Source organism: Paroedura picta, chromosome 1, assembly GCF_049243985.1.
Source record: "Paroedura picta isolate Pp20150507F chromosome 1, Ppicta_v3.0, whole genome shotgun sequence".
Taxonomy (NCBI): Eukaryota; Metazoa; Chordata; class Lepidosauria; order Squamata; family Gekkonidae; genus Paroedura; species Paroedura picta.
Genome location: NC_135369.1, coordinates 59,434,766 through 59,550,933, shown reverse-complemented (window position 1 = coordinate 59,550,933; position 116,168 = coordinate 59,434,766). Strand labels below are relative to the sequence as shown.

Here is a 116,168-nt window from a genome sequence, read left to right as displayed (position 1 = left end):
CAAAGCCCTATGAGGATAGGTTGAGGGACTTGGGAATGTTCAGCCTGGAGAAAAGGAGGCTGAGAGGGGACATGATAGCCCTCTTTAAGTATTTGAAAGGTTGTCACTTGGAGGAAGTTTCCGTTGGCTGCAGAGGAAAGGAGACGCAGTAATGGGCTTAAACTACAAGTACAACGATATAGGCTAGATTTGAGGAAAAAAATGTTCACAGTCAGAGTAGTTCAGCAGTGGAATAGGCTGCCTAAGGAGGTGGTGAGCTCCCCCTCACTGGCAGTCTTCAAGCAAAGGTTGGATACACACTTTTCTTGGATGCTTTAGGATGCTTTGGGCTAATCCTGCGTTGAGCAGGGGGTTGGACTAGATGGCCTGTATGGGCCCTTCCAACTCTACGATTCTATGATTCTATAACAACAAGAGAAGCAGTCAGTTTTATAAGTATAAATCTAACAATATTTAACTTTGTGTCAGAGAAACTAGAAATCTAAAGGGGGAAAATCCTCACTACCTCTATTTTTTACTATTGTATGCTATTTCCTGTTTCAGTTCACTCATTAGTAAGCTTATCCTGTTTTCCTTGGATACAACTACTAAAGCCATTCACCAGGTCATTAAGTATTATCCCATGAGTCGCTGGCTAGCCACTGTGTTAAGACTGTTCTTTTAATTATCAAGATATTAAGAATTAAATACATTTCCCAGCAGGAGCTGTCAGAAAACCTCTTCTGTCTTCTTTCCCTACCCCCAACCCACTATTGCTGTTGGGGTCTCCAGTACTGACAAAAGCTGCTAAAGGTCACTTTTGAGACAGAATGAAAATACATGACCAGAGAAATTTTGTTCAAGGCCAGGGGTGTTTGTGGCAGAAACCAAACTTACAGAAGTGTTCGCTAGTCAATAGTGCTCTTTAACAACCCAAAACCCTTAGGCACATCCGTTTTAACATTCTGTTTATCAAATGTGTATGTGGCTCACATAGGAATAAAGGCCACAGTGCCTGTTGGAAGAACAGTCTATGATGCAGACCCTATAGAATCTTTCACATGTAAACATTAATGTTTAAACAGAGCAATAGCCTAATCCTTCTGGCAAGAGGAGGGGGAAGCTATTAAAATATATGCTAAACATGCTGAACATTAACAGAACTCTAATAGTATTTAATTTGCAACATGGCCAGATCTGTGAATACTTTAATCCAGAGACTGGAACCATCATCAGAGAAGACAGATCCTTCTAGAAACCTGAAAAAGCCCTGGTTGACAAAAAATCTGAAATCGTTTTTTAAAAAGTGTATGTGTGTGAAACCTCCTAAAATAGAAACACTGCCTATAACTTTAAAAATAAATATCCTCAGTGGCTGTTGTTAGGCACTACAGCAGTGATACCTGCCATAAAGTTTTGGTTTCTGCTGCCAAAAGACGGAGCCTCTTTTCAGGGCTATTTTGGCCTTTCAGGGGTTATGTACAGGCACCAGCTGCCACTGGGTGATTTGTTACCACATGACTCATCCAAACCTGGCTGCTCACTACAGTACAATAGCAGCCATCCCATGAAAGCCAATGTGGCATGGAGATCAAACTCTTGGATTAGGATCTGGGAGATCTAGGGTGTTTTTTTAAAAAAAACAATAGAAGAATTGGTTTCCCCTTCCCCCTGCTTTTCTCTACCAGGAGTGCCAAAGCGGCTTACAATTGACTTCCCTTTCATCTCCCCACAACAGATACCGTGTTGTTATATAGTGGAAACTCAAGGAAACTTTGGGTCAGTTTACATATTCCCAATTTACCTCAAAGGAATGTTGTGAGAATAAAATGGAGGAGAATGATGCATGCTGCCTTCGGTCCCCATTCTGGAAAAAGACAGGTTATATATATTTAAAAAATTGATTATTATACTTACTAGCTTCAAAGCCCATTCCTATGAATGGGCGTTGAAAGGGTGCCCTCCCCTGGCCCCTGGCTAGGCAGCTTAAGGTGGCTTTGGGCCGCAACTCACTGCCGGATCAAGTGGGGCAGGCGGGGGCTGCCCAGCTTGTTAGCAGGCCCAGCCTAGCAGGCCAAGAGGCCCTCGCTAGCAGGCCCTCTACCACAACCCTTTGCCCAGGGCCCTCTCCCCTTTACCTGTTGCTGGCTCCAGGTACTGAGGCGCGTCTGAGAGCAAAGAGGCTAGAGTCCAGGGACGGAGGGTGGGAGCTGCAGGGGCAGGGCCAATCTGGATGCAGCCAGCCCTGTTCCAACTTGGACAGCCAGACACATTCCACCCCCCAGGCTGTTTCACAAATATATAGAGGAACCATGGATAAGGATAGACCATCGCTCTCTATAGCTGAAGTTGGGGACAAATAAAAGGTAGATTGGTTGGTGGCCAGCAAGCATGGAAAGATATGGATTTAGGGCTTGCCAATAGGACAGAAAGAAGAAATAGTGTGGTGATGGGGAAACAAGAGGAGATGACATGCCCCTCATAAGATCTTGTGGGTTCTCCACTGTGTGATTGGGCCTCATAGCCAGCACCACACAACTGGGTCATAGTTGTCCCGAATAGTGACTTCCACAAACAGAAAGCTGGGTGGGGGGGGAAGATGGGGGGAGAGATAAAGATACATTGGAAGAAGAGAAGGAGGAAAAGGAGATGTTATGGGGGTCTTCAGCGAAGGAAAAAGAAGATACTGGGCAGAGGGGGAAAGTATAGAGGCTCTGCAAATCCTTCTAGGGCCCTCATTTATTTCCCCATATATAATGTTTTATACTGTCACTAGCTTCAAAGCCTGTTCCTAAGAACGGGCCTTGAAAGGGCCCCCTCCCCTGGTCCCTGGCCAGGCATCTTAAGGTGGCTTTGGGCCGCAGGTCGCTGCTGGATCAAGTGGGGCAGGGGATGGCCAGCTCCTTAGCAGGCAGTCAGCAGGCCCGGGAGGCCCTCGTTAGTAGGGCAAGCCTAGCAGGCCCTGTTTAGCAGGCCAAGAGGCTCTCCACCATGACCCTTTGCCCAGGGCCTTCTCCCCTTACCTGCTGCTGGCTCCAGGCACTGAGGCATGTCTGAGAGCAAAGAGGCTAGAGTCCAGGGATGGAGGGCGGGAGCTGCAGGGGCAGGGCCAATCAGGGTGCAGCCAACTTTGCTGGCTTCACCCTAATTGACCCTATTCTAACTTGGACAGCCGGACACGTTCCACCCTTCAGGCTGTTTTACAAATATATAGAGGAACCATGGATAAGGATAACTGTGAGCAGGATTCTGAACAATGACAAAGAAACAATGAAAAAAAAGCTGCATTGACATTGGCCTTGTAGAGCTTCACAATTCTGCAAACCTTGTATTGATCAAGAAGATAGTAGGGGAAAAGGGACATGTACACATCCTAAAACCTCTCCTGGACCCCCTTCAGCACTGGCTTTGCCATGCCAAAGCTTTTTGAGATGTATTAACACTTCCATTAAGGGATCAAATTTTAGGAGCATTAGCACTCTTCACTATGTCGTATGAACCCAAGCATTTGAATCCATTTTAATTACTGCTAGAGTTGCTAGAGCACCATGTAGGGTCTTTGGTACCAGGCAGGATGAAAGATAAATTCAGTATTCAAGAAAGCCATGGGTGGTGGTGCACTGGGAAGACATTACTTTGAATTCTTGTTTGGGACTTGAAGCTTATTGAGTAACCTTGGGGGAAATCAGCCTCTTTCCTGATCACACAGATGTGTAAGCCACCTTGAACCGCAAGGAAAGATAGGATATATTTTTATATGTAAAATCTGATAATCACCAGCCAAATGACCATAATGTCCTTGAAGAATGGGGGAGATAAAGATGTGAGGAAATGAATGAATGGCTGGGCAAATGTTAGACGAATGATGCCCCTAACTCAGTGGTCCGCAACCTTCCGGTTGCTCCGGACCGCTGCTCAGGAGTGGCGGGAGGGGGCGGCCCAGGGCCCCGCGCATGCGCGGCAGCCCCAGCGCAAACGCGCGTGTGCGGACTGCCTCCGGGCCACCAGCAAATCGGCTGCCAAAGCAGCCGATTAGCTTGTGGCTCGGCAAGCTTCTCTCCCCCCCCCTCCCGAAACAAGAAGCTTGCCGGGCCGCGAGCTAATCGGCCGCTTTGGTGGCCGATTTGCTTGCGGCCCGGCGAGCTTCTCACTTCGGGGGGGGGGGGAGAGGGAGCTGCGGCCCGGCGCCAAGGCCTTCGCGGCCCGGCACTGGGCCGCGGCCCGCGGGTTGGGGACCACTGCCTAACTGATAGATGGAAAAGTAGGCCGGGGGGGAGATTAACTGTAGAACAACTTCTAGAAACAAACAAAACCCTCTTCCCTGCCAGTTAGGTTGATTTTACATATTTATTTTCCCTTTCTCTATGCTACCCTCCTCACAATTGCCTCAAAACATTTAACTGCACAAGGACAAGAGGATAAGAACAGTTCAAGTAAGTTTTTAATAGAGTGCACCAGTGAATGTGAATTAGGATGACTTCCGTCAAAAAAAAAGTTGTTCTTTTAAAGAAACACCAGATAAAAAGGGGTACAGTTCTTTCTTGCCAAAACACCATCCTTTTTCTAAGGCAACAATACACGTTCATTTCAGAACAGAACTGTTACAGAAGAGAGAGCTACATCACAGTACAGTACAGCATGTCAAGTCCATCTGTCAGAAAGCCATTCTCAAAATGGCACATTTAGCTACACTTACAGCCTTCTAATTTCGGGTTACAGAGTTTACCACAGCTTAAAAAAGAACTTATAAAGTGACAATTTTGAATGACTTTTCTAATCTTCACAGGAGTGTGCAGATGGGGCCCATATGTTGAAATTACAGTAATTACGACATTAAATAACATTGCACAACCAATCTCTATGATTAATTCAGTACAAAATAACAAATATTAAAATGTACCAAGTACTAGTGGTTTTACATAGTTTATATCACTAATTAATGAAGGATTTAATTCCTTCTTCCATAGGCAAAATACCTTTGCACAGCTGCACATTACAGGTGTAATGATGGAGAATAAATACAATAAATGGGGCAAAATATTAAAACACAAGGTATATGGGAACAAAATTTGTACAATCACAGAAGTAATCTATTGTTATAAACAAAGTATGCTTAGCTGTAACGTGTATGGAGCGGTCTTGACTCTTTTGGAGGGAAAGGGGGGGAATATTTTAAAAAGCAGTTAATTCCTGAGGTGGCCTTTATTAGCTCTGACAATTGGTCAATGTTTCAAATTACTTTGTGCTATGAAACAGTCTCAATGAGTAGATATATTTTCACAAAGTGGAATTTGTATTTTTAAGAAGAAAGCAAACAATATTTTACACTATGTTGAATACAAACAATACTTCTTTTCCTTTGCTCCATTGACCAGGCAGCAAGATTTATGATTTTGCAAACAAAACGTTACCAAGATGAGATTTCTACTTCCCACTATGTTTTAAGGAGCCAGTAATTAACACCCCTACAACCCCCTTTTTCATCACTGTAAGTGCCAACACTGTAAACATGTTTGCATTGGTATTCTTTTCCAAGCTAAACACTGTTCCATAGGAAGGTAAAAATGAAAAGTGTAGGAAGAAAATCCCATGTATAATAAAAAGCTGATCTATTGTTCACTTGGTAATTTATTATTACGTATGATTTTTAAAAATAACTAAAATTGTTCATGCTACAGTTGTGAAAACAATTTTTTGTGCATTTCTACTATGGACACAGTTAAAAAAATGCTTGATAGGAGGTAAGAATTATAAAAACCACAAAAATGTAAATGATGACAGGAAAGATCTTTCTGACTCAAAGTGAAACACTCTTCTGTGCAGATCTCTAGGCAACTATACAAGATCTGGATTTTTAAGCCTTCATTTTATTATACAACTCTATGAACATAAAATGAACAGAATGCTCAATATACTTACCTGTACATGTGAACATAACTTCTTTAGCTACAGTTTTTCTTTTAATATAGGTCATACTTAATTAAATTGTACAGTTCAGAATAACTATGTATAACCTTATTGCAATAGGGACAAACTCTACATGAGGAGTTTCACAGGCCAATCAACGTTAGGCGTAACCAGTACATTCAAAATGTAAGCTTAGATCACATATGAATCTTCCCTGATCCCAGAAACAATACTGCCCTTTACAGCTTAAGCTCATTTGCTATTTTGGATGCAATGTTCTTAAAGGCGATTGAAGTCCCAGATATTCGCTTGAAACGGACTCCATTGAGCGATAGGCGTGGCAATTTACAAACTTCCATCTCCCACTGGACAAGGCTATCCTGTCGGGCATCACCGTGAACACAGAAAAGCAGGAATCTCTCCTTTTGTTCATAGTCACAGTTGTTAGCGTCTAACACTTTCCTAATCTCTCTCATCATGTCGTTTGGGTCCATGGAACTTGTGGTCTTCATACTCCAGGTGAACCTCAAAGACCGTGGCTTAGAATCTTTGCCATCTTCTTTCTCTCGCTCTTTTGGTTCTCCAGAAGTGCTCCTGGAAAGATGAAAAAAGTTTAAGTACACAAATAAGACACACAGGAAAGACACTTTAAGTCCTAGGCACTTTAGAAATTCCTTCCAGTTCAAGCACAACCTTAGTCATGCACAGCTGCAATAGGAAGCATCTCAGCTGTCAATGACTAGATTTCCTTTGACTGCACCATTTGGAATATGCCACACATCTCCAAAACATTTTAGGATGACACAAAACAGAAGACATGTGGTAAGAAGCAGGAGGAAAAAAAACCATCCTGCAATTCACCATTAGAATCATAGAGTTGGAAGAAGCCTTACAGCCATCTAGTCCAACCCCCTGCTCAATGCAAGATATACTTCATAATGGAAATCTATTCTGCCAGTTCCAAGCTGGAGACCTGGAAAGTGAGGGAAATAATCTTGGACGTTTCTTGTCTAAAATGCCCAACTTCAGGCAATACTGTCTTCACAGTCAGTGAGGAATAGTGGTGTATCTTCAACTACTGAGTTGTGTAGGTTGACTGTGCAATTTTATTAGCAATGCTGAAACACTGTAAAACAATATATTCAGCATGCATGATCCACAGGGAATGCTGTGTTCCAATGCATGTTGAAAAACCATTATGACAAAAATGGCAATTGTAGAAATCATGCTCAATATGGAGCTATTCTCCAGTATTTTTTTCTGGCCTATTTGGTGGTGCCACAATGTAGAAGAAATGGGAGGGATTATGTCCATATGACCATATATATATATATATGGTCATATCACCTGATAAATGTTTAACACATTTAAAACATATATTAGCAATTAATTAACTCCCACAAATTCAGGAAACCCTTCCAGTGCCATCAAGAAACTCCAGAGTTTTCATGAAATCCTGGTTGAGAAACCACTAATCTAGTGTACGGTGGGTATCAGATAACGCCATTAAATGCAGCATGCATATCTCTACATTCTAGAAAAGAAGCAGTGGCTCCAGAGTGCTTTCTGGGATGTAAAGTGAGGTACACAATGTTGCATCATTGCAAAATTTACTGCTTATTACATGTCTAAGCAAGTTAGCAGGTACTGATTTATCCAATGATCATGTGCTGAGCTTCTGCTGCCCTTCTGAAAGCAGGCCCTATAGCTACCTGTCAGACACAGGAAATTGAGGAAGGAACCTTGGATGAAGAGCTTCTCCAGTGAAAATGAAGAAGAAAGCTCAGTGTGGGCACACAAACACTCAGATATACCTTCAGGAGCTAACTGCATCCTGGCCTGTAAGGTATGGGGGAAGGGAATCCATTCTTGACTTCATTTGCTAACAGAGTGCATTCTCACCATTGAAAGGCAGTGTTAAAAGGAAATCTTTAATCCATTCAAAGATGAATGCCGGAATTATACACAAATGTAATTTGGTATTTTTCCACAAACCACCCCCTCAAACTTCCTTAATATGCTCAGTCACTACAGCAGTAACTATAACTTAAATCTACTGGGAAGGCATGCCTGTTGTTTGAGCTACATGAAAACCCATCAAGCACACATTTGTATTTCTAAGAAGAGAACAATCTGTTAAGAGTCTTCCAGGGATAACAATGGACAGGGCAGGGAAGCTGGATGGGACCGAACGTTCCATTGCTACTAGGCAAAGGGGCGAGAGCTTCTAGAACTTCCAGAACACAGAAAGGCTGAATAAAAATATTGGGAAAGATCGACTACTTGCAGTTTTTCTTAATATTTGTCGGGATGCCCCAAAGTGCTTATCGATTTGGGCTAATGGATAGTTGGCACAAATCTCAGAATGAAATGTATGCTTTTATGAAACAATGAAGAGTTGTGTTTTAATACTCAAATGTACAAAACTCTGACTGTGCAAAGGCTTCAGAAGCAGTCGCATCCAGTGATGTCTACTGATGTCCAAACATTTGCTGAATCATAGTCCTGAATATATTTTTTAAGTTATTAGCCTCAGTTATATTTAAAGGAGAAAATGAAAATGAAAACCATACATAGTACTCTTTCAATAAAAGACTCCTCTGTTCTGCATATTAGTTTAAAGAACCATGAACCTTGGAACACAAAGGGACCTAGCAGCGAAGGATTAATAGTGGCTCCTCACCTTGAGGTGTCAGTTCTGCCACTGGCTTCGCCTTCACTTGGATCCCTCAAAACAAAGTTAAGGTTGAGATTTTAATAAATGAAGAATAAAAAATATATAGTAATAAGAGTAAATTAAAAAGAGTCACGAAAACCTGAACCTAGAACAAAGTTAAAATTACTGTTGAGCAAATATTCAGCATGAAATTATCATTTTCTGAGATTTTTAATAGTATTTGACACAGGTGTGTTTTATTTCTTCCTATGATGATGAAAGCCCAATTTATTTCTACCCCACTGGGTACGTTCCAGTACATTCCCTTCCCTATAGCTACCTAAAATAACCACCTTGTGACATTCAAAGGCCAGAATAGTCACATATGATGTGTCGGGTTCCATTCTTCCCCCTACAAACATTAAAAAGGTGAGAACTCCACAGCAGTCAACAAGAGTCTAATCCAGAGAGACATTTTACACTTGTAGTGGCTGGGCTGAAAGGAGTCTTGTAACCATTTGCACATTGGCATCTCATGCTTATAAAACACAGCAATGCAGCCCATTCAGCAATAACATTACCCTTTAATTTGTTTATTTATTCAGGCCCTTCAAAGACACCTGAAAATAGCATATTAAAGTGCAGGAATTTCCCAGTTTCACCAATGTCAAGGGACATTGTACTCCAGGGACAGTTATGTAGACGAAAGCATGGGGATCAGGTGATCTATCAACTACTTGTCAGAGAGAAATGGCTACATGGGGACCCACCATTTTCAGAGGCAGTGTGCCACTGAATAGCAGTTGCCATGATGCTATGGCAAGGAAGAATGATTTGGCAGCACATACACTAAAATTAATCCCATTTAAGGCTCCACTTATCAATGGTGTTTTGCAGAAGGTATCTCAGATTGCACCTATCTAGGGGGGTCAGTAAAGACAAACCTAACAAAACCTTGTTAGACTCAGGATTCATCAATGTTTCCAACACCATATGTTAATACAGAGGACAGCGTCCTTATATTGAACATTATATTACTTTGTAGCACATTTTAAATTTAAATACAATAAAACCAATGTTCCATGTCAACATTTTTGATATCTTGGGCAGTTATGCTAAATGATGCATCCCAGTTTACGTAAGACATGTTTACTCATTATCTGGCCCATTAAACATTATGACTAACTGTACAATCATGTTATATTAGACTGACATAATGCGACCCACCAAGCCAAATGCAGCACAACAACGGCACAGACAATGTAATGAAGTGGCTGGAGAGTTGGACTAAGAGCCAAGCCCCACTCTGAAGCTCTGTCATTTTCTCTCAGCTGTACCTCTCTTGCAGGACGGTTGTGAGAATAAAATGAGGAACAAGCACACACACACACACACACTCTATCAACCACCCAGATGTCTGTAATTTTAAACTAGGGGCAAAATCAACAGGTTTGTTGGTGAGTAGTGTATATGACCAGAGAGCTGCATTTGGTTTGGGGGCTCAAAGCTGTGTAATCCCACTCTGTTTAGAATGTTTGGTAAAATACTTCACATACTTACCCAAAGAACTTTAAAAACAACAACAAAAATGAATCTTTAGGAGATGCTGATTTTTAAGTCTATGTTGGGGAATTATGCTATTATGCTATTGCAAAAAGTACCTCAGAAATCATTAGACAATAAATTTGTATCTTGTAGGTCAATGAAATGTATTCTAAGTTACTTCATACCAGTGGTTCTCAACCGTAACCCTTTACGATACGATAACATTTATTGTATGTAGCCAAAGGCCATTACAAAACACAATTAAAACAATATGGCACAAATATAAATAAAACAATATTTCTCCAATATTGTGTACCTAAAAATGTAAACATGGACTACTAAGTTACAATAAAAGGGATAAAATGGTGTATCAAGATGGAGGCTCCTGTAAAAATGCATTAGCTCGAATCTTCCTGGCAGCCAGGAACTCTTTAATTCAGTTCCTCATGCTGTGGTGACCCCCCAACCATAAAATTATGCAAGTGTGCTTTCACATAAATTAAGCCAAAACTGACCAATGGCATGAAGTTCCATTGTTCATGATTGTATATAAATCGGGTTCTTTTCTGGGGGTTCTCAGTCCAGTTCTGCCTCTTGTCCCACCAATCGCTGGCACCTGCAGGAGGAGCAGCAACAGTGGTGGCAGCCCCGCAACCAGGCTGCTCGCCCTGCCGTGACCCCTGTGAGAGCATCCTTCGACCCCCCCCAAGGGGTCCTGACCCCCAGGTTGAGAACCACTGCTTTATACAGAAAAAGAGACAATGGTAGAAAGGAATGCAGACATAACTTGAAAGCTTAATGCAGTTGTAAGTGATACAATAGAAACATGTTAATTTGCTTTCAATGTATACATGTGGGGAGACCGGAGTATGAAATTTTATGTGCTGTCAAATATTTCTCAAGATGAGAATGGAAAGAACTGCCTTTGTAAATACATTATAGGTGAATGTGCAAAGAGAACAGAAGCTAAGGGCTTATATGGGGGTCTTCAAGCTATTTCCTATGGTGAGACTTTGCTTAGCTTTAACAATGTATTATCATTTCTTTGCAAAACAATTATCTGGGCCCTGATCCTAAAATAAGGTTAGCTTCTTGAGCCAAGAGAAAACAAGATTATAGTTTATCAAACTACCCTGAGGAAGTAACATAGCACAGGTGAAAATATAATTATGGAAGACAGCACAGCAAGAGAGATTTCAACTCATCTTAAAATGTATTGTGTGCTTGGAAATGTACTGCTACCAACCTTGTGAAAGACAAGAATCAGAGGCACCTAAGAAATCCTTCATGACATCATGAAAGATGGATACATTCAGAATTGCACAGTACTAACCTGCGAACAAATTTGGATGTTATCTTGCTGATAATGCCAGTTGATGTCCCTCTTCTAGTTTGAGCAAACGTGCCTGTTTCATGCGATGGTGATGCAGGTGGCCCATTATACGTGGCGTTGCGCCGCTCCCGTAGCTGCTCACCATGGAAGGTGCTGCGACTTGAACTCCCCCGTGGAAAGCGGGTTCTATCTGGAGTGGTAGTGCTAATACTGTGAGCAGATGGGGAAGCAGCAGGAGCCCTCTGAGTTGCACTGCTGGGAAGGCAGGAGAATATTTAAGAAAAGCCTTCAGCGATACCACCAGTTCTCAGAATTTAACTTTCCTGACCTAAAATTGATGTTCAAGGTCATGCATGGCTCTCAGATATACAATCTGGCTGCTGCCGCCCTTGGGATACTACAGGTTAAAAACTTAACTTTGAAGATCCCCTTGTTAATTCTACAAAGAGAGATGAAGAGCAAGGGAATCTTTTCACTCTAAAGGCTTTACTGGAACAGGAGCTCTCCTTCCTTGCTCTACATTGCCCAGATCAATGAGAGCCAGTGTGGTATAGTGCTTAAAGAGTGGCGGACTCTAATCTAGAGAACTGGGTTTGATTCCTCACTTGTCCACATGCAGCCAGCTCAGTGGCCAAGGACAGTTCTCTTAGGGCTATTCTTGCAGAGCAGTACTCTTAGAGCTCTCTTCGTTTTTTCTTGGCTCACAAGGTTGTAGGAAGAGGATGGCAAAGGTGTTTGGGATTCCTTTGGTTAATGCAAAGTGGGGTATAAAAAATCAGCTCTTATTCTTCTACGAAGTCCTGCCACTATTTCAGAAGCTGCAAGAAATTTTTCTTCCCAAAAGGAAGGTTAGCTTCTTGAGCCAAGAGAAAACATACCTGAGTAAAATTTCTGCCATGGCAATGGGGAATTTAAGTACAGAAGTACAGCTGGCCCCACAAAACTAGCTCTAGCTTTCCCGTGGAAGTAGACATGCACATGTCTTAAATGATGGTTAAGTATACAATAGTAGCAGCAACCAGGGCTACTTCTACACAAGGATTTTGCCCTGTTGCGACAGCTGTTTTGGGGGTGAGCTTCTACACAATGTTGTGCTTATTCTGAGGGTGATGTTGGGGCTTTCCAGGCTTTCCCCTTCAAACTGGAGTAGAGGAAAAGCCTCTGTTGTGCTGGCTTAAAGGGGAAATGCATGGTGGCTGCAGGCGGGGCTGAGCTCCATGTTCAAAATGATGACAGTTCTGCATCCCTCCTTTCAGTTCACAGCTCTGCAGTGACAGATTGAGCACTGCAGCTCAGCTGTGAAGGGAAGAAAAGGGTATTTGATGCAACTGTTGGCACCACTATGCCAACATGATTGAGGGGAAGGGGGAGGAACAGCAGCAAGCAGAATAGGGATCAGATGTGCAAAAGCTACCCCCCCCACACACCTTCTTCCAGCTTGCTGCTATTTCCGCAGCAGGGGCACCATTCCACACCCACCCCTGTTGGAAGGCACCTGCAGGGTGGGCATAGCAATGCAGGGCATAATAACAAGTTCTTGTCTCCTTTGGCAAGGCCAGAAATCAATCCTACAAAGATCAACTGGTCATTTGTGAACCCATGATTATGCTTTCACACTATAGGCAGGACACAATAGAACCCACAGGGATGTGGCTCCCCATCCTGATCCTGATTGTAAATAAAGGCCAAGAGAAACTTGAAGCGAAAACAAATGACTGCTTTGTATGAATCTACACACAAGCAGCGGCTCCCATTCACTCTATTGTTCCATTGCCCACACTGCCTCCTAACAGTTACCAAGTGGCAAGGTATGGGGACAGCAGCAGCTGTGACTGGGAAAATGTCTTTTCTTTGCATCTGTTAAAAAATATGAACTTAGAGTCAATCTACCTCTAGAGCCCTCTCTCAGCTTCCTGGCCCACCTTCTTCCAAAGCCTCTTCTGCCTGACCACTTCTTTCCTGCCATCAGTGGTTAGTTCTCATATGAAGGTCTACTCTCTGCTGGGCCCCTTCTTTCTTCAAGTCAAGGACTATGATGGCCTCCTTGTTGCTCAATTATCCTACATCCCTCTAGCCATCCTGTCTCCTGGGCACTCTTCCCAGTCACTGCTGTCTCTGTGCTTGCCCTGAACAGTACACAACCCTTGCATGTTGTGGAGTTTCTTCAGAGCCCCTAATGCCACAAGTGAAACTCAATACAGACCGTATCACTTGCCATAATACATTTGTGTTTGTGTGAACTCTAAACCACACAAAAGATCACCATGACGTATGGAAGAGTACCTTGGCCGGTAAGTTTCACTGCCGTCTTTGATAGTGGGCAACGTGGCTTTTATTGGGTGTCCAGAGGCAGACATGGACTTCTGGTGCCGAGGTCGTGTTGATATTGCACAAGTGACAGCAGAGCCAGCAGAGGAGGTGCTGCTTGCAGACATTTCTGTTAGGCTTTTATTATCAGGAGGAGGAATCAAAAGAAATATCTTGAGATTTTTAGAAGTTCTGGCAAAGTAGTTTCATATCAAACCTTCAACCTTGCAACAAAATATTTTCAGTCACAAACTTGAAATCCCTTGAAACATTTCACAAGTCAGTTTCTACTACAACAGTGTTGCCTAACAACTTCTTAGGGATGCTGCTCACATTCTGGACGCGTGCTTTCAGGTTGCATTCCACCACAAAACAGAGCGCGGGGAAACACTTAAACACTGATGATCGCCCGGATGGATTTGGGAAAAGAAAAAGTGGAGCTAAACAGAAATCACTAGCTGCTTTCAGAAACTCAGTGGAGAATAGATGGTAGTTAAGCAGGCAGCTGCTCCTAAATCCCTGCGAGGAGAGGAATTTAATTTTTTCTCTCCAACAAAGCCGTGTAAAGGTTCAATGGTGATTAACAGAAATAGGATGGTTTCTCACCAGAGTCCACCTATTTCATTAAAAAAAACTCCATCAACTATAGTATTTGTAGTCTATATGATTCAATGATGCCAGTGTTATATCAGATTCCAAAGCTGCTGATGGCATTTTAAATGAATCTTCCAAGAATTCCAAGGTCCCAAAGAGAACAGAGAACATTTACATGCAAATATAATCAATTTACGAAGAATCAAGATATCAAAATTTAACTAGGGACCAGAATGTCATAATTTTCATATTTAAATGACAACAGTATTTTTTTCTTATCTTTTGACAGATTAATTGCTACTTAATACCAACTTAATGAATTTTGGGCTAACAGTCTTCATACCCTAAGAAATAGTTATGTCCAAGGCAGAGAGAGAGAAAGCAAGGACAACCATGACTTGGCCTTTGAGTATAAAACTAGTTGCAACAAAAACCATTTAACACACCATGATATTATTTGGTCAGTCCAAAGTAGAGATGGGGAATTTAGAGGTGTGCGTTCAGGCCTACCGGAACTGAAAATTTATCCCAAAAACACCTTATTGGTATTTTGGAGTATATTTTGGCATCCCAAATATATTTGGGATTTTTGGGGAGAACCAGAAAAAAAAATCCAGAAATAGTCCTGGATATATTTGGAAAGTGGCACCACTCACCTGTTTTGGAGCTTTCTTCTGCAGTCCCTTTAAACTGGGGCTGTTTAAAGGGAATGCAGAAGAAAACTCACAAAACAGTTAAGGGGGCTGGCTCAATGGGGGCTCCTTTGGGCAGTCCTGCAGGATCAGCTGCTTTGCTAGCTCTGTTGGGCAGTCTGCTTTAAAAAGGGCTGCTCTGCAGAGCCCTACCCCAGCCTATAGGGAGAACTCTCCCCTTGTGATCAGCTGTTTGCTGAGCTCTGTTGGGCAGCCCAGTTTAAAGCAGCCTGCCTAGCAGAGCCCCCACTGATCTTATGGGGAGAGTTCTCCTTGCAGGATAGAATCCCTTATGAGCTCTTTTGGGCAGTCTGGTTTAAAGGGATAACTCAAGGACACTGTGATAGATTAGGCACAGTTCCTTTAAGTCATGTCCTGGGGACTTCTGTTTCCTCCCCATCCCTATCTGCAGGACCTGTTCAAATAGGTATTGCTCCTAAAGTCCTTTAAACTGTGTCTTAAACAAATACACTAAAAAGTGTATAATTCTGCGTATAAATTCTGGAAGGCTCAGGTTCAGTACCTGTTATCTTTTCCATTCTGTATGGCAGAATAGCGATCTGTAGACCTCTCACAGACATAAGTGTTTCTTCGCGTCATGCTAGTCCCAGCAAACAGATTATTCTAGAGAGGAAAGGAATTTACATGTAATCAAATTCAAGATACAAAATAAGGTTGAACAAAGTGCTCACATAAAGCACATTTGAAAATGTGCAAGGGAAGAAGATACGGAGCCATACCACATGAGCATGCAGGCACTATATTTAACTTTAAGGTACTTATACTCTGCAAGGAAACCCGCTATTACAGCGTGCAAAACAGCTTATAAGCAACATTGTAAAAAAATAAAACACAAAAGAATATTCCTCCTTAACCATTAGAAACTTTATATCAGTCATTAAAAGCAATAAAATACCAATGCAGTTAACAGCCATAAAACAGATATAAAGACAAGCAACCAGTTGTGAGCATCAGTGAAAGAGTAGCAGAGGTAATAGGTCAGCACCAAAGTCAGGAATCTGATCAGGTCAGTGAATGCCTTAACTGGCTCCAAATATGGGGTCAGGTTTCACATAGCAGATTGGAAGACTGAGCTCCAGTGGGGGGAAGTATGGTCATGAATATAGCCAAATCAGTTTGCACAAAACTGGTGATGTGATCTCCATGGGCTGTGTTCCAATCAATATTTCTGAAGGTACATTTCACATATGCTGAAAGGTTCCAGGCATTCTAGGTTGGGTATTATCAAGGTACATATTATGAGGCTAGAAGCTGTATGTCTTCATGAATAGCTGCAGCTGGCAAACCAGCCTAAGTTTCTGAAACATATTCCTAGACACCTCTACAACCTGGGGGAATGAGAAGTACCCTTAGACTGCAAACACAATCCTTCAGGGCACAATTTTATCTAGAACAGCTTATAAACGTAACTGAGAATTGGTTGTATGTCCAACCAAAAGTACATCCATCTTGCTTGCCCATATCCTGTTCTACAATGCCTCCAAACCTGATTTAGGGTTTCCATCATCTCCCCGGAATTACACAAAGCACAAAGTGAGAGAGATGGGTGTCATCTTCAGATAAACTCTCCCAACAATTTCTTGTGCATGTTTAATAGCAAACACAAACCCTGTGAAACCCTGTAAGGCCAAAGAACAAAACAGCAGCAGTCCAGCACAGCCTTCTGAAACCAATTTACCCCATGAAAGACCAGAAAGCACTAATCACTAGCCCCATCCCAGCAAGATGTTTCAAAGGAGCTGTGGCTGACTGTGACAAAAGCCTGTGAGTGACCCATGAGAATGAAACAGATGCATTCCCCCTTTGATCATCCATATCTGTTCCAGATACAAACATACAAACTAGCACGCTCACATCTCAAAGCTGGCTCTATGAAGGAAAGTGTCAATTTATTTATTTATTTATTTGTAGCACATTAAAAACAGACTGTAGTCACAATTCCCAGATAACCCCAAACTGCTCTTTAAAAATCTTTACATGCAAAATGTTTTTTTCCCCTGAATACCAAGAAGTCTTAAACCAATTCCCAAAGCGGGAAAAAAAGGACAAAACATAGTGGATGAACATCACACAACTTTTGTTTTAAAAGCTCATGTGCCAAATTGCAAACTGCTATTTGGATTCAAAGGAGCTTGAAAAGCAGGTTGGAGGTTCTGTGCCAGCAAGCAGTTGAGTTTCCTCCTCAGAAAAATGTGGACACATGTGCTCCCACCTGGTGTGGCCTTAGCCCAAAGTGATTGACTACCTGATTCATAAGCTCAGTTTAAGAATAATGGGGAAGTCTGAAAGCTTGAACATTTATCCAGACTCTACAGAAAAAGCACTATCTACATAGATTACCCAATACTTCCCCTCATAAAAGGCAGGGGAGAGAAACAATCTACACATATAAACACATCACAAATGGAAAGAGTTCATGAGTACTCATGGTTGCCTTGCGAACCTGTAGACAAGCTGCTTAGCTAAGTGTATGAACTGGGCTTTATTATATATTATATATTATAATTATTATTTGTTACCCACCGCTATCAGCAAACCATCTTAGAATCATAGAGTTGGAAGGGGCCATACAGGCCATCTAGTCCAACCCCCTGCTCTACGCAGGATCAGCCCTAAGCATCCTAAAGCATCCAAGAAAAGTGTGTATCCAACCTTTGCTTGAAGACTGCCAGAGAGGGGGAGCTCACCACCTCCTTAGGCAGCCTATTCCACTGCTGAACTACTCTGACTGTGAAAAACCTTTTCCTGATATCTTGCCTATATCGTTGTACTTGAAGTTTAAACCCATTACTGCGTGTCCTCTCCTCTGCAGTCAACGGAAACAGCATCCTGCCCTCCTCCAAGTGACAACCTTTCAAATACTTAAAGAGGGCTATCATGTCCCCTCTCAACCTCCTCTTCTCCAGGCTGAACATTCCCAAGTCCCTCAACCTATCTTCATAGGGCTTGGTCCCTTGGCCCCAGATCATCTTCGTCGCTCTCCTCTGTACCCTTTCAATTTTATCGATGTCCTTCTTGAACTGAGGCCTCCAGAACTGCACACAGTACTCCAGGTGTGGTCTGACCAGTGCCGTATACAATGGGACTATGACATCTTGTGATTTTGATGTGATGCCCCTGTTGATACAGCCCAAAATGGCATTTGCCTTTTTTACCACTGCATCACACTGCCTGCTCATGTTTAGTTTACAGTCCACAAGTACCCCAAGGTCTCGTTCACACACAGTGCTACCTAGAAGCGTATCCCCCATCCAGTAGGCATGCTTTTCATTTTTCTGACCCAGATGCAGAACTTTACACTTATCTTTATTAAATTGCATCTTGTTCTCATTTGCCCATTTTTCCATTGTGTTCAGATCTCGTTGAACTCTGTCTCTATCTTCCGGAGTATTTGCCAGTCCTCCCAATTTGGTGTCATCTGCAAACTTGATGAGTAGTCCCTCTACCCCTCATCTAGATCATTAATAAATATGTTGCAGCAGGTTACAGAATCAAATCCCACATAAAATAACATTATAAACCTATTAAAATCTAAACCCTGGTTTAAACTACAAGTACAACGATATAGGCTAGATATCAGGAAAAAAATTTTCACACTCAGATTAGTTCAGCAGTGGAATAGGCTGCCTAAGGAGGTGGTGAGCTCCCCCTCACTGTCTTCAAGCAAAGGTTGGATACACACTTTTCTTGGATGCTTTAGGATACTTTGGGCTGATCCTGTGTTGAGCAGGGGGTTGGACTAGATGGCCTGTATGGCCCCTTCCAACTCTATGATTCTGTGATTCTGAATGGCAATCTTTGCCAGCATATAGATTGGAAATTATTGTTGGCTGCAACTGAAAGCAGAAACAATTCAGCTAAGAAGCCACACTAAAAGCTCTTCACTAATTATAGAGATAACAACATGATACAAATCCACACAGAATAAGCAGCAGATAAGCAATGTTGTAGAAACCTGTTCTCTTTGACAGCCATGTGATTGTCTGTTGCACTTTTTCCTATTTCTTACTACATGAACTTCTGGCTTCTTTGAAGTCCAAATGATGCAATAAAAAGGTGAAAAATATTTTTGTCTCAGAGTAAAAAATATTAATTCAATCCAGAATTAGATGTTTGCCCTGTGAGGCACTGCTCCCCTGTCCCCCACAAAACTCAGGATCCAACAAAGTTTTCTAGAAGCCAGACTGGAGAGAGAGATAGGTGGAGCCATGCCTCCCCCCAAGTCTTCTTTCCCAGAAGTACTTAATTAAGAGATGTTAGAATTATAGAATCACAGAATCATAGAATCAATAGATTTCAGAGTCCATTTTTCCAGCCCCGCTGATTTTAGGGGCACGATATCTGGTTACTAGACACCTGGAATTTTGCACCATTGCTTATAAACCAAAATTAAGTGCTTTACTCAAGAATATTAATTATTCAGGAATATCAACTATAGTACTTGCTATTATTCTACAGAGTAAATTCTACCCCACCATGGAACAGAAATCTCACTTACACTTGGAACAGGAGTTGATTTTTTCCTTTCAGGACCCACAAGCGGGCTTGCTGTCATCTCTCCTTTCGACCCAACTGTAGTGTTGCTAAGTTTACGTGCTACATCTTTATCCCATTCCTCTTTGTGTTCACTCTCCACACTATTTGCCTGACCCCTTTTTGAGTATGAGACAGCAGGAGGAATCGCTGGGCCAACTGTCAAACAGAGGTAAGGTCAATGAGTGAATGTTTTCCGCATCAGTCGACTTGAAAATTATTCCCATGTATATAAAAAACAATATCCAGACAACAAATACAAATGAGATCCTGATGCCTCACTCCACAGTATCATGCAGAGAAGCTACTTTAAAACAATTCAGCCACCAGTATCTTGACTACATAATTTTATATGGGAAGCATTTGTTTATTATCTGTTCCATTTTCATTTAAAATATACACATGCTCTTCGTGATTCAGTTACATGACTACCACTCCACTTGTGGGCCCATAATATAACAGTTACAGCCAACTATTTTCTCATGAAAATGTCAATCTAGAGTAATTAAAGGTAAAGGTATCCCCTGTTCAAGCACCGGGTCATGTCTGACCCTTGGGGTGACGCCCTCCAGCGTTTTCATGGCAGACTCAATACGGGGTGGTTTGCCAGTGCCTTCCCCAGTCATTACCATTTACTCCCCAGCAAGCTGGGTACTCATTTACCGACCTCGGAAGGATGGAAGGTTGAGTCAACCTTGAGCCGGCTGCTGGGATTGAACTCCCAGCCTCATGGGCAGACAGCTTCAGACAGCATTTCTGCCGCTTACCGCTCTGTGCCACAAGAGGCTCTTCTAGAGTAATTACTATCATGGAATTCCACAATGTGTGCTGTATATCCTTGATTTATCTGCTTTGACATGACCATGTATTTATTTATAGTAAATTATTTATTTTATTTATACCTCCCATTCTCACCAATGGGAACCCAAAGTGGCTTGCGTTGTTCTCTGCTCCTCCAGTTTATCCTCACATCAACCCTGTGAGGTAGGTTAGGCTGACTGGCCCTAGATCATCCAGTGACCTCCATAGTGCAGTGGGGATTTGAATCTGGGTCTTGCAGATCCTAATCTCGCATGCCAACCACTACACATCATTGAGTCTCTTAGAACTTTCTAAAAAGACTGCAAAATTTATAACAGAAAAGAGTTTAAGCGATTTTTAAGTTTTACTTCCATTCCCCACTAATCTTTAATACACAGTATATCTTTGTTTCCAGATCACTTCTGTGTATGCAGCACAGAAATTTATGTAATAAATGATATGATCCTGTTTAATCCATTTTCAGAACAAAACTAAGCAACGTACATGCAGAGAGCCTCAAAAACAAAACAAAGGGTAAAGAAACATTTTTTTGGCATTGTTGGTTGACTGATCTGCAGAGAAATAAGTTTGCTTGTGGTGCAACGGACTAATGCTTGCGATTCACAGTATTTGCTGGCATATAAGACTACTTTTCCCCCCTGAAAAACATGCCTCCAAGTGGGGGGGTAGTCCTATATGCTGGGTGCACTTCAGCTGGAATAGACACAGCTGCCTATAGTGGCCTCCTGATGCCTGCCCACCGCATTCTACATACCATCCAGTATCGTGCGGTATCTGGCGGGTCATTAGCATGGCTGCAGAGAGCATCAGCAGCGAGACAGGGGTGCCAGCCTTTTCAGCGTGACCGGCCCGTTCTGCTCGGAGGGAAGCAGCGGCGCTCTGGCCCGCCCCTTGTCTACGCAGAGCTCGCACATGCGCACTTGCGCACTAGTGCCGGTCACAGGGAGATGCAGGGGCGGGCCGGAGGTGCTGTGATCGCACTGCGGCCGTACAATGGTGACAATGACAGGTACTGTAACGTAATGTAACAAACTCTATATTTTGAGTGGAAATGTTGGGGGGTCGTCTTATACGCCGGCAAATACGTGTAGGCTCTCCATATGTAGCATGCTACAGTATACATGGAGGAATGTACTCCAAGTACTCCCTCATGTGCACTGTTGCGTCTCCCTATGAGGTCTGCACAGTGAGGTTTCTTAATGAATTTCCTCAGGGCATAGGTTAGTTGTTAGGGAGGAAGACAGTATGGGATACCTGAATTCTACCAACATCCTCCTTTTCATAATGATATTAGAAGCTTCATTAAGCTTGACACTATACCGGTGGCCCAATTTAAACACGATGATAGTGAGAAAGAATAATTTTACACCCATGCAATGTCACACTCTCCCAACATCTTGTCCATACTGGGCTGTCATATGTAAACAGACACACAATGGCAACCCACCCAAGGTATGGATTTCTGGTATGATAATGCTACGTATGTACCTAACCTAGATAGCCCACAGGCTAGCCCAATCCTGTCAGACCTTGGCAGCTCAGCTGGGTTGGCCCTGGGTTGAATTTGGATGGGAGACCTCCAAGAAATATCAGGGTTGTGATGTGGAGGCAGGCAACTTCAAACCAACTCTGAATGTGTCTTGCCTTGAAAACCCTACAGAGTTGCTATGAAAATCCTACGTGGTATTGCCATGAATCAGCAAAAAAGAGTTTTATAATAAGACTAGGGGCAAAGAAGAGCCTAATGCTGGGAGCGATGCTGGGAGCGATCGAGGGCAAAAGAAGAAGGGGACGACAGAGAATGAGGTGGATGGATGGAGTCACTGAAGCAGTAGGTGCAAACTTAAATGGACTCCGGGGAATGGTAGAGGACAGGAAGGCCTGGAGGATCATTGTCCATAGGGTCCCGATGGGTCGGACACGACTTCGCACATAACAACAACAATAACAAGGGGCAAAGCCCGTTGTCTCCAATAATACAACGGGCGCTAGAGCTTGGCAGTGGGCAGAGGAAGGGGAGGAGTTGTCCAGTCTGTAAGGACATGGGGTTGAAAGTGTGTTGTGTGGGAGGTTGTGGTGGCATGGTGACAAATGAGGCCATGGGTGTGGAGATATGGGTGTCAAGAACCTGTGGTGTGGAATGTTCGTTGATTGTGGAAGAGGACTGACCTTTGGGAATTGTGGCATAGTGGTTACAGATGAGCTTTCCAGAGCCATGTCCTCAGATATGTGAAGGGAAAAATCAGACTGGAGACTCTTCTTAGGGGAAGATTACATGGCAACCAATTCCCCCCAGTTCTGCGTCATTTCCCTTCTTGTGTGAATTAGGCCACATTCACCGAAATGCCCCTCTGCCCTAATACACATAGGGTAGTCACAGTACACAGGTGTCCACCCTGTTCCTTCTGTCTCCCATATTTTCACTGTTGGTAAAATGTTATGTGCCCACATGCTTCTTTCATGGTTGCTCCTTAGAAGAACGGATTTTTGTACCCTATTGCTTACTACCCAAAGGAGTCTCAAAGCGGTTTACAAACACCTTTTCCATTCGTCTCTCCACAATGGTCAACCTGTGAGGTATGTGGGGTTGTGAGAGATCTGAGAGAACTGGGAATGGGCCGCAGTGACCCAGCAGGCCTCAGGTGTCTCAAAGCATTTTCCAATCGTCTTCCCGTTCTCTCCCCATAGCAGACTCCCCATGAGGGAGGTGGGGTGGCGAGCCTCACAGGGAAGCTGGCAACCCTAAGAGGAAGACTGTCTGTGCACAGCAGTCTTGACCTTAGTAAGGTTTTTAAAACTGTTTTTTTTATTTGCCAGGCCAAGGTTATTTGCCAGTTACTATTTCAGTGACGATGTGTCTCCAGACATTTACTTGTTCTCTATTTAGTTTCAGGCTGTAAATATTTATTTAGATCTTCCTGCACTTTCCAGACTCACAGGACTGATGCTGGTCTGCCTGTCTGCGCCCCAGAATACAAACAGTTGCTGATAAGGGCTGGCCATAACCCATAGGCCAGGAGGGACACTCCTGCACCACTCCCTACCAACTGCAGGCAAAAATGGCTCATTTGAAGGCTGGACTCTGAGGCATTGTACAATTTTGAAGTCCCACCTCCAAACCTCCAGGAATATTTCCAACCCAGGGGTAGCCAACCTACAGGTGTGGCCTGGAGAGCTCCTGGAATTACAGCTCACCTGCAGAGTATAAAGATCAGCTCCCCAGGCAGAAAGGGCTACTTCGGACAGGGTGTGGTAGAGAAGAAACATTTAAGGCTTCCCACACAGGTTGTTGTTGAATTGAAAGATGAGGCCTACTGCACAGGGTTGTTGTGCAGATGAAACAGGAGACAAAAGAGCCAGCTTCCTCTGCAGAATAACGCTGTGCAGTGGCCTCAAATCTGCAGAGAGTTGCAAAGAAGAAAGACACATGGCTTGGCTGTGTCTAACCTCCGGACAGAGCAGTATTTTAAGTGAGAAGGGGCTTTTCTGTGGCCTCCCTGTCAGGCAACTGTTTGGCAGAAGGGGAAAGTCCCCCCCCCCAAAAGGAAGGCCCTCAGTCTCCCCTGCGTTGCTCTTGGAAAGGCCTCCTCCCCTCAGTCAGGGCCTGTCAGAGGCTCCTTCGCAGCAGGCCTGGAGGGAGGGGGGAGGGGGAGCACTCTGCAGCCTCCTGCCAGCTCTGTCAGGGTTCTGAGGCAATGTGCAGTTGGACATGGCAGTTAGGACAGCCTTGGGGCGAAAAGGGCTGGCACAGCCTGTCCAAGCCTCTGTTCTCATCCCCCTTGGCAGCCCTACTGACCTCCTCTCCCTTTGGTGGTCAGGAGCAGACTGGCAGCCAGACTGGGCTGGGTGAATGGAATTTTGGTCTGTCCTGGTGAGGGGCCAATAGGAAGCCACTTTGTGCACCTCCCCATTGGCTGCTTGGCCCTGGATGGACACTCGGAGGGCCCAATCAGGAGCCGCTTCGCGGCTCCTGATTGGGCCCTCTGAGTTTTTATCCTGGACAGGGCCCGCCCTAACTCCTCCCCAGGTGGCCTTACTCTTTTATTTAATAGGACCCTGTCCTATTTAAAGATATATCATAAACAAGAAAAGAAGTCTAACTTATCTAGCATGATTAAGGATAAAATGGAGAAGGAGAGAACCTTGTATGCCATCCCGAGCTTATTGTGTAAGTGCTCTATAAGCCAGAAGAGGAAAGATCCAACTGCAAAGAGAGAGATCCAGTCTTCTAGGCTGCAACCATCAGCTTGCTATTTTGACCAGTCATATGGCCACTTGCTCTCTGGAAGTTACACCAATCTAATCATAACCAACTTCCCTTTAAAAATTACTGCACTGAGGATCTGCTAGCCCAGGTTTTATATTAAGAACAATGATGACAAACAGAGAGCACAGTTTTAATTACATAGACAGCTAAAATTGCTATACCCAGCCAAAGAAATGCTAATGAAATTCACACATTTGCTGAATAACCCAAACTATATTTACCACAGAATGCTCAAATGAGAAAAGCATCATGATGTGATATGAGGAGGCACACAAATAATGCAAAGAGAAGTCGAGCTGCCAAGCCCAGAAAACATGGAGCACAATTTTAAATTGTATTTTGCTACTTTACTTGTTTGAATGCCATCCCCACCATGTTCACTGAACCGCCGTTGTTTCTGATTGGCCGATATACTCCTCTGGACTTTCAGCTGAGCAGGAGAATGCATAGAACTGTTGTTGAGATCAGAGCTTGGCCGAGATCTTTGACTCAGGTTACTACTGGACAGGGATTCGCTTCCTTCAAACTACAAGAATGAAAAGCAGTTTTTAGAATCAAGCATAACTCTTTCCCTTAAAAAAAAAACTTTTTAAAGCAAGCATCAAAGTATAATTCTATCAATAAAGCATATTCTAGGAGGATTGCTTATTTTATTTTCATAGTAAAAATAGTGCACAATCTAAAGCTGGTCAAAATGTATAAAACAATTACCCTTTGCCTCAATGAATGTTCATTCAAGTGCTAAGCAAATTTGTATTACACCATGTAATTGTTGGCTAAGTGACTTCAAATGTTCTGTGTTTGCTAACATTTCCAAGACATTGGTGATAGTGCTGACCTGTTAGCAGGCCTCAAGACACTGCTAGCCTATAGATAATTTGCTTCATGTTTTAAACATCAAATAATCAAGCAGAAAACTTGTTGCAAGGGTTGAGAAATACTTTATGTAGAGCTAAACTACTCAAAAATACTTAGCAACCAAGAACTATGAGGCCTAACCTCATATTCCCAACAATCTGCAAAGCATATTAACAATCTCTACCAGACAATAACAATTTTCAAAAGTAACAGATAAATGTAATGATAAATTACCTCCGGTGGTTTTCTGCCTAAGAGCAGGTATGTAGCCATGACTTCATCGTATTTTTGGTTTACTAAGGAATCATGAATTTCATCTCTTGCAAAACCCATTGTGACCATTATATCTATTAAGAACAAAACCACAGGACGATTTTTTCTTAATCATCCACATCTAAATGTGCCAACTCATTCTCACATGCTCCCACAGAAGTAGCTCTATAACAAATGGTGATTCACAAGGACTCATGAGGGACAGATAATATAAATTACACCAAAAGACTTCACTGCCCCAACTTACTTAAATAATAATAATAATAATAATAATAATAAACTTTTTTCCCTTCAATTCATCTCCTCATGAATGCTGACAGATCACACCACTATCTCCATGTTGAGTGACATTTTCAGTTACTATGGTAATCCTCCCAAAACTTCCAAACTCAGCCATAGACATGATAGAGTTTTGTTTAAAAACAAACCCAAAGCTAAATTTTGCTTTTTTTTAACCTGGGTTTTTTGAAACCAAGATATTAGCCCTGGCTAGATCTTCTGTACAGATTTTATTCTATCTTGGGGAGGGACGGAGGCCATTTAACTATTTTACATAAGAATTCTTTTCCTGTTCAGACTTGGCCATCTAGATACATTTTTCAGGAAAAGATGCACAAGCAGAATAGCACAAATCACAAATCTTTCCTGAAGATTTCATCAAAAGAAGGGGGTGAGGCAGGCAATTGACAGTAAGTAGTGGGAATGGACAGAATCAGATGGCAGTAAAAGGACAAATGAGCCTAGAATATCTCAAGGGAGAAGTTCTCTAAGAATTGTTTCAAAATCATTTCCATAGAAGAAAAACTGGTTAAACGGGAACCATTCCATCAAACTAATAAAATAAACTAACAAAATTCCCAAATAAAAAGTCTGTTATATAAAAAGAGATGAGGAACGCAAGTGGGAGAATATAAGAAGTATAGTAAAGAACTGGAAGACAAAGATAATCATGTAAAAATTCTTACCTATTCTTTTGGTGTCATTAACATCTGGTTCAGGCTCAATATATGGCTTTAATTCTTCTTCTTCGTGACCAACATTCATCCATCTGTCTTTCATTATTTGCTGGAACATGAAATGAAGTGGAAACATTCAGCTATTTGTTTATTGCTACATCCAAAGTCCTGTAAGCAGGAAAACTCACACATGACTTCAACAGATGAAAGGAAATCAGATGCCTCAATATAGGTACAAAACTCGTAACTGAAGTTTCAAGGCCTAGCTACCTATTTTGCAGAAAAATAAGCATCTGGCCAAGAAGATAAGCCAAAATTACAGTGGTGGTGATTTCTGCTGATTTACTGTTCCCACTAAAGATACCAGACTCCAGTTGGGGCCTAGGGATTCCTCAGAATTATCTCCAAATGGCTGCTTTGGGGGGTGAATTCCGTGGCATTGTCCCCCACTGAGGTTCCAGTCCTCAGGCTCCATTCCCCAATCTCCAGGACTTTCCCAACCTGGATCGGGCAGCCTGACCCCCCCCCCCCCATTCCCTTCTCGTGACTACCTGGCAACCCTACTTCCCACTGCTGTGTATTGTATGATTTATTTAGCAGAACTTCATTGGAATTATTACTTTATATACCCAACGTTGTGACATATTGTGACTCACAGACAATTGTCCAGTGTTTCATTTAAAGGCAGACACAGTCACACACTTCTATAGCATTCTTGTACTCTGCTTCAAACACCATGTTCTGGCAGCAACCAGTTTCTGAACCAAGAACACCTAATTCTAAAGAGCTGTTGTAAAGCTCATACAACTTGACTGGTTGGTGGAGAAAAGTGTCCACTGTTACAGGGTATTTACTCATAGATAAGGTTGCCAACCTTGAGATGGTAGCTGGAGAGTTCTCACTATTACAACTGATCTCCAGGCAACAGCAATCAGTTCACCTGAAGAAAATAGCTACTTTGGAAGGCGGATTCTATGACATTTCACCCTGTTCAAGTCCCTCCCCTAACTAAACTTTGCCCACCTCAGGCTGCACTCCAAAATCTCCAGGCATTTCCCAACCTAAAGCTGGCAACCCTACCATAGGATTAAGTTCCTAAAACTGTCCCAATAAGAACTACTAAAAATCATATGATGATGATGCAATGTTAGCCATTCAGTCTTGTCCGACTCTTGGCGATCCTATGGTTCAGCTGTCTCCACATCTTCCAATCTTGCACCACTTCTTTTAGTTGTGTAACACTCTGGCCAGTGTCCATTTTTATCATATCTAACCACCATGTTCTTTGTTGGCCTGGTTTCCTTTTACCACTGACCAGTCCTAGCATAATTGCTCTCCCCACTGAGTTGGATTGCATGATACGGCCAAAGTAAATGAGTTGGAGTTTTGTGATTTTGCCTTCCAGTGATATATCGGGCTTTATGCGCTCCTCGTTTGTGACTTTTGTTGTCCATGAAATCTGCAGAAGCCTTTTCTAGCACCAGAGTTTAAATGAATCAACTCCCCTCCTGCCCGATTTCTTCATTGTCCAGCTTGCACGGCCATAAGTCGCTGTTGGAAATATGATAGACTGAACTAACCTACACTGGGTAATCAGACTTATGTCCATGCTTTTCCATACTCAATTCAAGCTTATAATTGATGAGCAACCCACAGCAATTTGATGTTTCATTTCCATACTGCAACCACCACCCTGATTCATTTGAGAATATTAAAGCATATTTAAAAGACAGCAAATCAAGACATCAGTTATCAACACTAGTAAAAAGTTGATGCAGGGCTTGTAAAGACTTTTTAAAAGTGCTCTTTATTGGCAAGTACTGTAAGGGCTGAGGGCTTACAGTACTTGCTTCATCAGGCTTTTTGCGATACAACATACAGACTTGCTAGACTTCAAAAGATCACATTTTTGTTGACAGATAACCCAAATTCACCTACAAAAAATTAATGTTTACAAACGTTATGAAAAGCTAGCACATACCGAGGACTACTGTACCTAGCTTATTATTCTGCTTCTGGAGAGCTGCCTACCCAAGTACAGTTGTCCTTGAATGAATTATTCAAATCCTGAAATCAGTGTATGGAGCCTGGGAGTAATGACAGAACAACTCAACCCTCTCCCTCATATCATATACTGAAATCACATGAGAAACCTCCAATATTCTGAAGTGCCAGGACCTTCGTACCTCTCATCGTCTCCCAAACATGGTCAGGTTGCAAAAGTCTGCTCCTATTAATGCTTGTGCTCTGAAGCACTATAGCAAAGAATTAACTATAAGTACAGTACTATGCATCCTCTGGATGTGATTATTTCAAAATTTTGTTATGTGATCATTATCCCTGAACTGACCTCTCCTGACCCCAATTATTCCACTTTACAGGAAAAAATGATCACAATGTGTGCTACACATCAGTGAAGCAGAAACTACCTATAACTGTTTCCCTCTAGTAACCTAACAAAGACTCAGCCTGGATGCAGTCGCATGAGAGCAGGGGTCTATCTCCTAGCTAGGGTTCAGGTTATCTATGTCAGAAAGTGATTAAATGAGATTAATTTGATGGAACACCATCCAGCTACAAAAGCATAGCTATGAAGATGAAAGAAAGGTCATTGGTGATGAATACATATCATCTTCCTAAAACCATTTTATCACATGCTACAATTTTATTGCATATGAATAAGCAGTATATCTTTCTGGGATGCAGGGCTCAGAAACAATCATGACCAGGTTCTTAAATGTGCCAGAAGGGCCAAAGTATTTTTCTGAAGCAACTTTCATGCCAAATGACAAGTAGAAACCTGCACAGAAGTACCTTATAAAATTAAACCATCTTAAATAAAACAAGCCATGTTAAAATGAAGTGATGGGTTTTGATAAGGTCAAACACCTGCTACATTTCATAGAGCTCATAAGTTATAACAAAATAACTTGAAATAGAAACACAATACCAAGAAAAATGACATGAATGTGAAAGATAGGTCAGAATGACCACATAACAGTAGCCAGCTTTCCATTTAGAATCTAAATAGGTTCTTATGTCTTGGCCTACACAAGAATACAACAAAAACTATATTAACAGCCATCTTCACTCTTCTTGCCCTTTTCAAACTCAATTTGATTCATCATTTGCTTGTTTAATGATATTAATCTAAGGGGAAACACCCCAATTCTAAACATATTATATGAAAGAACTTGGATATCAGGGAGTCTGACTTGACAGAGGATCATAATGTGTTAACAAAATTTCTACGTGCAAGTGAATTTTTGTGCAAAAACCAACAAGCTCCTCCATGTAGACTAAGCACATGCATTGCTCATGACATCTGGTCATGGTTTCCTTGCATTTGTAGACTCAGTAAGCAATAGGGTTGCTAGATCCATCCTGGCAACTGGTGGGGGATGGGGGGGATCTACCAGAAGAGAGGAAAGCCCAGGTCATGCTGCTGGTATTGCAAAGAAAGTGATGTCATCACACCAGTGACATCCAGGCAATACTCTGATATTTGTGCAAAAACTCTATTTTATTACTATTTATTACTGATGTGACGATATCATTTCCTATTCTATGCTGGCAACGTGGCCTGGGCTTTCATCTTTCTCCTGGTAAACCCCCCTACCAGCCACCAGCTGCTGAGGTGCAGGGTCTGGTGATGGGGGACCCCTGGCTCCACCAGGGTGGAGTGTGTTTGGTGATCCTAACAAGCACCTGCACATTTTATTAACACACATTACAATGTAGACTGCACATTATTTCCTTTACCAAAGAACCATCAATGTAGGATTTTTTAAAAAGCCCTAATGGCATGTTTAGAACTAACATACCCAAGAGGAAATGTCATTCTGTCTGTATTTCAACTTATTTTACTGAAGTTTATCCCCCTCCCTGCCTGAAAAAGTGGATACTAATCAAATTACTTACTTCCAAGCTCCCTCTCTTGATAGGATTCAACACTAGTAGTTTTTTTAGTAGATTTTCACAGTCTGTGGACATATAGAATGGGATCCGGTACTTCCCCCGTAATACCCGTTCTCTCAGTTCCTTTAAGAAAAACAAAGAAAGAAGTTATTGTTGAGACAGAAAATTTGAATACTATTAGAATTAACCAATTGAACTGTTCAGCTGTACCTTTAAATTCTGACCATCAAATGGCAACGATCCACTAACTAGAGTGTAAAGAATGACTCCGAGGCTCCAGACATCTACTTCTGGGCCATCGTATTTCTTTCCTTGAAAGAGTTCAGGGGCAGCATATGGAGGGCTCCCGCAAAAAGTGTCCAGTTTATTGCCAATGGTAAATTCATTACTAAAACCAAAATCAGCAATTTTAATGTTCATGTCTCCATCAAGAAGAAGATTTTCAGCCTAAAAGGGAAAACACAGAAAATAAAGAATTTTAATGATAAATGTCAACATGAAAAGGTAATCCCTGAAAAAATGGCCAAAGGGTACTGAGAATTACAGAACACAAGTGGAAGGCATGAGAGACTTGTACAGGAAAATTCCATCCCACTGCAACTATAGGCATCACCACCCACCTGAAGCCCAGCAGTGGCAGTAATGGTGCCTGGGAACCACTCTCAGTCTGGATGAGTTCCCAGCATCCTCTGCTACTGTGGCTGGACCTGGAGCCTCTCCTATCTGCCACCACAGAGTCACTCCTGGCAGATACCTGTGACAGCTCAACTGATGTGTTGTTTGCAGATTTTAAAAAATATATAAGGAAAATTTAAACCTCCAATGTATTTTCTTTCAGATTTTTCTGTGAGATACTTTATATTGAAAGTATGTGACTGGTTCAAAATTATCCAGTGAGCTTCTACAGCAAGAGATGGATTTGAACCTGGGGCTTTCAGACCCTATTCTGAAGCTCTAACTGCTACAACCATGCTGACTTTTATAAGGTGGCTGCTATTCCTTGGACTGCAAGGCGAACAAACCGGTCAGTCCTAGAGGAGATCAGCCCTGACTGCTCCTTAGAAGGCCAGATCCTGAAGATGAAACTCAAATACTTTGGCCACCTCATGAGAAGGAAGGACTCCCTGGAGAAGAGCCAAATGCTGGGAGTGATTGAGGACAAAAGAAGAAGGGGACAACAGAGAATGAGGTGGCTGGATGGAGTCACTGAAGCAGTAGGTGCAAACTTAAATGGACTCTGGGGAATGGTAGAGGACAGGAAGGCCCGGAGGATCATTGTCCATGGGGTTGCGATGGGTTGGACACGACTTCGCACCTAACAACAACAACAACTGTTCAAAAGTAGCAAGCAGCCATGCCTAATCAAGTTATGTAAATAGAATGATATCACCCAGAAGCGATTACCAGCTACCCCAACTTTTATGCCAATAAAGGTACTCTGAATCTGAATCTGAAAAGTCACCCAGAAGTTGCTGCAGGTATAGGGTTGCCAACTTCCTGGTGGGACCTATGGATCTTCTCAGGTTTGTAGAATTTTTTGCAAAAACCAGCAACAACAAACTGCTTTGCCTATTCACAGCTCCAGGCATCAGATTTAAATATACCATGATTTGGCTGACTTTGCTATTAGAATATAAGATGCTTTAAATGCTGAAGTCTGAAAAGGTATATATTTAAAATGAGAAGAAGGCTGGAATTTTTATCACCTGTGCCTGATTTCACCTTAGCTGATAAGCATTATTGCTGCTATCAGCCAGACAAGTGCAGAAAAGTCACAGGCTTAAGTTAATTTTTCTTTTAGTGATGCTGTCAAAGCTTACAAATAATACTGATTAGGAGCGGCAGCTTCTAATCTGGTGAGCCAGGTTTGATTCTCCATTCCTCCACATGCAGCCAGGTGGGTGATCTTGGGCTTCTCACAATCCTGATAGTTCTGTTCTCACAGAGCTCTCTCAGTACCATCTACCTTATAGGGTGTCTGTTGTGCGGAGAGGAAGGGTAACATATTTGCACTGCTGGCAATAGTAATGCTACATTATGGCAGACTACCTTACTTTGAAACTCTTGCTCCATTCTTAATAGTGGGACTTATCTTGAGCTAATGTCTTGCTTTGTGTGCATGATCATAGAATCATAGAGTTGGAAGGGGCCATACAGGCCATCTAGTCCAACCCCCTGCTCAACGCATGATCAGCCCAAAGCATCCTAAAGCATCCAAGAAAAGTGTGTATCCAACCTTTGCTTGAAGACTGCCAGTGAGGGGGAGCTCACCACCTCCTTAGGCAGCCTATTCCATTAGGGGTTCATTAGGGTACATATAAAGAGCCTCTTGTGGCGCAGAGTGGTAAGGCAGCTGTCTGAAAGCTTTGCCCATGAGGCTGGGAGTTCAATCCCAGCAGCCGGCTCAAGGTTGACTCAGCCTTCCATCCTTCCGAGGTCGGTAAAATGAGTACCCAGCTTGCTGGGGGGTAAACGGTCATGACTGGGGAAGGCACTGGCAAACCACCCCGTATTGAGTCTGCCATGAAAACGCTAGAGGGCGTCACCCCAAGGGTCAGACATGACCTGGTGCTTGCACAAGGGATACCTTTACCTTTACCTTAGGGTACATATAACATATTTTGATGATGATGCTTGGAACCTGAAGTTTTAACCCTTTTCCTTCCTGACAGATGAACTGTAAAGTTGTGGTTTTTTTTATTTTACATAACAATGGTCTTGGGCTCCACCTGCAGTCAGGAATCTCAATAATCACAGAAGTATTGTGGTGCTCACCCACCCCGATTACAATTCCCAAGAAGCTCTATGAAAACACACAATGTATAACACTAGGAGCCAGCTGAGAAAGCCACCAAGCTTGTAATCAGAGGTTCAAATACAATTTGAGCATTGTTTCGATATTGTCATGGATGTGGGGAGAACACTGGGATAGCATCTAAACAATGATGCTCAGTTTAGGAATTCAAACAATAATAGCCTTACCAAAAAATCATCTACTGATTCCTATATAAAAGAGAATCAGATTTAGTTATACTGTCTTAAGAAAGCAATGATACCTTGATTTCCTCATGATTATAATCCCAGAGGCTATCAGAATGGATTATGATCCATTCTTTTAGTGTTTAAAAATATATACTCTAATTTCAGAATCAGATTTTCTAGCTTCATGTTTTTTAAGTGAATCACATGGTGTCACAATCACTTATTTTACTGATGGACACTTTATGGTGACTTTCATCTTGAAAGGGCTGTTATGATTAGGCCCAGAGTGAAAACCAGATTTTGAGAGAAAAATGAGCCAGCAATGATTCTTCAGTGGGAGATGAGAAGAGCTAGATAATGACTTTTGTAGCAGGTACAGAGAGAACAAAGCAGATTTGGGAAATGTTAAAACAAAAGACTCTTTTAGTAGCACAGCTGATTACAAAGAAGCAATTTTTGCTCTTTTGTTGGTTTTGTTTTACTGCTGAATGCTACCCTTTAATTTGCCACTATCAGTTCATCTAATTATTGTGGCCTCATTTGTGGATACTTAATTCCAGAGACTGGAGCTATGCAAAGACAAGACAGATCTTTCTACAAACCTGAGACAAGAACCAGGTTTGGGGGGGGGGGGGGAGGGGAGGGAGAGAATCTGAAGTCTAAACAAACAAACAAACAAAAAATGACACTACATAACTGGGCCATAGTTTTCCTGGGTAGATTCTGTCAGGGGGAAGGAAGGACTGAAAGCTGAAAACAAGGGGGTAGATAAAGGTAGGTCAGCTGGTGGGTGAGTAGGAGAGAAGGAAGCAGGAAAAGGGTGAATTATGGGAGATTTCAGAGAAGAGAAAGAGGAAATAGTGGGATAAGATAAATAAGATGCCCCCCTCCATAAGTGGGGAACTTTCCCCTGCTTCACCTTCCCCACACTGGCATATTTTGCCTTATCTTGGTTCGAATTCCTTCATACATATTCAGACAGAACCCTGATGCTCTCTAAAATATATCCATACACACCCAGCACATGTGGAATGTTTCCCAATCATCTCATCATGATTAAAGACAGCAAACACTGATTAGAAGAGTTGATCTTTTCTTGTCATCTTACTTGCAAATTCCCCAGTCCCTTTCATTTTAGAGAGCTAACCATGGTTAGACTTACATTCACACCAGTGTTTTTGCTCCAAGTCCAAAACCCCAAATATAGGAATTAACCATTATTAGCAAAACCATTATGGCAGATTTAATAGTAACCATGGTTACTTAGTTCCCAAACTGTAGGAAATTCACAGGCCAGAGAAGAGAAAGTAAGCCTGAGAAAGAAGGGGAAGTAATTCCAGTCTCCTAACCATCATTAGAAGATGATACGGCATTATATTTGTTCTGGGTCACATTGAAGGGATTCTCAGCCCTGGCAAAATGCTCTTTCAAGCTAGATTAGGGCCCTACAGAACTTAAAACAGTTACACAGGGCCTGTAGGACAGAGCTATTCCACTGGGCCTATGGTTGAGGCTTACAAAATACCACCAATACAAGCCTCTCTACAAACACATATATACAGATATGGAAAGGGTTATTATCTATATATCATAGAATGAACAACTTCAGCACTTTACCCCCCTCCCAACACACACACACTGAAATAGACATGTGTTCCTAGGATTTTAAATGTTTTATTATTTAAATTTTAAAATTCAACGATGTTCAGTTGCAAATGTTGTAAGCTGCTCTAAACTTCCAGAGAAGGGTGGCATATCAATTCAATTATAAATAAATATAAATAAATAAAATTCAGGACTGGAGACTGACAAGTTTTGGGCAGGGGGAAGGCGTTAATGTAAAAAAGTGGACTGAAGCATACCTCTGACAATGAATTAAAAAGTCACAAAACTTCACAACATAAGCATCAGAGAGCTGGTATTACACTACCAACACATGTATTTAAACCTCTCTGCTACCAGTAGAAAAATATACTGTTTATATCACAATCTCCAACAAAATGATGGTATAATGTATGAATGTATGATAAAGGAAGTCTTAGTTTGGAAGTTATAAAATTTAGCAATGAAATGTTCCAGTATTTAAGACAATGCAAAGCTAAATTTTTAATCCAGATATGCCATCAAAAAGAAGGGGGAAGGGTGTCATCTTACATTCACATTCAAGTTATAGTCATATCCACTAAAAATGCAAAGTAATTAACTCTTTTTGAAGGGGAGCTCATCTTTCTTTTTAGTAGATCCAGTATTTTAAATATTATTATTATTATTATTATTAATTTATTGATTTATTCATTTATTTAGATTTCTATACTGCCCTTCCCTACGGTTCTGGGCGGTTTACATTAAACATTGTGGAATACTTACATAGAATATTATAATAATATAAATAACAATCATAACATAACATACGCCTAATAGTTTTTTTCTCATACATTTCTAATTCTTGAATGAAAGATAGCAAGCATACCTTAAGATCGCGATGAACAATGCATTTTTGATGACAGTACTGTACAGCAGACACAATCTGAAATACCACCATGATCATCATTAATAGAACATAACACAAAAAATTTAATACAATATATTGCCAAACTTAGTCTAATTTTATCTCTCAATATGCCTTACTAGTTAAAGTATGAATGTTTATATTTGGGTTTCAATACATTCCTCCTGGTTCAGATAATAATTTTTATCAGTGTAACCGGAGAACTTGTATGATAATATCATACAGTTACACTTTAACAACAGAAAGAAGACTCCCCATGTTAATGCGTACTTTAAAAGACCTAAATTTGTAAAAGCAATACTAGTGGACGCTGTCAGGGATTGATATAGTCAGGAAGCTGGCAAGGTTCTAAAGAAGGCCATGGCTGACCCTTGCCCCGGTCATTAATTATCTTGGAGTTTGAAAGGAGCATGCACTCTGATGTTTGCAAAAAATGGAGGATCACCCTGAAATGTCACCTGGTGCTAGATTCAACCGCAGTTCCTGTTATGAGGAATCACAGAGGTATCTTGAATACTGAGTATTTATGTTTCTTTCCCTTACATATTACAGGAACCAAAAGTTTTAATACACTATCTAATTTCTTTGATAATCACTAAACATTCTCTTCTCAAACCATCCCACTCATTTCTAAATTTACTTCTTCAGCCAGATATAGAAAGTAAATCTAAGACACAAGGGCACTTGAAGTGGAGACTACTATGCTAAATATATACATCAGAACAAGGCTGGTATTGATCAACTGCATTCATACCAATAATGACTATCAGAAAAGCAGTTTACTCATATAAACTGAATGGTTGCCTTTTAAGAATATTTACTGTGGCTTGTATCAAATCATCTAGTACAAAGAATTATGAATAACAACTTCCACCAATTCCCCCTTTCTATGCAGGTCCTTGTTTTGCTCCCTCACTGTTCCTAAGCTTCCAGAATACTCTAATTCCCAACAATGGTCTTCAGCAATAAACTATACATTCAGCACAGAGTTTCAAATACTGATAGCCTACATTTAATCTGTACCTGTCTAAATTTTGCACGTGCTTCTTTCTCTTTCATTCTTCCATGTGCAACCAAGTAGTCAAATACTTCTCCTATAATAGAAATAATAAAATTAAACTGCACTGCATTCCAGATGATGGATAAAACTAGTTGTACTTTTACTTTTTGCATTTCGTCAGGAACACATTTTTCCCAGTGTGGCCATAACTGTGGTAGGAGAAAGGGCTCCATAGAGTTGGAATGGATCTATATTCCAAGCCTTTCCCCTAGATTTTCAGTGAAGAAATGAACCCACAATCTGGACTTTGTTGTATATGGATAACAAGAGAAAGGGCACTCCAGTTCTTCATGTTATATAGAACACATCTCTCTATTACCTTCAGTATCAACAATTCCCTATCTTAGCAGAATTTTACCATGGGATAAGAGTTGGTTAGTGAATGGTCTTTATAATAGTCCTGGATCAGAACTTCTTCTCAGTTAACAATCTCTATTACACCAAACCAACTAAATCAAAGTGGTTAAACTAAATTGGCAGCTTGAGTGAAAAGCCATCACAGTGGGGTAACCAGGTGAAAAGTCACTCTTAGCGCTCATAAAACAACAGACAAGGCAGTAAATCTGTGTCTAGATTGTACCACTTCAGACTGTAGGTTGCTTTTTTGAGTGTAAATATCCCTCCATGGTGGGGAGGAAAAGTAGTATGTTGGGGAAAATGAAGAATTAGATTTACTTCAAGAGTTTCCTTTCATAGGTGAATTGAGAGGATTAATCCTCCCACTCTGGGGCTCTGCTGAAGATCCTGCAGATTTGCTTCTATTGCCTGTGGTGGGCACACCTCAGAACATGGTTTTCAGCAGTGTGAAGGAGATCAGAATGCTCCGTGTGTTGAACTAAAGAGTATCTGAACTCAGGCAGTGTCCTATGTACAGGACACTACTGAATGGGCCCTGACAGATTCTCACTGAAAGTTAGTTTTCCATTCCCAGTAGTGTTCTGGGCCACAATCCAGAAGGAAAAGGATTTTCTTCAGACCACTGAAGAAAACTTAGCCACAAGGTATGCTCAATTATTCAGTTTCCATCAATGGGTATCTTCATGAGGGATAAGGAAAAGTTACACCTTTTCAGGCAGAAAAACCTTGAGGAGCCAACAGGGGAAAACAGAGCAGAAGTCTGCTCTGGCTGAGGTGTAATTGTCCAGCTTACAGTATTATTATTTTGTATAAGTAGAAAAGGGAAGTCAGGTAGATACTCTGCAGAAGTCGGGGGGGGGGGAGGGAAGGCTGAAGACAAACTTGCTGTGGATTCTGCATCCCTAATGGCCTAGACAGTAATCCTGAAGAGGACTGGGAGATGCTGGTTGGCTACATGAGAGAATTACATGATGATCATAGATTTGGAAGCATTCCTACCTATCTTATATCAATTACGAGTGAAACAGTGCAAAAACCTGGTTGTCTGAAAATTTGAAGTCAGTGGTACTTCTGACACAAACGTTCATGGTTCTGCATATATCCAATATGGGTCATTCCATTTAATAAGAGTGACCTGGATAAGTGGAGAATGACAAGAGCGGTAGTTCTTGAGTTCTGTGAAAAGAAGAGCTGACCTTTGGGATGGAGTCACCACAGAGTCCCTGTGGAAGATGCCATGTACATTCTTATAGATGGAGTTCTGAGTTCCAATACTCTTCTGACTGAGGTGATGAAAGTCAGGAAGACCGTTTATGCACTGGAGGTTTCATGCCGGGCTGCAGACTGGAGCTTTAGTCATGGCAGGTTGCCCCACCTCTTCCTGCACCCACATGGAGGAACACTTGGCCTGGTGTACCTCATCCACCCCCGATTTGTGTTCTTGCATAGAAGCTGGGGAAGTAAAGTACCCAGTGCATAAACGGTCAAAGATAAACTTATAGAACAGAATCTACAGGGGGAACCTACTTGAGGGTCCTGAAGGCAATTTTGTGGAGTGCTCTGAACATATTGTAAACCGCCCTGAGCCCCCAGGTATATAAATATAATTATTTAATTAATTAATTAATATTGAGAAGATCCCAAATGGGAAAGTAAGGCACACTAGGATGACTGAAAAGGGATGAACCCTTGACAAAACACTGGATGTGAAAAAAGTAGCTTTTACTGTTACTTGGGTGAAGACCTTCTGGGAAGACATCATAGAAGAAACCTACAGCCCTAAACCTTGTTCTCAAGAAATCATTACACTTGCATCAGCATTATCAGATTAATACCTTCCATGTTGCTTCAAAAATTTGATTTGTGTGTGCTGATGACTAATCTTGCATATCCAAAAGTTTCCAGGGCTTTCTTTTCAGTCTTCAGGCAAACCGGTGTCACCAGCTCGTATTGGAGTACTTCCCCAGAGGTGTTACATACTGTGGGAAGGATCCATGGGATATATGAGGTCTTGCAAGGCCACACACTGCTTACCAGTTAATTACACTCAGCCAGGAAGCAGAGACCAAATCAAAAGACAAGCTCAGAGTCCAAGTCCAGTCCAAGTAGTCTAAGCTGAGAGACATTTCACCAAGGAGGGCGGGAGCAGGGAGTGGAGTCAAAGCCAGGCCGGGGTTATTTGCCAGAGGCAGTGCCAAAGCTGCAACATGGTCGAGTAGCTGGAGAGCAGAGTTGAAAGCCGGACCAGAGTCAAGAGCCAGAAGCAGAGTCAAGGAACAAGCCAAGATCAGGAGCTGGGAATGAAGTCAAGACAAGCCGAAGTCAGGACCCAGGAACGGAGTCGAAAGCCAAAGTTGAAGTCAAGAACCAGGAATGAAGTCAGAAGCCAAAGCTGAAGTCAGGAACCAGGAGTCACTTGAGCAGAGCTTCGCCATAGTGAGCCGGAACACACACGTTGTACCCATGGAAAAACTTGCCTCAAGGTTCTCCTAAAGAACACCAAGCTGGGTGGGGTAGCCTTCAGCCAGAGAGCTTGCACCTGGACTTAATCCTCATCTGAGGAAGTGGCTGCAGCTGGACCCCATCTAGTCTGAAAGTCATACTGATCTTCTGACAGATGTCAGATTTGGATGCCATTGCCTTTGCTGCCACTCTGGCGAGTCCTCTGGGCTAGATGGGGTCTTGTCCCATGGTTTCACATAAGCTGGCATGTAGGGCTGGATAGCAGCCTGGGTAGGACCAGGCTGCTCATCATCTGGAGGTTCAGACTTGACCCATTCCTCAAGCCGATCTTTGCTGGCAGGATCTCCAGGTGGTGCTGGGAGGGTGCTTGACCCAGGCAGTGCACCTGGATCGACTACAGCCTCTGAAGCTCCCTCTGGAAGCTCAGCCAGAGGTGCAGCAGGAGTGGGTGTGACAGGTTATCATATCTATGAATTCTCTAAACAAGGGCTTGCTTGGCCAATAAAGTATTAAGAAAAATATTTCAGCTCCCTCCAGATCTGCTGAGGTCCCTCATACTGAGAGGATTCGAGTGGGTAGGCATATAACAAGTCTTCTGACCAGGGACAAAAGACTGCCCTTTCCCCCTTATCACCCTACTTTATACCTTGAAAATAATCTTGGAAGCTTGTTATTTGTGGGTAAGGAAAAGAGATCCAAGACTGTTAGTTCCAGGTGTCAATTCTGTTTCAGGGCTCATTTCTCCAAATTAAGACCCTGGCAACTTAGCTATGGTGTTAAATTTATCACATTGGGCCTGATGGTGTAGCGATCCACTGAATCAAACCTAAGAACAACTTGCTATTTGGTATAAGGGGCTCCTTTCCACGTGATGTGAGCTGCTGCCATATTGCTGTCTGTGAGCATGAGGAGATGACTTCCCTCCACACGGTAGATGAAGGTATGGAGGAGTATTTGTACTGCCTGGAGCACCAGCCACTTTCTGCTGTGGAGGACGTTTTGAGCTAAGATGCTGGGACAATCAACACTCCTTCTGGTCTGGCTGGCATCTACAGTGATTTAGATGGGGGGGGCAGTCATCAGAAGGTACTGGTTTCAATTCTTCTTCCACAAGACTGGGCTGGGAATATGCATGACCGGTGAGAGGAGAGGGTCCTACTCTCTGCCTGCCTCTGTACAGCTAATCCTAGCCCCAGAATCCTGACTAGCCAGGGAGGGACTATTCCGTGGTCTCATAGTGTGTTGGAAATAGCAGCTGGAGAGAGGATTGCTTTAGCACTGTCAGCCAAATTGGAAGAAGGGAGCAGTGGTCCATCAAAGGACATGCTGAGATGGGAGTGCTGTGGGGCTCTGGTGTGATTGCTAGAAGACACTCCTACTCAGCCATCCTCTCATCCATGGCTGTACAAGGTAAGTCCTTGTACACCTTTGATAGCCCCCTACCCACTTGACTTCAGCAGCAGCTGAGGGTGGCATTGTGGTGGCTGGAAATGCAGCAGATCTTCTGAGAGTCTTTCTAGTCATTCACTTTTGTACCTTCTATGTGGTTGAGTGCTAACGGTGGTAGCATATCCTCCTTCTGCAATGTACACAGGATCAGTATTGGGGATTCACCTCCCAAATGAAATGGAAGTACTCTGCAATATCTTCAGCACAGAACACCACAAGGGGTGGGAAGACAATCTTTCACAAGGTTACTCTCTTTCATCAAGGCGAATAGCTGGCTTCTTCCTAATATTTAGTTTTCTATTGGCAGGTATGTGGAGAAACATTCAATCATGTAAGCCTTCCACTGCAGTATGAAACAGTATAGTCTACAAGCAGTTTTATCCACCTCATCTCCTTAACGTCCTACCCAGGGTGTAGTTTTACAACCCTCTTTTTAAAATACATCAGTAGATGATAAAACATCAACAAGAAAAAAAATTCTTTAGTTGTGACTGTGGTTTTCATGGAGCTATGAATCATACAAAAGACACCAAAGTGTATTATATCAGCTGAACCTCCATCTTCAGATTCATATATTTCCAACTCACCCACAGAAACAGAAGAGAACTTTACTTACCTCCACTGGCATATTCCATTACTAAGTACAACGTTTTCTCTGTTTCAATAACTTCAAACAATTTAACTGAAAGATAAAAGAATGACAGTGAATTACTTCAAGCAGTAAAGAAAAATGATTTAAGATAATAATCTTCAACTGATGCGCCTTATCCATGTCATAGATAAAAGGAAATCCATGCTGAAGTTGAGATTTAGATCTACACTTGAAATTCTTTAAAAAAATCATAACCACCCACTTCTCTTCCAGAACTAGTCCAGGTTAGAAATAGTGCAGATTCTGATACAATTAAATGCTAAGGGAGACTGCAGAACTGTTAAGAACCAGAAGGACTGCCCATCAAGTATATTAACAACATGAATTATGCTCATTTTAAAGTTTATATAAGCCAACAAGAGCCAAGCATGTCGGAAAAACAGCACTCTCTGCTGGGAGACGGAGGAAAAAGGGCATACCCTGTATGCAATAATATGTATACCTTGTATGCAACAAGCCCTCTGGCCGATTCAGGAACAATAACTGTCTCTGGAACAAAACTGTTCTGCCTTCCTCAGCCAGAAGAATTGTCATCACAAAGTAGGGCTCTAAAGGCAACAAAAACTAAAGCAGAAAGGGAAAGTTATACACTTTGTAATCCTGTTTTTCATTCACAGGTCTCAGTTCTTCACAACCAATGGTATTGATTTAAACAAAACTGATTTTAAAAACATATTTTCTCTGATAACTATTACATATAAAACAGTTACCATAGATTCATTCCATTCTGAATCAACAGTGCAATCCTAGGGATTGAAATCTCTGATTATGTATAGTTTAAAGCACAATCATTTGATGATATGCCTAATATTGACTTGTTGGACTAGTAATAAGTTCTTCCAGAACAGCCCCTTAATAAAAGGCTGTAAAACCAACTTGAAGACACAGTGGCCTTGCAGAAAGCAGCCAAAGAACTGGGCAAGTCATATTCCTTACTGGTACCCTAACTTTTTCCTAGAAAAGAATATAAAACTTTCAGAAAACTGTTTCATTTCCTACAGGAAACCAACAGGACACTTCTCACAACTATGAAAGTTTAATACACACTGGGAATTTGATTATAAGGCTGAAAGCCTAGTTTAAAATTATACAACCCCAAACAAATATATTTACTATATGACTCAGCAGAAAAGTGGGAAATTCCTACCAATATTAGGGTGATTCAAAATCTTCATTATTCGTACTTCTCGGAACAACTGTTTAAAAAAAGAGAAAACTATTTTTACTTACAGTGATGTTTATATAAGTATGTCTCTAGGTGAAATAAAATAGAACTGCTCAGATAACTCAAGAACAAAATAGCACATTTAAAGATATAATTTAACAATCAGATAAATAAAAAAGGTAAAGGTATCCCCTGTGCAAGCACCGGGTCATGTCTGACCCTTGGGGTGACGCCCTCTAGCGTTTTCATGGCAGATTCAATACAGGGTGATTTGCCAGTGCCTTCCCCAGTCATGACCGTTTACCCCCCAGCAAGCTGGGTACTCATTTTACCGACCTCAGAAGGATGGAAGGCTGAGTCAACCTTGAGCCGGCTGCTGGGATCGAACTCCCAAACTCATAGGCAGACAGTTTCAGACAGCATGTCGCTGCCTTACCACTCTGCACCACAAGAGGCTCTTAACAATCAGATATACTTTCTATCAAAAGCTCTCCTGGATGTTGATGTCAAGTGTATTCCGCAGCAGTAAGCTAGTATGAACACCTGGGGCATTTGGATATAGAGCTGGGGCTACCAGAGTTGCATTAAATGAAAATACACTGCCAGGTTCCTAAAAACAAACAGTGATGTGACCTGATGAACTTCTCTACAGAAAGAATTCAGGGTATAAGAGCCATCATTGTAAAGGCTCCGATCCTCCCCCTTACTAATTATCACATAACCTGGAAGTCAAAGCAAAGGAAAGACTTCCACTAATCATTCCAGTTGGCATGTGGACTCCGTACAGGAAAAGTAGATTTCTAAGGTGTTGTGTGTATGCTGCAATTCCCTACAAGTGCAAAGCTGAGCGCAATATTCAACTTCCTCAGAACCCCAGCCCTTATGGCTATGAAGATGTGCTTGAATATGAGTTAGCACAGTTCTTGCTAAGTAAGATTTCAAGTGGTTGCAAGCATATCCTCAGTGTCTTTCATAGCTTCTTCTTCATCCCAACGACACGCAAACCCATAAATTATAATTATTAATTTGGCTTTTATACTATCCTTCTCAGCAAAGCAGGCTTGGATGGTTTATTTGTTTATTTAATGAATAAAGTGGCAATAAAACATAGCATTAAAGTCAATATACATAGTTAAAATTTTAAAACATAATAAAATCTAGTATAAATGTCCCCCATTTCCACCAGCAGCACCTCTTCTGACCACCAGTATATGCTCCCTTTGGGGGGGGAGGCCCATTTGATATTTGGCCACTATTACCTCAACCATAGGCTTGGCGGAAGAGCGCTGTTTTACAGGCCTTGTGGAACTTTGACAGTGCATTCAATTAATATATTTGATTTATGCATATTGCTAAATTCAGGTTTTCTTGGTGCAGAACTTGAAATTGCATTTTATTTCTATTTTTATTTCTATTTATAATTTGATTTCTAGACCGCCACTCCCAGAGAACTAGGTCGTGGTGATTAACACTAGATCTAAAGCCCATTTCACTTTGAAATGAAATGGGCCCTAGATGGCCTGAGAGCAGGCCCACCCCCCACCCAAGACTCTCTTGAGCCTTCTCCCGGCCGGCGGAGCGGCCTTGCCGTGTCTGCGATGCGGCGAGGCCACTCCGCCAGCTGGGAGAAGGCAGCAAGGCCCACCCCCCACCCGAGGCTGTCTGGGCGGGTGAAGCAGCCAATGGGGAGCCGCGCGCCATTGGCTGCTTGGGGCGGGATGGACACTTGGAGGGGCCAATCAGGAGCCGCTTTGCGGCTCCTGATTAGCCCCTCCAAGTTTTTATCCTGGACAGGGCCCGCCCTAACTCCTCCCACACTGCCCTTACTGCTTTATTCAGTTCGTGGCGCTCTGCGCCACGGGGCTGTTTAAAGATGGTAACATAAAATCTCACAACAATACCCCAAATCTTACCCCAATAAAATATACCTAACAATGAAATACAATAAAACAAGATGGCGGTACAACTAAAAGATCTCTCCAGCCTCCAACACAGTGGACTTGGTGGGATGGAGTGGCTAGGGGTATAGACTATAACAGGGTGATTCTATATGGTCTAATGCCCAAGAACCGGGGGGGGGGGGTGTTTGAAATTCCGCGGTACTCATTGCATGAAGCCTCAATCAAACGCCTGGTAGAACAGCTTTGTTTTGCAGGCCCTGTGGAACCTCGAGAGCTCCAACAGGGTCCACAGCTCTTCAGGGAGCTCATTCCACCAGGTAGGGGCAAGGACCAAAAAGGCCCTGGCTCTAGTCAAGGCTAGGCACACTTCCCGAGGCCCCAGGACCATGAGGAGATTCATACCCGCACAGCAAAGTGTCCTGTGGGGGGCATAAGGAGGTAAGTGGTCCCCAGGTAGGTAAGAGCCAAGCCACACATAGCCTTAAAGGTCAAATCCAAAACCTTTAACTTGATTCAGAAACAGACTGGTAGCCAATGCAGTTGCCTCAGCAGAGGCTGGACATGGGTCCTCCAGGATGATCTAGTGAGGACCCTAGCAGCTCCATTCTGTACCAGCTGTAATTTCCAGATCAAAGCCAAGGGTAGGTCCGCACAGAGCGAGTTCCAGAAGCCTAGCCTGGAAGTGACCGTTGCATGGATCACTGTAGCCATGCCTGACACAGATGGAAAAACGCCATCTGGGCTATCTTTAGCCTGCATGGTGAGTGAGGAATCAAAGATCACCCCCAAATTCCTGGCCAGCAGTACAGATGTCAGTTGCACACCATCCAGGCAGGGTAATTGCACTTCCAACCCCTGCCCTCTTCTCTCCAGCCACAGGATCTCCATTTTGGAGGGGTTGAGTTTCAGACGACTCTTCCTGATCCATTCAGGAATGGATGCTTCCAAACAGCTGGCAAATGTATCTGGGGGGAGATCTGGCCGTCCTTCCATTAGGAGTACTGATGACACCCTAACCCATAAATACGGACCAGGTTGGCCAGAGGGCGCATATAGATGTTGAATAGAGTCGGGGAGAGTATTGCCCCCTGAAGCAGCCCACAAGTGAGTGCATAGAGATCCGACAACCTCTCCTCACTGCCACCCTCTGTGACCAGTTCTTAAGGAAGGAGGTCAGTCGTTTTAGGCCACACCCCCATCCCCATGTCAGCAAGACAGTGAACCAAAATCTCATGATCGACCACATCAAATACGGCATTCTTCCCTAACACAGCACCCCCACCCGTTTTTTTTGGGGGGGGGGGTTAAAAATAACATAACTATCTTGACATGCTGAAGGTAGGTGAAAACCCCCATATAGCAGATCTAGTCTTAGTCTCTTAATGAGCTGTAGATGATGAAATTTACCAAGTTGAATTCACATCCTCTAAAATAAAATAGACTGAAAGTTTAGCATAGACTGTAACACAACAGATGCCTGGAAACACTGTTTACATTTTAAAAAATCCACAGAAATAAATGAGTCCAGGTCAGGTTCTGCACTCACATATTCCCTGTAAGCCAAAACTATCAATCATGGCAATGACTGCTGTATTCCCTTGTTGGATATTAGGAATATCTGATGCTTTTATGTTATCGGTTAACATTACATGGCCCAGTAACAGGTATTTCAGAATACCTGGACTCCTGAATATCCATTAGCATGCTAGTACCACTTAAAATTTTCATTAAGAAATAAAAAAAGTTAGCATACATAAAGGTATTATGAAATTATCCTGGAAAGGGATAAAATATCATCTTCCCAGAATGAACCTACAGAGGATTCATACAAACAGAATATTTGAAAGTTGTTAGTTGCCTAATTTAAATGCTATTATCAGATGAAGAACATATTGAAAAATTTTAAATTTAAGGAGGAATAATGGGATTTACACATTTACACAAATCTATATCACACAATTAGAATGATTAACATCCAGTTAGATTTAACATTTTCCTTTATTTGAAATAAGTGAATAAGAAGCAATCAACATTAAATGACCTAAAAAAGGATAATTTCTTATTAACTAAAATACAATTGTTTATTATCAGCCAATGGAAACAATATGCAACTTCCTGGGTAACTGGTGAATCATCAGTCAAGGAATTCAACTGAGGCATTATGCATTGAATGAAATCAGTTGTAATGTCGTTTAACTTTGTTGAAAACAAGTCTCTTTAGAACTCCGATGACTTGTCTTTACACATCAATTTTTTAAATACTTGTTTGAAGGCATTTGTTTCTTATTTGAGGAGGTGAATAAATTATTTCACATTATCAGTGTAGGTTATTAAGCCCTCCAAAAAATCTAGTACTGACAACATACTATTGTATCTGCAGAACATACCAGTGCTTGTTGCTGTGTACGATCTTCCTCACCTAATTTAATGTAAATGCAGTGTCTCCATTATATAGGCCAAGAGTAGTCAAACTGGCTCTCCAGATGTCCATGGACTGCAATAACCATGAGCCACGGTTTGGCCACCTCTGATACAGGCCAGTGTTCAGTAATCTAACATAGTAATTGGATTTCTCTTGTTCCTGCTTCTAATTGAATTCTAATTGAAATTACATCCCTATAATATGCAGTCACACCATACAGCCTGCCTGAAATTGCCTGTGTGGTATAGCTTCCCCATGAAGCAAATTGTCTGTACATACTAAATGTCTGTACTGAACAGTTCTCACTGCACAGTAAAATTCACCAGCACCAAACACAACTAGTCGGCACAAAGAGCTACCTGGAACAGTAAGCAAATGGAAGTAGTTCCAAGCTACACTGAGAGAAGCAGCCAATGCCACTGGAAATATACAGTACTGACCTTGACATAACAATGGATTGTTTCAAATAAGGCAGCTTCATGTGTTAGAATCATAGAATCATAGAGTTGGAAGGGGCCATACAGGCCATCTAGTCCAACCCCCTGCTCAACGCAGGATCAGCCCTAAGCATCCTAAAGCATCCAAGAAAAGTGTGTATCCAACCTTTGCTTGAAGACTGCCAGTGAGGGGGGAGCTCACCACCTCCTTAGGCAGCCTATTCCACTGCTGAACTACTCTGACTGTGAACATTTTTTTCCTCATATCTAGCCTATATCGTTGTACTTGTAGTTTAAGCCCATTACTGCGTCTCCTTTCCTCTGCAGCCAACGGAAACAGCATCCTGCCCTCCTCCAAGTGACAACCTTTCAAATACTTAAAGAGGGCTATCATGTCCCCTCTCAACCTCCTTTTCTCCAGGCTGAACAAAAACTGTGTTCAAAAACTCAGGATAAGATATTACATTGTTTTTGGACCCTCCAAGTATATTTTTGTGGCTTGGGCCCTGCCTAACTGAGGGACCGCTTGTCTGCTTATGCCCCCCACAGAGCTCTTCACTCTGCAGGTACCAATCTGTTAGTGGTTCCAGGCCAGAGAGAGACACGCCTGGCCTTGACCCGGGCCAGGGCTTTTTCAATCCTGGCCCCAACCTGGTTGAATGAGCTCCCGGGAGAGCTGAGGGCCCTGACAGAGCTGTCAAACTGCGGCAGGGCTTGTAAAACAGAGCTCTTCTGCCAGGTCTTTGGTTGAGGCTGGGTCTGTTACAATCAATGGGCCGCTCTCAATCTATGTCATTCCTTCTGACGAACTCCCCTATGGAGGGTTGTGAGGAGGAAGGAGGATTTCTTTTTTACCTTCTTTTGACTTTGCCCATGGTTTTAAAGGACCATGGTTTTAAAGGTTTTAAAGGGAGTTTTAATGGGGTTTTATGGGGTACTATTTTGTAATCCACTGAGTCCAAGGAGGAAGGCAAAAATATAAATTGAATAAACAGTCAATTATTCCAGTTTATTCGCAGAAGCACTGGTTGCTCAGACAACTGGGACAAGCTAGGCTATAAGAGAATCTGATCCTTTATCAGTTAAACTTCAACACAAGAAAAGTATCCTTGATACTTGCTCCTATTAATCTCGCTGCAAACTTTACATGCATAGACTCAATCCTAAAAATCAAAGCCAAAGCACACTTATCTAGAATGCATATTGAGCAACTCCCCCACCCACAATCCTCCACCTGAGATGGAAATATATCTCCATCTCAACTAAATCCTTGAACAGAAAACATGCAAGTTATCTTCAGAACAATTTAATCATCCTGTAAAAATAATATGATTTCCATACAGCTATTTAATATAATAAAATTCTCACCTTTTGTAGACTGGTGGGATTTAGTTGGGTTTTGTCTATTATTTTCACAGCAACCTAAATAGAGAAGGAAAAGAATTATCTGAACTATTTAAAAACTTACATTTTAATCTGACAAATGCAATTTTAAGGAGGATATGGTGAAAGTTTACAATTAAGTTTTAAATATCTGAGCATTTAAGGGCTTAATTTTGCAGATATTACAGCATCTGCTGTTAGTCTGTTAATAGCAAAAAACAAAAACAAAAATAAAAACAAAAATAAATAGCTTGCAATTCACCTGAAGACTGAGCTTGTGAGCACTAAGTGTGTCCAGCTGAGTGCTCTATACCAGTGGTCCCCGACCCCCGGTATGCGGCCTGGTGCCGGGCCGCTGGTGGCCGCGCCTGCCTCCCCCCCCCCCTCCCGCAGCGAGAAGCTCGCCAGGCTTTGCTCGTGGCCCGGTTAGCTTCTCACTGCGGGGGGGGGGGAGAGTTAGGTGCAGCCGTCAGCATGCCAGTGGATGCAAGCACGCAGGCGCGGAGCTGCCACGCACGCGCATTTGTGCGCCGGTGGATGCATATGCGAATGTGCGGCAGCTCCGCACACACACGTTTGCGCAACGCTGCTGAGCATGCACGTTTGTGCCCTGCCGGTGGGCGCAAACGTGCATGCGCAGCAGCTCCACATATGCATGTTTGCGCAGTGCTGCTGCGCATGTGCGGTGCCTGGGCCGCCAGCCCTCCCCCACCCCCAGAAGCGGTCCTCAACCTGGAATAGGTTGGGGACCGCTGTTCTATACCACTCTGAAGTAGCAAATTCCAGGACAGCTGTACCCTATTACACAGCACATGCTATACAGTGTACATACATACACCTACATTACATGTTGTCAGAGCAAGTCACATCTGTTTAAACAGGTTTTATGGGACATAGATGTCTCATGTTCTGGCAATGTCAGAATTTCTAATAGTTCTTTTATTTATTAAATCCAAGTTACCTAAAAAGCACTTCTGCTTAAACTATCAAATGCAAATTCTCTTTTAATTAGAGGTTTAGTGTCTGAGAAATGAATTAAGATTTTTAAAAAATATTTTCCCTTTATTTTCAATTAATGTCTTTGTATTTCTATTAATCAGGGCTAGGCCGTTTAGAGATAATCTCAAAACAGGAGATTAGTCTGCATTTCTATCATGCACTTTGGTCAAAGAGTTCCGACTGTACCCATCCTCTTGATCCTTCCTGTGAGTGAGTCAGGCTAAGAGAGAGTGACTGGTTTATGATAATCACTATTACCTTTGTGGCTAAACCCGATTTTGAATCCAGGTCTCCCCAGACTAAGTTCAACATTCTAACCTCAGCAGTCTAAATATGCTGCACTGATTCTCAGGCAAATTATCTTGTCTCTGCACTAGCAGATTTTACCTTTTAATTTCTTAGGTGCAAAGTTGTGTCCGACCCATTGTGACCCCCATGGACAATGATGTTCCAGGCCTTTCTGTCCTCTACCGTTCCTCAGAGTCCATTTAAGTTTGCATTACCTTTTAATAGCTACAAATAAATATGGTAGCAAGAGTACACAACCTGGTCCTGCCTATGAAGTGACATGGGGATGATTTAAAGCATAGCATTTTGTGGGCAGAAGGAAGAGGTCAACTTTACTTACTTCCTGTGACTATTTTCTAACAGGATTACTTCTGGCCCTGCTGCTCTCACCAGGAGAACAAATAGCTTTTAAAAAAAGGGAGGCATGATTATTTAAGCCCCTTCCCTCACCTCTTTCTAGTAGTTTAATGGCAGATCTTGCTCTGCTTGCAAGGCTCTACAACCATCATGTGTCTTTTAGTCCTAGGGAAAATCTGTTTCATATCACAGAGTTAGATGAACAAAACTGTTACTGCAAACAGCCAAACAAGAATAAGACAGCATATGATATTATTCACAAACTTAAGCAACTTACCTCTCTACCAGTAAGAACATGTCTAGCCAACTTCACCTTAGCAAAATTTCCTTTTCCTATTGTTTTGAGTAAGCGATAATTCCCAATGTGAGGATGGTCATCATTTGCAGAAGTTATTGAGTTCCTACAACGGGGTATGTTTTGCCTGCTACTGGATTTTGTGGGCTGGACATGGGGCTCTGTATATCCATCAACAGAAGTATGCTACAAGACACAATTTGTTAAAAAAGTAATTATAATGGTAATCTATATCTATATAATATCTATACATTTCCTCTACCTGATTTCATGGTTAGCTTCTTTTGAGATTAGCAACAAAAGTGAATCATATTATATTCAAATCAATGAAAGGCAATGAAATTGTTTTGCTTAGCAATTTTTCCCTTTAACTAATATGCTTCCCATTTTAGTTCCTAAATAAGCCAGTAACGTAATTTACATTGAACTATTACCCTTTGCATTATCCCCTGAGAAGACAAAGACACTGGTTCAGTGAAAGGGAAAAAATTCACTCTAAACAAATATGACACTCAAATACTTTTTATTTGGACCAAACACTCAGAAATAAACTTTCTAAGTTATAAAGTCTCAACATTATTTTGTTTATTGTTTTTGTTTTCATCAACTTTTTAAAGCCGAACATGCAAAATCCAAACATTCCAGTCAGTGCTTTAGAAACGATGAATAGTTTCAAAGTGTGCATAAGCACAAACTCAAGATTTAATCTGTACATCAGTACAAAACAGTTTTAGGTCCACAGGAGTCTCTGGCCATTTCCGTAGGAGGAAAATGTTCCTGGACAGCCTTCACATGTTGGCAGCATATAGAGTCTCCTCCCCATGACATCACCAACATCCCAAGGCTGTCCAGTAGTCAGGTCGGGATTCTGGCCAATTTTAACTCGTGATTTCAGAAATCCAGAAAACTGTATTTACATCCCTAAATTTCATGTTCCATCGGTGAGCAACCAGTGAGCAACCAGGGATATGACCGTATGGAGGGGGAAACACATGATAGTATCAGCAGCTTTGTCCCACCCTTGAACCCACCCTCTCCTCCCCATTTCCTGCTCCAAGTAATTTTTTTTTAATGGTGTGGTCCGTGTTGCAGCGCAACCGCAAACCTACATTGTCGAAGGTGAAATAAAATCTTCTTTAAAGTGTCCACAGTCTTTTTGGGATCAGGCAAGCAAAACACAGCCCCATCTCTGTTTTCAGGAGGTGGGGATTGAGCTGGGAAAGGGGGGGGGGTGATCAAGCATCCTTCTGATCATACAGCAAATAAGCCATGTCTGACGGTCATTCTTATTTTCATTTACTGTGTGTGTCTTATTTTGTGTGTCTATATTTTGTACTCTGTGTCCATTTCAGAAGTTTTTGCTGGTTTGGGGGCAGATGGGAGGCAGCTAAGTGTCATGTATTTTAAAATGTTTACATCATTATTTGAAAATATTGTTGTTCAGGCATCCTTCCATAGGAGCTACTATAATGCTAATGCAGGTTTATTAATTATTCAACTCCATTATGTCTACAGTGTTTGTCTCTTCTTCCCCTATCTAAAGTCATGACTTCAATGAGGTGTTCCATCATCCTACATCATAAAGCCAAAAACCTAATTGTTCTTAGTAACCAATACCATTTAGAATGACGAGTTTTTAAGTAGGTGAAACAACAAAATAAAACCAATCCCAGAATTTTGATTTCATTGCCAGATTGTTCATAGTCTACCTCATGCCCTCAATTTGCAATGCATCCAAGATCAGATTTGTTTTGAAGCAAGTGCATATGCAAAAGCAGTCAAGTAGAACCACTCTTCTTTAGTTTGATGACTACACATACAGATTATTCAAATAAGAGTTTCCTGGAGGAATATAAATAAGTCCTGTCAAAGTATAAGCCTTCTGCTTTATGTAACTCAGAAGAATTAAAAGATCATGCTTCTTTGTTATTTGAATTTTCAGGCACACCGGAAACACTAACCAGACACACAGCATACAGATGTAACTCCAAACTATGATGTAACAAGAAAACATGGTTTGGCAATGCCATGCATCCGGCTTGTGTATTCCCTCTTCCTCTGTTGTGATCCAATTCTCCCCTGAATGTTCTGCTTTTCAGAAACTGCAGTTTCCATGCTTGAGAGCCAGTTTGGTGTAGTGGTTCAGAGTGCAGACTTCTAATCTGATGAGCCAGGTTCGATTCTGCACTCCCCCCGCATGCAGCCAGCTGGGTGACCTTGGGCTCGCCACAGAACCGATAAAGCTGTTCTGGCCGAGCAGTGATATCAGGGCCCTCTCAGCCTCACCCACCTCACAGGGTATCTGTGGTGGGGAGAGGAAAGGGAAGCCAATTGTAAGCCACTTTGAGATTCCTTCGGGTAGAGAAAAGCAGCATATAAGAACCAATTCTTCTTAAATTTCCCTCCAAATCAGAAATAGAAATTTACTTCCAACCACAGCTTCCCATTCTGTTTTGGTAAAGTGAGGCACCCAAGTGAGCCTTCTGTGATGGAGTCCTCAGCAGTTCTCAACAAAGCCCTGGCTTACAGACTGTTTTTTTTAACAGGTGTGAAAACTGGGCTGACGCTTGCCAACTTGGATATGAGATCTTTCCTGTGTGTGACTTTGCCTCTTGTTTCAAGCTCTCATTTGACCCTTGGAAAACCAGACCAATGGATGCTTTTGACCTCACCCTTTTCATCTGGCCCCCTCAACCTATGGATTGAATTCTGGTACCGCAACAGATCTGGAAACCGTAACTTGAACAGATATCATTCTAAACTATGGCTGACATGGATCAGGAAATTCAGGTAGGAGGAAATCTGAGCATGCAAGGCAAGGCGGATCCATATATACCTGCAGGACAACCATAAATCTTAATAAGGCACTCTCATATGAAAATAGGATGTCCTTCGCATTCCAATCCCAAATTACTTAGATCTGATGGTATGTACCAGAATTCTGGACTGTGCTTAGAAACTGCTTGGCAGCCAAAGATGGTCTTTGAACAGTGGCGAGATGTTACACTGGCGCTACTCTCTGAACCAGCTGACAATTCATATACATCCCACTATAGTAATCTAAATTAGCCAGATGATGTTTCCAAGGGCTCCTCTGGCATACCACATGAAGTTGAATAATGGTCCTATGTGATACAGGAAAGACATTAGTTTCCTCCTGCAAACCAGTCTATTGGCATTTACTATTATCAAGCTGCTTTCATTTTGGTTTATCTCTCTCTCTCTCTCTCTCTCTCTCTCACACACACACACACACACACACACACACACACACCTTCCAACTTATTGGTGGGATCAAATTCTGCTTTCTCTGTATTTGCATAAAACCAAAAAACAGTTTCCAGCTATTACCTCAATAAAAGCCTGGAAGCCAACTGTTAGGACAACACCTTAACAGGAACAAAAAGGCTGTCTCAGGGAAAGGCCGTATTTTGTCCAGAATCTGACCACTGGGTGGTTAATCAAGGACTTTCAGTAGCTGATCTGTGTGCTTTACTCACATAAAAGAACCTGCTGCATTAGCATTTCTCAAAAAATATAGATTGATCTAATTTAGTCTACGTGGACTAACTACTGTCTCAAATGCAAACCACCATGTATTTTTAACTTATAAGAAATATTCCCAGGACCCTGAACTACCCACACTTCAACCAGTCAAATGACAGACTCAATAACCCTCTTTGCTTTTGTACCTCCTAAATCTGGAAAGAAATGCATCTTGTTTTGTTTGGTTTGGGTGCCTGTCCCGTAAACAAGGCAACAGTCTGCTACAGAGGTATGTGCATTGACTGGCTCTAAAACACTCATGTTTGTGCAGCTGACACTCCCCCAATTCTGGACATGGCCACATCTATGCTTCTCTTCCCTTGAATTATTTGCTGGCAGATACATTGGGGGTTGAACCTTTCAGCGGTGGTATAGATAGCAGGTTGCTTATTTCTTCCTATTTCTTTCCCATCAATTTATGTTGGACACAACTGGCACTGCCTTTTGTTTCTGATCATCCAGACAAGGCTGGACTTGAAGCATTAATTCCTTGATAGCCATCTTGGCCAGATCTGGTTCAGAATAATACCTTGGTTAATGGTGTCAAAAGCTACCAAGAACTTCAACAGGTCTCAAAAGCAAAAGCTATCTTGTCAACCAAGGCGGTTTCAGTTCCAAGATCAGTCATAAAACCAAACAGAAAGGAATCCAGGTAATTAGCTTGACCCAAGAAAACTTGGTATTATATGGCCACTACCCACTCAAGTACCTGGCATCTCTAAGAAAAGTTTCACAATTGCTTCCTTCAAGGCACCCAAGAATTGTATCCTATAGCCCAGTGGTCCCCAACCTTTTTATCACCGGGGACCAGTCAACACTTGACAATTTTACTGAGGCCTGGACAGGGGGTAGTCTTTTGCCAAGGGATGTCACTACCGCCTGAGTCCCTGCTCCACTTGCTTTCCCGCCGTCCGCTGGGGGGCGCTGCCTGCAGCAGCTGCGCAGTGCAGTGCCACGCCGAGGGGGAGCCCCAGGTGAGCTGGTGGCAAAGTGGAAGGGCAGCCCCCCAGGCAGCAGCCAGGAAGGAGGACAAGGAGGAGTCACAGACCGTACCAACTGATCTACGGACCGGCACCGGTCCCCGGATCGGGGGTTGGGGACTACTGCTATAGCCAACCAGTCAATTCCCACCAGCACGATGCAACAAGCCACATTTAGCAAAGGTCTGGTACAGCTGTACCATTCCCAGACTACAATAACATTGAAACTCATCTGTGCAACTGCAAATAATCTGATTAAATTTAAACACCGTTACAGGCTTACTAGTAGACCTACAGGGAAATTTGCAGTTAAGAAACAAACAAATAAATATTATATTAATCAGCAAAATAAACATTTATCTCCAAGTTGTACCCCAGTCCTGTGCTACATTTGTAAAAAGAGCGAATTCCATTTTTGAACAAAACCACAACACAACTCAATTTTATTAAAGGCTCAACAGCAAAATCTGTAGTCAGTTGCGCTGTGGAGACTCACAGGTTCCTCCTTGTTCTCCTGTATTGTTTAACACTTATTGATTGATTTTATTTGATTTTTATACTGTCCTCCATGAGTATTTAAAATATTGTGGTTAAATAGACAAAAATATAAACTTAGTTTAAAATTGGTTTAAGATCAAAGCAGTGTCTATGATGACAACCCATTTTCAGATAGCTGGCTGTCTTGGTTCTCCCCGGCCAGGTTATGATCAAGGGAGGGGATTTACAATAAGCAGTAGATGGGGTGAGCTTTAGGTGTTATCTTTGCCACAGCCAACGGCCTGGTGGAAGAGCTCTGTCCTGCAGGCCCAGCAGAACTGTGTCAGCTCGGGCAAGGCCCGGATATGTTCCGGGTGTTTATTCTACCAGGCAGAGACCAGGCTGCAAAATGTCCTGGCCCTGGTTGAGAAGAGACGTACTTCCTTGGAGATAGAGACCACCAATTGATTGGTATTAGCAGAGCAAAGAGCTCTTTGGTGGATATGGATAGAAAAGTGGTCTCTCAGATATGCAGGACCCAGAATGCAGATGGCCTTATGTATACGTACCAATAATTTAAAATTGATCCAAAATTCAACTAGCAACCAGTGCAGCTGTTGGAGCACAAGTTGAATGTGTGCCCTCGAAAATGTACCCATAAAGACCTTGGCTGCTGTGTTCTGGACTAGTTGCAGTTTCCAGAGCAAAGATAAGGGTAGGCCTGCATAGAGGAAATTACAGAACTCCATTCTAGAAGTGACAGTCACATGGATGACTGTGACTAGGTGTTCTGGGGCCAAATAGAGTGCTAGTAGTTTGGCTTGGTGAAGGTGGAAGAACGTTAGCCATGCTACTCTTGAGACCTGTGCCTCCATAGTTAAGGAGGCATCAGTCGCATATGGGTCAGTAAAATGAAGATCAATCCAGACAAGTATGAGGTGCTGGTAGCACAGCCAACTAAGGATTAAGGAGACAACATGTTCTAGACAGGATTGCAGTCATCTTGAAGGGGCAAGTTTATAGCTTATGTTTTTGATGGGTAGTCACAAAGATATGTTTTCACTAAAAGTAAAGGTAAAGGTATCCCCTGTGCAAGCACCGGGTCATGTCTGACCCTTGGAGTGACGCCCTCTAGCGTTTTCATGGCAGACTCAATACAGGGTGGTTTGCCAGTGCTTCCCCAGTCATTACCGTTTATCCCCCAGCAAGCTGGGTACTCATTTTACCGACCTCGGAAGGATGGAAGGCTGAGTCAACCCTGAGCCAGCTGCTAGGATTGAACTCCCAGCCTCATGGGCAGAGGTTCAGACTGCATGCCTGCTGCCTTACCACTCTGCGCCACAAGAGGCTCTATGTTACCTTTATGTTTCCACTAGAAGGTGTCTATTTGAAGGTGGCCCTCTTTGCTGTCTAAGTCCACACTTAAGAAGAAACAAGACCTAAGAAGAAGCAAGAATATCTTGAAAAAACTAAACGCTGGATTAAACAACTGTTTACAAGTAATTGGAAAGGAGGTTATTTTTAGTAGCAGCATGCACACTTTCACAAACACTGTCAAATTCGAAAAGAGATCACAAGCACTACTGTAGTGGGAAAATAGTACAGGTCAGTAACACTGCCATTTTAAAAAATCTTGAAATTCCTGCCCAGAAGTCGGGCAACGATATAGCTTTCCAGAAATGTGTTATTACAGGGAAATCTTTGGTACTGTTTAACTGAACAGCACTGAAATACAACTCTCTACTAACAATCCTGCGGAGCGGATTAAATAAAGTGCTAAGGGCTCTGCGGGCGGAGCAAGGGCGGGGCCTGTCCGTGATAAAAACTTGAAGAGACCAATCAGGAGCCGCAAAGCGGCTCCTGATTGGCCCCTCCAAGTGCCACTCGGGGGCCAAGTGGCCAATGGGAAGGCGCGCTGCACGTGCCTCCCCATTGGCCACTTGGCCCGCCCTGGACTGGCCGAGCATTTGCTTTGCCACAAGGAAAGGAGCAGGGCCGCTGTGTCGAAGATGCGGCGGCCCTGCTCCTTTCCTGCCGCCCAAGCATCGAGCTCGCCTGGAGAGAGGGGCCCAGGAAAGGAGCAGGACTGCTATGTCAAAGACGCGGCAGCCCTGCTCCTTTCCGCCAGCCCAGCCACGAGCCTCCCATCCAGGCCACCCTTGCCGCCCAGCCCGCCACTACCGCCACCAGCCACCTGCCTGGAGGCACCAGGCCGTGGCGCCGCCACCGACCAGGAAAGGGCACCTTACGCCCCTCCCAAGCCACCTACAAGACGCTGACCGAAGAGGTAACCCCTCCCGCCCGCGCCACCCCCTAACTCCACCCACCCACCTCTCGGCCCCCCAACTTGGCCCGCCAACACCGACGCCGCTTGACCCAGCTTTCCCTCCTCCCAGCAACCCACCCACCCACCCCCACATGCTGGGACGACCGCCGACTTAACCACGCATGCGCGGCCTTCCGTGCATGCCTGGTTCCAATCCCCCCGCCCCGCCCATCCCACTACACTACACTAGGCATGCGTGGACTGCTGCGCATGCCTGGTTCCCAGCCCTACCCACCCCGCTCGCCCCAACCCTCGCCACAAGCGGGGGCTGGCCTCCGCGGCCTGCCTCTACTCTGCCCCTTTCTACAAAGGGGCTTTAATTCTAGTGCCATTCATAAACTCCAAAACAGCATAGAAAACATATCAAAGTATATTTCACTCTACAATTTTACTGCAGTTGTCTATTAGTCTCATCTGTAAAGGCAGTCCTTTTTCATAGCTATGCTGGCTTACGAAAGAGCGTGCCCTTAAATTTGAACAACAAGATTTCTGTGCCCAGATCTCATTCTATGAATACTCATGAGGTAAGGTGGGCAGACGTCCTGCCTTTGGCCAGACAGTCCCGCATTTGGGGGCATTTACCCCATGTCCCGCAGCGTTTTCCAGATGTCCCGCGGTGTTCCAATTTAAAAAAAATTGGGGGGGGCCATGTGGGGCACAGCAGCCCAGCAGGCAAGCCAGGCTCAAGAGGCCCCCGCGCAGGCACTTGGGCTCCAGGGCGAGGTTTGCACGGTGTTGCCATTCCTGCCGGGGCCCGCCGCTCTGCTGCTGCCTGCTCGTGCCTTCCCTTTTTGCCTCCATGGATCCATCCACTGGGCTCTTCCCGGTCCGCCACCACCGCCCTTCTTGAAGCCAGTCGGGGGAGGGGGGGCCGCCGTGGCGGCATGTCCCACCTTTGGTTCCCTTAGTTCTGGTCACTTTATCATGAGGCCATCATGTGCAATGGGTTTTCTTCTTGCCCATCCGGCCATCCTAGTGGCAGATGCTGCAGTGATCCAAAAGTACAATGGGAGATCGAAGGAGCGCAAATGGTACTGGCAACTATTGGCATAGTATCAACAGCCTTCAGTAGATGGACATCCTTCTCCACTTTTCTGAGGATATTTTGGTGAATTTAATTCTATGGTAGACTGAATCACATTATTTATTTATTAGATTTTTTAAAAATACCACCCTCCCTGCAAGTGAGCTCGGGGCAGTTCACAACAATAAAATACAGTAATAAAAACAGTGTTTAAAGCACAATTTGAAACCTGTCACATCTCCCCCCCCCACCTGTCTGAACATCCTTTACTTATTACCCAGACTCCAGTACACAATGTAGAAGGAGGGAGGCCAAAAAGGAAGATACAGGAGCATTTGTCCTGGAAAATCTTCTAAGGTAAAAAAACAAATTTCCAGCTCCTGGGCCCTGGTTCTGGGAAAGCCAGACTGTGCATATATAAAGCCTCTTGAATGATCTGATGCCTGCACGGTGCTACTCACATGCTGCTGCCTGCATTCTCATCACTCGCCTCCAAATGCCCATGGCAAGCACCATCTGATTTCGGCGACTCTTTAGTACTGATAGCTCAGAATACCAGCATGCGTCAATACCTTGGGCACTGCTGCCCCCACTGCTAAATGCCAACAGTAAGTGTACTCAAATCCCAGTGAGCAGTTTAGAATCACTGTCTGGCCCAATCAAAATATGCTAAAATTGGACTGGAAAGGGTGGGAGAAACAGGCAAGACAACAAGAACTCTCGCCTCATTAGCAACAGCTCACATCTGCACAGAGAAGAATCACACCCTATTCTGAACACCTTTAATAAGTAACAGATCAAAACCAAAATCTATTGCTATAAGTTGTCAGAAAGGTAACAGAGTGGCTATAGTAGGCATAAGACAGAGATTTAGATTTAGACATGAGAAACCAAGAATAAAATTTGTCTCACCTCCAATTTAACATGCTTGCACTGGTTGCTTTAGGGTTAACACACAACCCTGAATTCTTGAGGAAAAGGGCAGAGAATATACATAATAAAATAAAAAATAAAACTACTATCAGAATAGTGAATTAAGAAAACTATTAGATATTAAGATAGCTTTGTTTGTAACTGGTTTTGTTCTCTTGTAGTCAATGAATTATCAAGTTTTCAGAAAGCAACTACTGACATATTCTTGAGATTAATAAAGTATTTCAGAAATCATGTAGGAGAGAAAAATGAGTTTATATCTATATATCTAATAGAGATGTGAGGCCCCTATCTGAAGATACTTAAATCCATGGATTGGGAACACACCAACTCTAAACATATTTTATAAACTTGTTTATAAAAATACATACATTATTTTCCCTACAACGTAGAAATATTAATGCAGGTGTATCACACAAATATTGCCTAGTTTTCAACTTCAATACAGTACAAATGGTTTAGCATGTTGTAAGCTATGAAAACACCCCTAGTTTCCAACTAAACTTAAAAGGCAGTTTATTTAGCACTGTGGTAAATAACTCACTGAAAATGCTGACTCAGTATGTAACTGCAATAAGAAAGGAAAACGCTATGCTGAAGATTATTAGAAAGGGAATGGGAAAAAAAACAGCCGGTTATTGCAATGCCCCTGTATAAATCTGCGGTGTGGCCTTATTTGGAATACTATGTATAGTTTGGGTCACCACACCTCTAAAAAGATATTATAGCATTGGAAAAGATGCAGAAAAGGGCAACTTGATTAAGGGGATGGAATACCTTCCTATGAAGACAGGTTATAGAGTGAATACAACATCTATCTGGGGCAGTGACACTATGTTTTTTTGGTGCTTGGATGGCAAAAGTGGGAGGGCTTCTGGACTTCTGGCCCTGCTGGTAGACCTCCTGATTCCACCTGACTTTTTGGCCACTGTGTGACACAGAATTTGGACTGAATGGGCCTCGGACCTGACCCTGCATGGCTTTTTCTTATGTTTTTTAAATCACTGTACATGAGGACGTAGATGCTATTCTATAGCAGTTTGCTCCCAACTACACACTGAGCATTATACCTTAAGGTAAAGGTATCCCCTGTGCAAGCACCGAGTCATGTCTGACCCTTGGGGTGACACCCTCTAGCGTTTTCATGGCAGACTCAATACAAGGTGGTTTGCCAGTGCCTTCCCCAGTCATTAGCGTTTACCCCCCCAGCAAGCAGGGTACTCATTTTACCGACCTCGGAAGGATAGAAGGCTGAGTCGACCTTGAGCTGGCTGCTGGGATTGAACTCCCAGCCTCATGGGCAGAGCTTTCAAACAGCATGTCGGCTGCTTTACCTCTCTGCGCCACAAGAGGCTCTATACCATAATGTAGGCCTGTGTTGTGATAAAAGAAAAGATACCCACACAGAGCCAAAGTAGGCAATGCTGCATACTTAAATATTCCATAGGTACATGGCATAATTTTAAAACCTATTTCACAGAATTGGAAGGGGCCATACAGGCCATCTAGTCCAACCCCCTGCTCAACGCAGGATCAGCCCAAAGCATCCTAAAGCATCCAAGAAAAGTGTGTATCCAACCTTTGCTTGAAGATTGCCGGTGAGGGGGAGCTCACCACCTCCTTAGGCAGCCTATTCCACTGCTGAACTACTCTGACTGTGAATTTTTTTTCCTGATATCTAGCCTATAGCGTTGTACTTGTAGTTTAAACCCATTACTGTGTGTCCTCTCCTCTGCAGCCTACGGAAAAAGCATCCTGCCCTCCTCCAAGTGAAAACCTTTCAAATACTTAAAGAGGGCTATCATGTCCCCTCTCAACCTCCTTTTCTCCAGGCTGAACATTCCCAAGTCCCTCAACCTATCTTCATAGGGCTTGGTCCCTTGGCCCCAGATCATCCTCGTCGCTCTCCTCAGTACCCTTTCAATTTTATCTACGTCCTTCTTGAAATGAGGCCTCCAGAACTGCACACAGTACTCCAGGTGTGGTCTGACCAGTGCCGTGTACAATGGGACTATGACATCTTGTGATTTTGATGTGATGCCCCTGTTGATACAGCCCAAAATGGCATTCACCTTTTTTACCGCTGCATCACGCTGCTGGCTCATGTTTAGTTTACAATCCACAAGTACCCCAAGGTCTCATTCACACACAGTGTTACCTAGAAGCATATCCCCCATCCAATAGCCATGCTTTTCATTTTTTTTACCCAGATGCAGAACTTTACACTTATCTTTATTAAGTGTCTTGTTCTCACTTGCCCATTTTTCTATTGTGTTCAGATCTCGTTGAACTCTGTCACTATCTTCTGGAGTATTTGCCAGTCCTCCCAATTTGGTGTCATCTACTCATTGATGAGTAGTCCCTCCACCCCCTCATCTAGTCTAGATGATTAATGAATATGTTAAAATGTACCGGACCGAGCTACTCAGTCCCCTGCTACTCACCTCCCTCAAGTATGATGAAACACCACTGACAACAACTCTTTGAGTGCGGTTCTTTAACCAATTCTCTATCCACCTAACTATCTGAAAATCCAGATTGCGGTCCTTCAATTTATCCATCTGAATATCATGAGGAACCTTATCAAAATCTTTACTAAAATCCAAGTAAACGACATCAACCGAATTTCCACGATCCAGCAAACCTGTTACTTGGTCAAAGAAGTAAACCAGGTTGGTCTGACAGGACCTGTTGGAGACAAATCCATGCTGACTTCCCTGGATCACCAAATTGTCCTCCAGATGTTTGCAGATCGTTCCCTGTAAAGGCTCTTCTGTTTATTAATCTCTAAAATAGACAGGTAGGGAGGTGGGACTAGCCTGTATCTAATCTTATCTGACAGCAGGAATTATGTTTAGATCCCCTTGCCAGCTAATGTCTTTAGACCTTTGTTTGAGTATGGATTTAGCTTGATTGTGGCCTAGGTTGATCGGATTCTGCGTCTTGGATTTTAATGAGAAAATATATCTATCTCCTATATCTATAATAAAATATAAATACTGCCTAAATGGCCAGTTCTGTATGGATGACTATAAAGTTTTATGTCCTCAGACCGAGAATTAGTGGGAATATAATACACCCCTGCATTAAACAGAAATGGAAAATGCACTGTATGAAAAGAGCCCTCTATCCAAATTATTTCTGCAAGAGTACTTCCCTGGTACACAGTAATCCAAGCTTTTAAGGTAAAGGTAAAGGTATCCTCTGTGCAAGCACCGAGTCATGTCTGACCCTTGGGGTGACGCCCTCTAGCGTTTTCATGGCAGACTCAATACGGGGTGGTTTGCCAGTGCCTTCCCCAGTCATTACCATTTACCCCCCAGCAAGCTGGGTACTCATTTTACCGACCTCGGAAGGATGGAAGGCTGAGTCAACCTTGAGCCAGCTGCTGGGATGGAACTCCCAACCTCATGGGCAAAGCTTTCAGGCGGCTGCCTTACCACTCTGCGCCACAAGAGGCTCTTGATCCAAGCTTTTACCTTCAAGCATTTAAGAAGACCACAATAACACTGACAGATCTTCCAGCAGCAACTTAAAACAAAACTTCCAAGAGTCCATTCATGAAATGAAGGCATGTTTTGCAGTAATTTGTCAAGTCCCATACACCTAGAAGAAAATTCTTTTTATATTCAGTTGTTCTTGATTTATGCACACTTCAGAATAAATGCTCTTTTTGTCTTTTTATTACTTTGAGAGATATAATGTAGCTCAGACTGTTCTCATCCACTGCATTTAACTTAAACAATTTTATTAGATTGGTTGCCAACACCATCCCACAAACTCTGAGTGGGCTACAGTTCTGCCAGACACATTTAATTTTATACAAGACTACCCAGAAAGTCTGTTGCACCCAGGGATGCAAAGGGCGCTAGCAGGGAGAGGGTATAGCGGCACTGGCGTCACCCTACCTGGCGCACAGCTGGGTATACCGGGGTCAGGGTCAAGGCCACGTCGCTGCCCACCTCCCCGTTCTGCCATGTTGCCTACTTAGGTAAGTGAAACACGCAGGTGTCACAATCTGTACAAGCCTGTATTTTCCAACAGATTTCCAGCCCCGTGCTCCTTCCCCTCGTGCCAGGGCTTTCTCCTCTCCCTCTGTCGAACTCTCCACCTTCCCCCACCCTCCTCCCCTCCTCTCCTGGTGACCACCACCCCCACGTAACACTGTGCCTCATTCCCGCCCTCCTCCTGTACATCTTCTAGGGCAGGGGTAGTCAACCTGTGGTCCTCCAGATGCTCATGGACTACAATTCCCATGAGCCCCTGCCAGCAAATGCTGGCAGGGGCTCATGGGAGTTGTAGTCCATGAACATCTGGAGGACCACAGGTTGACTACCCCTGTTCTAGGGCATTGTTCATTTCCTTTCTGGGCTGTTCCTCCTCCCAGCTGGTTCTGTCCCTCGTGCTCTCCCATAGGCATTTCATTGCTTCATGCCACAATGCTGGGTGTGGGGCCCACTCAGGCTTGGAGGGGGTGAGGCAGAGACTGTTCTTTCCCTCCCCCTCCCATGCTGCATGTGGGCTTGCCGCAACCATATTCTCCGGCAACCTCTCTCCGTGCCCTTCCTCAGGCAAGTAGTTATCCACCCCACCCCCCGTCCCTGCCTTCAATCTTCTGTCTTCTCTGCCTTCCTGCTCTTCTAGCCTCTCTCAGGCGCTGTTCCCTCCTTAGGACTTCCCATCCCCCTGCCCTTCTCTCGGCCCTGAGAGAGTCCCGGGACACTTCTTGTTTCTCCCGTGGCTTGTGCTGCACTCTCGGGTCTGTTAGCAGAGTCCAGGGATGGCTTTCCTCAACTTGGCGGGGGGGGGGGGCAGCCAGCATGTTTTTGCTTGTCCTGCCATGGCTGTTTTCATGCTGTCACTTCTTACAGCTGTTCTCCTAGCCCCCACTCAGTACCCGGAGTCTCTACCCCTGGACACTGGGCAGGGTGGCATGGGCCCACCGGCCTCCAGCACCAACCTGCCCTCGGCACTGGTGTGGCTTGCAGCCTGGCTGGCAGGCATCCAGAACAGCGGCCTTGTCAGGGAGCATCTGGCTGCAAAACAGCAAGTGCACTGGGGGCGGGTGCCATAGGGCAGCAGTCCCCAACCTTTTTATCACCGGGGACAACTCAATGCTTGACAATTTTACTGAGGCCCAGTGGGGGGGGGGTGGTTTACTCCTCTACTCTCAACCACTGCCCTAACGCTCTCTGATCGCTATGGTAATATTTAAACATCCCTTCAAAATAAGATACAGACACGCCACAACAATGAACATAAGGAACATTTTATTTTCATGGAAATTTTAAATCATGACAATGACAAATCAATGGGAACCCTGAGCTTGTTTCTCTGCAATGAGATAGTCCCATCTGGGAGTGATGGGAGACAATGACACCCGAAGTGTGTTGTAAAGGGCCGGGGGGGATGAAGTAAAGGACCGGGGGGGGGGAGGCGTCCTTCGCGGCCCACCTCCAATTAGTCGAAGGACCACATGTGGTCCACGGCCCACAGGTTGGGGATCGCTACCGTAGGGCACATATAGATTGGCCCACTCAGCTGGAAACTGTGTCCAGCCACCATACATGTCCCGGACAGCGCTCCTCCCTTAGTGTCTCTTCATAAATATAAGAGGCACTAATAGTTAAAGATAAAAAAATACATGGTCAAAGAATTGGTTTCACTCTGAACATTGTATATTTCTCTATACTTCCATACCAATAATCTATTCTCAAGGTCCTGATATTCCCCTGAAAGTTTCTCCATCCAGATAACATTATGGCCTGTCTTACAGTGGCAATCACTCAAATTGAATTTAATGTACAAGATAAAACCTATTTGTTTCTTTCTCATCCTTTCAATGAAGCTTTGTTCAAAACCAAGACTAAAGCTGTGTATAAAATGCCTTCTCAATATTGAACTTTTATGAAGTTATCTTGAGATTCTAAGACTGAAAAAAGGAATTGTCCTAACTTCCACCAACTCCCATATATCCACCATTCCTTGGAATAAGTCGTTATCACAAAAAAGCAATATAAAGGAAGCCACGTTATCTCCCAATGTGTATACAAACAAACATTCACTCTCAGAACAGTATCATACAGATAGGCTTTCAAATTACAGTAACCTATTCCTCATCAACAATAAGAAATGCGTCAATTAAACAAGGCTCTTGTAGAAATAGATTATAAATAGAAAAATAATGCCCAAATGCCCTAATAATTCCAACTGAAAATGTAATCCAACTACTCAGCTCAACTATCACCTGTTACTTCCTCCCTGAAGGCTTGAAGCATCAGTAAACCATTCCAAGTAAGATTCCTAGAACATTACAAGATTTCATAACTCTCTCAGGCCGGATTTTCAAGCAACCCACCCCCATTACTCAAAGACTCTAACAAATAGTGATAAAAGCTTTGCAAAAACATTCAAGGCTGAAGAACCGAAAACAAATTTCTGTTAGCACTTCTAAACATTATTTTGGCACCAAGTAATTTGAAATATATTCAATATTTAGGATATTATTTACTATATATTTATACCCAACTTTTCTTTCTAGCAGGAACTCAAAAGGGCTTACAACATTTCACTTTTCTCCATTTTATTCTCACCACAGCCATCAGAAGGAAGTTAGAGTGTGAGTGTGTGGCTGGCCCAAGGTCACCCCGCAAGCTTCTACAACAGAATGGAGCTTTGAACCTGGTTCTCCCAGATCCTGATCCAACACTGTACCACACTGACTTTTCCTGAATGTGTTCCACAGTTTTTCTACAGTTCATCACAGATGTTTCCAGTAAGAGAAAAAAGAGTTACAGCACAGAAATATAAGCTAACCCCTTCACACATGTATTCACTAAAATATATTTGATCAGAAATCTGTTATATAAGTTGCGTGGTTTTGGTTTTTTAAAATCTTTTCTACTGTTCAAACATTTCAAGGCAACATACATTGCCCCCTTCCTTCTTTTTGTCTTCATAAAGACATTCTGGTAGATATAGCTGAGAAAAAATGACTTTCGTAAAGTCACTCAGTGAGCTATGAGGGCTGGAATTTGAATCCAGGTCTCTCCAAGGGCAGTGTGATATTCAAACTGCATCATATACACTAACTCAGCAGTCCCCAACCTTTTAGTGGTTGAGGACCTCCTCCGTGGGTGGGGAGAGCCGGCGGCCTGGGCGCCACGCATGCACGTTTTCGTTAGCAGGGGGCACTAACGCGCATGCACAGAGTTGTCGCACATGTGTGTTTTCACCAGCAGGGGGCGCTAACGCACATGAGTGGCAGTTCCGCGCATGCACATTTGTGTCCACTGGCCCGCCAGGGGACACACCTACCTCTCCCCCCCCCTCTTGCAGCAAGAATTTAGCCAGGCCTCGAGCGAAGTGGCCCAGTGAGCTTCTCACTGCGGGGGTGGGGGAGAGGCGGGCCTTTAGGGCCCGGTACCGGGCCGCAGACCAGGAGTTGACGACCCCCGCAATAACTCATAACTGAAATGCAGCAGGTAATAAATATAAATTCTAAAAGGCAATTGTTAATCCACTTTGCAAATTTGATAAATTGAGAAATAAAAATAAATAGAAGAATCAAATTTTCTTTATTTAAAATATTTATATTCAGACTCAAAGCTACTAACAATGCACTCTATGTAGGGCTGCCCTTGAAGGCCATCTGGAACAGTGGTTCTCAACCTTCCTAATGCAGTGACCCTTTAATACAGTTCCTCATGTTGTGGTGACCCCCAACCATAAAATTATGCAAGTGGTCTTTCACCGAAATTAAACCAAAACTGACCAACGGTGTGAAGATCCATTGTTGATGATTGAATATAAATGGGTTTTTTCTGGGGTTTCTCAGTTCAATTCTGCCTCTTATCCCACAATGCTGATCTCACTTTTTTCCGCTGCTCCAGACAGATGAACACGCAATCTACCCCCACAAGACCATTGTGTAGATGCCCCCCACCAGCCAAGCTGCTTGCCCTGCTGTGACCCCTGTGAAAGGGTCGTTCAACCCCCCAAGGGGTCCTGACCCCCAGGTTCAGAGCCACTGATCTGGAAGCTACCATTGGTACAGAATACACCAAGCTAAAGAGCCACAGGGACCATATTACCTCAATCTTGTTCCCTCTACATTGGCTCCCAATTTGCTTCCAGGCACTATTTAAGGGCCTAATACTGACCTTTGAAGGCCTATACAGTTTGGGGCTAGCATATTTCAAGGATCATTTCTCCCATATGAACTAATCCAACCACTCCTGACTAGGGTTGTGTGTGGCGGTGGCCAAATCAGCTGTTCCAGGCTGCTGTGCACAACCCTACTCCTGTCACTTTCAGAGGCCCTGCCTTATGTGCCCCCAACAACCGAGACTAGATAGATGGCAACCAGAGAAAGGCTCTTCTTAGTAATAGCACCAAAACTTGAAAACTTGGCAACTCCCTTCCAAAAGAGATTCATCTGTCCCCCACCTTCCCACCCCATTTTTGTCTTTTGTTTTCAGCCATAGGGTGAAGGATTTTTGTTTGGTATTATCAACAACCTCAGATATGCAGATGATACCACTCTAATGGCAAAAAGTAAAGAGGAACTAAAGAGCCTGTTGATGCGGGTGAAGGAGGAGAGTGAAAAAGTTGGCTTGAAATTTAACATCAAGAAAACAAAGATCATGGCATCTGGCCCTCTCAATTCCTGGCAAATAGATGGGGAAGAAATGGAGATAGTGACAGATTTTATTTTCCTGGGCTCCAAGATCACTGCAGATGGTGACTGCAGCAAAGAAATTAAAAGACGCTTGCTCCTGGGGAGGAAAGCTATGGCAAATCTAGACAGCATCCTAAAAAGCAGAGACATCACCCTGCCAACAAAAGTGCGTTTAGTCAAGGCTATGATATTCCCAGTTGCAATGTATGGCTGTGAAAGTTGGACCATAAGGAAGGCCGAGCGTCAAAGAATTGAGGCTTTTGAACTCTGGCGCTGGAGAAGACTCTTGTGAGTCCCTTGGACTGCAAGGCGAACAAACCGGTCAGTCCTAGAGGAGATCAACCCTGACTGCTCCTTAGAAGGCCAGATCCTGAAGATGAAATTCAAATACTTTGGCCACCTCATGAGAAGGAAGGACTCCCTGGAGAAGAGCCTAATGCTGGGAGCGATCGAGGGCAGAAGAAGAAGGGGACGACAGAGAATTAGGTGGCTGGATGAAGTCACTGAAGCAGTAGGTGCAAACTTAAATGGACTCCGGGGAATGGTAGAGGACAGGAAGGCCTGGAGGATCATTGTCCATGGGGTCGCGATGGGTTGGACACGACTTCGCACCTAACAACAACAACAACAACAAAATTCCCTCACTAACTGTTATTAGCCATCCTCCCTCCTTTTATGTTTTGTTTTAAGCTTTGCATAAAATCTCACTAAAAAAATTAATGTAAAAAGTAAGTGAGAAGGGTTTCTGGATCAAAAATTGATTCCAAAATAGCAGCTAATCCCCTTGAGACAAACGTAATTTCAAGCTGAATCTATATACATCTCTTTGGCATCTGTCAAATTTGAACAAGACCCAAGTTGGAAGCCATGGGTTCATGCCATGGGTGGCCTTGTACCACAGTCACATTCTCTCAGGCTGACTTACCTCACAGGGTTGTTGTTGTGAGGATAAAATGGAGGAGAGAAGGATGGTGTAAGCTGCACTGGATCCTCATTGCGGAGAAAGACAGGATATAAAAGAATTGAATAAATATCAACTGGAGTAAGACTTTTGATAAGGTTCCCCATGATATTCTTATTGACAAGTTGGATCTTATTACTGTTAGGTAGATCAAGAACTGGTTGACAGATTGTACCCAAAGGGTGCTTGTAAATGGTTCATCATCTTCTTGAAGAGGAGTGACAAGTGTAGTGCCTCAGGGATCTGTCCTGGGCCCTGTGTTGTCCAATATATTTATAGATGATTTGGATGAATAGAGGGGGTACTAAATAAATTTGCAGATGACACGAAACTGGGAGGGGTAGCAAACACACCAGACGACAGAATCAGAATACAAGATGATCTTGACAGGCTAGAAAACTGGGCTAAAATGAATTTCAATAGTGATAAATGAAACGTTCAGGTAGGAAAAACATATGTATAGGTGAGACTTGTCTTGATGGTAGTACGTGTACAAAGGATCTGGGGGGTCTTAGTAGACCAGACACTCAACATGAGTCAGCAGTGTGACTCAGTAGCTAAAAAGGCAAATTGGATTTGGGGCTATATTAAAATAAGTATAGTGTCCACTTTACTCTGCTCAGGTAAGATCTCACTTGGAGTATTATGTTCGGTTTTGGGCACCACAACTGAAGAAAGAGAAACTGGAGTATGTCGAGAGGAAGGCTACAAAGATGATGAGAGGGGTTTGGAGACCATGTTGTATGAGGAAAGGTTGAAGGAGCTTGGCTAGTTATCCTGGAGAGAAGACGACTAAGAAGTGATATGATAACCATCTTCAAATACATTAAAGGCTGTCATAGAGAAGATGGAGTAGAGTTGTTACCTGTTGTCACAGAAGGTCGGACCAGAACCAATGGATTGAAATCAATTCAAAAGAACTTTTGGCTAAACATCTGAAAATTTTTGACCGAGCGGTTCCTCAGTGGAACAGGCTTTCTTGGGAGTTCTTCGTTGGAAGTTTTTAAGCAGAGGCTAGATAGTCAACGTAGAGAAATGCTGATTTTATGCACTTAGGCAGATTGTGAGTGGGTGGGCAGGAAGGGATGTGCCAGTGTTTGTCTCTTGTGACCCTTACTTGCATACCCAGGGAATTGCTGATCGCCACTGTGGGATGGTACATGAATTTCCTCCAAGCCAGACTGGATTCTGGAGATTTTTGGTGTGGGGGAATCACTTGGGCATGAAATTGGGGTCACCATGAGTAGGCAGGTAGTTGTGAGTTCCTGCATTGTGCAGGGGGCTGGACTAGATGATCCTGGAAGTCCCTTCCCACTCTATGATTCTATGGAGGGTTGGCATTAACAATTTTTTGTCCTAGCAAATATGGAGAGATTTACAGACATGATGAAAAATACAGTTATTGTATCAGACAATACTCAGAGAAAGGAAGCCAGCAACTATACATTTTCAATGAATTTAGTACTTAAGTTTCTGGGTTTATTAAAAAAAAATAAAATCTGGGCAAAGCAACACTATTTTTTTTTAATCCCATTCTGGGCATACAAATCAATTCCTGTCACAATCTAGAATTATGATGCTTAATGTGTTGCATACTTTCAACAACTGAATACTGACATCCCAAGGGGTGTGCTTATTACAGGAACGAAGGATATTTGGCTTATGTCCCACAAAGTTAACCCCCACGAAATAAAGCATGGTTTAAAAAAGACAACTTACCTCATGCTACAACATATAGTACTTAGAAGCAAGCATACAGAAAATGACTTGAGCATCACGCTCCTCATTCCTACAAATAAACTTGCAGGAAGTTCCCAAACCGATAACCCAAAACACGCATGAGGCTGTCTTATTTTCCTATGGTCATTAAGAGATATCAGTTTTCACAAAGCTCAACCAATACAATGAAATATGCCAAGTAATATTTGTTATTATTCAAGCCTTATCTGCAAACAAGCCAGCTTTATATGCATTTCGCTCCACTGTACCTATCACATCCAGTGGCACATTTCCCATCATGCATGTCTACTTCATTCTACATCACAAAACTGAATTTGCTGTCAGGTTTTCCTGAGTTACAGAGTTCATTTCATTAAATTAGAAGCAAAAGTTGCATAAGAGAATATGAGGCTAGCCTACCAGCAATCTTCACACATACTTCACCAAGACCACAAGGTAGAAGGCATAACTGTCAGGCAAGAACCTAACAATTTCTGTGTGTGAAAACATGCCTACACTTCTGCATTCTGCAATATTTCCATTCTATTGACCAGAGGCTGAATTAAAAATAATCTCTCATTGTTAGCCCAGCAGCAACCACCCAAGACAGGTCAGGCTGAAAGATGTACTGTACACCCTTGTACAAGTCCCAAGATCCAGTATGAATTTGAACTGTTATACTGTTATTAATTGCTGTATGTTTTTAACGAAGACTGTTTCATGTATTGTTGATTAGTTTAATGTAAACCGCCCTGAGCCTTCGGGGAGGGCGGTATATAAATCTAAATAAATAAATAAATAAATAAATAAATAAACTCAGGATCTGTAGTCCACATCAAACACTATCCACTAGAGTACACTGACCCATTTTTAAGTCTTACTTAGATGAGTATTTACAAGTCAAAAGGAGTTCTACTAGAGCAGTCACAGAGCATGTCACAATGCCCCCAACCCATTCAGAGCAGTTGCTGCAGAGCAATTTAGTCTGGAACAGTTCTATTATTGTGGGGATGCCATCATCACACCATTTTCAAAGTATGAACAAAAAAAGCTGTTCTGCTGTGAACCTGAAATGCTTGGAAAATAGGCCATGCTGTTCCTTAAGGCAGTAAAAGGAACTATTTAAAAAGAATTATCTCCTGCAGCTCTGCTTCTTAGACATGATCCATATGTTTGTACTCAGAAGGAAGCCCAAGTACTGGCATTATTCATATAGCCAGCTAACTCTTATTTTACGCAAACACCTGTTCTTTCTCTCAAACCAGAAAGGGTTGCTGTTCCTTCCTACCTGCTTTTCTAAACTGCTCCGTTGCCAGTTGTCAGTCTTGGAACTTCCAAATTTGTTTCCAAGTCTAAACTGTTCCCATGTATACCAACTCCACAGTGGAAAAACTAATTCAAGGCATCCTTTGGTTCAGCAAAGAACAACTGAGCAGTGACATATTACATGCTCCAAAAGCTTGATCTCCTTTAAGGAGTAATTTGTTTACAGTTAAGATTTTAAATCAGTATTAACCATATGCAGTGTGAATGTGTTACGATTTCAAATTCAAAAAACAAAAAGTTGGAAAAAACAAAAGCAGACAATGTCATCTATTAGCTACTGTTCACGAAACCATTTCATATGTTTTTTAGAGGGAGAATTTTCCATAAAGAAATATCTCAAAAACAAGCATAAGCATATGCTTTATCAAACTTCTAAGCAAAAATAAAGCTCCAATTTATTTCCTTGAGGCATTACAGATTACATACTACCTTTCTTTGTGCTGCTCATGTTCCTGATCACTAGAAGTGCCTGTAACCCAGTTCCACCTTTAATGAAGAAAGGGACCTAGTTGGGAAAAGAGGCTCCTTTATGCAGTCCTCATATTAGCAGCTGACGTTGTTTTCTTCCAGTAGCTCCATCCCATCCCACCCTAATGAATCTAGCCACTGACACTGAGGCATTATATAGCCAGGAATTATACCACTGCCCTCCACAGCTACCTTCTCAAGTCATCTTGCCTCATTACCCCCTGGGTACCCATGCCTGCAATAAAACAATTAGGTAGAATGCTGTTTTCAAAGCCAGCTGGCATTTGAAGTGTGAGAACTCTGGAAATGGGCCAGCTGTCACTGGAACAATATACTTGGTTGTTAAAGCAGCAAAATGGGTTCATGTTTGGTAGCAAAATAAGTATTTCTGTCCTTGTGGGGAGTGGACTGGCATGTAGGTTTCCTCTGGGCAAGTACATCACACTTACTTCACTCTCTGGTGGCTGAGAGGACTGGTATGCCTGGTAGGACACTCTAGGGAGGCAGGGTTACTGCTGCCCACTCCCTTCTCCCTCCTATTTTGGTATGTGAGAATTGAACAGGGACTAAACATGGGCCGCAGATCAGACAGACTGTGTTAAAATGAAAGAAAATGCACTTAAGAAAATAAAAGCTGCACACATTCACTGCAAACGCTACAAACTGAGCAATGATCAAAGAAAAGGTGACAAATGCAGTCCTCTGCCCTGTATCTTAAATATCCATAACAACAGTAAATAAAATAAAATCGGAGTCGAGTGGCACCTTTAAGACCAACAAAGATGTATTCAAGGTGTGAGCTTTCGAGTGCAAGCACTCTTCCTCAGACAGTAAATAAAGGCAGGCCATTTAATTCTTGAAACTGTAAACATTTAGAAATCATCTACTATGTTATGTAGTATTTGTAGTTTCCCCCTTTTCTAATTTCAGCACTATGCTATTATGGCTCCCTCTTGGAGATAAGATTTATGTATTATATATTTATATACTGCTCTCCCTGAAGGCCCAGGGCAGTTTACATCAAACAGGAATGATACAACTAACTCAGTTGATAGTAAAACACTAGCAACAATAAACACCATTATGGAATGATAATGCTGGGGAGAATAAGTCAACATTTACTGATGGCCCAGTGGGATGGGTGAGTCTGTAGCGATGGTCATAGGAGGGAGGCTTGGGAGGGGCAATGGGAAGTGGTGGTTTGTGTCAATCTCAACTGAATGCCTGGCGGAGGAGCTCCCTTTTGCAGGCCCTGAGGAACTGTTCAAGTTCTATCAGGGCCCTGATCTCCTCTGGGAGCTCGTTCCACCAGGTGGGGGCCAGGACAGAGAAAACTCTGGCCCTGGTTGAGGTCAAGTGGGCTTCCTTGGGGCAGGGATCACCAGAAAGTTGGAGGTGGTGGAGTGTAAGGCTCTTTGAGAGGTATAACAAGATAAAGTTTTGGTATACTGTAGCCAAGAGAAAATGGAAAAAGCTCCTCATGGCAAATGGCTCTTTCTTCTTCATGGCAAGAGGTTTTTACAATCTACTCTTCTGTCCGTCTTCTTTGCAGATCCTCCTTTTCCTGACCAACAAGAAAAGACAGCTCACTTGTCCTTTATGCATGACTATAAGTGAAGTGTGATGTTGCCTGTCTGCCGTTCTCCTCTGGCTAGGATTTTCTTATTTCTATGACACTGAGAGAGAAACATGCTTTTTTTCTTTCTACCATTCAGTAAAAGCACTTTGTAGACTCTAAGCCTGTACAGATAGCAGACCCATATATTGTCCTGTGGGCTGTGAACTTTTGAATAATTCCTATGGTATTTCACCACATCTGGCTCTAATTTCTGGATATTTTACATCTCTAAACTCTGGAGGTTTTTATGACTAATGCTTATGTTTTCAGCAAAATTGTTTTATTAATGTTTTATGCAGTTGATTATTGTTTTTATGCCACACTATATTTATGCTGCTTGTATGCCCCTTTGGGGGTACTTCATTAGTCATAATTTTTATTGTTATATATAGAAATAAAAGATAATGTAACATTTAAATAGCTAACAACAAGCACTTAAAACAACCTCACCCATTTTACAGATTAATTACAGATAATCAATTATAGCTTACAAAAAAATAAATATGGAAGATTCCATTGCATAATTTGGAGATAGACCATTTTTCATAGAATATGTTCATCCAAATATCTGCTGTTCTTTGGGCATGTACACAATACGGTAATCTGATTAAACTAATTTCCCAAATCTTATTAAACCATTCTGACCTTATTGATGCTTTTTATTTTTCCAGTTTATTGCAATTCCACAGTCAGCATGTTTGTTTAGAAATTTCCTAATTTCCATCAAGTGCTTCATTTTTCAGACAACAGAATTCATCTTCAATCTGTAATTTCAGATATTTCATCCAAAAGTGTGAATTTTAGGACATGTTCAAAAGAAAATGTTTAAAATTGGCTCTACTAGTATGGCACCTCTATAACATTTACTGATCTCTGTTTTATACAGTGTATCGTATGTGGTATCAACTATCATTGTTACTGCACCTTAACAAACTCTACTTTAAAATCTGCTGGGATTAAAACTATCAGACCATGGCCACACAGTTTAGCAAACCCAGAACAACCTGCTGAGATTTATTTATTTAAATAAAACACTTGCATGCCACCTTTTTAGCTGGTTTAAACAGTTTTAAACAAACAAGCTACATCCTCAGCCCTGCCAACAAGACATCCCATATCCAGAGACAACTGGGGTTACAAGCACACTTAGAATTAGAGGTGCCCACCTCCCAGTATCTATCACCTGCTGATATCCCACCATTACAAATGCTATCTAGGCCAGCGGTCCCCAACCTTTTTATCACCGGGGACCGGTCAACGCTTGACAATTTTACTGAAGCCTGGAGGGGGGGGTAGTCTTTTGCTGTGGAACGTCGCCACCGCCTGAGCCCCTTCTCCACTTGCTTTCCCGCCGATGTCCCTGACTTCCTGCCGCCCACTGGGGGGGTGCTGCCAGCAGCAGCTGCGCAGTGCCACGCCGAGGGGAAGCCCCAGCCATGGCGGCCGCTGGAGAGCACCAGAGGCAAGCTGGTGGCAGAGTGGCAGGGCAGCCCCCGAGGCAGCAGATGGGGAGGAGGTCAAGGAAGAGCCGCGGACCGGTACCGACTGATCCACAGACTGGTACTGGTCTCCGGACCGGGGGTTGGGGACCACTGCTCTAGGCGACACAGATCAGTTTCCCTAGAGAAAATGGCAGCTTTGGAAGGAGTCTGTGGCATTACTCTCCAAACCTCTCTCTCCCCAGGCTCCACCCCAAAATCTCCCAACCTGATTCAGAATCCAGGAACAAACCCATCATCTGTAACAGTACCAAAGCATCTATGAGAGCAAGTGTTATTCAATGTTTATGCTGGACTAGGCTCTAGGAGACCCAGGCTGAAGAGGAGAGCACTGTAAGATACATTGAATCCTCATCAGGGAGAAAGGCAGTGTATAAAGAAAGTGAAGTAAAATGAAATAAAATAAAACCAGGGATTAGTTTGGCCATGTGGCATAACAAAAGCTACATGTCATTTCTCTTCAGATTATCATTTATTTCCTTCTGCACTGTTAATACAGAATTCTTCATATTATAGTATTTTAGATAGATATTTTTCAACTCTAATTTTTCTTAACAATCTTCACATTGCTTTCCTAATCTTCCATGAAAGATGCAAGTATTATGAACCTGCTTTTTTGTTCAGATCCACCCATGAATGGCCCAGAATTCCTATATGCTACCATAATCATAGTCTAAGTTATTTCTAGGATTCCAAAGAATGTTCAATATAAATAAGTCTGCTTTACAGTATGTAAGCAATTGAACTTTTTCAAGTTTCTATTAGCTTTACCAAAGCATGCAGACATACTCGTTAGCGGCCATGGTGGAGGACTGGCAGTCCCGCCTGTCGGCTGCCATAGACGAGATTGCTCCTAGACGTCTTCTCTGCCCTCGACTCAAACGGGCACCCTGGTATACTGGGGAGCTCCGGGAGAAGAAGAGGGAATTGAGACGACTAGAGCGAGTGTGGCGGAAGGCCCGTGACGAGGCTACAAGAACATCTCATCACATCTAGCGTTCCTGGGTAAGGTGGTAGAAAGGGCTGCGGCGGACCAGCTCCTAGCGTTCCTGTAAGATACTTCGGCACTCGATCCATACCAGTCTGGCTTCCGCCCTGGTCATGGGGTGGAGACTGTGTTGGTCTCCTTGTTGGATGACCTCCATCGCCAGCTTGACCGAGGTGGCTCTGCTGTGCTAGTTCTTTTAGATCTGTCAGCCGCGTTTGACGTGGTCGATCACGAGCTGCTAGCGTTAAGGGGTACAGCGTTACGCTGGATACGCTCCTTCCTCCAAAACCGGTCACAGAGGGTAGCCGTGGGAGAGGAAGTATCGGGCCCTTACCGGCTCCCTTGTGGGGTCCCACAGGGCTCGGTGCTCTCTCCTACATTATTTAACATCTTTATGCACCCTCTGGCTCAACTGGTACGGAGCTATGGGCTGGGTTGCCACCAGTACGCTGATGACACCCAGCTCTTTCTCCTCATGGATGGCCACCCGGACTCCCCCCCAGATCCATTTGCCAGATGTTTGGAAGCCGTAGCTGGATGGCTCGAGCAGAGTCGCCTGAAACTCAACCCCTCCAAGACGGAGGTTCTGTGGTTGGGCCGTAGGGGGGCAGATCAGGAAGCGCGCTTACCCTTTCTGGCCGGGACGCAACTTAATATCGCATCTCAGGCCAGGAATTTAGGGGTGACCATCGATGCCTCACTAACACTCGAGGCACAGGTTAAACAGGTAGCTAGCCGGGCATTTTTCCATCTTCACCAGGCTCGGCTACTAGCGCCCTATCTGTCCTCCGAACACCTGGCCACAGTGATCCATGCGACGGTCACCTCTAGACTAGATTTCTGTAACTCACTCTACACTGGCCTGCCTCTGGGCTTGATCCAGAAACTACAACTCGTCCAAAATGCGGCTGCTAGAGTCCTCACAGCTACACCATGGAGGGCTCACATCCAGCCAGTTCTGAGGCAGCTGCATTGGTTACCGGTCGCCTTCCGGATCAGGTTCAAGGTTTTGGTTTTGACCTTCAAGGCCATCCGTGGTCTAGGCCCAGCATATATGAGGGACCGCCTTTTGCCCTATATCCCCCACAGGGCTTTACGCTCTGCGGGGGCTAACCTACTGGTCGTTCCCGGCCCCAAGGAAGCCCGCCTGGCCTCGACTAGGGCCAGGGCCTTTTCGGTCCTGGCCCCAACCTGGTGGAATGAGCTCCCGGAAGAGCTGAGGGCCCTGCGGGAATTACCAGCATTCCGCAGGGCCTGTAAGACGGAGCTCTTCCGCCAGGCTTATAACTGAGGCCGGGCGGAAAGAAGATCAGCCCCCCCCTCACAAACTGGCGGTAGAGAGCGTCACCCCCCGCCGTAGATGAGGATGCGGAGAGCAAATGAGTAGATTACGCCATCGCGGTTACAATTACTGTAAATCATTGGTTTTTATTGTCATTTTATGGTTTTAGGGGACGGGGTTATGTAAGCCGCCTCGAGCCTTCGGGGGGAGGCGGGGTATAAATATAAATATAATAATAATAATACTATTATTTATTTAGAAAACGTATGCTGCCTCTCCAGAGACCTGCTTGGCATTGCTTACAAACAAACAAAGGCAAAAAACCATAATTAAACAGCCTAAAACAATATTCATAAAAGAAGCAGGCTAGAAGCAATCCACAAAAACAGCTTTAAAAGATGGAACCCCTCAGTTATAAACCCAGATCAAAAGAAATATTTTGATCAGGCATCTAAAGAAGAACGTTAGGCATCAGGTGAGCCTGAAGGGGGAAGGCATTACAAAGGTCTTGTCTCACTTCTGCAAACAGGACTTGAGAGGATATTAACTAGAAGGCCAGATGATATAGGAGGAGGCAGTCTTTCAAATACCCCCAGTGGAAGCCATTTAGGACCTTTAAGGTATGAACCAGTATTGTGTCTTGTGTCCCAAAACAGCCAGGCATCCCATGCAGGTGAATCCAGCCCTGACAATAGCCTGGCTACCAGATTTCAGACCAACTGAAGTATCCAAACATTCCCATAAAACACATTATAGAAATTTCACCTCGATATAACCAAAGCATGCATTTCCATGGCCAGACGACACTTTCTGAGAAAGGACCATGGTTGCTGTGTCAATCAAAGCTGCTAAAAGGCACTGGCTCCCACAGAGGACATCTAAGCCTCCAACTAATAGCCAGAATTCAACAGCGGGAGACATGAACTGTTAAATATGTAAAAGATTAAACAATAATTATTCATCTACCATTTATATATTTCTATGAACATTTAACAAGATGGCCAAATGAGCAGGGGAGTCTTTCCATGTCAACAGAAAAGTTACAGAATCAACAGGGTTGGCCGTTCTCCCTGTTTCTGAGGTCTCTTCTAAATAATTAAGCCATCTTTGAATGGTTGCTTTTTAAAAAGAACTGTGTATCTATCCCAGCCACACCCCCAAGCTATAAAGCTGCTCCTTCATGGGGCATTTAAGAACTCTTTAGTTCTTGAGTGGCTTATCATTGACCAATGGCACCTCAGTCTTACCTGGATTGAGTTTCAGTTTACTGACTTTCATCCATCCCATTCCCTTCTTCAGTTTTATTATTCTGTTTTATTATCATCTATATTCACAGAATAGAATAAGAAACAAACCAATCTGCCTGAACTGTGAAACCAAGCCAACAAACCAAGCCATTTGTCAAGGAAGCAATGTCAAAATATGACAAGTCAAGGGGTTGGGTGGGGGGAAAAGAAGCACTCTTTTGTAACTAAAACCATTCTTTCAACCTTGATTGAAAATAAAACTTCATAGTAGGATGGTAATCCTAGTACTGCAACTTCCTCTTTCAAGTGTAACAGATTTTTGCCTTTGGAAAGGATGCTGTTACCTTTAAGAACACTGTGGATAAAGAAACAACTCTTGTTCATTCTTCCTTGTAGGAAGTCCTGCAAAGGGCAGGAGGTGTTAGGAGAGAAGCTCTCTCCGTTTTAGAGGTCTTAAATACATAAAAATCCATTTGGAAATGATGTAGTATAAGTAAAAAGACTGAAGAAGACTGGAGAGTTGCAGGTCAAACTAAAGAGAAACGTTCTTTTGTTAACAAGTACTTGGCCCTATTTGGTAATTCTACCACCTGCTGACTCATTCTGAAAATATAAGAAAAGATTGAGGCAGGGGAGCAGTAAGATAGCTCCGTTAACTACTCCTGACCTGTAATCCTCCAAATAACCAAGGCATTCATGAATTGAGTAGCTCTAAGAATGCATAGTATATCTACTGTGGAAATTGATAACCTGACTAGTAAAATAGTACAGAAACAAAACAAAACTAGCTCATTCAGGGACTGCCAGGTCACAAGCAGATTCCTTAAAAAGAAAAGAATCACAGCAGATTAGAAAAGGGATGCATCTATGACTATTCAGCCAGTACATCTTCAAGGGGAGAATGTACTGCTTACTGGGAAATAAGGTATTTTCTTTTACATTGCAGTAGTCTTAAATCTGACAGTATTAATTGATCCAAGAGAGACTGATGCATAATATTTAGGATCAAGTTTATACCAAGTCTCCAATTAAAGGAAGACGTTAAATTGGTCAGAATGCCTGACAAAGGTATACTGGAATAAGTAAGTCACACTAAACTATGGGATGCAGTGCTAGTTTCCTGACCCAAGCTACTTCTCCTTCCCATGGTTGTTTTCCCCTGCCCACACACACGCACACCTTCACAAGAAACAAGAGTTTCTAGATAGGGTTTGGTACACAACATTCCTAGGCAAGGATCATTGGTTCAATATTGTTTACAACTGTTAGAAAAAGCAAGCACGGCTAATCAGTGCCTTCTAACTCAGTGGGGCTGCATATATCGTACCCCTTTTTGTCAACATAGTAAACTTTCCTTCAATTCAGCCATCACTTACAAGTGGGCCTTCTCCATCCCATCCATAATACATTTTCTATTAATCATAACTATCAATTAGAATTAGCACATATCTACATAATGCCAGATTTTACACTCTCTAAGTTAGTGATGTGGTGTTCTGGGAAAACATGCATTAGGAAATTTTCTAGGAATGCTTCCAATTCAAATTTAAATACTGTTAGCCCAAAAGAAGACAAATACACCATGAACAAGCCTGAACATGCATAGGCACTGGGGCATCTCCATGCTTAATCCCCTACATTTAACTCATCTAGCATGATTGATTTGCAGCACAATACCCCTGACATCTATAGATAAACTGATGATGTTTACATATGTGGGGTGGAAACTATTTCCATGGAAAATATGGCATTGGAAATTTTTCAGTTTTGGACATTTTTCTGTCCTGTATAATTCTCTGAACTTTCTCTTTTCCTTTACCGCAAACAACCATCAGACCTGTGCAATGGACTTTCCAAAACATGTTTCTTCTTTTCCAGAGCCTAATATCTTCCCGTATTTACAACACAACAACCCATTAAAAATACCGCATGCCTTAAACACTGATTTTGCAAAGCTTCTCATTCTTTTTTTTTCCTCTTGTATTTTTCCAACAACACTCTTCCAATGGAAAATAATCATGCCTCTTTATTTCTTCATTTTCTGTTTCAGCAGCAGTCACCACACAAAAGGAAGTTCATCGGAATACTTCACAGGAACAAAAAATACGTATCCAACTGATCTTCTCCAAAAGGAAAAAAAGAAAGAAGTTGTTTTCTAGAAGTAGAAGCAAATGGAAGGGAGGAGGAGTCTGGGACAAAACAGTCATGAAAGCAGATCTTACCCTACCCTTAATGGATAGATACAGTGACAGACAGACAGGAACAGCCCAGTTTTTGGAGGTCACATCCAGACACCCAGGCCTGGCCCACTACAGGATGCAGGTCTGGCATATGCAGACTGAGAACCCCCCCCCCCCCCCCGAATCAGTGCTGAAGAGCGGAGCAGTCCTCCTCAATAGAAATAAAGATATGAACGCTGGGGGGGGGCAGCTATGGAAAGGGAGGGTGGAACAGAGAGCTATAGAGTCGACAGGGATAAAAGGCTCTTGGGAAGCTGCTGGTCTAAGCCAGACCGGGGGGGGGGGGTGGAGAGAGACGCACACTCGGCCAGAAAATGCTTTGCTCGGGAGGGAGAGTGCCAAGAGGAAGGGCAGCCCGGGTGTGGCTGGGGGGGGGGGGGGGGAGGGGGGAGGAAGAGCATCCCCCAGCGAGACAGGGCTTGAGTGCAGGCAGAGAGGCGCCCCGGGGGAAGGCCTAGCGGGGGCGGGGGGACGACTGCCCCGGGCCATTCACGGGTGCCAAAAGTGGCGTCTCTCTGCGTTCCCCCCGTCGCCACCCCTGCAGCCGCCCGGCGCCAGAAACGACCAGGGCACAGGCGGCAGGCAGGCAGGCAGGCAGGCAGGCAGGCAACTCCGCCCGGCACTCACGTTCTCCGTGTCCCGCTCGTTGACGGTGGGCAGCGGCGTCCGGGTGGACATCTTGGCGCGAGCGGCGGGGCAGCCCCTGCAGGGCCGAGCGAGCGGCGGCTTGGCTTGCCTTGGCCGGCGTTGGGCTTGCAGGCCTTTGCGGTGCGCCTCGTCCCGGCCCCCCTCCTGGCCTGGCGCTGCTAGCGGGTGGCGTGGCGGCCCGCCTGGGCTGGCGGGGTCCCGGCCATGGCCTCTCTCTCGGCCGCCGCCCCCTGGGCCGGGATCACGGCGGCGGCTCGGGCGACTCCTCCTTCTGCTGCCGCCTCCGCTGAGCGCTCAGGTGAGCGGCCGGCGGAGCTGCGCAGGGGAGCCGGCGCCGTTTCCTCCGCGCATCCGGCGCCAGCGGCGGCTCCTCCCCGTTCTCCTCCTCCTCCTCCTCCTCCTCCTCCCGGAGCAAGGCCAGGCCGGGCCGGGCCGAAAGCGAGGGGAGGGACGCGGCTCGGTCCCTCAGGCGGAGGGAACACAGCAGCCCCGCCGCCGCCGCCGCCGCCGCCTCCAGTGCGGGAGGCCGCAGAAAACACTAGGGGCGCTTCGGCAAGTCTCTGCGGAGCCGGACGCTCGCCTCTTCATTCATTGCCGGCAGCGCCTCGCCTCGCCCTGCCTGCCCCCGCCTTCCCCGCGGCAGCCGGAGGGCGATCCCAGCAGCGCCTGCCCCCCTCTTCTGCTTGCTCCCGCTTCGCCCTTCATTCACACGTTACGGAATGCCTGCAGGGAAGACGCTTCAACGCGATACGCGCCGTGTGTCTGCGGAAAGCACACGTGAACGACTGGAGATCACCTCCGACAAGGAAATGCTTCCTGGAATGGTATATTGTGCTTTTATTCAGGATGTGGCTTTAAACACAGACATCAGTGCCATGTGCCAGCGTCACACGTATCTGGGGCACCAGGGATGCATGCTGAACGAGCCCCTTGCCACTCGGGACTTCCTGCTCCCACGGGCAGACACGTGACTGTAGCGCACATATGTTTCTTGCATGACATTTCTCTTTTCTCCGGCCCTTTGTTGCATGTATAGGATAACGGGGATTATTTCGAAATGGGCTATCAGAGAACTGAGAATGTAATAATGTAGGCTAGGTTTGGTCTAGACAGCGAGTCTAGGCTTAGGCTGGTACTGACAGCATACAGGGAGGCATCCTAAGCAAGAAGTTAGTTGCATTTTGTCGAATGGGGCTTACTCCACGGAAAATGCTCTTAGGAGTGTGGCCACACAGGAAGGGATTGACAATGGATCCATGAGACAGTACATGAAGTGCTTTAAGCACTCTGCTATATAAATGAAAGATATGCTGTCAATGTCTCCATTCTCAGTCCATTTCAATTTTATGTTCCCTGGAAATCTTTTTAGACTCCTGATAATCCCATTTTTTAATCTGTAAAAAGTATATTTCTGGCCCTTATGATTCCAGAGAAAGGTGTTGGTGAATGTTTACAAAATAAAGTTACTAAAATTCCAGAGATAATGACAGTTTCACATCTTCAAAGACTGATACAAGTTTTAGTTTACACACTTAGTGGCAAGCATTTCCTTTAAAAAATGAAAGCGATGTGTCTACTATTATTTTACACCTTTCATATTAATGGAAAATACATTCACAGTACCTAAAGATTTCTGGCTGATAACATGTTTAATAAGACCATTCTTGCTGTACTGAAGAGTTGCCTGTTCCTAGTTAAGAGAATCACACTGGGATGCTTGCAGGTGCAGCTTCTCTTTTTTAGCAGGAATTATTGGGAAGCCCTTCTACCATTAGAAAGGACCTCAAAGGAAAATACTTCTGATATGGGGGGGGGGGGGTTGAAGTTATCAATGCTGTTTGGCTCCATGTAAACTACTAACAATTAGAATGCACTTTCTCCCTCCCAAAAGTTGTAATTCCCTGATAAATGGCACTCTACTTCAACACATAGTTTAATAGTCTTTAATAGTCTGACGAAGGGTGCTTGCACTCGAAAGCTCACGCCTTGAATAAATCTTTGTTGGTCTTAAAGGTGCTACTAGACTCTGATTTTATTGTGCTACTTCAGACCAACACAGCTACTCATTTGAACATATTTTAATAATTATGTGCACATAATAAAAGTTCAAAACTCTGATTAAATCACAGTTGTATATTCTGTATAATACAGCAAGTACAGAATCAACATTAACACATTAAACATATAAGGGGGAAAAACAGATGTGTTTTGACTCCTCCTAAGGAGTCTTCCTCAGTGGTCAAATAAGTTTAAATGCACTTGTTCAGTACATTAATATTGGTTGGCAAAAAAAATCTAGAAAGCAATCCTCCAACTGATATGCATTGCATATAAGTGTTGGAAAACAGCTCTCTGTGCAATGTCTCCTGACTTGTGGGGGTGTAAACAGGACTCTCTTGCCATAGAATTAGTGAGATAGATAGGACACTGACCACTCTCACCTTTGATCTCACTGACCTGTCCCTAGAGAGTAATTTCCTGTTTCCACAGTCCCATCCTCTTTCTCCTCCATCTCTCCTCCAAGCAACTTGATGGCAGGGAGATGCATCTCTCTCCATGCAGCTATTTAGAATAGAATAGGAACCTTATGTTTACCTCTAAGTATGTAGTATTAAGTTCTTTATTAAACAATAGTGATATTAGTTAAGTACCATGTTTGTGAATGTGTGTTTCTTTGTTATTTTCACTCCACAAGCACTCTGCCAGCTCCTGGATTACACGCCTCACTAAGGCACTCTGTTAACTTTAAGGATATTAAGACTTTACCAATCCTTAATGTCCAACAACAAGAATGTCAAATATGGAGCCTACATTGTGAAATATTATCCCAAAAGCTACCACTCTTTATGTTGTCCAATGCAGTCAAAGCGCATTCTCATGTGTTAATCAGAAGAGCATTGTAATTATCTCACAATATCTACTGGTTGTTACCAGGTGGTTTTGTTAGGTGCGAAGTCTTGTCCGACCCATTGCAACCACATGGATAATGATCCTCCAGGCCTGTTACCATGTGTATGTAACTGTGATACCTACCGGTTGGAGCATTACTTTCTAGATCAATGTTGATGATAACAAGTTATATAATAAATATTTGTATTTGTATTTTGAACAAATAAATGTTTGCAGCTCAAACTTGTCTTTTCAGGTTGGGTTTTGTTTCCCTTTTTAGTTATATACTCTGCTTCAGCATGCCAATCACCTACCTATCCATGCAATGGTCACCTCAAGACAGGATTACTGTAACTGGCTCCATGTAAGCCTACCCTTGATCCTAATTCAGAAGTTACAACTGGTCCAAAATGCTGCCATGTGAGTCCTCACCAGAATGCCATGGAAGGCCCATATTAGACCAGTACTATGGCAGCAGAGTTCCAGGTTTTAACCTTCAAGGCCATACATGGACTTGGCCCAGTGTATCTAAGGGACTGTCTATCTAAATATGTCCCCCAGAGCAGTGGTCCCCAACCTTTTTATCACCGGGGACCGCTCAACGCCGGGGACCACTCAACGCCTTTTACTGAGGCCCGGTGGGGGGGGTAGTTTACTCCTCTACTCTCAACCACTGCCCTAATGCTCTCTGATCGCTATGGTAATGTTTAAACATCCCTTCAAAATAAGATACAGACATGCCACAACAATGAATTGTGTTGTAAAGGGCTGGTGGGGGATGAAGTAAAGGGCCGGGGGGGGGGGGGGAGAAGGCGTCCTTCGGGGCCCACCTCCAATTAGTCGAAGGACCACATGTGGTCCGCAGCCCACAGGTTGGGGATCGCTACCCTAGAGGGCACTTCCCTCAGCAACTGCAAATCGTCTGGTACTCCCTAGTCTGGTATAATGAGCTCCCAGAGAACATCAAGGCCCTAACGAACTACCACAGTTCTGTAGGGCCTACAAGATGGAACTCTTCTGCCAGGCTAATAGTTGAGGCTAGTTCAGACAAGCAAATAAGCTAAACACCAATGAGCCTTCCCTGCTGTAATACCGACATTCCCGCTCATACAAGCACCTAAACCATCAATTGGTCTAGCCAATGAGACCTGGCACATAATTACGGTATCATTAGTAATGTTTGGTTGATTTTAACTTTTCAATTGTTTTAATGGGTTTTAACTGGTTTGTTGTATTTACAAATGTTGTAAACTTCCCCGAGACAACAGGTTCAGTAGGGGCAGTCTATAAATGTAATAAATAAATAAATAAAAATAAAGAAGAGCCTTCAAAGAAGCACTTTCTTTTTCAGGGATTCTCTTCCTTCTAAGTGACTCGACAAAGCTAGCTGCTGACTAGATTCAGGTATGCAGCCATGTTGGTCTAAAGCAGCAGAACAAAGTTGGAGTCCAGTGGCATATTTAAGACCAACAACATTTTCTTCTAGGTCTAAGCTTTCATGTGCATGCACACTTTGCCAGATACAGTCAGATACCATATGTGACAAAGTGTGCATGCACACAAAAGTTTATACCTTGAGTAAAACTTAGGTGACTAAGTAATAGTTACAGTGGCCCTTGGGTTTAAGAAGGTTCAAGTAATGACTATGAATTTGAAGATCAATTTTAGAAATAGCTTGACATTTGAAGAAGTCTCTGTGCTGTTTGTTCTGAACCGGTGTGTCCAGGTGTCTAAGGCAGAATACCCTGAATCTGAATCCAGACAAAACAGGTGATGCTGATGGGAAGGCTGATGTTCTAGATGGCTTGGATCTACTTCAATGGATGAAATGGAGCTGGCATAGTAAAGTAAGTGTTTGGAGGTATTAATGGTCCCAGCTTAACTGCTCAAAAAACAGAGTGGTTTAGTGGCCAGGAGTTCCTTCTATGAACTGCATCTGGTTTGCAAGACTGCCCTTTCTTAAGGGCCCATTATGCATGGCCGCCGAAACGGCGATTTCAGGTCACATGGAAAACACAGAGGGGGAAGAAGTGAAGCAAACCACTTATGCACGGGATGGGACACAACAGCGATAAAACCCAGAGTAACCGATTATGCATGCGGCGACCCTGGCGCCGCTTCTGGTTGCGCTCCAGTCACCCGGAAGCTGTGGTTTCTTCCGCGTTTCGCTAACGCAGCTTTTTTGGCGGCATGCACTGAATCTGCGGCCGGTTGCAGCTGGCACCGTGCGTTATCCATGATTTTAGTCGCCGCCATTCCACTCCAAATATGAGTTATTCCCCCTGTGCATAATGGGCCATAGACATCCAATAAGATCTTTGCATTTGTAACCCTTCAGCTAAATCATTGTAATGCACTGTATGTTGGATTGTCCTTAAGACAACTCAGAAACTGCAGCTGGTTCAGAGTGTGGTAGGTAGCAGATGGGAGCACATCCTGCCCACGTGCTGGCTATGACCTTTAAGTCCCTTCACTCCCTAACCCGCATATCTAAAGGACCGGCTTCTGCCATTTGTCTTCATAAGCCAACTGCCTTCAAACTGCCACCTACTGGCTAGTCCGCCACTTAAGGCAACCCACCTGGCATCAAACAGAGCCCCTCTGTTTTCTCTATAGCTCCCCCTCTATGGAAGAGTCCCCCCCCCCCAGAAGGTGACCAGAGCAGCATCATTAGAAATCTCCAGAAGACACTGCAAAGCCATTATATTTCAGTGCTTTGAATGTATAAACTGCTGGCATTTTGGGGAGAGGGGTACATAGGGTTTTATTCTGCTGGTTTTAAATTGTAATGCTTTAACTGTGATGTGTAAGCTGCCTTGAGCCACAAGGAAAGATGAGATAGAAATATTCTGAATAAATAAAAATAATTGAGTAATAAATGGGAGTGGGGATCCAGATCCAGATCCAGATATAAGTAGCACAAAAATAATATTCTGTCAGTGTGTCATGTCACATCATTCCTTTCCACAAAAACTACAATATAATTTGTTTGCTTCACATATCTAAATTATATCTAAGCTTTATCCAGACTTATGCATAGGGACACCTGGAACTAACAAAGAGGAAGCATGATTTTCAGAAAGACCAGTATGAGTCTCTTCATGGATTTGTGGTTTGAGGGGAAAGTGGCTTCAACTAAATAACTATCAAGATATATTCAGTGTCACCATTGAGTCAGGAAAGACTTGCTGGTTTCCTGTAATAGCATTTGAGCATGAGCTGACTAATACCATCAGCCCTTCCCCCCATCATCATTGTGCAGAATGCTGCCTTATACTTTTGGTAACCTAAAGTACTATTGTCAATGTGATTTTCTCTCTTTTAGGATGTGTTGTTTTCCCAGGACAAGTATGTTGTTCTTAATGACAGACCAGTAGAGAGGGCTGTGTCAGCCATAACTGACAGGAAAAGATCTGACTGGGATGTACAAAAATATAAGGGATAGATGACTAAAGCAATACTTTCCTATTTCCTGGAATGTCCCTTTCTCACCACAGCTTTATGACAATATGTGTTTTCAGTAAGCTGATGGTAATTTCTCTCCAGTTGCTGGTTTTAACATCTTGATTTTCGGGAGGACAGGTGAAGCTAACAAAAATCCTATTGTGATGGAGTTTGTAAGGCTCAAGACTGTAAATATCTGGAACTAGAAGACTGAAATTTCCACTCTCCATTTGCAGTTCTTTCTCTAGTAGATGAAAACAGGCTGTGGTCGTTCTTTACATCTGTAGTTTCCTCCTGGAATTTATTGCTACCTTCTGAAAATTCACCAAACCTTGTTAAATTGGGGGGGGGGGGGGAGCATGTTTACCAACTGACAGTTGCATTTTTAAAGGATCTGCCTGGTCACCTTCCTGACCAATCAAGATTCTGAATACCATGGCTGGATTGGCACTCTACAATAGGCAAAGTGCAGAGCAGGACCTTGGTCCAACAGCAGCTCATTATTGGACTAAAGGTAAAGGTATCCCCTGTGCAAGCACTGGGTCATGTCTGACCCTTGGGATGATGCCCTCCAGGGTTTTCATGGCAGACTCAATACAGGGTGGCCTTGCCAGTGCCTTCCCCAGTCATTACCATTTTACCCCCCAGCAGCAAGCTGGGTACTCATTTTACTGACCTCAAAAGGATGGAAGACTGAGTCAACCTTGAGCTGGCTGCTGGGATCGAACTCCCAACCTCATGGACAGACAGCTTCAGACAACATTTCTGCTGCTTATCACTCTGCGCCACAAGAGGCTCCTTTCATTATTGGACTACAGAACCTCAAATAGTTTGAATGTATATATAAAGCTGCCTTTCACTGAGACCAGGAGTTCATCTGCCTCAGTCCTATTTACTCTGCAGTGGCTTTTCCCCAACACCTACTGCCTGAAATGCTTTCAACTGAATAAAACCAGGAATTGAATTTCTACCTCTCTGTTGTAAAACTTGTGTGGCACAGGGTCACAGCCCTTCCCTTTAGCTCCTTCAGCTTTGTAATTAAATCAATTCTGGACAATTGGGAGGATGAGACTTTCTATATGTTACAATACAAACTTCTACAACGAAACAAAAACTACCTTAATGGGAAGAAAGGAACAATGAGTTAAGTCGGTTTGTTTGAAATGGACAGAGTCATTTCACAGCAAGTATGGTTGCTGCTTAGAAAGTTGTGGGGGTGGTTGGTGTCTCCATTGTTGTTTTGTGTTCATGAAATTACATAAACATGATGACCTATATCAGTGATCTCCAACAGCTAGCTTATGAGCTATCAGTAGCTCACTGACTGGTGAAGAATAACTTGTACAGCCCCTGGAAGACCCAGGAAAAGATGATGAGGGACTTCTCTTGCAGTTATATAAGACCAAGGGCAACTCAATCAATTAACCTGACATTTCTCAAAGCCCTGTTCACAAGTTACAAAGAACACATCTACAATCCAAGTACCGTGTACTCTTGATTTTTCTTTATACATGCATTGAGTAATTCTCACATTGCATTCAACGTGAATGTGTGATTGAAACTGGGCATTTCCACACATCAGTAAAAATAGCGTTTTGCCAGTTGAATGGCAAAGCTCTAAATGTTATCTCACTTCCCAGCCATTCCTCACCTTTTCTGCTGTCTCGCCTTGTGTGCCACCGTTTCATGCTTCTTACACTCAACGTGTGCTGCTAGAAATGGCAGAAGAGAGCAATGCGCTTAATACATGACTCTTCCGCCTGTCAATCAATCCATTTACTGGTGGTTCCTGGCCCCCGGGAGGCGCGTCTGGCCTCGACCAGGGCCAGGGCCTTTTCGGTCCTGGCCCCCGCCTGGTGGAATGAGCTCCCAGAGGAGCTGCGGGCCCTGCAGAATTTGCCATCCTTCCACAGGGCCTGCAAAATGGAGCTCTTCTGCCAGGTTTATGGTTGAGGCTGGTGCCTCCCCTTTTTAGATCGAGCTCCCTCCTCTACATCAGCAATGACCCCTGGTTTTCCAGATAGTTCCGCCGCCATCAGGTGAGGTGGGTTGGGGATTATTTTTAGGTGTTTTTATGTATTACGGATTTTATGGGGTTCATAGAATCATAGAGTTGGAAGGGGCCATACAAGCCATCTAGTCCAACCCCCTGCTCAATGCAGGGTTTTTACATGTTGTCACTAGCCGCGAGCCTCGGGAGTGGTGGGTTAGAAATCCAATAATAATAATAATAATAATAATAATAATAATAATAATAATAATAATAATAATAATAATAATACAGGCAGCCAATCCCATTCCTCCATATTCTATAATGGGTACTTTTACATTCCCACCTTTCCCGTGGCCTGGGGTTTGAGGTAGAGCCTCCAAACTTTCAGGGTAGCTCCAGGAGGCTCTTCCCTGACTCCCCTCCAGATTTCAGAATGATTGGTCAAAGGGGCCCATGCTTAGGGGCTCCCAAAGAGGGTGCCCCCATCCCTCCATTATATCATATGGGACGGAGTCTCCATAGGGAGAAACCTGGAGCTACCCTGAAAGTTTGGAGGCTCTACCTCAAACCCCCTCCCCCCAGGCCCCAGGAAAGGCGGGAATGTCGTAATTCCCATTATAGTCTATGGCACCATAGACTTTCATGGGCACCAAAGGCCAGACAGCTGGATCGGGCCCTTAGTGATTCGAGTACTTTGATTCGGGGGTAGGGGAAAGAATCGTTCCTGATGGGGGGGACTTTAAAGAGGCATCCTTTGTGTGACAACTGGGAAAGAGTCATTTTTTGCTTTGCCTGCATGCTTGAATGCCTATTCGTTGTTCCAGGCAGTTTGGTTAAAAAAAAGAATCCATCCCCGGGAGAACGGAGAGGGAGGCGGGTGCAAGGGCGGGACATTGGTAGTGGAGATAGCACTTCTTTGCTGCCGTACATTTCTTTAGTGTGTGGCCTGCTGGCTGCTCTTCTCTAGCTGGCACTTTTTAGGTTGGGGAATCCACCTCATGCGATTCCCCAGCAAGTGCTTTAAAATGGGGGATGTAGCTAGTGGTTTGCTGCTTGGACACTGGATGTTAGTGACGTTGTGCGAAATGCTAAAAAAGTAGCGTCTTCACCAGTTAAGTATTTCACTATATTTATGGCATGCAGAAAAGCCCTTTATGGTTATCCGGGTACTGGTCCACAGTTTCATTTCTAAAGTGAACAGGTGTTGATTCTTTAAAAAAAAAACAGATGTACTTATGTATATGCAGGTGGTATATGTGTTTATAACATGAGAAGAGAATTGCTGCCACTAGCTCTTTGTCTTTTCCATGTTGAGAATTACCAAAGTGAGAGTGAAAAAGAGTAGTAGGAATGAGGAGAGTTTACCAATAGGGCTTGATAAAGTTCATACAGCTCTGAAGGGCTGGATGAACTGAAATGTAAAAGGGGGAATTAGGAATGGAGGTTGCTGAGTGTCCTCTTAGCAGACACTGTTTTGTCTTTTCTGTGATGCTAATAATTATTTTTACCTTTTACTTCATGAGACTACTGCTATTGGTAATATATTTAGCATTACTGGTACCATGGTGTAGGGATGTTCACATTTTACTTTCCTTTAGCAAACTGGTATCCTTTTGTGTGTTTGTGGAAATACTGTTGTAGGCATCTCTTTTTAAAGCTTTCATTTCATAGAATTCTTTTCCGTGCTGATACCTTCCTGGTCCATTTTTTGTTTCTAGGACCGGGAAAAAAAACATGGAGGAGAAAGGAAGGAAATAGCATAGATTCACAGGGATGTTTGTGTGCGTGTTTGTTTTAATTGCTTTGGATATTTTTCTTTACTCAATCAAAGTGACCAATATTGCATCCTAAACTTTCACCTATATTTCTGTGTAGGAAAAATATGTGTAATTTCTCAATCTCTCTCTTATTGGAGAAGCACCTAGGGAAAAGTATGTTTGTTTTTTCTTACGTGTAGTTTGTGGATTTCAAATACTAGGTCAAGTTAGAAAAGTCATATGAGCCAACAGCTCAAATTGAGACTTACATAGGAGCCTCAGCTTGATAATTGTTCATTTTTCAGTCACTCCCTCTCAGTCCCTCCCTTCCACTTCCCTTCAAGTCTCTTTTCTTACCACATATCAAGAGTTAGAAAACTGAAACTGGACAGCCATTCCCACAGCTAAGGTAAAGGTAACCACAGTGGGTTCTAAAAGAAAAGACCACAAGAAAGTCAAGAAGTTGTTTTTGTTTGTTGTAGCTCAAGAAAAGGTCTCACATCTTAAAATGCAGCTGGGAGGGGTTACAATTCTATTCTGTAGCCCATGTAAGACTTCCAATTAATATATGGAATTGGAGTACTTAAGTGATTAAGTGAGATCATTACCAGACTTTTGAGACAGAATTCTGCAGTGGCTGAGTGGGTTATACCACTTCAGATTGCAGGTGCTATTTTCAATGCTTTATCTAAAAACTAGATTTTAAGCCCATTTTAAAAAGCAATAAAATGGGCGCTAGAAGGGGGAGGGACGGCGCGGTGATGTGGGAAGAGTTCTGTGTGGGCAGGGAGGCCAGGGGAAGAAGGGCATGGTGCAAGTCTACCACGAGGGAACCTACCTGGGCGAGGCATTTGCGCCGTGAAGGAGGCGAGGAGGGCGTCCGCGGCCATGTTGTGGTGGATGAGCATGGAGCAGGGGGCAGTGCGGTGGATTGTGGCTGGCGAAGCAGAGGGCGTGCAGCGATGTCTGGGGCCACGGTGTCCCGCAGAGCGGCTTGGCGGCGGGCTCTTCCTGTCGGCGGCGATCTTCGAGGACATTGGCTGGGCGCGGCGTTGTCTGCAAAGTGGTCCTTGTCCCGGGGGCGATCGTGGAGGTTGCAGGCTGGGTGCAGCGGCACCGGCGAAGGTGGGACGGTGGGGAGCATGCTGGCTGGTCCCGGCGGCGTGCAAGTTTTCGCGGAGCAGCTCGGCGTCGGCGTCGGCGTCTCGGGGGCCATCTTGCAGGGTCGAGGCTGGGCGCGGCGGCAGTGGCGACTTGCGGAGGTCGGGGAGCGTCTTGCCTGGGCGACGGGCTTGCTGATGTTGGCGGCGAAGTTGAAGTGGGCAGCGGGTCGTCAGCACGTTGGTGGTCGGCGCGGCCATTTTGGAGTGTGGGTGGCGGCTCTGCGGCATCATTGCTGTGGTGGCGGGCAGGCACCGTAGGCTATCAGGTAGGGCATGGGGTCCGGCGTCGGGTGGTCGGTGGCGCCATCATGTCGGCGGCGCCCTCTCCGTTGTCGGATGTCGGAGCGCGGGCGTCGGCTCGTTGGCAGGCTGCTGGGCTGTGCGTTGTTGTTGGAGGTCAGGCCGCAGTGGCGGCAAGCGCGGATTGAGGGGGCGAGCGAGGATAGTTGGGGAAGGGCATCCTGTGGGCGGAGGGAAAGCGATTTTCCCCGAGCCCAGGGAAGTGGGGCGAGCCTCCTCTGTGGCAGCCATCCGGCCAGGATGGCTGCTTGCGGAGAACTGGAGTGTGTGGCGCGGCGTCCAGGAGATTCGCTCCTCTGAGTTTTTATCCCGGACAGAGCCCGCCCTAACTCCTCCCACACAGCCCTTACTCTTTTATTTAGTCCGCGGCGCCCGTGGCGCCGCGGGCGGTTTAAAGATTTCCTGCATTTTTTAATTGTAAGGCTTTGGGAAAAAAATGTAATCCTTCACCTGAAGTGGTACAGTCTATTCCACCACCTCAGCACTCTGTGCCCCATTGCAGTCTGCCACATGAGTAGATCAGGCGTAAAAAAATAAAGGGGGGAGGGGAAGGGGAAATCTACACTGTAATGTTCCACATAGTCTTTTGAGTTAAAGGGCCTCTGTAGTGATTGGATGGATTTATGTGGTGTCACAGCAGGCTAAACTAGGCAAAAGATTTCTGGTTTCCACTGGTTAGGTTGAACAGGGTTAGGAAGAGACAGCATAAGCAGGCAAGCATCCTTAAGGAAGAGTAGAAAAGTACAGAAAAGCAGCACATAGATTTATCAGACAGCCTGGAACTTAGGAAATGGTGTTGGAAGAGGGGATGGTCTAGAAGAGATTAACAGGCCAGCAGGAAGATCTGGAAAAGGGAAGAGAACTGGAAGAGGCCAGCCAGAAGATCTGGAAGAGGGAATTATCATGGACCTGCTAAATGAGGAAAGTGGAAGATCTCATATGATTTTGAAACCATACGCCAACTTTTCGGTTGAATACTCCTATGGCATTGGAATATTCAGTGGCAATCATCATTTCAAACTGCAACAGACCCGTAACATTTTAAAGACTAATACAATTTATGGCAGGGGATGAGCTTTTATGAGTCACTGAAGAAAGCTCATACCCTGCCACAAATTGTGTTAGTCTTTAAGGTGCCACTTGAATTATGTAATTATGTAAGCTTATGTATCAATACTTAAATTCTCCTTTTCAAAGATAACATGGAAACTAATACTCTTCACAATGTTTAGTAAGAATTTACAGATGTTTGCTAAACATTTTAAAGATGATATGCACTTTTACTAAATGCTATATAAAAGCATATTATTAAAATTACTTTCATCATTCACTGTGGTGGAGGGAGGATACAGCCAGTGAGAAGAAAGAAAGAAATCATATTTGCTTCTGCTTTTAGTTAGTCGGGTAGTTTTTGTTTCTTCCTTGATCCCAAAGGCTTAATACATGTAACAATAACTAATAGATAATAAAATGAGGGTGTTATTGAAAGATAAAGTATTCTAATTAAAATACTGTAGCACTTCACCCCAAAAAACACTAAATGCCAGCCCAGATAATGAGGTCTTACCTCATTTTCTGAAAATGCTAGTTAAATTCATGCTTCACAGAAACTGCCAAGAAAGGTATGTTGAAAGACAAAATATCTGCCACCTTAGAGAATAGTGGTTTATTGTGCAACTTTCCAGAATAAACCTGGGGCAAGGATGGAGTCATCCATGGGCCAGCATCAAAGATAGCAATGTTGATACACAGGAGGCAGGCAAGGTTCATACCTAAAAGTTGGCTACAAGCATCTGCAAACTCTGAAATAGGGATATAAAATTCTGCCACGGCTCTTGACAAGCACGAACCTAAGATAGTCATAAATACCTGTAGTAATTAAAAGTCCAGTTCTACCATTATATTTCCTACATATTCAGAGACTTTTGGAAGTTATCTTTCCAATCCATCATGAGCAAAGATTTATACCTTAGCTGGAAGCATCACTATATTTATTTATTTATTTATTCATTCATTCATTCATTCATTCATTCATTCATTCATTCATTCATTCATTCATTCATTCATTTACAATGTATTGCCCGCCGCGAGCCTTCGGGTTACAATGAATCTGTAGATGACCATACTTGCTATCCTCCAGTCCTTTTTCTGAGAGAACCAACAAGACAATGAGAGGATAAAAGTATAAGATGAAAGCAGATCAGAGCATTCTTGACAAGATTTTAGCTACTATTGGTTACATATAGTTGCCTAGACGAATACAGCATCAGCACTAAATATTTGCCTCTATAATGGTCAGAGTTCATCCTTTTCTTATCATTTTCATTTATTGGCTGCCTGAAGGTTTGGCTGTTGTACCATTTTCATTTAGAAGAAGAGTTGGTTCTTATATGCCGCTTTTTACTACCTGAAGGAGTCTCAAAGCAGCTTACAATCACCTTCCCTTCCATCTCCCCACAACAGACACCCTGTGAAGTAGGTGAGGCTAAAAGAGAGAAAAGAAAATTAGGTAAGAGGGGTAGGGGGATTAGGCAAAAAAGCAAGCAATATTTGTTAATAATGATTACAAAGAAACTTTGGTGCAGGAAGAAGTTAAAACATAAAAAGGCATTCTTAAATATGTTTACAGCTGTATTTAAAAAGTGAGTGGAGGACAAAACCTGCTTCAGACTGAACAAATTTCTTTACAGGTGAATCATGAAATGTGACTGTAAATTCACTTTCCTTCATAGCCATTATTCATTTGACAAACAAAACAAATAAAAACACATTTAAAATTGTGATTCTGGCTTTTGTGTTGTGCTCTTCAGCAGTCAGAGAAAAGCTTTAAGCAGTATGTGTGAAATCACTCTAGTGCTGTCTTTTTCAAAAGGCACACAAAGAAACCCACCAGAAATATGACGGTTCTTTGTTTTATAGTGTCATCATCGACATTTGATTCACAAGACAGGGCACTGCCAAACGCACATCTATCATGTTACAATGAGTCACTCATACCATTCAAGCATAACCCCATAAACAGACTCCCAGATTTTAAGAAGTTACATGAATAGCCCATTGTGATATAACTTTTTCCAAATGAATATGCTAATATTCCAGAAGTCTTCTTCAAAGTGCAAGTCCCTTGTGAACTGCTTTGCAATTCAGCTATAGTCCTTCACACTAAACTAGCATATTAAAGCATGCCCATATAGGGCCAGCCATTCCATGAAGCACCATGAAGCTCATACTTCAGGCAGATTTCAAGAATAGAATTTTCTTGCCTCTATTCCCTGTAGTATTTTGTAAGCAAGCATCAGCCCAGGGAAGAAGGCCAAACAATCTAAAGATGTCATTGCTACTATATGCTTAGCCATATGTGGGACCATTGCCTAAAATATTTTAGACACATTTGTTTTCTACAGGTGTTACAACTTGTCTTGTCTAGCTCATCTGTTGAACCCAAACTTCAGATGGTAGCCATCCAAAAGCACTACTGAACAGTTACATTTCAGAATACCAGATAAAGGATTGTTCCTGTGATTACAAAGCCAGCATTTGGCCTTATTGGAAATTATGGGAATATGCTAATAGTTAACATGAAATAAAGCTGCTATGGATATAGACAAAAAAACTCTGGCATGTCATTTGACAATATTATCCTTGAAAAAACTCAGAATGGCACTGTATCATTTAGCATGCACTTAATTCAATGAAGAAAGTTTCAGGACCTTTTCTACTTAATGCAATGGCATGGCATGAGTACCATACAGAATTGATGGGCACTTAGCAACATAGCCATTTTAGGATAATAGTTTTTTGTAGGATATAGCATAGCTTGATAGAGTTACAAAGAAGAGGAAGACAAGCAGGCACTGAGAACTACCCTAAGCCATTTCCCCAGGAAGTGACCTACTCCTCAGATTCCAGAGCAATGGCAGGCTCTGGGCTTACACAGGAGGTTGCACAAGGAGGCTGGTCTCTCTTGTGCTGGAACATGCAAGTTCTGTAATGTGCATGATTCAAGAGGATATGAAGAATATCTTATAGGGGCATCAGAGGAGATGTATAGTCAGCATATTTAGATCAGGAACTTCCTGGTATTCTTCAAATACTTTTCTCCGGTGTCCTGATTTGCTTATTGGAGACTTCTTCTTGAACAGACAGAAGTCACCGACTAACCGTGGGACTCTCTATAGAGAGAGACTTTCTATACTGCAGGACTGTCTCTTTCTACACAACATCGTTTCTCCTAATACTAAAACTATCTTATTCTTTTTAATAGCTTAGCGCTCTTCTCCTCTTTGCATATCTAAATATCTTGATCACACCATTCCATTACTGGGATATTCTACCCAGCTGTTCTTACCTATTAGCTTGAAGGACCCTTAAAACCTCTGTCCTGATAGAGCAGTGAATTGGAGAAAGCCCTTGGCAAAATTAGAAGATAGCACAGGGAGAAGGACTGCAAGGCTGTCAAGAATGGGTGTTTTAACAATACAAAATTCTTGTCCAGAAAAAAATCAGATTATTTATCGATAAGACCTCTCCATACATATCCAAATTCTATTAGAAAGTTTTTGCACACTGCTGAAAATAAAAAAACGTAACTGGCCAGTAAAGCCTCTTTTGGAATCTTCTTTGAGAAAATAAATGGATAATTCAAAAGCTAACATTTTCATTTTGCAGTCTATGTGCCAATTCTTTGAAACATTTTCCTAAAGACTATCCTAGTAAAATTCTCCAGACTTGCTTTGAAAAGGTCAAGGATCCTGCAGTATTTCAGTGATATAACACAAATTAGTCAAGGTTAATTTTTGGCACTGTTCAATGTACAGCATGTTGCTCAAGTTGTGAAGAGAAACTTATCAAATACCATCAAGTGTATGAAATCTTTATTAAAGACATAATGTGGAATTGCAGCAAGTTGAAAAGCTCTTCATGCAGTCACTTCAGTATCCTCTTCCCCTACCCCCCCCCCCACTCCCAACTTCTCTGGAGACCCCAGAATAGTTTCACATGCTGCACAGAGATGCAGGAAGTGCAGGGCAGTTAGATCAAATAGGTATGGAAACGTACTTTGATCAATTGGATTCTGGCCATCACATCCAGTTGTCTTAGACAGCAACTTTAATCAGGTCTACCCAGAACCATACGATCCTCTTGTGGCGCAGAGTGGTAAGGCAGCAGACATGCAGCCTGAAAGCTCTGCCCATGAGGCTGGGAGTTCGATCCCAGCAGCCAGCTCAAGGTTGACTCAGCCTTCCATCCTTCCGAGGTTGGTAAAATGAGTACCCAGCTTGCTGGGGGGTAAACGGTAATGACTGGGGAAGGCACTGGCAAACTACCCTGTATTGAGTCTGCCATGAAAACACTAGAGGACGTCACCCCAAGGGTCAGACGTGATCCGGTGCTTGCACAGGGGATACCTTTACCTTTACTCAGAACCGTACACAACGGGGCATGTTCCCAGGAAAGTGTTATTAGGATGATGTGGTTAACTCTGGGTGGGTGGGTACCAAGTTTCTGTATTCGCAGTTTTCATATTTTGCTTATGGGGCAGGGTGCTTATTTTGTTGGCTACTCACATGTCTCGAGTTTTTGCTTGTCATGCAGTAACCATATGAGGCAAAGCCTGCTTGGGGAGAAATAATTCATGAAATCTGGTTTGTTTTGTGTGTCTGTGTAATCCTTCTTGATTTTTGTCTTACATTGTGCCTTGCGATATGGCCCCTAAGGATCATCTTAAGAGCAATCAATTCTCTTCGTTTTAATGCTTTCTGGTTGTCCTTCAGAAAACCAACTGGTCATTTTCTATTATTTATGTCGGTATCACAGAGTAAACCTGTAAAAAGAGGACTCAAACACTGATACATGCCCACTTAAACCCTACACACAATGGACAAAAAAATTAATTCAGACCAATACCCTATGGGCAAGGTGGGTTTTTATTGATGTGGAATACATCTTCTGGCGCGCCCCTTGGAAGTGCACCAGAAGATGTGGGGAGGCTGCCAGCACAGGAGGCTGAGGCGCTGGCAGTGAAACCGGTGGAGGTGGGGCCTCTAAAACTGGCTGGGGCCACTGCGGGGCAAGGCACCGACCCTGAAACCAGCCAAGGCTGCTGCACAACCCATGCAGCCACTGTGGGGTTAGGTGCTGTTTGTGAAGCAAGCCGGGGCTGCTGTGTAATCCATGCAGGCGCTGCAGGGCGAGGCGCCACCCACGAAGCAAGCTGGGGCCGCTGAGCAGAGCAGGCTAGGCCAGGCCAGGGAAGCTCTGCTGCCATGGTGCTTGGCTTCCCAGGCTGGTCCCACGCTGTGCAGAGCAGGGCAGACCGGGGAAGCTATGCCGCTGCAGAGCCTGGCTTTCCGGGCCAGTCTCACCCTCTACAGAGCGGGGCAGGCTGGGGAAGCAGGGAAACACCACAGCAGCAAGCAGAGGGCCACAAAACTCTTGCTGCGACAGGTAAAGAGGGGGAATGGGGGGGGAGAGTGTCAGAGAGGGAAGGGGCCATGTATGTGTTCCACATACCCTGTGATAGACACTCACTAGAATTTAATTTCTCCAGTGTCCCGGAAAAATTAACTTAATTTCATTAAGATCCAGTTTACTGAATATTGGAAATTATGGATTTGAAGATCTGGGGATTTCTGAAATAAACTTCCATTTTTCAGGACAGTAAAGGTTGAAATTTGGTACTAGTACATCAGATACATTCTGGTTTAGGAAATATTTTTCACACTCAATTGGACTCAGGTTTCTTGCACAATTCAGTTCTGGTTGCTTCAACTGTTAAAAAGTGTTCACATAAACCCAAGATTAGAATGCAGCTGCAAAGGTTCATTTCAACATAGCAGCAGTTGTTTTAAGCTAAACCAAAATTCAATTTGTATATTTATTTAAACTATTCATAGCTGTTCTCCTGACAAATTGGACTAGATGGTTTATCCATTTAATACAACAAAAATCTCAATTCACTGAAATAGATTTTAAAAAACCCCAGCAGATCATAGCCTCCATTCATGAGTCATCCAATTCTCATGTTTGTGTTTTCTGCCACCATTCCCATCATTCATGCTAAAGTGTGATCTCACCCCATCCCATAAGGAGGTGCAGGATAGGGAAGCAGGTAGAACAAAAGGTGGAAAAAAGTGGCAGCTACCTGATTCTTCTCCACTAGCCATCAATGTTAGGTGGTTTGTGGCTGGTACTCTTTGCATCCCAGGGCTGAAGGGAAATGGCTCTCAATTCACCTCTTAACAAACATTTGATATGGTAAATCAATAGGAATGGTGGGCTATAAGACATACTGTCCATTGCTGTAGGATCTTATTGTGTAATTTCTACATCATTTAACATGTCATATAATTAATATAATTATTTATATAATAAATAAATGTAAATGTTTATAGAATCACAGAGATTGAAGGGGCCATACAGGCCATCTAATCCAACCCCCTACTCAATGCAGGATCAGCCTAAAGCATCCATGATAAGTCCAGCCACTGCTTAAGGACTGCCAGTGAGGGGGAGCTCCTTAGGCAGCTGATTCCACTGCTGAACTATTCTGACTGAAAAAAATCCTAATATCCAGCTGCTACCTTTCCACCCATAATTTAAATCCATTATTGCAAGTGCTATCCTCTGCTACCAACAGGAACAGTTCCCTGCCTTCCTCTAAGTGACAGCCTTTCAAACATTTAAAGAGCCACTCAGTTATACCCTATCTTTATTATTTTATTGCTTAACATTCCTATTATTGATGGCATTGTTGTTATCAAGGATGAAAAAAATTACCTGCCGTAAAAGAGATCTTTGGCAAACAGGCTTACGGGTTAATATAATTTAATAAAACTAAAATACAAAAGAATGAAATACCGGAAGAAGAGAATAAGAATGCTGATGTTGTCATCATAACACACTTGGTTAGCTTAAATAATGAGTCTGTGTGTGTGTATTTTAACAAGAAAAGAGAATCCACTGGCAATATATCAGCTAGCAATCAATTCCATAAATAAAACTCCCAAAGAGAAAATGTACAAAGACATAAAACAAAAGAAAAACAACGAAGTATAATGAGGAAGAGAAAAGACAAAAAGAGTGAGAAAATACAGGGATCAAAGATGAGAAATAAGCAGATATTCCAAATGGATACATTTCAAAGTACGTAACATCCTTACACTGGTAAATGCAGCTAGTGAAAGAAAGTGACAGTGAAAAAACATACTCATGTTTGTGTGTGAAAAGGGTAAAATGGGTACCCAATGGAAAGGCTGAAAAAGAGGCTTAAGGTGGGAATCAATAAGATCAAATAAAGGATATTACAATAATCCAAATGAGACAGAACAAGGAAACTAACCAGTTTGAATAAAATCAACAAAAATGAAAGAATGGATTTTAATAATCCATGAAAAGAGAGCTTGACAAGCTAAAACATAAATATGAGAAGAACAAGCAAGAAATGCAGATTTTTTTCAAAAAGGTTAAAGTCTGAGGAGGCGGAAAAACAGAAACATCAACAGCAAAGCAATAAATGGAACAAAGGGAAGGCTTTGGAGGAAGGCTACGAATGTAAAAAACAATACAACAAACCTCCATCTCTACATAGTAAGCATGTCCTATATCTGAAATACTACCTAATCTCAGGGCCATTCCACACAACAACCAATGTTGCTAAATGTTTGGAGCATGCAGAAACACTATATTTAATAGTGGAATTTCGTCATTCCGCACACCTTCAATTCTAGCGGAATATTGCAGTAGCGGTCTATTCATTCCCCACAGGTTTCCGATCTTGCTGAAATTGCAACAAAGGAGGCAATATTTTTCCATGCTTCTTCCCGCCCCTGGCCATCAATCAAACAGAACAGCCAATGAACTGTTGTGTTCGTGCTCCCAAAAAGGCCCTTTCCCTCTAAAAACTGTTTTTTAAAAATCCAAAAACACCAGTAGCAACGGATATTTGTTCATTCAATGTCTCAGAAAGACCTTTTTTGCTGGCGTAGGAGCTGGAGCTTAATTGTTTACATGCTCTTCAAGTAAAAAAAAAAAATCCCCCCCCCCCCGATGGGTGCAATTTCTGGCTGAAATTATGGACAGTGTCAAACAGGGGGCTGTATTGTGCTCAGAAACTTTAAAGACAATTGCAAAAGAGAGCTTTGTTTTACTGTTAAGCACTTCTGAATTGCTCGTGGAGGGACTTCAGCCAAAGAAGCTTCGCTTATTCGCTGCTTTCGCCGGTTTAGGGGGGGGGGGAATGGCGATTGCGTCTACGGAAGCTCAGAGGCGAGAGCTAGGGAGGGACATTCTTTCTACTGCTATTTTGAGAATGCACGTCTTTCACTGATGTGTTGCGGCTTGTGTTCAGAAGTGTAGCAGTTTTTCCTGTATGTATTACCAGCAGACCAGAACGTTACATCATAGATGTTGAGATTGGGTATTTTAACTTTGCTAATTTTTAAAACTATATGAATATTTATGGTTTGATTGTAACTAATGTAATATTTGTTGTCCATTGCCCTGAGATAGCTAGTCTAAGAGGGGCAGTATAAAACTCTAAATATAAAAATAGAGGTATGCACTTTCTAAGCTGATTGGAGCCTGCAGGTCTAAAGCAGCTTCAAGGGGAGATTGAATAGAGTATAGAGGAGAGTTCCATGGTGGCTATTCTAGATGGAACACTCTGTCTGGGGCACTGATACCCTGTATTCTTGGTGCTTGGATAGGCCTCAATGGGATGGCTTCTCTTATGCTCTTATGTTCAATTCTTCCAAATTCCGAAGTCTTTCTCTTTTTGTTGATTTTTAATATTTTGACTTAGTACTACCAGAACTCTTGATCTGTCACAGCAGTGCAGACAGTGACGATTTGCCAAGGAAATCTGTTGTCTTCTGACACTTCAAGAGAGGGTAGCACAGACCCAAATGGTGATCAGGATTAGCTGATGGCCATCTCTTGGGGCTGACCCTTCCAAGGAAAGCAGCTGACATTTGGGAAGAAGTAAAGCTCATTGGGGTGCATGCCGTCATGTTTGTGAAGACCTTCTGTTACCGGGAGTGTGGGACTGGAGTCATGAGCTGTGCATCCCATCCTACACTAAGCACTCGGTGCTTAGCACTTAAGATCTGGACCCTCTAGTTCTTTATCATCTAGGGCAGCGGTAGTCAACCTGTGGTCCTCCAGATGTCAATGGACTATAATTCCCATGAACCCCTGCCAGCAAACGCTGGCTAGGGCCATTGCAAAGGCCTCAGGCTAGAACAGCTGAGTTGGGTTGAGAGTAGTAGGAAATTACACCACCATCTTTTGATGTTATTTGATATTGTTTTATACTGTTGTTATTATTTCAATATTTTCATGGGATTTTTATGGATATATTGTGTTTGAACCTATATTGTAAGCTGCCACATGATGACTTTTGTTGTGAGTGGTGGGGTAAAAGTCTAAAAATAAATAAATCTAAATGCCTATAAAACTTACGCTATCACAAAGGAACACATAGGAAACTGCCTGAGACTGAATCATCCATTAAGGTCAGTATTGTCTACTTAGACTGCCAATGACTCTCCAGGGTCTCAGGCAGAGGTCTTTTAAATCACCTCCTACCTAGAGACGCGGGGGTTGAACTTGGCACCCTCTTCATGCCCAGCAGAGGCTCTTCCATCGATCCACAGCCCCTCCCTTGTTATATTGCAAGCCAAATATCTAGGCACAAAATAGGTGGACTAGCTTTTTAAAGAAATCTGAACTGTACAAGTTAAACTTCATGGCTTTTAAAATACATGTCTCATGTGTTTGATATATACAGGGCAAACACGCAAGACCATAATTATAACAGTATTTACATGCAGCTAGAAGAAAAGCTCATGAATAATGCATCATCCCCTAGCAAAGTCACATATATAAAAGACACCATGTGCATAATTCATTGAAATGCCACACTCAATAAGATAACATGCTCAATCTGGGTATAGTTAAGAGTCTGATATGTTTTGGCTGGGAGGACAGGAGAGTTAACCTAACAATAAAGAGGGTTATTTTGGGATGTTATATTGTCATTAGAAGCACACATTTATGTTCCTTATTTGCCACAAGATATTCCTCTCTGGTTTGCTGCAGATACAAGTGGTTCCTGAGCTTGCAAAACACATGCTGTCTCATAACAACACTCATGCTGCTTTCTGGGGTGCCATTGTTTTGAAATGATTTAACTCTTATTTGACTGTTTCTAAAGCTCCATTGCTTGTATCAGCAGGCTATAGCATGGAGCAATTTAGTAGCTATATGTTTTCAATGGGGAATTCCTTTGAATATTTTCTGTAACTTCCATGATGCTTGTTATTTAAACATCAGGGCTATCTTTGGTCCTACCTCAGTAGTGCCCTTGGTTGCAGCCTATTTACATTCTCTCACAGCAATAATAGAAACTCGTCCCTTTTATGGGAGAAAATAGGATTCTTGCTTGGACTGCAACATACAGATGATTACTAATAGAAAAGATATGGCGCCATGTTGAAGCTCTGATTAAGAAGGGTCCATAAAACCGCATGCACATTTTGTTAAACAAAGGGAATTTCCTCTTTTATAGTCAGGTTCACTGATCATATGTGAAACAAAAACAATTCCTAGCCAGCTAATTTATAGCTCCAATTTTACAGGGCAGGTGTAATGGTATCCCAGTGGTATCCATTGGTATCCTATTCTTCCTCCAAGGTCCTTGGAATACCAGATAAGCTTGTCAGATTTTCTGGAGAGAAAAAAAATTCTGTCACTTTAACAGACTCTTAATGGGATATTATTTGCATGTTGATGTTATTTCCCTTTTTAAGCATTTAAAGAGGGTCCCCCTCCCCCAACTCTGTTCAGACAACAGACAGGGAGGCGGAAGTTGGTCAATGGCTTTCCAGGCTTGCCCCAGCTATCTCTTGCTAATAGATCCAACTAAAGACAAAGGAATGGTCAAGCCCCCCCCCCCATGCACACACACATAGAATCATAGAATCACAGAATCATAGAGGTGGAAGGGCCATACAGGCCATCTAGTCCAACCCCCTGCTCAACGCAGGATCAGCTCTAAGCATCCTAAAGCATGCAAGAAAAGTGTGTATCCAACCTTTGCTTGAAGACTGCTAGTGAGGGGCAGTTCACCACCTCCTTAGGCAGCCTATTCCACTGCTGATTTACTCTGACTGTGAAATTTTTTTTCCTGATATCTAGCCTATATCGTTGTGCTTGAAGTTTAAACCCATTACTGCGTGTCCTCTCCTCTGCAGCCAGCAGAAACAGCATCCTGCCCTCCTCCAAGTGACAACCTTTCAAATACTTAAAGAGGGCTATCATGTCCCCTCTCAGCCTCCTTTTCTCCAGGCTGAACATTCCCAAGTCCCTCAACCTAATTTTCATAGGGCTTGGTCCCTTGACCCCAGATCATCTTCGTCGCTCTCCTCTGTACCCTTTCAATTTTATCTACGTCCTTCTTGAAGTGAAGCCTCCAGAACTGCACACAGTACTCCAGGTGTGGTCTGACCAGTGCCGTATACAATGGGACTATGACATCTTGTGAATTGCCACGATCCAGCAAACCTGTTACTTGGTCAAAAAAGGAAATCAGGTTGGTCTGGCAGAACCTGTTGGAGACAAATCCATGCTGACTTCCTTGGATCACCAAATTGTCCTCCAGATGTTTGCAGATCGCTCCCTTTAATATCTGCTCCATTATCTTCCCCACAACAGAGGTCAGACTCACTGGTCTGTAGTTTCCCGGGTCATCCTTCCTCCCTTTTTTGAAGATCGGAATAACGTTTGCTCTCTTCCAGTCCTCCGGGACATCTCCAGTCCTTAAAGAGGTCCCGAAGATGATGGACAAGGGCTGTGCAAGTTCTCTGGAAAGTTCTTTGAGTACTCTCGGGTACATTTCATCTGGCCCAGGGGATTTGAACTCATCCAGTGCAGCTAAATGCCTCTCGACAACCTCTCTATCCATGTTAACCTACCACCCAGACACTATCCTTTGGCTACTGCCATCTCTAGATCTGCCTAAATCCTTTGACCTGTGGGTAAGAAACAGATGTAAAATAGGCACTAAGCCTTTCTGCTTTCTCTGCATCTTTCGTTAGAGTTTGTCCATCCGCACCCAACAGCGGGCCTATTGCCTCCTTTACTTTACGTTTGCTCCTCACATAACTGAAAAATCTTTTCTTGTTACAATGGGTTTCCCTGGCCAATCTTAGCTCACTCTCAGCTTTGGCCTTTCTGATGATTGATCTACAGTGCCTAGTAACCTGTAGGTACTCTTCTTTAGAGCTCTGTCCTTCCCTCCATTTCCTGAACATTTTCCTTTTCTTTCTTTGTTCCTCTTGAAGTTCTCTGTTCATCCAAATAGGCTTCTTAGAGCTCCTGCAGTGTTTTCTTCTTTCTGGGATAGTCATTGATTGAGCATGCAAAAGCTCTTGTTTGAGTAGCGCCCACCCTTCACATGCTCCCTTCCCTTCCAGCATTCTCGTCCATGGTATGACACTCATCATGTCTCTGCGTTTATTCAAGTTTGCCCTACGAAAATCCAACATCTGCGTCTGGCTACAAGCTTCCTTGGCTCCCCATCTCAAAAGGAATTCTATGAGGACATGATCATTTCCCCCTAGGGTCCCCACCTCCTTCACCTTATCCACCAACTCTTGCCTGTTGGTCAGTATTAAGTCCAGTATGGCTGAACCTCTTGTGGGTTCATCTACCATTTGATAAATGAAATTGTCAGCCAGGCAGGTCAGAAACACTTTTCTCCAAGCAAGGAACAGAGGTTTGGAGGAGTTTAAACTAGACAGCCTCCAGGAATAATCTTCAGGAAGTGCCTCTTTGATACAGTCTGGCTGGATCAGGTGGTAGAGAAACAGATGTGGTAAAACCTCCATGCAGCAAGGAGGAGATCTTTTTGGTGTGGGGTCTAGCAGAGCAGGCAGAACTTGTAACTGAGTTCTGAGGTAGACAACCATTTTGACTACACACTTGCCTAAAAGAGCAGGAGAAAACCTCAAGGTACTAGAAATTCTATAGAGATTCCTAAATTAAGGAGTCTCCGATAGATTAAAATCTATAGATAGAGGGACAGAGGAATTGCATTTTACCCAATTCTTTTGAAACCCTTGCTCAATCTGGTGGTGTTCTAAAAGTATGTTTTATGAACATTTTCATTTTAATAAATACTTTATAGCTTTGAACGCTGGTAGTGGTTCTCCTTGGAGTGGGCAGGGTAGACTAGGGCCTGCAGGCTTGAGCAGGCCCACTCTACCAAAGCATCAATGCCAAAAGTTTCAACTGCTCATTGTTTCACATGAAGTCTTTATTCAAGTGATAGGCCATTTTTCTACAGGGTTCTTGATAATCCTATACTTTGCTCAGTTATCCAAGATTAGAGGTGAGTTTTAGAATGATTAATACTGACATTTCTGCAATACTACTCAGTCCATAAGTTGTAGCATAACGTACAATTGGGAATTGTTTTCTCCCTTTGGACATGAAATTGCCCCTATATCTGTCAGTTGACCAAAGAGATCCTGGCTTCAATGAGCAAACGGTAGCAGATGAGCCCAGCATGCTGGCTTCAATTTTCAAAGCATAATTTGCCTCCTTTTGCTAGCACATAGCCTGGAAATCACCACTTGTGCTACCCTGCTGGGTAGCACACTGGGGCATTGGTTAATTACACCCTTGTCCGGAAAGCTGAGACTGAATCAGAGGGCTGGTTCAAAGTCAAAGTCCAGGTCGAAAGGTCTAAGCCACTGGAGCCAGTTCACCAAGGAGGGCAGGGCGGGGAGTGAAGTCAAAGCCAGGCTGGAGCCCTATGCCAGGGGGAGTGCAAATTCCATACCATAGCTGAGTAACTGGGAGCAGGGTCAAAAGCTGGACCAAATTCATGAGCCAGGAGCAGAGTCAAGTAACAAGCCAAGAGTCAAGTAACAAGCCATGGATGAAGTCAAGCCAAGCCAAAGTCAAAGCTGAAGTCAAAAGTCAAGCCAAAGTCAGGAACCAGAGACAGCTGAGCAGAATTTCATCTTAGCGAACCAGGGCACGGAAACATTTGGGAAGACTGGCAGAGAAATGCAGGCATTGCACTAGGCATGTGCACTTCGCACCGCTCCAGTTGAAAAATCTTCGAAGCGGGATTGCTTCGGAGACAGATGTCTGAATACAGTCCGAAGCGCAAAATTCTTCAGAGAGACAGAGCCCAATTGGCTGTCTGAAGCATGCTTTGGCACTTCAGACCCTGCCTGCCGCCTTGCCTGCCTGCCTGCCCTGGAACAACATTTCTCTCTCACGAGGTCTGAGGAGAGCAAGAGCCCCAATACTGGCCCACTCCCTGCCCGGGCTGCTGCTGCCACCACCACTCCCTCCCTCACTGTGGCCGGTCCCCCATCTGGAGGGAAGCCCTCCTGGGTCTCCACCCACTAGCCAGAGGGGCGACAAGCAGCCACATCCGGTCCTGCCACCTCCCCTGAGCACCGCAGGGTAAGTGTGCCGCATCGAGGCCCATCTCCCTGCTGCCTGAGTGAGGCTGAGCCGGGGCAGGAGCTGCACCAGCCCAGGAAGGCAGCCACGTCAACTCATTCACCCGAAGCTGGAGAGGGCGGGCTTTGAGGAGGGGGAGGCAGGTCTTTAATATTCCCATCCTCCGCCCGCCATGGCAATGCAGCTTCGACCTGCCCAGCAGAGCGCAGGAAATGGGGTGAAAAACTTCAATGGCTTTGGAGATGTCCAAAGCTCTTTGGTCGAAGCAGTTGCTTTGGCCGAGCTTATACCAATCTGAGGCAGGTTCTCCCAAACCCAAAGCAGTCTTGATTTTTTTGTTGACACACATGCCTACATTGCACCTACAAAGAGGCTTTTACATAAGTTAGCAGGTAGGGCTGGGTAGCAGCCTGGCTGGGACCAGGTTGCTTGTCCTCTGGGGCACTGGATTGGCCTCTATCCCAACATGATCTTCACTGACCAGAACTCCAGGTGGCGCCTGGAGAGTACTGGGCCCGGGCAGCAAATCTGGCTCAGCTATGGCGTCTGAAGAGCTCTTGAGAGGCTCAGCCAGACGTGCAGCCAGTGTGGGCATTATATCACTGGTCTGGATCCTCTAGTAAAGTATCAGCTATTTTACCTGTGTGTTGTCACTAAGTCATGCAGGATGTTCTGCTAGGTGGCTTTGTTTTGCTATTTTACAGCTGTCAAGCCAGAGCTTGTTACAACAAGATGCACAGACTCAGCTGGTTGGATTCCAGCCAAAGTGTTCCTAAAACATTCTCCGTGGATAGTGCTGTGATATATGGCTATAGGGAATGAGGGGGCATATGCACAGTCAAAAGATTGACAAACAAGGTCCTCCAAAAATATTTATAGCAGCTACATCATACATAGCGCTCTCTCTCTCGCTCGCTCTGTGTATGTTTGTATAGACACATAAAACTCTTGGGGATCAGATGCGAGTCTCTCCAGTAATCTCCCTAGGGAAACCTGTATCCATTGAGTGCTTTACAAATGGACTGCATATGGATCTTGAGAACCCATTCCTACAATAAATGGTCTTGATGGAGAGCTAGGGAACAGAATGGATTATATTGAAAGGTGGACTTCCCCCACTACCGCATTAAGCTCTGCCCATATCTGTTTCACTTTCATTACCTTAACCACACTCCCATCAGAGAAAGGAAACACAACACACCCACACGTTTTCTGATTTATAATGATTCATTGCTCAATTATGCTCAGTGTGCAGCTTTCTGTTGTGATTACTGATCTTAAAGTTTGTAATATGATTATTATGAGTGTTCCTATTTTTATTTATTGTAAGGTATCTTGAGTGCTCTATTGACTGCAAAGACGGAGTATAAATTTTCTGAATAAATGAAAAGCTGAGTGGAGAATATAAGGCAAGGAAGGAGAATGTGAAGAGGTGAGAACGTAACCAGTAGAAAAGTCACAGCAATGAACATCCCCATTGCAGTCAATAAAACGTGTACTTTCAGAGATGGATAGAACAGCCACAAGAACAGGAAGAATCAATAACGACAGGCAATGCTGATGTATCTTTCTCCTTATCTCTTTTTCAGTGATTTATCACAGAGAGAAGCAAATGCATTCCAGAATCTCCATCAGGAAAAAAAATAATTTGGATCCTAAGCCTTCTTAATCAGAAATAAATCTCAGCAATTACTTGGAAGTTAGTCCCTCAAACATCTCTGGGCCAAATTACACATAATTTTAATTTATTTATTCACTAGCTGCAAAACCCATTTCTAAGAACGGGCTTTAAAAGGGCCTCACCCTGCCCCCACCACGTGGCTCAAGGTGGCTTGAGTAGCTTGCAGTCAGATGGGGGCTGGCGAGCTCGTTAGCAGGCCGGGGACAGAGCTCCTCAGCAGGCAGGGGACAGAGCTCCTCAGTAGGCAGTGAGCAGGCTGGGTGGGAGGTCGTTAGCAGGCCGTGGGGGTGGTGGTGGTGGTAGTAGGTTATTAGCAGGCCTGGAGGAGATCATCAGCAGGCCAGGTGGGAGGTCATCAACAGGCCAGGAGGAGCTTGTTAGGGGCCTTGAGGGCTTGCCTCCTCCACTACCACCCTTCGCCCAGGGCCCCTTCGCCTTACCTGTTGCTGGCTCTAGGGGTGTCTGAGAGCAAAGTGGCTAGCTTCCAGGGACGGAGGGCGGGAGCTGTAGGGGCAGGGCCAATCACCCTGATTAGCCCTATTCCATCTCGGACAGCCAGGATACTCTCCACCTCCCATGCTGTTTCACAAATATTAAGAGGAACAATGGATAAGGATATTGGGATTTGTACCCCACCCCTCCCATCAGGCTGGCTCGGGATCATATTCATAGTTATTCAGTACAGTTAATCTATAAATTAACTTTAAATTAAGATATTAAAATTAAAACCTTTAAAATCAATCATACCAATTGATTTGCCTACATACATTACTGCATTTGATTTTCAGTTTCAGATCCAAGTCTTTGAAGCACATTCAGTTCCATTTAAAGCAACAAAGGAACATGTGAATGGGGCATCTAGCACTTTCCCCCTTGACGCCTTGCTGTTCTTCCAATTGGATAAACAGTATTTATTTTATTTGTTTAAAACTCTTCCATGCCACCATTCCACCCAAATTGGGTCCCCCATCCAGTGTGGCAAAATGCAAATTCCAAAATAGTGCAGCAGTAAAAATACTTCCATGTGGCAGATTTCTCCATACTTTTCCACTCCAACAGTAGTCAATCTTCCTCTGCACCATCATGACATTTCAGTGTTTTTCTAAATCAGTAATCTTGTTGCCAAGACCAGACTCTCCCTTATATCTCTGAAACTGAAGGGACTGGGTACGTATGTATCCATAGCTAGTAAAATGAAAGCTTTTGCAAGTCCAACATATCATATTTGAAACATCATATTTGTCACCAGTGCACCATTGCATTGCAATTAGGGTTTCTAGCCGGACTCGCCATTCCAAAAATGGGGAGCAGAGCAACATTGTGCAGTGTTACAACAACCCTTCTGGTTGCAGAACTGATGTCGCAATGCTCTAAGAGTTCCTTGACTTCTATGGTAAATACCATGGATATCTGGGGAATTACTACAACACCATCATTCCCCACTCCTTTTTCTCTCACTAGGATGAACAGTGATAGTGGGGACCTGGAACCAGACATGGGAAATAGTGGGCCATCTGGTAAGCCTAATTACAATGGATTGATGGAATCAGAAACCCATGTACAACGTTTTCTTTCAGGTGAAGACAAAAGAAGTATACCTGGTTTCCCATCATCTCAGGTGAGACCAAATATTATCTGGCAAATGGTTCCGGGGAAGAGTCCGGGTTGCCATCCATGAGGAGAAAGAGCTGGGTGTCATCAGCGTACTGATGACAACCTAGTCCATAACTCCGCACCAGCTGAACCAGAGGGCGCATGAAGATGTTGAATAATGTGGGGGAGAGCACCAAGCCCTGAGGGATCCCACAAGGGAGCCGATAAGGGCCCGATAACTCTTCCCCCACTGCCACCATCTGTATTCAGTTTTGGAGGAAGGAGCATATCCAGCGCAAGGCTGTACCCCGTATCCCCGTACCGGCGAGGCGGTTCGCCAGCAGCTCATGATTGACCACATCAAATGTGGCCAACAGATCTAAAAGAACTAGCACAGCAGAACCACCTCGATCAAGCTTGTGATGGAGGTCATCCAGCAAATTGACCAACACCGTCTCAACCCCATGGCCAGGACAAAAGCCAGACTGAGCACTGAAGTATCTTCCAGGAACGCTAGGAGCTGGTCTGCCACAGCCCTTTGTACTATCTTTCCCAGAAACACTAAATGTGCAACTAGTCGGTAGCTTGCAGGGTCATGTGGGTCCAGAGATGGTTTCTTGAGGAGAAGACATACCATCGCCTCCCTCAGCATCTCAGAGAACTTCCCCGTTTGAAGGGAGCAGTTGATATTGTCCCTGAGTTGGTCACCTATATGTCTACCACCCCCCTTATGGAGCCAAGACGGACAGGGATCAAGGGGGCAAGTGGTTGCCCTCATCCTCCCCAGCAACCTGTCCACTTCGGGAACTGAGAGCCACCTGAAGCCATCAAAGGTCACCTCCATAGGCGGCCAACAGGCCTCCAGTTCATTTACAGTATTAACCGTAGCAGGAAGGTCGAGGCGGAGCGACAAGACTTTATCCGCAAAATAGCTCGCAAATGCCTCACAGCTAAAGGCCAATTTTCTATTATTTTGGGCGCCCTTCCTCCCGGGCGGTGAGAGACTGAACCAACATCGAGAAGATAACCTTCTTAGATTCAGACAAAATTGACAACAGCAAGGAATGGGTTTAAGTTAGAATCCATACTCTTCAAGATTTATGTGTCCATGTTGTTCTGGGATGCCATCAAAAACTCCCTTAGTCAGATACCATAAAGGGAGCTTTGACTCCTGAAAGCTAATATCCCAAAAATCTTTTGGGTCTCCACATTTGGATCTAGCTGTTCTACTGCAGGCCAACATGGCAGCCGTCTAAAGCTAATGGCAGTGATGATGACTGTGTGTAAGGGACTAAGCTAACATTTCTGGCTTCTTGTCTTCTCCATGCCTACAAAGATGCTAGTGAGTAGAGGAAATACAATGCTCAGAACTGGAGGTGCACAGGAGAGTTTTGGGAAGCCCAAAGAGTGTTGCCCTGATATTACAATGACAGTACAGGATCTGAGCTCTGGATCTCCCTCCCTAGGGATATTTGCCTCTTCCATTTTGTTGCTATCTGCCGTCCAAAGATGAAGACATATTTGTTTCATTTGTCATTCCTTCAGTGATCCCTCCTTCCTTAACAATGTTTTAATTGCTGTTTTTATGTTTTGAATGTATCTTAATTCTGTTTTAAATTTGTTTTAAAGGTGTTGAGAGGTTCATTTTAATGGTTTTAAAATCTGATTTTATTAGGTATATGAATTGTTAATGGCCCATATGAGGCCCTTGTGAGAACAAAAAGGATATACGTTTTGTAAATAAATGCATGATGGGGGCTACATTCATATGAACAAATGCAATGGCTTTTGTGGAGAAAATAAGTGTTTGCCAATCCACTTTTGACTTTCTTTTGGAAACAGATTGAACTGTTTTCCTCTTCCACATTCACCCATCCTGTAGTGAATCAGAGAACACGAACATTTAAAAGGTTTCTCATCATTCCCTCATTACGAGTTGTTCTAATAAAGCATTATACCTTCTTGCACTGCTCCAAGTATACATTAAAAGGTTTTTGTGATCGATTAACATTGTTCAACACTTTGTCAGTAGTTTAATGACAAAAAAGACAGGCATTGATTTGTATGCTGAAAATCACTTAATTTTCTCTTCTGACTTAAAGAGGAATGATTTTTAACTGCTGCAAGATAGCATAAAATCAATTTAAACCATGGTTCTTTCCCTCTTTCTTCTTCCCAGTTCTAACCTGGCATTTCTTCCAGCTACCTGAGGCTGAATCCCTAGATGAGTTTTCCTCAATTTATTGTTCCATATTCCTTTTTTGGCTACTATTTTTTTCAACTATACACATGATCCTTTCTTGACCCTTATTTTCTTTGGAAAAGAAACATAAAGTGCCTGTCAGGTCACTAAACTACAGAGTCCTAATGATATAGCTGATATTCTGAAAAAGTTTCAAGAGCGACAACATTGTCCTGCTGGTGAGATTCAAAGAAAAGTTTGTTGAGCCACAGATTTCTAAGCCTATAAATTCACAGACTGGATGGTTGATCCTTGAATTGAACTGACTTTGCACAGTTGCT

The 116,168-nt window shown here is 43.4% G+C and overlaps 2 protein-coding genes across 10 annotated transcripts; one reads left to right on the top strand and one right to left on the bottom strand.

Moving 5' to 3' along the window:
• Nucleotides 1–4,402: 4,402 nt before the first annotated feature.
• Nucleotides 4,403–83,473, bottom strand: MARK1 (microtubule affinity regulating kinase 1). 9 transcript variants are annotated; one of them, XM_077339892.1, is made up of 19 exons: nucleotides 83,322–83,450; nucleotides 76,084–76,202; nucleotides 51,363–51,566; nucleotides 49,427–49,480; nucleotides 43,281–43,329; nucleotides 42,098–42,163; nucleotides 37,176–37,246; nucleotides 36,114–36,170; nucleotides 30,872–31,108; nucleotides 30,665–30,784; nucleotides 26,753–26,852; nucleotides 25,749–25,861; nucleotides 25,008–25,182; nucleotides 19,533–19,726; nucleotides 15,537–15,637; nucleotides 13,704–13,865; nucleotides 11,421–11,675; nucleotides 8,570–8,614; nucleotides 4,403–6,480 (listed from the first exon to the last, which is right to left on the bottom strand). In XM_077339892.1, exons 5-19 carry the CDS (start codon nucleotides 43,306–43,308, stop codon nucleotides 6,126–6,128), a joined length of 2,079 nt encoding a protein of 692 aa, XP_077196007.1. In that variant the 5' UTR covers nucleotides 43,309–43,329; nucleotides 49,427–49,480; nucleotides 51,363–51,566; nucleotides 76,084–76,202; nucleotides 83,322–83,450; the 3' UTR covers nucleotides 4,403–6,125. The 9 variants fall into 9 exon arrangements, with proteins under 9 accessions (XP_077196007.1, XP_077195954.1, XP_077195963.1 ...); XM_077339839.1 differs by lacking the exon at nucleotides 76,084–76,202 and having other exon boundaries at nucleotides 83,322–83,473; XM_077339848.1 differs by lacking the exon at nucleotides 76,084–76,202 and having other exon boundaries at nucleotides 11,421–11,672; nucleotides 83,322–83,473.
• Nucleotides 83,474–83,546: 73 nt separating this feature from the next.
• LOC143838522 (uncharacterized) lies at nucleotides 83,547–115,148 on the top strand. Its single transcript, XM_077339921.1, has 3 exons — nucleotides 83,547–84,166; nucleotides 87,958–88,078; nucleotides 113,630–115,148. Exons 1-3 carry the CDS (start codon nucleotides 83,547–83,549, stop codon nucleotides 113,672–113,674), a joined length of 786 nt encoding a protein of 261 aa, XP_077196036.1. The 3' UTR covers nucleotides 113,675–115,148.
• Nucleotides 115,149–116,168: the final 1,020 nt, after the last annotated feature.

What these genes read in the sequence shown, in the direction of transcription:
- MARK1 (XM_077339839.1), bottom strand. Translation starts at nt 83,372, where the DNA reads ATGTCCACCCGGACGCCGCTGCCCACCGTCAACGAGCGGGACACGGAG. An exon ending in CACGTGCAAAATTTAGACAG is followed by an intron (nt 36,171 to 37,175) that starts GTACAGATTAAA and finishes GTGGTATTTCAG; the next exon opens with ATTGTGTCTGCTGTACAGTA. An exon ending in GGCAGAACTGACACCTCAAG is followed by an intron (nt 6,481 to 8,569) that starts GTGAGGAGCCAC and finishes TCATCTTTCCAG; the next exon opens with GAGCACTTCTGGAGAACCAA.
- LOC143838522 (XM_077339921.1), top strand. Translation starts at nt 83,547, where the DNA reads ATGGCCTCTCTCTCGGCCGCCGCCCCCTGGGCCGGGATCACGGCGGCG. An exon ending in AGGAAATGCTTCCTGGAATG is followed by an intron (nt 84,167 to 87,957) that starts GTATATTGTGCT and finishes CGGTGTGTCCAG; the next exon opens with GTGTCTAAGGCAGAATACCC. An exon ending in AATGGAGCTGGCATAGTAAA is followed by an intron (nt 88,079 to 113,629) that starts GTAAGTGTTTGG and finishes GTTTTCTTTCAG; the next exon opens with GTGAAGACAAAAGAAGTATA.